Genomic DNA, 109,838 nt, shown 5'->3' with positions numbered 1-109,838 from the left:
GTTGTGAGGAAGCCAGGCCACATGAAGAGGCCACATGTTGGCCTTCTGGCACACAGTCCCAGCCAGGCCTCCAGCCGACACCAGCAGCAATTGTCAGACATGTGAGTGAAAGAGTGATCAGATGATTCCAGCTTCCAGCTTTTGGATCTTCCAGCTGGGAGTGCAGACATCATCGAGCAGAAACATGTTTTCCCTATTGTGCCTAGTCTGAATTCTCAACCCAAAGAAACAGTAGAGATAATACCTGATTATTGTTATTTTAAGCCACTAAGTTTTGGAGTAATTTATTTTGTAGCAATAGATAACTAATACATCTGTCCAGACTCTGAAGCTGTGACTTCCCCTTTGAAATGAGCTCCTCCAGCTTCCCTACCCAGGTTACTGGTAGCTCCAAGTTCTTTCAGGGACTGAGCTATTTTTAACTCGCCCTTCTCTCTCCACTTACATATAATTAGTTGTCAGGTCCTATAGATTTTCCTTTCTACAGTTTCTCTGCCATCTATCCTTTTCCTTGGTACTTGTCTCTCTTCAGATTAAACTAAAGCCCTTCTCTAACCATTTTCATAGCCCCTGCTCTAAAACCATCAACTTTCACAAAAACACAACTTCCGGATGGAATTATATAATCTCATCTGGAATATACATATATTCTAAATATGTATATATTCTAAACATATATACAAAAATAATGCTTTTCTTGTTCATTAACAAATTCAGATTTCTTACAATACAGATGTGTACAAAAAAAGTGAATGTCTCACTCACCAGAGGTAATTACTGTTAACATTTGCTATGTTATGTTCCAGACATTATTCTAGGGGTGCGTGTGTATTCTATGTGTGTGTCTTACACACACACAGAGCTACATATTATATACACATGTACAATAGATGCATTTAAGAAACACTTTTTACAAAGACAGGATCACAGCACACAAACTGTTCTGCAATTTTGTTTTTGACCTAAAATTACTTCCTGGTTATCTTTTCATGACAGCACATGCAGATCTACTTCATTCACTTTAAAAGTTGCACAGTATTTCGCCATAATTTATTTACCCATTTCCCTATTGAAAAACATTGGGTTGTTTCTACATTTTGCTATCAAATAGTGCTGCAGTGGGTATTGCTTTGCAAATGTCTTTATGCGCTTGTGCCATTTCTGTAGGTTAGAGTCCTAGAAAGGCACCTACTGGGTCATAGAGTACGGACAACGTAAATATTGATAGGGAATGCAAAATTGTCGTGATGTGGTTGTCCCAATTTCCATCCTCATAACAATGTCTCAGTGCCCATTTCCCCAAACTCTAGGCCAAGCAGGGTACTATTAATCTTTTTAAAGTTTTGCAAAGCTCATAGGCAAAAATGCTACTGCATTGTTGTTTTAATTTGTGCTTATTGAATTAGTCCAGTTGAACAGCTTTTCATGTTTACAGGCCATCTATATTTCCCTTCCCATGAGTTGGTTCATATCCTTTATCCATTTTCCTATTGAATTTTGAATATTTCTCAATACTTTCTACGTGCTTTTTTATACAGTATGACTATTAATTCTCTTGTATGTTGTAACTGTTTAATCCAATCTGTTAAAACGTATTTTAACTTTGTTAATGGTGTCAGTTAGAAGTTTTAACTTTTCTGCTGTCAGATTTGGTTCACATTCTTTGCGGTTTCTGAGTTTTTGTTGTGGTTTAGGAAGCTCTCCCTAATCCACGCTTATAAAAATGTTCTATATTTTCTCCTAGAACGTTCATGGTTTTATTTTTTAAATGTTTAAATCTTTACTCCAAAGGCAAAAAAGCCACATAAGCAATAAAATGGATTACAACTTAACTCTCTCAAAGGTTACTGATTAAGTAAATTATGGCATCTGCCTACATACCATACAGTCACTAAGATAGATAACGTAGATGTTTAAAGCACTGACATGAAAAGATGTTTGCCAAATTAAGTGAAAAAGACAAAAGGCATGGTACAATTTCATTTTCGGATATATGCATAAAGTGTCTGGAAGTATATATACCACAGCATTAATGAAGTTCTGGGAAGTAGGCAGTCTATGGGGAACTTTAATTCTTTTCTTTATAGTTAAAAAATATTTAATATTGTCAGAAAGGAAAGATATTTCCCATTCTGAAAAACACTGCATAAATGATAGAAATGTTAGAAATGTGCTGCACATGGATAAAAGAAAAAAGGAACAAGATGGAAGAAACAATGGGAAAGCAGTTAGAAATCTACTGCTGACGTCAGTTCACCTCTGTGACCTGCAGGAACTGACTGGAGACGCAATGAAAGTGAGCATCCAATGGGCTTTACAAATACACAGGCTGTTTCCCATTGTTTAACGTGGTTCAAATATAAGAGCACTTAATTGCTCTCTGGAAAATGTGTGGTAAATCAAAATTCTGATTAAATTAACTAATAGGCTACTGAGACAATGAGACGTTTCAGAAAATAACATAATTTTCAATTAAAAGAGAAAACAACCATCAGTGGCTCCCCATCATTAAGACTGTTTCCCATACTTGCTTGAACATCAAAATCACTCCAGGTGTTGTTAAAGGAACAGATCTTTCAGGCACCATCCCAGACATGAATCTAATTATAACCCAGAATCTAAATCCTCACCAAAGGTGTCTGGAACTCTATATCCCCCACCCTTTTTTTTTTGAGGGAGACTGGCCCTGAGCTAACATCCATGCCCATCTTCCTCTATTTTAGATGTGGCAGGAAGGCTTGCCACAGCATGGCCTGGTAAGCGGTAGGTAGGTCTGCGCCTGGGATCTGAACCAGTGAACCCTGGGCTGCCAAAGCAGAGTGTGCAAACTTAACTGGTGTACCACCTGGCCAGCCCCAAGGAACTCTATATTTTTAACAAGCTCTCAGGTGATTCTTCTAATCAGACAAATTTAGAAAACTAAATTTGCGACCTACAGAAATAAATATAAACCCTTTACATGGACATTTAAAAATTTCTGTGATTCCTGTCAGCATTTGCAGCATCGTGTGAGGTATAATACTGCATTGTTCCCGTTGTTGGAACATGTTGGGGTATCACCTGAGGAATTTTAAAAAATTGAGATAGAATTCACATGCCACAAAATTCATCCTTCTAAAGAGTACAATGCAGTGGTGTTTAGCATATTCACAAGATTATGCAACCATCACCACTCTGTAATTTCAAAACATTTCATCATCCCCGCAAGGAAACCCCACGGCCATTAGCAGTCACTCCTCACTTCCTCCCATTTCCACCAGCACTGACGACCACTAATCTAAGGTCTGGCTCTATGTGTTTGACTATTCTAGACATTTCATATAAATGGAATCATATAATGTGTGGCCCCTTGACTTATTTCACTTGACATATTGTTTTCAAGGTTCATCCATGCTGTAGCAGGAATCAGTACTTCTTTCCTTTTCATGGCTGAATATTATTCCATCATATGAATATAACACATTTTACTTATCCATTCATCTGTTGATGGATATTTGGGTTATTTCCACTTTTTAGCTAGTATGAATAATGCTGCTATGAACATTCACGTCTGTGAAGCTTTAAAAACGACCCGATTCCCAGGTCTCGCCTCAGATCAATGGAATAGAAGTACCTGTGAGGTGGGGGGCAGGTGGTGCCTGGACATTCTTTTTTAAAGATTAAGCTCATCAGGTGATTCTAATGAGCAGCCAGAGTTAAGAATTATTGGGCTGGATATCACTAAGGGAGTGGTCTTAATATGTGGTCCCTGAACTTGCCGTATTGACTAGGACTTGTTAGAAATGCAAATTTCCAAGCCCCACCCCACATTTACCCAATCAGAATATCTGAGGGATGTGTCCAGCAAACCGTGATTTAACAAGCCCTCCAGGCAATTCTGATGCACACTCAAGTTTGAGAACCACTGTGCATCATATTACCATCTCAAAATTTCCCAAATTCTGAATTTCAAAGCACATTTGGAGACTTCCATTTCCAGAAAGATGGAGTGTGCTTTCCCCTATTCCTCCCACTAAGTAAAGCTAAAAACTCTAGGCATTATTTACAAAACAAACCCAAGAAGACACTGAAAGGTGGAGATAAAAAGGAAAATGGAGTAGGAACCACCGGATGCAAGGAACTAAACAATGCTGAATTCTCTCAGTTTTCTTTTTGCCTCCTATTTTCCAGGCTGGGTGCTGGAGAAGCTGGCAACCCCAAATGCCAAAAGGCACAGACAGGAAAGCCTGCTCTCTCTAGCCAAAGGACAAGGAGAGGGTCAGCTTAGCAAGATAGAAACCTTTTAGACAATAATCACTCTACTCTAGCCAAACCTCACAGAAAATACTGTGGCCCCAACCCACCCACGCTAGTGAAGTCCTAGTGTGGAACCCAGACTTCCTCCCTCAATAAACTGTGACAAAGCATCCCGATCCCTCTGCTAGGGTGGGGTCAGAGGAGGCCTAGTGAAGAGACAGGACTTTACCACTGCTCAGTGGAAAATAGGTCACCTCATATCATCCACACTTCCTCAACATCAGTAAAGGCCTATGAGGAGCAGTAACAAGGTACTCCAACCACTTCCAGCCAAGCAGACATCCAAGGACACCACATGAGGAGTCAGAACTACCATCCCTGCATAACAGTAATCAGGAGCCACTCCAGGTGTCAATGGAGCCAAAATGGAAAATCTGGACTTCTACCTCCACCTATCAGGAAGGAGGCAGTGTCTCCCTTCCCCCTGCCAGAGCAGTGTCAGAAGAAACCAGGTAAAACAGAAGGTTTAAATGAGTCAAAATCTCACAAGATAATGCAAAAAGGTCCATGTTTCAATAAAAAATCACTTCTTATACAAAGAACCAGGAAGATCTCTAACAATGGAAAAAGACAATCAGTAGATGCCAACATCAAGATGACAGAGATGTTAGAATTAGCCAATGAAGATTTTAAAGGAGTCATCGTAAAAATGCATCAAGGAGCAATTAGGGACATATTTGAAACAAATGAAAAATAGAGAAATCCCAGAAAAGAAATCAAAGATATAAAGAATAGGGGCTGGCCCCATGGCCGAGTGGTTAAGTGCACATGCTCCGCTTCGGCAGCCCAGGGTTTCACTGGTTCATTTCCTGGGCACAGACATGGCACCACTCATCAGGCCACACTGAGGCGGCATCCCACATGCCACAATTAAAAGGACCCACAACTAAAATATACAACTATGTACTGGGGGGATTTTGGGGGGGGGAAAGATTGGCAAGAGTTGTTAGCTCAGGCGCCAATCTTTAAAAAAAAAAGATATAAAGAATAAGCAAATTGAAATTTTAGAATTGAAAAATACAAAAACAAAAATAAAAAATTCAATGGATGGCCTATCAGCAGAATGGACAAGACAGAGGAAAGAAGTGTGGGAGTTGAAAATAGAGCAATAAAATTTTCCTTTTATTAAAACTTGTATAACAGAGATATATGGGGCTATAACAAAAGATCTAACATTCATGTCAATAGAGTCCCAACAGAGGTGAAAGAGGGAGGGACTTAAAAAGTATTCAAAACGATAATGGGTGAAATTCCCAAAATTTTGCAAAAGAAACAAACCTACAACTCCAAGAAGCTGCACAAACCCCAAACAGGATAAATCCAAAGAAATTCAGGCCAAGATAAATCATAGTAAAAATTCTGAAAACTAAATACAACAAGAAAATCTTGAAATTGGAAAGAGAGAAATGAAACCTTACCAACAAGATAAAAACAATTCAAATAACAGCTAATTTCTCACCAGAAACCATGGAGCTCAGAATGAAGTGGCAACATTTTCAAGCACTGAAAGAAAAGAACTGGCAATCCAACATTTTATATCCAACAAAAACGTCTTCCAGGAATGAAAGTATAATCAAGGCATTCTCAGATGAAGATGAACTAAGAATGCAATGCCAGTGGAAAAGAATGGTTACAGGAACTTCTATGAAAAGATAGGAAATAATAAAAGGACTTTCATATTATCAAGAAGGAAGAATAACAGAATGAATGAAACTATGGGTAAATACAATAGACTTTTTGTCTTCTTTTGAGTTTTCTAAATTATGTTTGATGGTTGAAGCAAAAACTGCAATACTACCTTGACCTGGTTGTCAATTATTTAAGAAAATTATATTATAAATGGGGAAGACAAAGGGACATAAAGGGAGATAAATTTCCTACACCCACTTGAACTGATAAAATGAGATACCAGAGGACGGTGATATGTTATGTATGTATAATATCATACCTAGAGCAGCCACTAAAAAGCTAGACAAAGAGATACACTAAAAACCACTATAGATAACTCAAAATAGAATTCTAAAAATGTTCAAATAACCTACAGGAAGGCAGGAGCAATAAAACAGAGAAAAGTATCAGGGACAGAGGATCATTACATAATGACAAAAGAGCCAATCCGCTAAGAATCCTAAATGTGTATGCACCAAACAGCAGAGCTGAGCAATTTGGGAAGCAAAAAGTGATAGAACTGAAAGGAAAAATAGACAGATCCACCATTAGAGTCAAAACTTTAACACTCCTCTCTCAACAATTGACAGAACAACCAGGCACAAAACCAGCAAAGCTGTAGAAGAATTCAATACCATTAGAACCAAAATGATCTAATCAACATTTCTAGAATGCTCTATCCAACAACAGCAGAATTCACATTCTTTTCAAGCACCCATGGAACGTAATACCATGATAGACCCTTTTGTGGACCATAAAGTGAACCACAATAAGTTGAAAAGAATTAAAAGCATACAGAGTTTGTTCTCTGACCACAATGGAATCAAACTAGAAATTAATAAGAGAAAGATAACAGGAAAATTTTTTAAACACTTGGAAACTACAGAACACCCTTCTAAATAATCCATAGATCAAAGAAGTTTCAAGGGAAATTAAAAAATACATTGAACTGAATGAAAATGAAAATACAACATATCATAATGTTTGAGATCCAGCTAAAGCAGTATTAAAGAGAAAATTTATGGCACTAAATGCTTATGTTGGAAATGAAGAAAAGTATCATATCAATAATCTAAGCTCCCACTTTAAGAACCCAGAAAATGAAGAGCAAAATCAACCCAAAACAAGGGGAAGAATGGAAATCATAAAGAGCAGAAATTGATGAAATTGAAAATAGAAAAAACATTAGAGAAAGGCAATGAAACAAGAAGCTGGTTCTTTGAAAAAGTATACAAAATTAACAAACCTCTAGCAAGACTGAAAAATAAAAAAAAGGTGACACAAAGGACTAACATCAGGAATGAAACAGGGGACAGCACTACAGAAGCTATTGCCATTAAACTCTGCACACGTAACTTTGAAAACTTTGATAAAATAGGCCAATTTCTTGAAAAGCACAAACAACCAAAGTCACCCAATATGAAATAGATAATTTGAATAGCACTATAACAATGAAGGAAATTGAATTGGTAACTTTAAACCTCCGTAAAAAGACATCTGCTAGCCCAGATGGTTTCACTAAAGAATTTTACCAAACTTTTGACGAACAATTAAACACTAATAATCCACCATATCTTCCAGAAAATAGGAGAGGGGCACACTTTTTAAACTTGCTTTATGAGGACAGCTTTACTCTGATATCAAAACCCGGCAAAGACATGGCAAAAACAAAAACAAAAACTATAGACCAATATCCCTCATAAACTTAGATGCAAAAATACCCAAGAAAATATTAGCAAATAGAATCCAGCAATATAACAATTCTACACCATAACCAAATGAGTTTTATTTCAGGGACGCAAAGCTGCTTCAGTAGTTTTAAAAAATGAATCAATATAATCCCTTATAATAATTGGCTAAATAAGAAAAATCATATCATCATATCAATTGCTTCAGAAAACAATTTGACAACATCTAACACCTATTTATGACAAAAAACTATCAAAAGATAGGAATAGAGGATAACTTCCTCAACTTAATAAAGAACATCTGCAAAAATCCTTCAGCTAACATCATGCTTCATGGGGAAAGAATGAATGTTTCCCCCTAAGATCGGGAACAAGGCAAGAATTTCCATTCTTACCTCTGCTGTTCAACATGGTACCAGAAGTTCTCTACAGTGCCATAAGGCAAGGCAAGGAAACAAAAGGCATACAGATCAGAAAGGAAGAGGTAAAACTGTCTCTATTTGCAGACGATATGATTGTCTATGTAGAAAACCCCAAGGAATCTACAAAAACCTCCCAGAACTAATAAGTGAGTTCATTAAGGTCATGGTATACAGCATAGACATATAAATTAATTGCACATCTGTATACTAGCAATGAATACGTGGACACCAAAATTAAAAATACAATGCCATTTACATTTGTTCAAAAATGAAATACCTAAGTGTAGATCTAACAAAACATGTACAGGACTAGGACTTTTATGTTGAAAACTACACAAGACTGATCGAGAAATCAAAGACTATCTAAATAAATGGAGAGCGATAGCATGTTAATGGATTGCAAGACTCAACATAGTCAAGATTTCAATTCTCCTAAAATTGAGGTACTGGTTTAACACAATTCAAAATCCTAGCAAGATGTTTTGCAGATATAAACAAGATTATTCTAAAATTCTTATGGAGAGGGAAATGAATCAGAATAGCCAAAACAATTTTGAAAACAATGAAACGGGAACAATCAGCCTACCCAATCTCATGGTGTAGAATTGTTATTTATTGCTGAATTCTATTTGCTAATATTTCAAGTTACAGTAATCAAGACTGTGTGGTGTTGGCTGTGAGATAGATCAATGAAACAGTATAAAGAACTCAGAAATGGCCCCATGTAAGTACAGCCAGCTGATTGTTTTTCCAAGGTGTGAAAGCAATTCAATGGAAGGAGGATAGTCTTTTCAACAAATGCTAATAGTGCAATTAGGTATCCATAGGCAAAAACACTAACCTTGATCTAAACTTCACACTTTGTACAAAAATTAACTCATGACCCCAAAAGTATGATTCATAAAGGAAAAAAATCAATAAGTTGGACTTCATCAAAAGGAAAAACTTTTGCTCTGTGAAAGACCCTGTGAAGAAGATGACAAGACTAGCTACAGACTGAAAGAAGATATTTGCAAGCCACACATCTGACAAATGACTGGTATCTAGAATATGTAAACAACTTTTATAAGTCAACAGGAAAGAAGCAAACAATTCAATTAGAAAATGAGCAAAACACGTGAACAGACGTTTCACTGAAGAGGATATACAGATGGAAGGCAAGCATGAAAAGATGTTCAACATCGTTAGCCATTAGGGAAATATAAATTAAAACAACAATGAAATATCACTACAGTACATCTATCAGAAGGGCTAAAATGAAAAAAAAAAAAAAAACATAGTAACACCACCAAATGCTTGCCAGGATGTGGAGAAACTCAATTGCTTATACATTGCTGATGAGAATGTAAAATGGTATAGCCACTCTGGAAAATAGTTTGGAAATTTCTTAATAAATAAACATCTACTTCTCATATGACCCATGATAAATGCCACTCCTGGGCATTTGTCATGGAGAAGAACACTCCACACTTAAGACCTGGCACTGTTGAGATCCAGTGTACCAGACCAGGAAAAGGGGGTGGGGGGCTATCTGGACCTTCCCCTGTCTAGCTCTATTTCTAACTATTAAAGTTTTGCCCAACCTTAAAATGTCTGAATATCAGTAATTTCCTGTTTTTCTACCTAAATATCTCTGCTATGACATCCCCCTCACTGTACCTTGACTTGGAGCTATCACGTCCAGCTTTCCCCTCCCATCCTGTGTTGTGAGGTCCTTGATTTAGTCTTTCTTTTCCTAAGCCACTACATCACCTAGAGCAGGGCTTTGCAGCCCCAGTTGGGAGGGAGCGGTCAATCTCTTGGACTCAAGGTTCTCAGACTGTAGTGTGCCTAAGAGCCATGGAGGATGCTTATTTCAATGTGGGTTGATGAGCCTCATCTCAAACTCTGGGTGTAGAATCAAGAAGTCTACATTTAACATGCTCTCCAGCAGGTTCAGGCGCTCAGAGGACTGCACACTGAGAACCTCTGGTTAGGGTTGAAGTGTTCAGCCAAGGGGAAGGGCTTGTTAAAAATCACCGATGTCCAAGACTTAGTGTGTCTTGAAAGTATTCTTTCTAATGCAGTATCACAACCTTCCCTACACAGAATCACCTTGGGAACTTTAAAAAATCCGCCTGCCCAGACCACAGGCCAGAACAATAAAAACCGAATGTCTGAGGGAGGGGAGTCCAGGGTATCAGTATTTTTAAAAGCTCCGAAACAATCCCATTGTGCAGCCATGGTTGGGAAACAGCGAAAATAGAAAAGGCCGAGACCTGCTCAGGATTTAGTTTAAAATAGCGAGAAGGCAGAGAGAAGCAACATGATCAGGCCGGGGTGGTACATCGTGGTACTCGCCAGGCTTCTCGTGGTGGGGGTGGAGCTAGAGTAGGCACCACCACTGCTGCAGCTCAAGCTCTGATGTTAGGGTATACGGTCATTTGCTCCACTAGAATGTGGACTCCGTGAGGGCAGGGACCATCTATCTTGTTCCCTCCTGTATCCCCAGCACCTAGTGCTAGTTAAGTACTTGTAGCACCAACTAAAGAATGAGTCCTATTTGGCGACCGTTTGCCTCAGAGTCACCTGGGGTGCTCAGTAAAACAGATGCCCTTCATTATTACACTATTGCTCTTTCTATTCTGTCCAGAGTAGTTCTACGGATGCTCTCCTGTCTTTTTTCACTAGGCCAATCTTCATAGCATCCTGCAAAGGACTCCATTATAGAACCCTTTCTAGTTAGCAGGATGAGCGCATTCATTCATTCCTTCACCAAATATTTATTGGTGAATAGGCGCTAGACTCTGGAGAAAGAGCATTCTAGTAGGGAACACATACAGTAAACAAATGAACACACTAATAAGTATATAACTGTAAATCGTGAGAAGTTCCATGAAAGAAAAGAACGTGATGTGCTATGAAGAGTGAATTATGATAGCACCTAACAGACTGGAGAGTCAAGAAAGGCCTCTCTGAGAAAGTGGCATTCCAGTGGATTTGTAGAATGGGTGAAAGTTAGTCAGGTGAAGGGAGCAGAGAAGAGCTTTCTAGGCAGAGGAAACAGTCTGTGTGAGTGTCCAGAGCCAGGAAGGAACTCGGTGCTTTGGAACTGAAAGGTCAGGGTAGCCAGAACACAGTAATACGTGGCAGAGGGGCTGGTGAGGAGGGCAGGACCAGATCATGTAGGGCTTCGTAGGAGAGAGGAAAGAGCTAGGATTTCTTCCTGAATGTGGTGGGAAGCCACTGGAAGGTTTGAGCGGAGAAATGGCATGATCTGACTGGCGCAGTTGCCGTGTAGACAAAAAAATTGTAGCAGGATGGGAAGCAGGGAGTTCACATGGAGGCTCCTCGTGTACTCCAGGCAGAGTAGTGGAGGTGGAGAAAAGTGATGATTTGGGATGATTTTGCTGGAGAAACAAGTCTTTTTCCCCAGCCTAGCCCTCTGTGTACTCTGAGAGTGAGAAGTCGTATAAAGCTCCATGGTGGGGCACTGGGGCTCATACGTGTAAGGCTAGAAATACTCTAGGGTCGGGGGGTGGGGACTGCCTCAGGTGCACAAGAACAGACCCCAGGTGGTGACAGCCTTGCTCCAACCATTTCAGTTGGAAAGAAACAAGCATCTTAGGTGAAATCAGTGACAAACAGATTCTTTCAAAGTGTGGTTGATCCATTGGTTTAACTCGTTTTTTTTTTTTTATTTACAGTTTAATTCAGTAAAAGGCATGGATCTTGAGTGTACAGTTTTATGATCTTTGAAAAATGTATATACCCGTGTTACTATTATCCAAGTAACTCCAAAGAGTGTCCTTTTGCCTCCTTCCAGTCCATCCCTACCCCCTCATAGGTACCCACTGTTCTGAACTATATCAGCATCAGTTATTTTTGCCTGTTCTTTAGCTTTCTATAAATGGAATCATACTGTATATATTATTTTGTGTCTGGCTTTTTTCACTCATCGTAATGTTTTTGAGATTCATCCAATGTTGTGTGTATCAGCAGTCCGTTCCTTTCTGTTGCTGAATAGCATTCCATTGTATGAATACACCACAATTTGTTTATCCATCCTCCTGTTAATGGACATTTGAATAGTTTCCCACTGGTTGTCGTTCAGTCTGACTCCAGTTTCATTAGTAGACTAAGATACAGCTTCAAATCATTTTTCACTTTTTAGCCTTATCTCATCATTTCCTACTTTAAATTTCCATTCTTATATATTTATCCTTCTGTTTATCAATTCCCTTCCTTATATTTTTTTAACCTTTTTCATGGGAATACTCTTTTTTATGCAAAGCAGTTCCAGTTACATATTTTCCAGGAATCCTCATATTCTCACTCCAGTTGTGTCTATCCCTAGAAAACAGTTAGACTCTTGTTTAGAATATATTTCCTCCCAGAATGATGATTCATAGGTGTGATAGTAATCCAGGTACGTGATGACTTGCAATTTTAAGTTCAAATCAAATACAGGTAGTTCTCAAGACTGATAAAATGAATTTTCAAAAAACCTTGTATTTTCCAAGACAAAAAAAATATTGAGAAAAGTGGCGTTGTTTTGCATTTTTGAAAATCTCTTTAATGTCCGGTGTAATAAAAGACAGCCAGATTCTCATATCTGCTTCTGTGTTCAATCACTTGCCATATGTTGTTTTGGTTACAGTATGTGAAGAGAATCAGGACTCCCATAGGTATGTAGTTGGAGAAAAGAGGTGTATTTTAACAACTTTTTCCGATAATTATAGGTATTCTTCTTTGATACTGCACCATGCATCATATATTCCGATAGCTCTGGGAATTTTGGAAAATAGGAGTCATGAAGTTGAAGGCATCCAATTTGGGAGGTGTTGAAGAAGCTGCGTACTTTCCTCTAGATGCTGGTCTAGGTTTCAGCCAGGGCAGGGCTCTTCATCTTCAGCCCTATTGACAGTTTGTATGGGATCATTCTTTGTTGTGTGTTGGGGTGGGGGGAGGCATAGTGCGCATTGTAGGATGTTCAGCAGCATCACTGGCCTCTACCCGCTAGATGTCAGTAACACCTCCCCCACAATGTGACAATCAAAAATATCTCCAGACATTGCCAAATATTGCCTGGTGGGGCAAAGTTGCCCCTGATTAAGAACCACTGAAGAGGCACTCAGGAAAGACCCTTTTGGCCAGACCGAAAAATTCAGGATGAAAGTTGAGTAAGGAACATGTTTTTGTAGATAACTTTACTTAAATTTCTCTGTTGGAAATACAAATGACAACAACAACACTAACAGCTATCATTTACTAGCTACTCTTAGGCACTTTGCAAACATTAACTAATTTAATCCTCACAGCAACACTATGGGGTAGGTATTAATATTCCCATTTTACAGATGAGAAAATCAAAATGCAGAAAGATTAAGTCACTTGCCCAAGAGAGGGGTAGAGCTGGGGTTAGTATCTGCCTCTAACTGACTCCTAAATTTATGCTCTGAACCACCATATTCTTAGTTTTGTTAGAAATGTAGTTTCCTCCATAAGATGGTAATATCCAGCCAACATCGTATCGTCCCATCTGATGACCTTATTTGGGTAATAGAGTCATGCATGATTTTAGATGGTAAATAGAATAGGGGATGACTTCTTGACCTAGTACCTGGGATAGCTGTGGGATGAACTTAATTGAAGCATTACTGTGATGGATTGCAGAGACTTCTGAGGTAAGATCAAAGAGACATATGTATAAGGCCTTGAGGGACCGAATTACCCATCTCATTGGTTCTAGAAGCCATGGCAATAATTAATCAAGCAGTCTTGTGAAGGTGCTGGCAGGACTTTTCTGATACCTCTGATTATCTCCCCCAAGGGGGAACAATACCACCTCTGACTGACCTTAGGCCTGTCTGTTAAGCCCTTTGCTTTAGTTAAGGAGAAAAATGTTGGGGGAATGTTAACCGTGCACTCTAACCTCTAGGGCAGTGTTCTTCCCACTGCCCATCACAAGCATTTAGGGGTCAGGAAATCAATTTAGTGGATCGTGAGCAACATTTAAAAACAGAGAAGACCAGAGTAGAAAGCATCACAGGGCCTCACGCATCATAAGCAGGACTGGCTACAGAATTTTCAGGGCCCAGGGCAAAATGGAACTGTGGGACTCCATGATCAAAAAGCAGGAAAGGTGTTGTTAAAGGTCTTCAAATATAAAGCTTTTCTCTTTCTTTTGCAGTCTCTCTCTTGACTTGTTATAGTGTTTTTTATTTGCTATTTATCACCCTATTTATCTTCATTTTTTTAAAAAACAAATTTTAAAATTGCTAACGTGAATTTTACCATACATCTTTGTTTTGCAATGCCAGTTTAAAATGCAAGTATAAGACCATTTAACTTATATGCATAATCACCAAAATTGCATAATTCATATTTTATAGCTCATATATGCATATATACTGTGTATTTAGTTCTTACTAGAACAGTAGACATGCTGCACAAAACAAATTCAACTGTTTTTATTTCAGTTTTTAATTTTTCAATTTTAATTTATTTAAAAATTTTTTTAATTTTAATTTATTTTTAAAAAATTTTTGTTGAGGTAGTAAAATTGACACATAATATATTAGTTTCAGGTGTACAACATGATGATTCAATATTCTCATCACAAGACAAAAAAATATTTTATTTCATTTCTTGATGCATGAGCATTCTACCATCAGTCTCTACCTTCAGCTTACCGATGAGTGAAGAAGGATGAAGAGGAAAGGCTTGGCTTCTTTTTCCCTTTCTTTCTATGTCATCATTTTCAGCATAAGTGGTTAGCTAATACAGGAAAGTAACACAATAGGATGTGATAGGGTTCCTTGGTCTTCGTGTTTCTCAGAACTCTATTGCATTCTTTCTGCACTGGAAACAAGTTCTGGTTTGAAAGGAAAGTGTGGCCTCTTTGGTTTGTCACCACCACCACTCCCCCACCCCACCCCCACCTTCCACAGTTGTTGATGCGATGCGACACACTGACCTTGTCCTTGCTTTGAGTCTTGCTGAACTCCCACGCATTGTGGGTCTGCTGGAGTTCGGTGCTCATGGGGCATCACAAATGCTATATGCAAATGGAGCAGCAAGAAATGGCAGCAGACACACATAGTGCCCAAATCTTGTCTGCTCACAGGCATGCTCCACTGTTCCATCTGGCTTCACTTGCAAAACACAAGTTCAAAAATAAAATTAAGAATTTCACAACAGCGACAGCAGAGCATTAAACCAAGCATGGGGCCTGAGTGTGGAGCCCTATGCTACCATATAGGTCACCGCCTAGGAAGCCAGTCGTGATGATGAGGTATTGTTCGTGAATGTTTTATTTCAGGTGTGTGTGCGAGTGTGTGGTAAGTGTGTATTGGGATTGTCATCAAAGCGTGGCAGCCCCTGCTTCTCCCCTTCCTCTCCTCCGCTAGGGGTGAGAACTTTCTTTGGGAGGAGTAAAGTGATTTTATTTTTTTTATATTTATTTTTTTTTAAAGATTTTTTTATTTTTTCCTTTTTCTCCCCCAAGCTCCCCGGTACATAGTTGTATATTCTTTGTTGTGGGTCCTTCTAGTTGTGGCATGTGGGACGCTGCCTCAGCGTGGTTTGATGAGCAGTGCCATGTCCGCGCCCAGGATTGGAACCAACGAAACACTGGGCCGCCTGCAGCGGAGCGCGCGAACTTAACCGCTCGGCCACGGGGCCAGCCCCTGGGAGGAGTAAAGTGATTTTAGTTAGAACAGGACGGGGGCCAGCTCTTCAGCGTGGTGCAAGTTGTCTTCGCATTCCCCCTTAACGCCTGCCTCTCATCTGGCTGTTATGACAAGACAGACCAGGATCACCTCCTGTTATGAGCAGGCACCCTTGGCCTTACCCAAAGAGGAAACCAGAGTGGGCCAAGGAGAAAAAAGCAGGCCTACCATAAGCCTACCTTAGGCCTACCTCTAGCCTAAATCCCTTTCAGCTCAAGGGACAAATGAGTCCTTTCAGCTCACACATAGTGCAGGCCAGTTTGCCAGCAGATGTAACTACTTAGCGATTCAGTACTAAGTGGGCTCTCTCCCGGGGCACCTTTGTGATCATATCCCACTCTGGGAATCTGTGGGGGTTGGACAGCAAGTTGGGCTTCAAGGATCCAGAGAACTTCAACCATACCTGCCTTTTTCACTATTAACCTAATAGGCCTTGACATTAATTTTACTGTTTATATCGTAAAAGTTCTACAAGTTCCATAGAGAATTGAGAAGATACAGAAAATTATGCAGAAGAAATTAAAAATTATTTATCACCTATAATTCCATTATAACCACTGTGAACATATTTTATATATTTTCTGCCATTCATTTTTCTGTGGGTACACACTACAATTAAAGACAATGGATCATGTTGTGTAAAGAGGTTGAAATCTGGTTTGTTTCACTTAATATTGTGAGTTTCAGTTTCTCTCTCCCTTAGTGCTGCACACACGCAAGTAGAATCTCTCTTGCTCGTGCTGTGTTCGATAGATATTATTTCTTTACATGTGCTAATATCAGTGGCTCAGCTAAAGTTAAAGCAGTTGTTCCTTGTAATTAGGAAACGTTTTTCCCACCTTTTAGTTTCCCTCTCAGAGAAGACCCTTATTCCAGATTTCATCATTGTTCTTGTAATTTGCGCCCTCTGTCACTAGACAATGGAGACGGGGGAAGATTTTCTCTTGGAGCTAGAATCAGACTTCTACACCAAGTTTAACTTTTTAATAAAAAAGAACATATCTTCTTTTTTTTTATAACTTTATGAGTACCCAAACTTTAAATGCAATATCCATTAAATCTGTTAACCAAATATAAAACCCTGTTTATGGACATCTTTTTCTAAGTAACTTGGCAGCCCTTTGCCCTTTCTTGCCTTTAAAGCCTGAGCTGCACAGTAGGACTTCCTCTTCTCCTTGTGCCTACCTGCACTTCCCTTGGCCTCCTGTCTGCTCTTCACCTGGGAAAGCAGGGGCAGTGTTTTGATACAGAACTGAAGTTTAAAAAAGATTTAAATGGCTGAATTATAATAGTAATGATAAAAAATAACTACTCCTTTGCTCCAGAAAATAACTTTTTAAGCGTATTTATACAGAAGAAAAAGAGAGGTTTCAAAATAAATACAGCAGAGCTCCTCTCCGCTACTAGGGGCTTTGGCTGATTCCATGGTTCTTGAACTGAGTTTCCTCCCCTCATCTTCTTCCTTCCCCCACTTCTAGGGATCACTACTCAGTTTCCTCCTGAAAGTCAACACTAGTCAGAGACTTGGAATGGTCGGGCCCTGGTGTGTCCCATTATATCCAAACAAGGAAAGAACATTTGGAGAGGATTTTTAAGGAAATGCCTCTGTCCATATTGTTATCATAAGTACATTCTAGAATGGATGAGAAATGATGGTGGCAACTATCCAAGGGTCTCATAGCTCTAGTTATCTTGAGTTTGCAGAGTACGAAAATCATAGAATGTCAGACTGGAAATCATCCAAACTTACTCCTTCATTTTGAAGACGTGGAAAGAGATTCAGAAAGTGAGGGAACTGGCTTGAAAGTCACCCATCTGGTTAGTGGCAGATCTGGGGCTAAAAGGCCAGGTTACCTGAGTCTGAGTTCAGCACTTTCATCTCTGCCAAAGGATCTTGAGCTGGGAATTGTTCTACTTGCAGAATGATTTCAGGCTCTGACGAGCAGCAGTGTGCTGAACTGTAGAAGAGCCAAAGGTGACTGCTGCCACTTGCTGGCAGCATGTGAAAACCGGCGGGCAGTTGTTGAAAGGGAAATCCATTCATTCATTTGTCATTCAATTCTGTAAATATTTACTGTCAGCCTGGCATGTGCAAGCAATGTGCTGCACGCTATGGCGGGGTGGGGGGTCTTACACTCACGGGGCTGACATTTTATTAGGGAGGTCATTAAAAAAATTGCTTTGTAAGAAAGTATAAGTGCCATAAAAGCAGTATAGGCAAAGCCATGCAGGAGTTTAGGGAAAGCCAGTTTAATGCTTTCTGACAGGGATCTGGGAAGGGCCGGGTATGGAGAAAGGACAGGTGAACTTGGCTTTGAACAACAAATAGTTTAGGGTTTGTTGAAATGGAGCTGAGGCAGAAAATTAAATCTTAGATCTGGCTAAAGATCTAAAGCCTGAACTCTTAAACATTATGCCGTATAAGCCCTTTGACTAGGTTGGGATTTAGGGTTGGGAAATGGCATAGAGCCTTGAATGCCATGCTAAATGATTTGGGTTTATTCTGTAGGCAAATGGTAGCCATGGGCGGTTTTAAAGAGTGTGGTCTGAATGAGAACTGTACTTTCGTGCCCAGAGTGCTAAATGCTTAGAACATTACGCCCTGAGAGCAGATCAAAGACGACAGTGCAGAGGCCTGGGTTCCATCAGAAGCCCTGATGGCTGGTAATCATTCTGCAGCTTTAATTGCTCAGAGCCTCTTGCTAAGCTCAACTCTGTTACACTTGGCTGCTCGAGTTAAGCTCTGTCAAATCTACTCTCTGAGCTATAGAGTAAACCAGGATTTTCTCAGAAGTCAGCTTTTAGTCACAGAATTTTCTTGGAAGAAGGTTTTACATTATTTTTTAAATTAGAAAAAATTTCATGTCACTTCCTGATTCCAAAATTTGCTAACGTTACAGAAGTATACAAGCATTATAGAAAGTGAAAGTGTCCCATAGTCCTGGTCCTACAAAGATAACTACTGTTAAGTTGGTATCGAGCCCTCCAAATATTCTTTTTTCTTGTATGATAGCATTTATTAAGACAATTTTTTAAATGAACTATTCATGCTATTTTTTAACTTTCTTTCTTGACTGATCTATGCAGCATGGACACTTTTGCATATTAGTACATGTAGATCTATTTAATTTTTAAAAAATAATGCACTTTTGTATATTTTCTCAGTTCTTCTAGGAATAGATATTTGGGTTGTTTCCATTTTTTTCTATTATTGACAACACTGCAATAAACATCCTCGTACGTAAATCTTTGCACATTTCTGGCAATGTTTCTATAGGATAAACTTCTGGCACTGGAAATCTTGGATCATAAGGTCTAAAAAGTTATCTTTTTTTTTAAATATGTTCCTTCTTTTTTGTGTTATTTATTTATTTCTGAGAAAGATTAGCCCTGAGCTAACATCTGCTGCCAATCCTCCTCTTTTTGCTGAGGAAGACTGGCCCTGAGCTAACATCCATGCCCATCTTCCTCTACTTTATATGTGGGATGCCTGCCACAGCATGGCTTGCCAAGTGGTGCCATGTCTGCCCTCGGGATCTGAACCGGCGAACCCTGGGCTGCCGAAGCAGAACATGCACACTTAACCGCTGCGCCACCAGCCAGCCCCAAAGTTATGTTTTAATAGATATTCAAATTGCTCTTTGAAAATGTTATACCAATTTTCATTTTCGGCAACAGCCTGCTGGCTTGTCCACATCCTCTTCAATACTATCAAACTTTTAAATCTTCCCTACTATGATGGATGAAAAAGGATATCTTATTGTTATCAATAATCAATATACGTTAAGCATCCATATACAGGGTGAATTAGAAAGCAGGTGTTAACCAGCCTTTATTGTTCTTCTATATAACCTGCAAATATCTTCAAAAAGTTCTTAGAGCCATTTCTCAGGGCCTGGCATGTTAGATACCCACTCTGGGAACACACACCAAGACATATGTCTGGTATATGTTACTTTGTAGAGTTTCTATGTGGGAAATATAGATGATAGAAATGGATAATAGGTGTGGCTTAGGTTGCACCCTAGTCTGATCCAAGGAAATAGCCGAATCACCCATCAAAAGACATTAATGAAGAAACTCTTGATCAGGTAACCAAGACCTAGGCAAGGTAGTGGATCTGTCCTGGGTCTGCCACTTGGCTGTTTGTCTTGTTTCATTTTCACCATGTACAAATCACATTTCCCAAATGGTGACAACAACTTCGCTAATACTGTGGCTCAAGCAATGTAATCTCTTTGCCAAATGACTTAGCATTCTTGGCTCAAACTCAAGAATAGATGATGGCATAAATTCCAGTCAGGAAAAGTAACAACTCTAACACAACCATCCAAGCTCAAACATCTGAGTAGCTGGCTCTCTGAACACAATAACCGACAGACCAACTTGGCACACAATAATCATAAAGAATGTCTATTTAAGAGAAGTCTACCACTCACCTCGCTGGTGTTAGCCTAACTGGTTCTCTTCTCCTTCTGAGCACACTGGAGGACTCCTCATCTCCACGCCCCCTTGCTGTTGGAAGGGGCCATGTGACTCATTCCGGCCCATGAAAGATGAAGTGACATATTTCATGACTGTGGCATTTAACTGCCTGTGTGAGACCCTCCACTTTCTCTTCCCACTCTCACAGTGATGGTGGAAGCACACATGGAGAGGCAAGTGCCACAAAATCAGAGCAGCAAGTATCACTGAGTCACCACGTGGAGGAAAGCTGCCCCAGAGTGTCACATGGATTTGCAATGGACTTCGTGAGAGCAAGAAATTCAATTTTCTTGTACTCAGCCACTGAGATTTTGGTGTTTTTTGTTACCACAGCATAACTAATACAACGTCCCTTGGCCGAAATGAATCTGTTAAATAGCCTAGCAGGTGAAGAGGCAGAATGGTCAACTAAGAATCAATTTTAGAGTGCTTCTTATGTGCCCAAGAGAGTGCTAGGTACACACACAACGCAAAGATGTCTGAAACATATTCAAACTCTCACTGTCTCTGTTGTCTTCTTTGATCCCCTCCACACCCTCTCCCCCCACACACAATGGGCAGAATTAAATGCTTCCTCTTGTGTGCTCTCAGGACGCTTTTGCCTCCCCTCCTCACTCTCAACCCTTCAGCCACGCTAAACTACTTGCAGTCCTGTGAACGGGTCAGGATCTCTCTCCAGGCCTTTGTCAATGCTGTTCTTTCTGCTGGGAAAGTCACTTCCCCTCTCTGGGTCCTTGCCCGGCTAGCTCTTACTCATTCTTCATGTCTCAGGATTGCGATGTCTCTTCTTCTTGAATCCTTTCCAGCTCTCCCCAGTCTGGGGTAGATGCCTCTCCTCTGGGCTTCCACAGCTCCCTGGGCCCCCTTCATCACAGCACCTATCAGGCTGCAATAGGATCGCCAGTTCAGCTGTCTGTTGCCTCTACCAAATGGCTAGGGGTTATCTTGGTCACCTGGTGATCTAGCATCTCATCAAGATCAAAGTAGGCCTACAATACTTTTTTGAATGAAACACAGCATCTCATTGTAATATGACAATTTGTGAATGAATGAACTTGCTGGGTTCATGGGACACCGACGGGACAGGCCTGATCAGAGTAGAAGTATGTTAGGAGTTGTGGGAAATAAGGTAGGTGGGGGCCAGGATGAGGCCTGATGGGGAAGGGTCTTGATAGGCTAGCGGATAAGTTTAGACTATCTGCTATTGAAAATCCGGGGAGCCACTGAAAAGTTTAGCACAGGGAAGCGGGTGTCATGTGTGATGTCTAAGGACCATTACTCTGGCATCAGGAGGTGATGTGGGATGGATTGAAGGTGGAGGTCATTGTGGTTATCCAGGCCAGCTGGTGATCATTCAGGCAGGAGAAAAGGAGGGCCTGGGCTAGGTTGGAGGCGGTGGGACTGGGGAATAGGTAGTGATAGAACATTTTCAGTTATCATGAACAGGAGCCTGGGAAAAATCACCTCACAATGCCTTCTCTGATCGTTGCAGTCGATTTTTCAAATCCAGAAACAAATCGAGTTAAAATACACACCAAGATAGCCTAAAGGGGAAAGGAGTCACAGATCAGGATGGTTGAGGGTGGCTGCAGAAGAGCGGCTGCCGGGGAAGCTGGTCTCACCACTTTACAGTCTCACTGTGAGAGCCCCAGTAAGTTTTATTTTTCTATGTCAGTGACTTATTCCCTCCCCCAGCGCTCCCTTTACATGATTTCCAGCAAGGTGGGACTCCCAAAGCCATCTCCCCAATTGGCCTTTAGGTAGGGATAATTCTGCTGACTTGACACAAGTTGTTTGTGTGCGTGTATTTGCATGTGGGCTTGTGTGCATGTGTATGTGCGTAATAGCTCTCTCATAGCAATAGCATCTAGAATTGCAGGGCTGTTCTAGGTAAGGTCCTTCATTTGGTAGATATCCTGAAATGAATTGGTGCTTAACACAGAGAAACACACATGTGCGTGCACACATGCATGCACACACACGTGTGCGCACACATGTACGCACATACACATGTGCACCCCTAAATAGGGAGAGTGGATGGATTGAACGAGTTAGCCCAAATTAGACATGTCTGCCATACAATATAGAAATAAGGGAGTTCTGGTTTCTCTACAAAAATTAATGAGAGTGAGTCTTAAAATAAGCTAAGAAGATGTATTCAGAAGGGACAAATAAACATTAATAGGAATATAAAACAGCATGATCAATTGACATGTAGACATAATTTTCTCATTCAATATTATATGGAACTCATTAGGGTGTGACATTTAAAGAGAACAGACTGTAGTCAGTTAGAGCTGGCTCAAGCCCCAGCCACTACTTACTAGCTGTGTAATTTAACGTCTCTGTGCCTCGGTTTCCTCAGATGTGAAATGGAGTGATAGTAATATTAATTCCATAGGTTTTTGATGAAGATTTAGATAATAGATACAAACAGGCTGATATATGATAGTGCTAAATACATAATAGCTATTGTTCCTTAAATGCAAATGTAAGGTTCTATGTCCCTTATTAGTTGTAATATTTTCTCAAATGGCCAGATGGCAGACCATCACAGTGGAGTCAGAGGATGATGATGGAAATGGTTAAGGCAAGAAGCCAGAGAGGAGAAGAGTCCCCCCTGAGGTATGGATGACCTAGAGCCTTCATCAAGCTCACCTATGTCTGAGGGTTTTTATAATAATTGATTGGTACTGGCTGACCTACTATAATAACCTAGTGTACTTTGAAAAAGCTATCCACATAATGTCGCTACTATGGACCTGAATGTGATATCATGTTCAAAAGGCTTTTCTCTCTCAACTTGATTTCCTCATCTGTAAAATGGCCGTAATGATATAACCTCCCTCATAGGATTGTTGTTAGCATTACATCAGATAAGCCCTATGCTACTTTGTATTACTATCTTTCTTTTTACGTGCACTGTCTCCCCAGTGAGATTGTAGCACCTATCACCGAGGGCAGGAACTGTGTCCTATTCATCTTTAGAGTTGACGTCCAATAGGCATTTGTTGTTGATTATGAGGAAACCTGAAGTAATATTTTTTTCTTATCACATGAATTTTGAAAGACAGATCTCTGCAACTGACATGAGTTGGGTTTTAGTCGACACTGTCTATTTATATTGAAAGTAGGTCAGTGAAATGGGTCACCTGCCACCCTAGCTTTACAAAGCAAAACCAGATACTTCTCATACAATCATGAGTGTCTTAACTACACTTATAACCCAATGTATGGCATGAAACTTTGGCCTTTGTTTCGAAGAAATTTCAAAAGTTGAAAGTGTTTTTTAGCTGAGTAAAGGATTTCTGCTGTGTGTATGGTATTATACAGGACTTTCAGGTTTGCTTCCTAAAGAAAGTGTCTTTTTCTGGAGAGCACGTAATTGGCCACAGATGGATCCATCCTGATTTGTTGCTTAGTGACAGCTGAGGGAAGCCATCCTATGGTGAACCACAAGTCTGTTTGCCATTATAGTTTCACACAAAAAGACCTTGTAGCAATGTTTGGTGTAAGCAGTACAGTGCTCATTTGATCTCAAAATGATTACCTTGGGGAGGTCCTACATTCTAAACCCCTGGTTTGCTGTGGGGTGCCCTAAGACCACCAGCGAGATGTGGGTTGAGATAGGAAAGAGTCCAGTGTCTCCAGAGAAGCCCCCTAGTTACTTGGCATCACCCTCTACAAATCTGGGTTTTTCAGAAACTCCGAGGGAGCTGATTATTCTGTGCACCCTCTCAAGATTTCCTAACTGCTTCAGGGATCTGGACTCAATTAGAGTCTACTCTTTTATCAACTCTTATCTTCGGGCTGTTTGACTCCCTTACTCTCTGTATACCTAGTATTAGTTTCCTAGGGCTACCATAACAAGTACCACAGACTGGGTGCCTTAAAATAACACAAATTTATTGTCTCACTGTTCTGGAGGCTGGAAGTCTGAAATTAAAGTGTTGGCAGGATCATGCTCCCTCTGAAACCTCTAAGGGGTTCCTTTCTTGCCTCTTACTAGCTTCTGGTGGGTTGCCAGCAATCTTTGTCGTGCCTTGGATTGTAGCTGCATCACTCCAATCCTCTGTCTTCACAGGGCCTTCCTCCTGCATCTTCATATTGTCTTCCCTCTACACATGTCTGTCTCCGTGTCCAAACTTTCCCACTTTATAAGGACGTATAAAGTCATATTGGATTAGAGCCCATACTAATGACCTCATTTTAACTGGATTGCCTCTGTAAAGACCCTATTTCCAAATAAGGTCACGTTCTGAGGTACTGGAGATTAGGTCTTCAACGTATCTTTTTTGGAGGGGACACACTTCAACCTATACCATACCCGTTTGTTGTTATTTTGGGTTTTTAATCTCACCAGATTTCAGTCCCCTGACCCTTCTATGTTCTCCTAGTCAATTAACCCATTTCTGTCTTCAGTTCCTTCCCAATCCAGACTGGACCTGTGGTCTATCATTCAATGACTCCTTATCCCCCTTATGTTTCCATTCCACTTCCCCAGAAGAAAACTCCAATCCTGGATCAATCCAACTGCACCGGCCTTCCCTCTACCTTCTTACTCTAGGACTGCTGAGTGCTGCAAGGGGGAATCCTGCAACCACGTGGAGGGGTGCCAGCCGCTACAAATTCATGGTCTCTAACCCTGCCTCAGTCCTTGATGCCATCCACCAGTATTTCTCTGAGCTCAAGCCAGCAGTCTCTCTCTGTATTAGCATTCTCCAGCGAAATGGATCCAATAGGATCTATCTTCATCTTTATCTATCTGTCATCTATCTATCTATCATCCATCTATCATCTGTTTATCTATCTATCTATCTATCTATCTAGAGAGATTTTAAGGAATTGGCCTACATGATTGTGGGAGCTGGCAAGTTGGAATTCTTCAGGGCGTGCTGGAAGACTGAAGACACAAGGAAGAGCTGATGGCGCAGCTTGAGTCTGAAGGCAGTCTGTTGACAGAATCCTTTCTTCCTCAGCCAACCTGAGTCTTTTGTTCTTAAGGCCTTCAACTGATGAGGCCTACTCAGTAATATCATGGAAGGTAATCTTCTTTACTCAAAATCTACTCATTTAAATGTGAATCTCATCTAAAAAATACCTTCACGGCAACCTCTAGACTAGTTTTTGACTAAATATCTGGGTACTATGGCCCAGCCAAATTGAAACATAAAATTAACCATCACATTTTTCCATGTCCTGCAGGAACTATTTGAAACCTTCTCCACTTGTAACCCCCAATTGCAGTAAAAAAGGACTTTGCTTCCTACTCTTCAGGGGAAATGGGCATTTTTAGGCAGGAAGTCCTTCAGCTTTCTACTTTCACGTCACTAAAAACCCACCCACTTCAGCAGTCACACTTGCCTCCTCGTTCCTTGTCACATAGGAAGAGGGGCTGTTCCTTCTGAGCCCAGTCTCGCCATCTGTGCTCTGGGTTTTGATTACCGCTGCATTTTCAGGACCTATACAGTGTGAGGAATACATTAGCCCCTCAAACATTTGTTGACTGACTGAATGAATCTCCTCCTGACCCTTTCTCCATTCTCCCCTTTTCCCCTCTATTTTTACCCCCTTCTTCACTCTTTAATGTTTCTCAACAGCATTTAAACGAACTCAAGTGTTTCCCATTAAAACAACACCAACATAATCAGCACTCTTGACCCTGTCTCTTTCTAGCTATTGCCCTTTCTTCTTCCTTCAACGTCATGCTTCTCAAAAGAATTGTCTATAGTTGCTGCCTCCACATCTTGCTTTCCTGTCCACTCCTCAACTGCAATCTGGCTTCTACTCCCATCGCTCAGTTGATAATGGTCTTGACAAAATTCAGTCTTTTTCTTTCTGGTCATCTCCATAGTATTGGACACTGTTGACACCTGTCCTCCTCTCCCTCTGCCGTCAAAATTATTTTTCTATGATTTGACTTCTTATCCAGCCTGGATTGAAAGATCCAATCCTTCAGTTACTTTCTTGCTAATATCATTGCTTTCTGGGTCCCCTTACCCTTTAGTCTTACCAGCTTGGAAGAACCTCATCACGCTTCTGTTGCTGAAAGACCTCATTGTTCTCCCATGGTGTTCATTCTTAAAAACTTGTTCAACTACAGGTGTGCTCCTGGTGGTCGTTGGCTGAAGGGCACTGACACTTCCAAACTACCCAAATATTGGGGCATAAGAAGCACTGGCAGGCATCAAAAAGACTAGAATTGAAGTATGGAAAATTTTCACCCCTCCACCCTCACCTCACCATCCAGCATTACTCGACACCCAGTCAGTTGAGGTTATCACAAGAACACAGCAATTAGATTTTTCTGTCATAGGCAACTGAAGAGATCCTATGCAGAAATTGGTCCCTAGAAGTGGGGCCTAGCAAGGGACAAGCCAAACAATGTGGAATTGCCTAAGGCAAGGTTGGGTGAGTGGCAGTGAAACGTCTTCCATCTTGAATGGGGAAATGGGCAAACCTGGTTATACGGCTTCAAAGTGGTCATTTTTTGGTAAACTTGTGCCTAGAGAGGCCAGGGCCTCATGGGGATTTGTAGAGAGTTGAGATATAGGTGTCGTTTTGGTTGCTCCTTGTGGCATTCAGAAAGGTTCCTCAAGGAAGAGACAAGTTTTGGGTGGTGAAGCTGATCTATCTGAAAGCAGAGAGGGAAGAAAATACAGCTTTCCTAATAAAAGCCCTGCAGTCTACACTCCAAGATGGCTGAGTCACACAACTGTGCGAGGTGGACAAACTTCCATTATCTGCCCCAAGGTGAAGGTAGGGCCAGTGAAGGCAGAGAGCTGGGAGGAACCAGACCCTGATCCTCCCAGCCTTTCCCCGGCACCTTAGGCTGAACATTCCCTGCCTGGGAAAGATACCAATTATCCCCGTGGAGCCTCTCTATCTCAAGATATTGTTTTGAATTATCCTAAAGCAGCAACCAAGGAGGTCATTAAGCTCAGAGCCAGGAGAATGGGTTTAGCAACAAGGATTAATGCTAAGAGATAAAACCACCCAGTCTGGAATTTCGTGTTTGGTAACTGTCCACTTTAGTCATCAGCCTATAGAATTGACCAGAAGCAAAGAGATCCCCAACCTCCTAAGTTGATAAAGGGATCATCTTGCTGGAGAAACCTCCAGCCTCACCACCAAGGACCTGTGAGTGCTTACCCCATCAGGCACCTAGCCTGCTACCAGGAAGCAGGCTGCTACACCCCCAGAAAGAGACTCCTTCCCCGTGTCCTCCTCAGATGTGGCCACAAAGAAAATGGGCAAAGTCAATCTTCTCAGAGCGCAGAAACCAGGGGCAGCAGAAAGGTTGCCCAAGAAGCTCACTCCTCAGGGAGAGCGAGGAGCCCCTGCTTCTCTACAGCCGAATGTGAGGCATGCAACAACTTGGGGTCACCACCAAAGGTGGTTTCCCCTCTTCCCCTTTCTAGATGGGAACTGTATTACAGGTATTCTGTTATCTTACTCTCATCTTGTATTGGGACTGTTTGGGATGGTTAATGTTATCCTTTAACTGTAGGTCTTTGAATTATAAGATGTTACATCCAGAAATGAACAAGAGGAAGGACCATCACCCAGAGGTACTGCACTTTAAGCTTGATGCAAAGCAAGGATGAGACTTTGGGTGGTCTCCTTTGGGAATGAGGTGAGTGCCTTTGACATAATACATGTGCGATAGTGACATTACGTTAGGGGGCCTTTTTGAAAGTAAGTGAGTGGGAAGAATAGGGTGTGTGTGGATGCTGGTGGGGGCTGGGGAAGTGAGGTGGGGTTGGACTACAGGGAACATCAATTTGGATCATTTCCTTTAGGACAGCCTCCAAAATGGGAACTGCGAGGTCAGAGTGTACATATGGTTTCATGGCTCTTACTAAATATTTGAAAACTGTTTCCCAAAAGGGTTAGAGCAATTGAAATTCCTACCAGGGATTTAGGAGACTATCACTAGATATTTCATGAACTTCTTCTGAAGTTTAATGCTCCATGAGTATATCCTTCAGTTTCGGGGGAGAGGTGAGACTCTATGGTGATCCTCTACATAGATTGACTAAGAATCATCCCTTGAGGGGTTTTCTGATCCAAGGGTTTTAAAGCTGCGTCCCCAAACAGGATCTTCTCCCAGTTTCCCTCTGATCAATTCTGCTGCCTCCGCCAGAGGGATTAATGCCTTTATTTCTCCTCTGAAGACAACGATTTTCTGGCTGAGCTCTGAGCATCATTCCACTTCCAGCCCTTTCCTCCTTGGCATTTCATTCAAATCTGGACACTTTGAGATAGCAATTGAGACATCAAAATCTACTCTAGTACAGTGTGAGGCATCTCAGGGTCCCAGGTAGGTACACTATATAGGTGAGCAACTTAGTCACATCTTACTTGGCTCAAATTAGCTTCTAAGTCAGGCTTTTCCAAGTTTTGGAGATGTAAGCAAAGGCTTTCGACCTGAAGCTCTAAATGATACACGCTTGTGAGTGTCATTAGTCTGCAGAGAAGGAACTGAGATCTGAAAAGGTTAAAGGTCTTGCCCAAATGCACACCGTTATCCAAGGACTGAGATTTCTGGACTTGTGCTGCCCCTTTGTTCTCCCTGTACATGATGCTGCTGCTTTATTCCAGCCATTTCAGTCTAGGCCGGGCAGGTTATCTCCCTCAGCCCTGGCCCTTGGTCCTATCTTGGCTCAGCTCCAGGGACAATTCCCCTGAATCCAACCACAGAAACTGGATCTATGATGATCCCTAACATGGCAGTTACTCCTTGTCTGATCCTCACATCCAGAAACATCCAGCTTTCCTCTCCTCTAGGCTCCACGACCTAGTTAAGACTGGGGTTACTCTCCAAGCTGGGACCGATCCTTCTCCGTGAAGACCGCTTCAGGTCAGGAGCTTGGAAGCACCCCTCTGTCTTGTCATGTTTTCCTGCCTCCACCTCCCCTCAGTGCTTGCATCCTCTGCCTGGATATGGTGTCAAAGAAACTGCTGGTACAGAGCTGTCTCTGTAGTGTCAGAGCTGTCTTTGAAGAATCTCGCGGAGGTGGGGTGAAAGAATGTCTTTTATCAGTCCGTTACTTCCTGGTCTCAATCCAGGAAACCCTTAGATCAGTGGATCTTATATTTCTTTTGGCCATAGGCCACCTTAGTAAACTGACGAAAGCAATGGACATGCTCTCAAATTTGCATTAGTATGAAATTATATCTACAATTTCAGGGCCATCAAAGACATCTGATTCCCGTTCATGATCAACAGATAATTGTGGGAGATTTGATCACAGTGGTTACTTCCTGGTTTTAACCAGAGATACTTTCTAATAATTATGGGGAAAATTTGAATCCTGCAGGTTACTTCCTTGTCTCAAACAAAACATGGATAACTGCTGCGTCTGGAGTGAGAGGTAGGGGATGTTTTTTGTGGCAGGGTTTTTCCTAGGCTCATTCACACAGATGGCCTCCTAAATAATTGTGGGGACATTATCACAATTGGTGGCTGCCTAAAGTCTTCTTGCTAATGTATCTCTTGGGCACAGGGGGCATTATTCTGCACTGTCAAAAATAGTTTTAGGCTCCAGATCAGGCTATACCATTGGGAACAAAAATCTGCTTATGATGGCTTCTAGTTAGCTTTTAAGATTACAGCTGGGTTAACTCAGTTATTTTTGCAAGGAGTAGTAGAGCAAGCTTGCCAGATAAAGCCCTAGACCGTATAAAGCCCTTGCTCCACTTGTTATGGCTGTGTCCCTGAAAACCACCACGGTAAGAGAGTTTACAGCTGACCAACTTAGAACCAAAGGTCAAATGTGAGTCTATAAATGCTCTTAGAAACATTTTTGGCTCTCAAAATGAAATGTTAAAGATGGGACATCAAATAAAAAGAACGTCGATGTTTTATATAGGTCGTATATTAGAAATAGCCATAAATAGTCCTGTACAATTTCCACCCACCATTCCTTAATCATTAAAGCATTTTGAGGAACTCTCTCTTCCTCTGCTTTATCTTTATTAGTGTTCTTTATTTTGTAACAGTTTAACTGCGTAGAAGCGCTACAAAGTAAAAAGCAAAAGTCTCTCCAATCTTACTTCCCACTCAGAGATAATCAGTGTTAATGGAAGAACATTTGGGCTGTTTCTATTTTGGCTTTTTCTTTTTTTTTGGTTCATCTTTCAGGTCGATGGTTTTCGTAGCTACTGTGATTGTGAGGCTGCCGGATTTTAAGGCTCCCGTGAAGCTGGGGAGAAAAGGATGGGAATAGTCCAAGTTAGAAAGCCATAAACCCTGTTGTTCTTACTGAGATTCAGCAGTTGTTCTTGGATCAAAGCGTCTCAGATTGTTGCAAGCCTTTGGTTAATTTCCAGAGTTCTGGACACATTGACAGTTTCTGCTGGTGTTTTTGTTGCTTTTACGGAGGAGCAGGTTTATGGAGATCCTCACCCTCCCTCCACTGTCCAAGGCTTTTACATTGTTCTTTTTGTAAAAAGTATGAGGGCCACTTGGCAAGGAACTATGGGCAGCCTCTAGAGCTGAGAGTGATCCCCGCCTCCCCCCCCCACCCCCCGCCCCAAGTTATAGCCAGCAAGAAATTCCAAAAACCACAGGAAAGGAATTCTGTTAACAACCAGTGAGCTTGGAAGAGGACCCTGAGCCCCAGATGAAATTTGCAGTCTGGTTCAGGCCTAGAGCAGAGGACCCAGCTAACCTGTTCCCAGACTCTCGACCCTTGTCCTTCTTATCCTTGACCTGTCCCTTTCCCTGCCAAGGCCCCAGTTCAGAACAGACATCCTTAATCCAGGACATTTAAGGAGATGTGAAATAATGGAGTTAGTTTTCACAAACATCTTCTAGGATCCATGGAAACCAGAAGTCTTGCATTCTTGGTAGCCGCCGCTGGGAAGTGGCGAGGTGGTGAGGAAAGAATTTTTTTTCCGAGTAGCACTTATTATCCCCTCCAGAATACTAGTAGATGCGCGTAATTTACAGAGGCCTGGAGAAATGCCTCTTGTTAGAGGATTGTTATTCCTCAGCTTCACCCAGGAGCTGTAGAGATTTCAGCAGCCACTTCCACGTTAATCTAATAACCGAACACAGACATCAAGGGATAACTCTAAGCAGTCCACGGCCCCAGTCACGCTCTGCTTTGTGTGCTGAAATCCAGCAGGAGCGCCTGAGATAGCTTGGGATTTATCTCAAATTCTTAAAACCTCACTGGTACATGAAGGCTGCTTCTGCTGATCAGCAGCCATAGGTGCCTAGTAATACCACCCCAGTTCATCTCACAAGCATAAGGACCACTGCCCTCTTCCCCAGCAGAGTTGCGTGGCTTGCCTTCATGGATACCGTATATGAGACAGCCTCATTCTGGCCAGGAAAGGTATAGAAAGAACCCCATGAACGTTCAAATTTTGCCAGCTTCTTTCTTACTTGCACGATTGGACAGGCGCATGGACTTGAGCTTTGGAAATGCTCACAGCAGTTCTTTAACATAATCATTCATCTCCAGCAAATCATGTCCAAAAAAGCGTCATTTCAAAATGTAAGGTGTTCCTCCCCTGATACATATACACGTCCCATTCGTGCTGAGAAAAATACACTTTGGTACTAGATAGAAGGCTCCCCACAAGGCTCTCCTACTTGAGTGAGTTCTGAGAGTCCTGAGGCAGAGGACTCAGATGTTTAGATCTTGTAATATTTGTTTTCTTCCCTCCTCGCCTCCATCTGCTGGTAGGCTGCTGCATTTCAGATGCGTATGTAGAGTTCCATTAAGTATACAGTGGCAGCCTGCTGCTGGCAACAGGGTGCCAGGACTTTACAGAGGGATCCATTCCTGCAGGCCTGGGGCAGGACACGCCACAGCCACCATGAACCCCTACTCTTTGTTTTACCCAAGCCAGTGTTGCCCAATATAAGGGCTGCATCAAGCATTCCTAGCCTCAGTGGGAGTGGTTCTGGGATCAGGAATCAAGAAAATAAGGCTTTTTATTTAAGAATATTCTGGTGTATCCATTATATTTTAAAATGGTCTTTGGAAGGAAGGGGGCTGAAATGTTTGTTGTCAGTGGCAGCTGCCCTGCCTGACAGCTTCGGCAGAAGCAAAAGCAGTTGATAATCACATGTTCCAAGAGTACTCTAACCAAGGAGCAGGAGAAGGCGACAGCAGGCCCCACGGTGCTCATCCCAGTCCTCACTGGAAACTGGAATCCAGCCTGGGGACTTCACACTGCCAAATGCCTACTCTCCCAGACCTTTTCCCATTAGGCTGCCAGACTCACCAAAGATATTTCTAGTAAGGACTGGGATGAGGAATGTGTTGGGAGTGGAGAGTAGTAGGGACAAGGTTTAACCTCAGTTCTGAAGGAACTTGGTGTTAGGTAAGGAAGCAAGTCATGGATTTAGATGAAGGGACATGAGACACTGGCCCTGTGACAGGCACCAGGCATAAGGCTGGGGCTTGGGCCCAGAAGCAAAGCATGAGCCTGGCCTCTGGACCAGAGAGGGATTTGACACAGGGTGCAATTGACAAAATGGTGCAGAAATGCCTGGGCTGAAAGTCAGGCAACCTGTCTGCTAACCTTGGCTCTCCCACCTGCTGGTTGTATGGCTTTATGCGCATCATTGTGAGCCTTCCTTAGTTCATTTGTACAATAAAGAAATTCATTTATGTCAACCTTGGAAGCCTCAAGCTACTGCAGAGCTTCGCTTCTCAAACCACAACGTGCGCTTGAATCACCAGGGATCTTGTTAAAATGCAAATCCTGATTCAGTAGGTCTGGGGTGGGGGCCTCAGAGTCACAAGCTTCCAGGTGATGCTAATGCCCCTGCTCCCTGGACCACACTTTGAGTAGCAAGCAAGCATAGAGGACTACAGAAATAGCTCAAGGGCTCTCTCTGCTGGTGTAGATGGGAGACAAGCAGGCAGGACTCTAGTCAGCATCCCCTCCCCAGCTTCAGCCAGAGCAGCTTGCCTTTGACTTGCTTTACATATTAGAGTTCCACCTAAGATTTTATTTGAAAAATAAAGGGAGTCCTTTTGTTTATTTTTTAGAAGAGGTTGAAAACCATTGGATCACAGCCCTTTTGGGAAGGGGATGTTTTAACCTATTTTTCTTATGGAAATTTTCAAACATACACCAAATTTGAAAGAAAAGTATAACGAACTCGAATGTACCCACTACCCAGCTTCAACAAGTACCACCATTTTGTCCATCTTGTTTCATATCCAAGTGATAGGAGCTTAAAAAACTAGGGCACAGGGCAGCCCTGGTTCTAGTGTGTGGCATTGGGCTCTGTTGAATGATACAACTCCCATGATGGTTGACTCGATACTCATTTGTGCTTTAATGAGACTGAGTTTGGACAAGATGGACTGCAACTTCTGAAGGACAGATTCCCAGAATTAAATAGCCACCATGTCGAGCAAAAAGGCAAAGACTAAGACCACCAAGAAGTGCCCTCAACACGCAACATCCAACATGCTCGCCATGTTGGACCAGCCACAGATTCAGGAATTCAAGGAGGCCTTCGACACGATTGATCAGAACAAAGATGGTTTCATCAACAAAAAAAATTTGCATGATATGCTTTTTTCTCTAGGGAAGCATCCAACTGATGCATGCCTCAATGCCATGATCAATGAAGCCTCAGGACCCATAAATTTCACAGTGCTCCTCACGATGTTTGGTGAGAAGTTAAATGGCGCAGACTCAGAAGATGTCATCAGAAATGCTTTTGCAAGGTGGCCAAAAGGTACAAGCTTTCAGTTATAAGATAAATAATACTAGGGATGTAATGTACAACATGATGACTGTAGCTAATACTGCTGTATGAAATGTAGGAAAGTTGTTAAGAGAGTAGATCTTAAGAGTTTGCAGCACAAGAAGAAATTGTTTTCCTTTGTTCTTTTCTTAAAAAGAAATGCTTTTGCTTGCTTTGATGAAGAAGCAACAGGCACCATTCAGGAAGATTACCTGAGAAAGCGGTTGACAACAACAAGAGATCAATTTATAGATGAGGAAGTAGATGAGCTGTACAGAGACCATTGACAAAAGGGGAAATTACAATTACATTGAGTTCACGCGCATCCTTAAACATGGAGCAAAAGACAAAGATCATTGAAAGAACTTTAGCTAAAACCTTCCAATTAGTGTGTCTTACTGTATTTTACTTCCCAGCCACCTACCGCCACCTTCATAAACCAGTTGAATGTCATTTAGTTTCACAGCTTTACCTTTTCTTCTGATGTATTTATTCTAGACCTTTCTGCTACTTAGCACTTGTATAATGAGACTGGAAATGGGGGTGAGGTTGTAAATCATGTTGAAAAAGAGATTGTGAATAAAAATCAACAAATGTGACAGCCCAGGAAAATGTATCCGTATTTCTGGTCTTGCTGGATTTTTTACATTTTTATACAATGAAAATGATATTTTGAAATGAAGATTATTCTGACTCAAATGGGATATAATGGCAAGTTAGACAAATCAGTGGTAGCTGGGGATAGTCCTTTTTTCAGGTTTTCAACTTCATTAATTCAGATTTCATGGTAAAATTGATTTTTCACATATATGAGACAGTGTCCTTCAAAACTTTTAAGTATGTTTTAACATCATTATGCAGTAAAAGCTAGTTATGCCCTTTTCCAGGCTTCCAATAAGTCAGAGATTTAAACTATTGAGTTATAAACATAGAATGTACCAGAGAAAACACTAAACATCTTATTGATCTAAGCTTCTAAGAAGAGGCAAAATTCTGCAGAAAAGAATAGTTATTGAACATTTACTGTGTGTGAAGCACTGCACGTACATAATTTTTATTGGATCCTCCCAGTAACCTTGTGAGACAGGTTTCCATCAGCCTTGTATTTCAAACGGGGGAACAGAGCTCCACATAGTTGAGTAATTGATCAGAGTCACTATTAATAAGTGCCAGTTGGAATTCCAACCTGGGACACCCAACTCCAGAGCTTATAGTGCTGGAACTGCTGTGCTGTCTCTATGAAAAGCCCCAAATGCCTGAAAGAGTCAAGACATTTCCATTACATTATAACATAACTCTGTAGTCATTTTTGAAGTTTAAAATAATTGAGGTAATTGATTATTTGAATAAAATTTCAGGAAATTCTTTCCTAGGTAAAAAAAAATAGGAGATGTTGCAGCATTATTTACAATAGCTAAGATATAGAAACAAGCTAAGTGTCTGTCAACAGATGAAGAGATAAAGAAGATGTGGTGTAAACAACGGAATATTATTCAGCTGTAAAAAAGGAGAGCATCCTGCCATTTGCGAAAACATAGTTGGACCTTAAGGGCATTATGCTCAATGAAATAAGTCAGACAGGGAAAGTCAAAAACAATGTGATCTCACTTATATGTGGAATCTAAAACAAAAACAAAGAAACTCATAGATACAGAGAACAGATTGGTGGTTGCCAGAGGTAGGGGGTGAGGGGGTGAGTGAAATGGGTGTAGGTGGTCAAAAGGTCCAAATTTCTAGTTATAAGATAAATAAATCCTGGGGCTGTAACGTACAGCATGGTGACTATAGTTAACAATACCGTATTGTGTATTTGAAACTTGCTAAAAGAGTAGATCTTAAAAGTCTTCAACACACACACACAAATTGTAAGTATGTGTGGTGATGGATGTTACCTAGACTTATTGTGGTCATCATTTCACAATATACACGTACATCAAATCTTCATGCTGTACACCTAAAACTAATACAATGTTATCTGTCGATTATATCTCAGTTTAAAAAACAAGTAGGAGTCAATCTGGCTGCATGTGACGAAAACAACAAAATAGCACTGGTAAGAATGGACAACGGAGGACAATTTACAATCTCGAACATAAAGGATACTACCATAGATTGTAGACCTTGCTCCAGAAGAGAGGCAGTATCACTTAACGGTTAGCGCCATAGACCAAAAAAAATAAAGCAAAATAAGATAAAAGTTGAGGTAATTGATGATTTAAATAGAATTTCAGAAATTCTATTCAGAATTCTATCCCAGGTCAAAAAAAAAAATAGGACAGCAAGTTATACGCAATACTATTGCATGTTTGAAGGCAGTTCATGTAGTGTGGACTGTAGGGAGGGAGTGAAAAACAGACAACGGTGCTGTGACTTCATTTAAAATCCTCAAGGCCAAGCAATTTGAGAAATCTGAAAAAAATTTGTGAAAAAGGAAAAAAATCCATTAAAAAAACTTCCAAGTTGTTCAACACCTCTTCCCTCTCCTGAAAGTGTTGTTTTGGTATTTAATCTGCTTAAAATCAATGCATTTAAATATCATTTAATATTTGTGCTTTGTAGCTTGGGGCAGTAGGCAAATCTGTTTACTCACTATCACTTAATTTTTCTGGGCTTCCTCTTCTTCACCTTTAAAATGAGGGAGCATTCCACTCTCGTGGTCTACACATTGCTTTGCAGTTCATAAGGGCTTTTACATTTATTAGCTAATCCTCACAGCCCACAAAGGAAGTAGGGCTTAAGTGGAACTGAAGTTCAGAAACACCAAGGCACTTATCCAAGTTTTCTCAAGGACGCGAGTCCACTCCTGGCTCCCTTTTCCACTTACAAGCTTAAAGCCACCATGAAGCGTCACAAAACCAGGTGGAGAATCACTGTATGTTTAAGAAAAGGGGAAAATATAGTGGGATCACTTTGATGATCATTAAACCAATATTTATCAGTCACCCGCCATGTGGCAGGCATTGTTCTAAGAGTTGGCGATAACTGGGGGACAGGACAGACAAGGATGCTGCCCTCCTGGGGCTCAAATTCTCCAGTGAGAGACAGACAATGAGCGATGTCAACTAAGCGCCGTGTGATGAAGAACTGAGCAAGCATGGCAGAGGGTAGTCAGGAAAGGCCTCTTTGAGATGTCACACTAAGGTGAGGTCTGAATGACAAGAAGGAGGTCCCATGAGATGGTCAAGGCAATCAGGTCAAGGCTTTCCAATCAAAAGGGATGGCCAAAGCACACGTGGCAGGATCACTGGGAGAGCACAGGAGAACGACACAAGAACGGGATTTGGGGCGGGGTCTAAGTGTAAACTCACAGAGCTTTGGGCAGGGAAGAAATGGGATTTATGTTTTTCAAGATTCAACCTTGCTGCTGTGTATAGAATGGAGGGGCAAGAATAGAGACAAGAAGGCTTCGGGTTAGGAGGCTGTCACCTTCATCCAAGCAAGACACGGAGGCAGCTTGGACTCAGGAAATGGTCAAGGAGATGGCTATAAAATGCCTCTCCTTGTCCAACCTACTTTTTCCCCTCCAACTGTGCCTTGTTACCATCTTTCTGGCATAATTTTAACTGCATTTATTCTATTGCTCAGCTCAAATCCAGATTTGAAACACTGGGAGAAAAAAATAGCTTTCAAGATTAAAAACGAGAAATCTTAGTTCTTTTTTTTTAAGTATGCTTTTTGGTGAGGAAGATGGGCCCTGAGCTAACATCTGTTGCCAATCTTCCTTTTGTTTCTCCCCAAAGCCCCAGTACATAGTTATATATCCCAGTTGTACGTCATTCCAGTTCCTCTATGTGGGATGCTGCCACAGCATGGCCTGATGAGCAGTGTGTAGGTCTGCGCCCAGGATCTGAGCCAGCGAACCGAACTGCTTGGCCATGGGCCCGCCCCTAGTTGTTTCTTGAATGCTTTATGTTTACCTGACCTGGAGCCATTCTGGTTCAGCTATAAGGAGCCTTGTGGAATCCAGTACTATATGGTGCCTAGGCCAGGGCCTTGCTCCTCTTCAGTTTCCAATAAATATTATTAGTGATGACGATGAAACCAAACCAAACCAAACAAAAAGCAACGACAACAACAAAAGAAACATAAAGATTCTCTTTGGTCTCTCGAATGCTGGGATTCAAAATTCTTCCCACTACAAACGAGTCTGGCTCCAGAGCCTCACTGGGCTGACCCCCCACATGGCGATGAAGTGGCCCGGGTTTGAGGAGTTCCCCAGAAGCAGGGACAGGAAACTGCACACAGTATGACAAGGCCTGCTCCCAGGCAGGGGAAAAGGCGAAGTTACAGGAACGAACGGAGTAGGGGCAGGAACGTGGCCAAGCTCTTGTCCTTCAATTGTCCTCACAGAGCAGCTGGTGAGGAGAGACAGCAGCAAAAGGCTTGCTCCCGTGGCTGCCGGAGGCCAGGGGTGCAGGCATACTAGGTCTCAGGACGTTTCTAGCAAAACTGGGAGCCAGCAGAGGAAGACTGTGAGCTTCAGGGAGGCTCATTGCGGATTCAAGCAGTAGTACAACCGTCAAAGTGTGGCTTTGTCTTTTCCAAAGCTGGAAAACTGTGCATGGATAGAATTCCCTCTGTTTTATGTTTCCTTTTTTCTCCTATTCGATGTCTGCTACCCCTCTGTGTAGCCGAGAACGAGCCGATGAGAAATAGATGAACGAGGTGCAGACAAGGCGGAGGGAATGAGTTGTTTCTGCGGGCTAGTGCGTTGTGGTGGTGCCATTGCTGTGCAGGTGGCTGCCCCAGCCACCACCTCTGGGCCCTTCCTACGTGCCAGGCACTTGCACTCACACAGCGGCCCCTGATCCCTATGACAGCCTGCGAGGCAGCCACTGCACATACTGCTTTTACAGTCACGAAGCTGGGCTCAGAGAGGCGGAGTGGTATTCCCACAGCCCCTATAAGGTGGTGGAGCTGCTGTATCTAAGGACACAGTTTGCGCCCTTGCTACTGACAGAGCGCGGTCTTTTGCCGTCCCTGAGACTGAACAGCTCATAGGACTCACTACGAATAAGGTTAATGGCTAGTAAAGACTAGCCCTCATTTGCTGACCGCTTCCACCTGCCAGGCACCGTGCTCAGCGTTTATTGACTGATTGCGTTATTGCACTGATTCCTCAGAGAATTACTAGTTATTTTGAATTACTAATCATTTTGCAGCTAGAGAAAGTGAAGCTCAGAGAGTGTAGGGGACCTGGACAGTGTCCCCCCACTCATAACCGGAAAGCCAGGGTTCAAACCCCGCTGGTTTCCCCCTCTGGAGCCTGCTGGAACCGCATTGCGCCTAGTTTAAAGATGAGACTGACCAGCTCCCCGTGTTAATGGTGTTCTGAAAAGACCCTGGTGCCTTCCGGGGCAGCCTTGCTCCTGGTTGTGTGTGAGAATCACTGTTGTGGCCTGCAGAGAAATCGGAAGCACATAATCAGTTCGTAGGTTCTTATTTGCTCAAGATCTTGCACCTTGTATAACTTTTGAAAACCTACGTATCTCATCTTCATGGCTTATTCATTTACGGAAAGTTAATACTGTCAAAGCAGCGTGAAATGCTTCTTGCGCCAGCCCTAGTGTGGCCTGTGCTAGTGGAGCAGCGCCATCTACTGGCTGCTCCCTTGACCTACATCAGAGAGCCCCGGCGCGTGGGAGGGGAGGGGAAGTGGTGGGGTGGGGCGGTGGTCCTAAGGCCTTCCGGGAGAGGGACAGTCACCCTGGCAAGCAGGTTTGGGTAAGGGGAAGGGAAGAAAGATCTTGGGGCACAGGAAGGGAGTGAGGGCAGTGAGCGTCAGTGTGAAACTGCAGAGCCTTGGCTTTAGCCTGTTTGGCTGCGACTCCCAGGGTGATGTGGTCTGACTTTTTATTAAATGTCACATCGGGGCTAAGCGCGCCCAGCAGAGCGTCCTCGAACTGCACTAACTCGAAGGTGGCATGTATTACGGTTTTATCTCTTACATGTATGTCATGATTTTGAGTTAATTTTCATATATGGTGTGAAGTAAGGGTCAAGTTTCGTTTTTAAAGAGATGCTTTCCCAATGTTTCCAGCACTATTTGTTGAAAATATTATCCCTTCTCTGTTGGATTGCCTTGACGCTTCTGTCAAAAGTCAGTTGTCCACATAGTTGTGAGAATGTTCTGGACTCTCTGTTCTGTTCCATTGATCTCTGCTTTATGCGATACCACACTGCCTGCATTATTGTTGTTCTATGGCGAGTCTTAAAACCAGGTGGTGTAAGTCCTGCAACTTTGTTCTTTTTCAAAATTGTTTTGCTGTCCCAAGCCTTTTGCACTTCTATGGAAACGTTGGAATCACCTTTCGGTTTCTTTAAAAAGTCCTGCTGTGACTTTATTGGGAATGCGCTGAATCGACAGATCAGGTTGGGAGAGCTGACCTCTAGCAACATTGTCTTCAAATCTGTGAGCATGGTATATTTCTCCATTGGTTTGTGGATGTATTCTTTAATTTTTTGTAGTTTTCAGTTCTTCCATATCTTTTGTCGAATTTATCCCTAAGTTCATATTTCTACAAAAAAGATACAAATGGCCAACAAGCAAATGAAAAGATGTTTGACATCATTAGTCTTTAGGGAAATGCAAATTAACATTACAATGAGATGCTACTTCACGCTAGGATAGCCATAATTTTAAAAAAGGAAAATAACAAGTGTTGAAGAGGATGTGGAAAAATTAGCACCATCATCCATTACTAGTGGGGGTGTAAAATGGTGCAGCCTCTCTGTAAAACAGTGTGGTGGTTCTTCAGTGAGTTAAACACAGAACTACCATGTGACCCAGTAATTCTAATCCTAGATATGGACCCCCAACATTAAAATCAGGTGTTCAAACAAAACTTGTACATGAACGTTCACAGTAGCACTATTCACGATGGCCCAAAGGTGGAAACAATACAAACGTCCATCACCAGATGAATGGATAAACAAAATGTGGTCTATCCATAAAATGGAATATCATTTAGCCGTAAAAAGGAACAAGGTACTGATACACACAACAATGTGGATGAACCTCCAAAACGTTACGCTAAGTTAAAGAAGCCAGATATAAAAGGTCACATGTCATCTGATCCCATTTTTACGAAATATCCAGCATAGGCATATACACAGAGACAGAAAGCATATTTATGGTTGCCAGGGGCTGGGGTGGGGAAAGAACATGGACTGACTGCTTAATGGGTATGACGTTTCCCTTTGTGGTGATGAAAATGTTCTGGAACTAGATAGTGGTGATGCTGCACAACATTGTGAATGTGCTTCATGCCACTGAATTGCCTGCTTTAAAATGGTTAAAATGGCAAATTTTATGTTATATGTGTTTTGCCACAATAAAAAGCTCAATTGATCACGAATGTAAGGCTATGTTTATAGTCTCTCAGTCTGTTCCCTTGATCGTGCACCTCTCTCTGCACCAATGCCACACTGTGTTCATTACTGTGGCTCTCTAAGAAGTTCTGAAATAGATGCAGTAAGTCCTGCAACTTTGTTCTTCTCTTTCAAAGTGTAGGGCTGTTTAAGTTAATATACATTTCCACATACATTTTAGGATCAGCTCATCGATTTCTACAGGAAAGTCCGCTGAGATTTTGATAGACATTGTGTTCAATCTACAGATAAATTTGGGGAAGACTGCCATCTTGACAATATTGAGTCTACCAATCCATGAAATGTCTCTTCATTTAGAGCTTCTTTAAATGTTCCCAGCAATGTTTTGTGATTTTTAGTATGCAAGTCTTACACATATTTTATCTGACTTCTCCCTAAGTCTTTTATTCTTTTTAAGCCTATTGTGAATCAAATTATTTTCTTAGTTTCATTTTTGGAATTTTTGTTGCTAGTATATAGAAATACAATTGATATTGTAATATTGATCTTGTGTCCTGTGACCTTGCTAAATTTGTTTACGGGTCTTGTAGCTTTTTTTTGTGTGTGCATGTCTTGGGATTTTCTCCATATACGATCATCTGTGAGCAAAAACAGTTTTATTTCTTCCTTTCCAATCAGTAGGGTTTTGTTTTGGTGTTGGTGGGGAGCTTATTCCACTGGCTAGAACCTCCCGTACAATGTTTCATAGAAATGGCAAAAGTGGACATTCTGCATTGTCCTCAATATTAGGGCAAACATTCACTCTTTCACCAGTAAGTACGATGCACGCTGTGAGTTTATGTAGACACTTTATTAAGTTGAGGAAGTTCCCTTCTATTCCAAATTTGTTGAAAGTTTTTTTATCACGAATGGCCGTTGGATTTTGTCAAATCTGTTTTCTGCATCTACTGCAATGGGCATGTTTCCCCCTCCTTGTTCTATTAATATAGAGTATAACATTAGTTGATTTTCAGATGTTAAACCAACTTTGCATTCCTGGGATAAATCCCACTTGCTCATGGTATACATCTCTAGGATGTTTGGACCAGGTCTTCCCTGGTCTCCTTAATTCCCGTTCACAGACGATGTTGTCTATGAGGCAGAAGAGAAAGACTCCCAGTGTAGGGGGATGTGGAGCCACCAGCCTCTTCTAAGACTGCAGCCCTGCTCAAAAAGCCATACCTTCCATGCCAGGCTCCTATGTTCCCAGGGACCCCACAGAGGAGCCCCTCTACCCCTGAGGCACACAGAGGAGCCCAAACCCCAGCCCATTTCCCTATGACCGCCATATTTGTGCCCTCACAGTGAAGAGAGGAGCCAGAATGTCCCCACCCACCACCTCTTACTGGCCGCAAGAGCCCACCCACTCCACGCCTATTGGCTGGATGGCAGTGGGGCTGGGCCCCGCATGACACGTGCTCAAAGGCACCGAGGTAGGGCACGTGCCAACTCCTATGGTGACAGCAGTGTCCCTTGGGGCAGGAGCACAGAGACTGAGGAATGGAAGCAGGAGGCACGAGCTCTTAAAAGGCCACTGTGGCTAGAGGGCATCTGTGAGGCAGCAGCTGCCACAAAGGCAGGCCTTGTGCTTCGTCTCTGTGGTGTGTGCCCAGGCCTTGGGGACATCAGGACCATGGTTAGGCTTCTGCCCAGGGCTGTGACCTTCTTCCAGAGGAGGGTGGACTCTGCGGAGGAGGAGTGCCTGAGGCAGCCTGGGGTCCCACCAGGTACCCTCTCAGTCCCCTTGTCCCCTACACAAGGACCCTCCCCAGGGGGCTCCCCCACCCCTACCCGGGTGGTAGGGCGTGGCTCCATCTTATGTGCATGGGGGGGGCGTGTCCCTGATCCCCGAGAGCTGGGCCTGCACCCACCCGAGCGCCAAAGTCCCCAATTGGTCCAAAGGTGGGATGGTGGTGGCAGAGAAGTGCGTGAGGACACTTCCCCTCCCCTGCATTTCCCACATCTGCTGTGCTGCCTGGGCTGGTTCTTAACAGATGAAGCTGCATTCAAGTACCTGGAACCTAATCAGGGGATGACGCGCTGACCCTGCTGTCCCCGTCGTCATCATTGTGGTGGCTGTATTAACAGAAGGGCTCATGTATTAACTGAAGTCTCTCATCGACATTGTGGTTCCTTCTATTACTATTTGGATTCCTAATAGGCTGTGATTTGTTCGTTTCACTGCTGTCGTTAGACGCGTACAGGTTGGACTGTCCATCTTACTAATAGATGTTTCATGTGTGGTTCTTTGGTTTGTTTTGTCGGGAATTAAAAATGTCATTTCTTCAGCCATTTCTCCAAGGTTCTGTGGCCCTGTTTCGTGGAGATATTCGTGTTTAGAAACCAAGATCTTATTTCTATATCCATTGAAAACCCTGAGATTGCCTCGGTACCTCTGGTATCAGTCCAAGAGCAGAGGGATCACGCAGGTTTCGCTCTCTTTCCACCTTTCCGTGTTTCTAGCTCCCGCAGAGGTGGAGGCCCCTGCCTCCCGGCCTCCTCGCACATTTGCTTCTGTGCACAGTCCTGCTGCGTGCACTCTGACCCTCGGGCAGCCTTCCCACCAGACCCTCACTCTCTCCTCTCACAGGCCCTGGCTGCCATCGGGCTGCCTTCGCACCTTTTGGGGGCAGGCTCGCAGCCACCATTCTACCCTTGGGTGTTTAGACAACAAGGAAGGAAGGAAGGAGGGCCCTGTCCTCCAAGGAAGGAAGGCTTGGGGAGAGCAGGGGGATCTCCTTGCCTCTGGAACCCTGTCACAGAGCTGGCTTACATTCACCACTCTGTTGTAACTGCCACTTCAGATAGCTGGACTTTAGTTCTCCAGGAGCATCCTCCCAAGTGAGCTGACCCCAGGGCTGCTGGGCTGACTGCAAAGTGAGGTCTCGGGGTTGGTAAAGGGTGTTAGTTCTAAACATGCATAGGCAAGGACTCGGATCAGTTATCGGGGAGTGGAACGTTCTCTCGGCTCCTCCCGGGGCAGTTTCCTCTGAGAGCGTTGCCCCAGTTAACTGCCAATTACGTGGAAAGAACATTTCGTTCCTCACCTGCTCGGGATGTTTGAGGAGGTACTGTGTACGCAACTGGTGAGAAGCATAATTTCACTGTTGAAACTACACCAAAGGTACACGTTGTTTCGACGGTGTAAAGAACATGCTTCACAGTTGAAAAGGTAACATCAACTGACATTCCCTGACCAAAGGGGAAAAAATAGATACGCAGGACTAATTGAGGGCTGAACAAAAAGATATAGATGAGAATTCTCCCATCCATTCAATCATAATAAAAAATACACTTAGTGACATATGTCATCTAGAGCAATGTCATTTTAAGTTTACAGAAATGTTTGTCTAAACATTAATCAAATACTTGTTTCCAAATTAGCTTTTATGTTTGAAACAATACCATTTTACTGTGTGGTGCAGCTCATCTTCACCAGGGAGGTTGAGTTACTGAGATTACAGAAAACCCAAGTTATTGGCTGATTTATTTTTAAGTTTTTGTCATAGCCAGAGCCCTGCAGACAGATCATGAAGCCAGGAAAAAGCTGAGTTGGGACTGGATCTCATGTCTTCTGAGCTGTAGGTCTTGTGTTTATAGCCAGCCGTAACGTTGTCATGAGTAAGGACGAATACTATTGAGAAAGAGGCAAGTGCAAAAGTGAAATCTTCTGGTTTGGTCTGACTTGCCTCGAAACTGGATCTTCTCCCTAGGTTGCCTGGACTTGCCCAAGCAAGCCCTTACCCTTCTCTTACTCAGTTTATTCCCCCAGTATTATGAACACCCACTATGTGCCAGGCACTGTTCTGGGTGCTGGGGGCACAGCAGAGAACAACAAAAGGAATCCTTGCCCTCATGGAGCTGACATGGAAGTGCGGAGAGGCGGCCAAGACTTTTGGAAACATATCAATAATGGAGAAGAGGGAGTGACATCAGCAAAATGGTGACATGGGGATTTCTAGTGTGTGTTCCCCCTGCACACGAAAATACCTTCATAAGAGCGAAGGATTCTAGGTGAGAGATTACAGCACGTGGGTGAAGCACAGAAATAAGAAAAGATGCATTGAGGAGAGTAGGAAAGATAGATTTACGTGGCCCCCTCCCCTCTCCCCCAAGCCCTATCAGCCCAGCACAGAGTGAGAAACCTCACCCATGGGAGGAGTGTCAAGTGAGCACCCGACTTCACAGCAGACCACAGAGAAAGCTGGCCTCAGAACCAGGCCCACTCCCCTGACCCTAGGTCCTAGGTTCTAAAAATAGAACTACATATGATCCAGCAATCTCACTTCTGGGTATATATCTGAAGGAAATGGAAACAGGATATTGAAAAGACGTCTGCATTCCTATGTTCCTTGCAGCATTATTCACAATAGCCAAGATATGGAAACAACCTATGTGTCCATCAATGGACAAATGGATAAAGAAGATGCAATATATATATGTGTGTATGTATATATACACAAACACACACACACACATACATATACACACACAATGGAATATTATTCAGTCATGAGAAAGAAGGAAATTCTTCCATTTGTGACAACATGGATGGACCTTGAGGGCATTATGCTAAGTGAGATAAGAAAAACAGAGAAAGACAAATACTGTATGATATGACATATGGAATCTAAAAAAGCCAATTTTGTAAAAACAAAGAGTAGAATGCTGGTTACCAGGGGCTGCTGGGTGGGGGGACCTGGGGAGATGTTGTTTAAGGGTGTAAACTTGCAAGTAGTAGATAAATAAGTTCTGGAGATGTAATGCACAGCATAGTGATTATAGTCAAAAACATTGTATCATAGACTCCAAAGTTGCTAATAGACTAGGTCTTAAATGTTCTCACCACAAAAAAGAAATGGTAATTATGTGATGTGGTGGAGGTGTTAGCTAACACTACAGTGGTAATCATATTGCAATATATAAATGTATCAAACCAACATGTTGTACACCTTAAACTTACACAATTTATATGTCAATTGTATCTCAATAAAAAAATTACTCCCTGTAGTTGAAAAGAGAAGTACAAATGGCCAGTGGGCATATGAAAAAATTTAATCTTGATATGTATTCAAAGGCATGCAAACTACTATCAAAGTAAATTATTTGGCTTATCCAATTGAGATTTAAGAACAAGACTTCGGTCCATGTAAAGGGGAGGAGAAGAAGGAAAGGATCTGGGTCCTTATCCCAAGACACTTGGAGACTGGATTTAACTCTGACTATAAACTGGGGATATTGGGGAAGCAAAAGTTTTAGGGAAATAATGGGTTAAATGAAAGATTACACTGATCTTGAGGAGAGAGAAATACACTCAGCTTGAGGCAATGAAAGGCAGTAACAAATTTTGAAACATCTGTTGTTACCCAGAATTGCCACCCTTGTCTCAAAACACTCTCATTCCTGAGTGGAGTGAGTAACTTGGCACCACGACTCCGGAGGGTGTCAAAAGCGCTAAAGCTTGCATATCCTTTGGCCCTCTTCTAGGAATATATGTTAAGAAATTGATCATATGCCACAGCATTTATCCACAATGGCATCTGTCACTGCATCGTGAACAAAAACAACAAAAAGCAAACCAAATCCTCACAACAACCAAAACCCAACCCCACAAACAACAATAAAGGAAAACAACCGCGAGGCATTGGGAAACACATGATGAAACCTTCATACAAGAGATACTGTGCAGCTTTAGATGCAGAAAAAAAATTAATCACATGCTAAGATACACGTGAATGGGGGAGTAGGTTTCAAAGTCATATGTTCCTAATGTTGCATATATAAAAGACATACACACAAAGTGAAAATTCACCCCAAATTTAGCAGTTTCCCTTAGGGGTAGGGTGGGCTGGGATTCTGTGCACTGTTTCTATTTCTCGTGTTCTACTGTATGGGCTCTAGTGCTCCAGGAATTGCCAACTCGGCTGCTGTTTTGCCCTCTCCTGACTCAGTTGCTTAGATCCCAGTCAATCTCCAGAGGTGGGAGGTAGGGGAGAAGACAGGTGGGCCCATCTCAGCGTGGCCCTAGCTGCTGCCATTGGGGAGCTCCATACTGAGAAGGCCCCCAGTTCTGACCCCCAAGCCCTGGATTTCTTATCTGTCTCCTGGCCCCTACCTAGAAAGGACAGGGTCATCTTCAGCCTGTGCCATTCCCCCACTCCTCCAGCCCAATTCCCTGACCCTCCAGAGGGCACTGGGCCCTCAGGACAAAAGCTTCTGCTTGGCGTTCTAGTTAAGACTGGGGCCCAATCCTCAGTTTCTCTGTAAAATGGGAATAATGGTTGGGTGGTGTTGGTTCACAAACTGGCCCCCGTACACAGAGGGCAAGGAGAACTGAAGATAGAGGCAGACCACTCCAGATTGGTAGGTGGCAGGTATAATGAGCAAGGGAACTTACATATGAAGCTTGTCTTGGGAGGCCGAAAGATGAGTAGATCTCTGCCCCTGCCCCCGTCCCCCAGAATCTTGAAAGTTTATATAGAGGTTAAATGGAGTTTGTCACATGTTCTCAACAGCACCTTACTCTCTCCTGGCTGTGTCCTTGAAACAGCTCCGACTATGGGAACGGTGGGTGGAAGATCCATTTCAAGGACAGGGGAGGGGGTGAGGAGCCTCTGATTGCCCAGGTCCAGCTTGTGGGTCAACCAGCAGTCATGTCCTCTTGATGACCTCTTCCAACAGGCAGCTGTGGTGACTATGATGAGATTGCAGAAGCAAAGCACCCAGCATGTGCCTGGCGCTGGGTGGGCTCTTATCACATGTCGGTTCCCTTTACTTGGTTTCTTCTCCTCATAGTGACAAGGCTGCTCCAGGTGAGACATGAGGACAAACATTGGATAGGGATCATCATACTGAATGCCCACAACCACCCTGAAGGCTCCTTGCTGAAAATGCATGAGTGTGCAAGGCTGGCCTGGGGCCACGCCGTGCTCAGTGGAAGGGCTAGGCTCAGGGCTCCACTCTTACCCAGAGCAGGACGACCCTGCCTGCCTTCTTCCATAGCAGGAAAGGGTGGTCCTCCCTCCTCAGCGGGCCTTGGACCCCGAGCTCTGGTCTGATCCTGTCCTGACTTGGTTGTGCCAGCCTACATGAACCCTGGAGTGGGTGCGGGACCATCAAGGACTGAACAGGATCATCTGGACAAAGGAGAGTGAAGCTCAGGGCACTGGCAGGGACTGGGGTCCATCCCTCCTATGGTGGCAGATATTGGAAGGGTCCCTCTTGTCAGGGTGCCTTGCCCCAGGCTGTGCTCCTCAGTGGCCATAACCCCGTGTCCTCAGGCCACCTCCCTCCTGGGGCCTGTGGGCCTTCCTTCCTCGGTTGCAGATGCTGCGCTCCGCCCCGGCCTCCCTCATCCAGCCCTCTGCCCGCCTGCCCACCCTTACCCTGCAGCAGCCTCAGCGCCCCTGGCCCGGCTTCTCTGGGGAGGCCCTGAGGGGGGCTCTGAAGAGGCAGGTTGGGTCTAGAGTGGGGGAAGGGAAGCAGGTTTCTGGTCCTGGTGGTTTATCCTCTCCAAAACTCCGCATCCTCCTAGCCAGCAGGGAGGCAGGGGACTTGCCATCTGCTGCCGCTGGGGGGCCTCCAGGTGACACAAAACCATCTGCAGTCTATTTCACCTCACCTCCCCCAGCCCACCCTCGGGGTTGAACTGAAGTAAGTGCTTTCTAATACCAGGCTCTACAATGAAGACTTAGGTATTAGGTTATTCAAACGAACGTTCTGTCTGGGACAAACTGTCACCTCTCGGGCCAGGCCTATGCTGCTGACTTCTCCTCATGGGGACAGTGGTCCAGGTCAAGTCGGGCCTCCGAGCATCCTCTGAACAGGCCCGACATCCCCGCCACAGCCCGACCCCCCTACAGCCCTCTGAGGGTGCTCCCCTCCGTAGCTCCTGGCCATCAGCCGGGTGACCTCACCACCCGCCCCTCTCTCCTCCAAAGCTACAAGCTACCGCATCACACCAGAAACAGGAGGCCTCCAGTTTTATTGTATTTTATTGAACTCAAGGACTTATTATTTTTTACTTAGACAACAAGATGTGACAACAGCAGGAACAAGACCATTATCTCTGACCAGATTGTGCTGCCAGTACAGAGTTCACACACAGAAAAGGGAAAGTCGTCTTACTCAGGTCGGTCTTTGATTTTCTAGAAGCTCTGCTACCTGAAAAGCAGGCTGCAAATAAATAAAGTGCACTGAGAGCCCGTCGAGCAGCCAGGGCCCAGGGGAGGAGGGAAGGGGGGAGAGCAGAAGCGTGCTAACTACTCAAGGCCAGAGGGTAAGGAAAGCAGGGGCAGGAACTCAGGCTGAGGACCCACCCCCCGCCAACCCCTCTGAGCCCAGCCAGCCAGAGCCAGAGCCATCTGGACTTGCTGCGCCCCTCTGTGTGGGGTGGGGCTCTCTGAGGAGAGGAGGTCTCTGAGCCAGGGACCCTGAGGCTGTGCCCTGTCTGTGGGGAAGTGGCCTCCTAGGCCCCAGGCAGGTCGAGCTGAGCCGCTTGCCCAGGGAGGGCCAGGCACCCAGTGCGCTCATCCTGCCCCACAGCAGCACCCCACCCCACCACACACGCGCACACACTCACACTCGCACACACGTTCAGTGAAGAGCTTCCCTCTTGCCATTCTCAGGCCTTCCTCCTCCCCACCTGGCTGGCTCAGAAAGATGCTGGAGTCACGCAGAGGGTGACACCTGGGCTTGAAAGGGGCACATCTGTGTGTCAGCCCCAAGGAGGCCCCTCGTCCTCCTCTCCTCTCATGCAGCCCCGTGTTGCTCTCATCTCTCAGAGGCTGCCCCGGAGATCGATGGATGGAGTCAGCAGGCTGGCAGGCTCCCAGAAGTGGTCCTGGGTGGACAGAGTTGGGGTGGAGGGGACCACTAGGATGGGGGCTCCCAGGAGACTTGGCACAAGGAAGGAAGCCATCAGGCCCCGTCTGTGCGAAACTGCGGGGGCCACATGGTGGCTCTGGTCCAGCCTCAGTCCCTGGGATGAGAGGCGGAGATCTTCACCCAGGACTCAGGCTCCTGCTGGGCAGCTGAAGAGGGCACATGGTGTGGGAGTGGGCCACTGTCTCTGGGCTTGAACAGGCTGCTGCGGTTTTCAGTCCCAGGGACTCTGATTACATGGGCCTGGAGCAACCAGTGTCAGAGCAGCTGTGGGAGCGGGGTGGGTGGTGAGGGCCAGGGTCTCTCCTGGCGCCCCTCTGGGCTGCCCCTGGCCATCCTGGTATGCCAGTCAGCAGCACACCCAGGGCCTCTAGGACCAATCCAAGCCCATCCAGAGGAGATTCTCCTGTGTGATCCTGGGCTGAGACTGGGGACAGAGAGATGGGGTCATGTCCCATCCCACCCCAGGGTTAGCCCTTCCCCCTCCTGGTTACATCATGTCCCACCCCACCCCTCCACCCAAACTCAGAGGCTTGTGCCACCCAACTGCTGTGGAGCCCTTGGTCAAGCCTGAGGTAGGGGTGGGGATTGGGGAGGCCAGGCTCTGTGGGTGAGGACCTAGGCTCCCTGTGGGGGGCGGGGGGGGGTGCTGGGATTCATCTCTCTTGCGCCATTCTCAGCTCAGACTGTCCTCCTGGTTTTCCCTCTGACCTCTCATACGGCTCCAACGAAAGCTGGTTCCACACCTTCCCCACCCTGGACCTCTCTCCCCCTAGGTCCCCTGGGAGCCTTGTGCTCCCCTCCCACATCCCACTGTGCCAGGTCTTGGAGAAGCCTGGGGGTCAGCTGGGGGAGTGCAGGCCTAAGGGCAGATTCAGCTCCACCACTTCTTATCTGTGTGACAAGGGACAATCCCTATCTCCCACAGAGCCCCAGTTTCCCCAATCCGTAGGGGAGAACAGAACCCCCTCATGGTATTGCTGGGAGATCTCAGGGCCCAGATGACAGGGTCTGTCCTTCCGCATGCCGGAACCTGACCACTGGGCTACCTCACCTTTCAGGGCCTCTGCCTGGAAGGCCCTTCCTCTCCTCCTCCATCAGGCCCTTCCCTCAGCTGCTCCCCAGGCAGCTCTAGGGCCAGGGGCGCCCCTGGGCAGCAATTTGACTCTCTTGACAAGGCCAGAGAAGGGGCGGGTCACCACCTACACACAGCAGTTCCTGAAAGATAGAAAGAGAGGGAGACTTGAGAGTTGCCCGCCACCCGAGAGGTCCCCATTTCCCCAGCTGTTGATTCCTCTACAAGCCCCTTCTCCCTCTGCTCTCCCCACCCAGCCGGAGAGCTGCCCTCTGCTCAAGGAGATTCCCATTTCCCCAGATCCTCTGGGTACACGGTGGGCTGCTGGAGGCCGTCCAGGGCTGGGGGAGGGCATTCTGTGGCACCGGGAGGGCCCTGGGAGGGCTGGAGGGAGCATGGCTGAGATGGTGGAACAGCAAGACCCTGGGGGAGGGCGAGAGAGGAAGAGTCTTTCCCACTCTTCCCTGTCTGCAAACGCAGGGCTTTGGGGGAGGTCCTCAGAGAGGGCGGAGGGGAGCAACCGGGACAGCAGGAGCAGGCAGAGAGCGGTCCCTGGCCCCAAAGACAGGGCAGGAGGCAGTCTGCAAAGGGCTGTACCAGGAGCTGCAGAGAGCCCCAGGGGCCTGAGGACCCAGAAGCGGACAGACCTGGGGAATGTGTGGCCAAGAATACAACCATCCTTCCAGGTGGTCTACCCCAGGGGGTGGAGGAGAAGGGTGGCAGCATCTTTTCTCCTCTAGGGTCTGCTCCGGGCCCAGGGGGGTGGGGACTGGGCTGTGGACTGGAGGGGACGCCCCGGTCTCTGTCGGTGATGGGCTGACCCTCCGAGATGCAGATGCGAGCTGCCTAGGCTGCCGCCGCCCCTCCCCCCATCTTGCCATCATGACACGGGGATCCAGAGAGCCTGCGTCTGCCCTGCCTTGCCCCTGCTCGGCTCCGCAGCTTTGCGGGTAGGGCTTCCTGGGGTCCCTTCCCCCAAACCCCCAAGGGACTTGGACATCTAGATGTCATGGCAACCGCCTCCCTCCAGCCCGCCAGTCCAACCTCTGGTCACCTACCTTGGTGGTCAGGGCCAGCTGAGTCGAGCTCCTGCTGCAGAATTGCTTCTTTCTGGTCCCCTCCCCCCTCGGCCAATGTGAGGCAACAGGTTGGCTGCACTCAAATAATTTTCTCGAGCCCGACCGAAAGGGCCCGTCTTGGGAGTTTCTGTGCAATCTGTCATCGGCCGCGACGCGTGTGGGCTGGTGACGGCCCAGGCTGGAGCTCGGGTCTGGCGCAGGGGGTCGGTGGCTAGGGGTCGGGGTCTGGCGCAGGGGGTCGGTGGCGGTAGGGGGTCGGGCCGGGCCGCTGTGGCCGCGGGCGCTCACTCGATCCGCACCTGCAGGCGGACGTTGAGCATCACGGAGGCCACGACGTAGAAGTAGGGGAAGTTCATGCGCAGCCGCCAGGCCAGGTCGAAGAAGGTGAGCAGCGTGCGCGTGAGCCCCTTGCAGAAGGCGCCATAGGAGCCTCGGGCCGCCACCGAGCGCGACAGCCGCACCGCCAGGCCCGACAGGGCCGCCGCCGCCGCCGCCGCGGTCAGAGCCACCGACGCCGCCATGGGCCCGGGCTCGGGCAGGCCCCGCCGACCGGCCGGAGCGCGAGCGGGCGGGCAGGTGGACGCGAGGTCTAGAGCGACCCGCCCCGGCCCGCCCTCAGCCTCCAGCTCCCCGGCTGGGCTCGGGCCACAGCCAGCGCCGCAGCCGCCACCCCTCCTCCGCGGCCCAGGGACGGCTCCGCCCCCTCGCCGGCTCCCTAAGCGGAGGCCGCCGGCTGAGCCCCGCCCCCAGCGGAGCCCCGCCCCTTGCCGGGCGCCGCAGAGCCGCCGCCGACACAGCCCCGCCCACGGCCACGCCCACGGCAAGCCCCACCCATGAGGCCGTCCCCTCCTGGGTTCCCGCGAGCGGAGCCCAGGGCCTGAGCGGCTTGGAAGTCGGTGACCCGCAGAGATCGCTCTAGCGGAACGCTCTAGGGCAGAGTGGAGGGCCGGGGGTCTGCACCGCCATGCTGATTCTGTACAGCGCGCTCCGCCGTTCACACCATTCCCCCGCGTCTCCGCAGAAAACCCGGCCAGCCAACCCGTTGTAGCTTTCTCTAATTCGCATTCATTTCTCTGGTAACTCTGTGGAGCGTCAGCAAACCCACACGCGCGTTTTTTCCTTTCTGGTGTGTTTGCTGCTCATGTGTATTTCTTTATTCGTGAATTGCCCCATTGTCCTTCCTTTCACCTGTAGGGGTTGAAACACTTTCCCTCTACTCTCCTAGGTTCAGTACCCCTCTTCGGTCTGTGCAATAAACCCACTACAGGCAGATTAACAGGAGAAAAGGTATACACATTTATTAATTCTTAATATTACGTGCACAGGAGCATCACAGGGAAAAAACAGTGAACACTCAGAAAGGCAGTGAGATTTGCAAGCTTATATACCGTAATCTTAAAAGGGGAGGAGGAAGGAAGATGTAGGCAATTTCGGGGAGTGAATGATTTTCAGAAAAGATGAACGGGTCCTTAGAAGAGCAGATGGAAGGCGCGGTGATTTGTGCCAGTTTGCCTGGGGTGGTGTGCACTAACAGTCCCCTCTCCTCTAGTAAGAGGCTATCTTCCCCGGCTGGTGAAACTTCCAAGGAAGGGACTTAGGCCGGTCAAGTTCCTTCTGGAGGATCTGTCTTTAGGCAGATAAGGGGATTTCGGAGAAAGCCTCTCCCTGCATTTGCTGTTTTTCAAGTGGCTTCAGCTCAAAATAATCAAAATATCTAAGGTGGCATACTTTGGAGTGGCATGTCCTGAACTCCTTGCTCCCCCCTAGTGATTTCTAAACGCTCTTCATCCATTGTTTGCCCTGCGAGCTGCACAGGAGCTTCTCAGGGTCTCATTTGCTCTGGTTCATAGCCTTTTTCTTGCTCCTGGGCATAAAGGCCTTTTCACTGTTGCATCTAAACTTGTTAGTCTAAGCCAAATCTAACCGAAACTCCATCATGTTTTCAAGACTGTTGAAACGCTCACGCTTCCTCATAGTCATGAGTTTTAAAAGCTGTCTGCAAGAAGTAGATTTACCACGAACTCATCCCAGTTTTCACAGGGAAGACTGGGCTGAGTATTAAGACCCTCTCAAAATGCCTGTTCACTGTCACACCTGAACATCTCTGTGGCTTCTGTATAACTATTTAAGGAACCCAGCAGCTTCATATACACGGATTGAGCAATGGTCATTCCTACATGGTCAAGGAAAAAAGCGAGTTTCAGAGACACTGGATTATTGTGTGGCATCATGATTTTATCAACATAACCATGCGTGGGTATGAATGCATGAAAAAATGCCAGCGCAGATATGTCAAACTACTCCACACTTTACTTCTGGTGAAGGCAGTAGGAAGGAAGACATACTTCTTACTCTCTATGTATATGTATATCTATAAGTATTACTTGTATAATACAATGAAAAAATTAATTATTTGAAAAAGAAGGGGCCACAGAAATAGAGACCTAAACCACATAGGAGCCCTTTGTTCCAGGCTGGATCCAGCCTCATTCATTCCCAGAGCCTTTTTCCTCCACTCATTTCTGAAACTTCTCCTTGTCCTCATCTCATTTATTTTTAACATTTTATTTTGAAATAATTATAGACTCACAGGAAGTTGCGAAAATAGTACAAAAAAGACCTTGTGCCTTTCACCCAGCTTCCCCAATGGTGATATTTTCTATAGATGCAGCATAATATCAAAACCAGGAAATTGAAATTGGAACATTACCATTAACTAGACTACAGGCCTAATTCAGCTGCCAGCATTTTTGTAACCTGCATTAATTTGTGTGTGTGCACATGTATAGCTCTAGCAATTTTATTCCATGTCAGGGTTTGTGTAACCACAACTACAATCAAGCACAAAAATATTTCATCACCACAAAAGAACTCCTTTGGGCTACTTCTTTGTACTCAGTCAGTGACCCTGTACATATTTTGTTGGTTATATCTATTTCATTTTTTTTGGAGTGGCTGTAAGTGTGTTTAATTTTGGTTTCTACATGTTCGTTGTTAGTATACAGAACTGCAATTGATTTTTTAAACTTTTTTATTTTGAGATTTACATGCAGTTGTAAGAAAAAATACAGAGCAACCCCATATACCTTTTACTCAGTTTCCCACAGGCGTAGCATCTTTCAAAACTATAGTAGGAGCTGGCCCCGTGGCCGAGTGGTTAAGTTCGCGCGCTCCGCTGCAGGGTGGCATCCCACATGCCGCAACAAGAAGGACCCACAATGAGGAATATACAACTATGTACCGGGGGGCTTTGGGAAGAAAAAGGAAAAAATAAAAAATAATAAAAAAAAAATTTTTTTAATTTAAAAAAACTATAGTACAGTATTAAAATCAGGATATCGATGCAATCCATCTATCTTGTTCAGATTTCCCCAATTTATTTGATCTTGTGTGTGTGTGTATTAGTTCCATGCAATTTTATCATATGTGTAGGTTCATGCATCCTCTACCACAGTCAAGATACAGAATAGTGGGGCTGGCCCGGTGGTGCAGCGGTTAAGTGCGCACATTCCGCTTCCACGGCCCAGGGTTCGCTGGCCTGGATCCCGGGTGTGGACATGGCACCGCTCGGCACACTATGCTGTGGCAGGCGTCCCACATATAAAGTAGAGAAAGATGGGCACAGATGTTAGCTCAGGGCCAGTCTTCCTCAGCGAAAAGTGGAGGATTGGTAGCAGTTAGCTCAGGGCTAATCTTCCTCAAAAAATAAAATTTTTAAAAAAGATACAGAATAGTTCCATCACCAAAAAGATCCCTCATGTTGCCCCTTTTTGACCACACTCACTTTCATCTGGTTCTCCCTCCTTAATGCCTGGCAACCACTAATCTGTTGTCTGTTTCTATAATTTTGTCTTTTCAAGAATGTTATACAAATGAAATTATATAGTATGGAACCTTTTGGGATTGACATTTTTCACTCAGCATCATTCTCTGGAGAGTCATCCAAGTTGTTGGGAATGTCGAGTGTCAATAGTTTCTTTCTTTTTATTGCTGAGTAGTATGGTATGGTTGGACCACAGTTTTGTAACCATTCACCCGAGAAAGACTTCAGGGTTGTTTCCAGGTTTTGGCTATTAGGCTGTGAATATTTGTTTACAGGTTACTGTGTGAACAAAAATTTCCATTTCTTGGGGGTAAATGCCCAAGAGTGTGATTGCTGTGTCAAAAGGTAAGTGCATGTTTAGTTTTGAAAGACTCTTCCAAATTGTTTTGCAGAGTGGCTGTAACATTTTATGTTCCCATCAGCAATTTATGAATATATCCAATTTTTCTGCATCTTTGTCAGCATTTGGTGTTATTACTATTTTTTATTTTAGCCATTCTGATAGTTGTATCGTGATAGCTCATTGTAATTTTATTTTGTGTTTCCCTAATAGCTAACGATGATGAAAATCTTTTTTTTTTTTCGAGGAAGATTAGCCCTGAGCTAACTGCTGCCAATCCTCCTCTTTTCGCCGAGGAAGATTAGCCCTGAGCTCACATCTGTGCCAGTCTTCCTCTATTTTGTATGTGGACACTGCCACAGCATGGCTGATGAGTGGAGTAGGTCTGTGCCCAAGATCCGAACTGGCGAACTGGGCTGCTGAAGCATGTGGAACTTTCACCACTCAGCCATTGGGCTGGCCCCCATCAGGTTCAGTTTTTGACTATATGTCCAATTGCTAGATCACAATTTGTTGAAAAGGTTATCCTTCCTCCACTGAATTTCTTTTTCATCTTTGTCAAAGATCAGTTGAGCATATTTCTATGGGTCTATTTTGCTGTCCTCTGTTCTGTTGCATTGGTCTATGTGTTTATCTTTTCTCCGATACTACAGTGTCTTGATTACTGTAGCTACATCTATAGTATGTGTTCATTTCAGGTAGAGTGAGTCATCCCACTTTATTTTTCGTTTTCAGCATTTCTTTAGCTATTCTAGGACTTGTGTTTGCTCATATAAATTTTAGAATAAGCTTGTCTATGGGTACATTAAGTCTTGCTAGAAATAGTTAAGCTCACAGACCAATTTGAGGGAGAATTGACACCATTTCTATACTTAGTCTTCAAATTCATGAACTCAGTATGTCTATTTATTTATTTATTTAGATCTTTGATTTTTTTTTTTTTTTGAGGAAGATTAGCCCTGAGCTAACTACTGCCAATCCTCCTCTTTTTTTGTTGAGGAAGACTGGCCCTGAGCTAAAATCAATTCCCATCTTCCTCTACTTTATATGTGGGATGCCTACCACAGCATGGCTTTTTGCCAAGCGGTGCCATGTCCGCACCCGGGATCCGAACCGGCAAACCCCGGGCCGCCGAGAAGCAAAATGTGTGAACTTAACAGCTATGCCACCGGGCCAGCCCCGAGATCTTTGATTTCTTTCATCAAAATTTGTATAATTTTCTGTCTTATTCCTGTACATGTTTAATAAATGTATTCTTAAGTATTCATTTTCTTTGAAGCAATTATAAATGATATTGTGTTTTTCATTTCAGTTTGTACATGCTCATTGTTACTACATAGAAATTATGTAGAATTAATTAGGAGTGTATTGTTTATTTTCCACCTTTGGAGATTTTCTTGTTATTTTTCTATTAATTTCTAGTTTGATCCCACTGTAGTCGGAAACCAAACTCTGTATGCTTTCGATTTTTTTTTTTTAAAGATTTTATTTTTTCCTTTTTCTCCCCAAAGCCCCCCGGGTACATAGTTGTGTATTCTTCGTTGTGGGTTCTTCTAGTTGTGGCATGTGGGATGCTGCCTCAGCGTGGTCTGATGAGCAGTGCCATGTCGGCGCCCAGGATTCGAACCAACGAAACACTGGGTCGCCTGCAGCGGAGCGCGCGAACTTAACCACTCGGCCACGGGGCCAGCCCCAGTATGCTTTCGATTTTTAAAAAAATTTTTTTAAAGATTGGCACCTGAGCTAACATCTGTTGCCAATCTTCTTCTTCTTCTTTTTTTTATTCTTCTCCCCAAAGCCCCCAGTACATAGTTGTATATTCTAGTTGTAGGTCCTTCTGTTTGTGCTATGTGGGACATCGCCTCAGCATGGCTTGAAGAGCAGTGCCATGTCCGCACCCAGGATCCGAACTGGCAAAACCTTGGGCTGCCAAAGTGGAGTGTGTGAACTTAACCATTCAGACACGGGGCTGGCCCCCCTTTTAAATATTTTTTAGTTCTGTTTTATTACTTTAAGGAGAGCATTCCTCTGGAGTATTTCCAGAGGAAGACAATGTGGGTGATGAAGGAACTGGTTCCATGTCTTGTGACGAATGATTGAAAAAATGGTTGTAGTTTAGAGAACCAAAACTTATAAAGGAAACATCAGAGCTTCTTCAAATATTTGAAAGTCTACCAGGCTCAAGAGCGATTAAACTTCTACTGTACTATTCCACGGTTTAGAATTTAGGCCAGTTGGCTGAAACTGTCCTTAGCCAACATAAGGAGTAGGCAGCCTTGAGAACCAATGAGGTCCCTGTCATTTCAAGTGTCCTAGTGATGAGAATCAAGGCTGCCCCAGGGAGAGAAGCCCAAGGTGACGTGCCCTACATACCAATCTGGGAAGTATAGGATGCTCTGACTTAATCCGATCTGATTCTTATCTGAAGTTATAGGACCGCCCAATAATCAGACCCTAACTACACTGCTACCATTTTAACAATTTTTTTTAATCTTTCCTTTGTCTTGTAAAGAAATAACTCACCTATCTATGCCTTATAAATTTAGCTCTAACCCTCAACACATTGCAGCTCTTACTGCCCATGGGTCCTGTCCCCATGCTATTCTCTAAATAAGGGAGCACTACTGCCAGACTTTGAGAGTCCAAGAAATCTTTCTTTCAACTCCTTGACTCACCAAGTCCGCATCACTAGCACCACCTGGAAATTAATTATTGGTCAGGAATATTGCTAAATTAAGTTTTCCATGATGGGGCCATTAAACTAGATGGCCTGAAAGATTCTTTACAGTTCCAGGCTCTTGCTTCCATGTTCACTAATATTTGTGTTCATTATAAAACTAAGTAATTTTATTTTGTACTTTATTTTGAAAATATGTTTTTTGTATAAGAAGCATAAAGTTATGCTTTAAAATGAACAAATCTTTAAAATCACATAAAACTCTGAAGTGAGGTTCTTGCAGGCAGTGTAGAGATGGGTGATGTGTTTTAAGCATCTACCCTGACAATTTCTGTCTTTTAATTGTTCTTCTTATGCCATTTATATTTAAAGTGGTTATTGACATGTTACAGCTTCAATCTGCCATTATTTGTTTTCTGGTTGTTCATTTTGTTCTCATTCCTATTTCCCTTTTCTTGCCTTCCTGTAGGATATTTGAACATTTTTTAGAAATTCTATTTTGATTTCTCTATAGTGTTTTTGAATATAGCTCTTGGTATAGCTTTTTATCTTACGTATTTTATTTTATAGTTTTATTATTTACTTTATAGTTTTTTAATGCAATATACATGCATACATACCACTGTTTACTGGTATGAGCACTTAAACCAAGTGAAGTGGAGAAAATTTACTCCCATTTAGGTCCCTTTGTCATGGGCTAATTGCTCCGAGGAACTCAAGGCTGGGTTTGGAGCATTGAGCTATTCTTCCAAATTTTTTTTCCCCTTTTGTTATGCTAAGGAATGCAATCACCAACCACCCTCAACCGACCAGGCCTCACCACAAGAGCTATGCCTGTGGCCTTTGCCTTATTTTCAATGCTAAGATCTCTCCAGGAGGAGCTTAGGCCTTCTTACCATAATGTGACCCGCAGTGTGTGGGGAAGCATGTTTTCCAACTGAGCCTGTGCAAGCGAGTACCCACCTCTGTCTTTTGAATATTTATTCCCCATCTGAAATAAAAGTCCCTGCTTCCCTTTGTTCAGGGACGCCATGACTCTGGAAATGATTCCACATGGTCTCTTATTTGCTGCAAATATACTTTACTTTGTGAGACAGCTACTTCCTTCTGGTGGAGAGTCTGACTGAATTCGCCAGGAGGCAAATCCCCTTTGTTTCGTTAACACCTTTACCTTTCTCCCTTTTAAATATAAATAGCCTAAGTATTTCCTCTCTGTACATTGAACCCACAGCAGATGACGTTATAGCTTGTTTTCACTATAAAACCTGATCTTAAAAAATTAATCAGGAGATGGTTATTCTATTATATTTACCCTGACTTTTACTCATCTCATTGGTCTGTCTTCCTTCCTGAAGTCCCATCCTCCTTGTGTTATAACTTCCTTTCTGGTTAGAGAATTTCCTTTAGCCATTCTTTAAGGGTAGGTCTGCTGGCAACTGATTCTCTTAGGTTTCCTTCATCTGAGAAGTCTTTATCTTGCCTTCATTCCTGAAGGATGTATTTGCTGGATATAGAATTGGCGGTTGTCAGTGGACGGAAAAGCAGAGGGCTGACCAGTCCTGCCCAACTGTTTCCACGAGGGGGTTGGAGAAGGAATTGAAGATCAGGTCCCCACTTAGCCCTGTTGAAACTGTGGAGAGGAGTGGGGTGCTTTGACTGGAGGAAGGCGAGGACAGTTAACAAGGTGTCCTGTCCTGTTAGGCCACCTTTTCCCCAGTTCTTTGACTCAGGAGAGCAGGCTTTTCTTTGTTGGAGGTTCTAGGTTGCAGGCTTCTCCAGTGCCCTGGCAGGGATCTGTGGGAGGCCAAAAGAAAGCCCCGGGAACTCACTGCCTTGTCTTTCCTCAAGTCCCAAGGTCCCTAGGCAGTCCTTACTCCCACCTTCCGGAGTTTTCCTGTGTTTGAGGTATAATTAACATACAAGGAAATGCAACCATGTTGAGGATACATATTGATGAGTTCTGTTACATTTATATATCTGTGTAGCTATGACCACAATCAAGATATAGAATATTTCCATCACAACAAAAAGTTCCCTTGTGCCCCTCTCAACCAACTGCTTCCCTCCATATCCTGGAGCAGGCCACTCCTGGTGTGTTTTCTGTCACTGTAGATTTTTCTTTTGTCACTATGGATTTGTTTTTCTAGCTGGTTCACATAAACGGAATCACACAATATGAAATCATTTATGTCTACTCTTTTTTGCTAAGCATTACATTTTTGAGATTTGTCCATGTTTCATGTGAGTATTTAGTTTCTTTTTATTGCTAATGACAAATAAAAATGGCAAGTAATAGGATATATTGGAGTATATGAGGAAGCCATTTTGTGTAAACCTAATTCGGCCTGACCTTTTCTTTCCAAAAGGGCCTGACCGAGGCCGTTGAGCATGCATTGTATATCTGCTTTAGAGATTCCCTATGGCAAGCGCAAAGGCCCTTGAGATAGAGGTGCAACTTCTCTCCCCCTCCCAACGTTGGCATCTCCTTAAAGATTAAGCATCTTTCTTTAGGCTGGAAACGGATTGCAGCGTTCATCTGTGACCGCCCAGCCCGAGGCAACACACCTGCCACCCCGCAGCGTTCACTGAGACAGCAGACCTATCTGCCGTTTCCATCAATCGCTGTGCTGACAGAGCAGCCTCGTGACTATTGTAAAAGGGACATTTCAATCACATGTGAAACATACTCTGTGAGGGTATATAACCACCCTGTATACCCCCACTTCTTTGGAGTGCTCTGTTCCTTTGTGGAAGGACTCTCCCGGGTTATAATCCTCAGATTTAAGCTCAGAATAAACTCACCCAAATTTTCGTTTATAGATTGGTTATGGATTATTTTTGTTGACACTAAGTAGTTTTCAATCGTATGGCTATGTTACAAATTGTTGACTCAGTCACTTGTGGTAGGCAGCTTTTAAGACTGCTCCCAGTGATCCCCCACCACCTGGTATTCACTTCCTTGGGCAGTCCACAGCCTTGAATGTGGGCTGGATTTAGCGACTTCGTTTAATAGCAACACTTGGTAGTGGGAGTCTTTTTCATTGTAGCCATCCTAATGGGTGTGTACGGATATTTCATTGTGGCTTTCTTTTGCGTTTCACTTCTGACTAATGATGCTGAGTATCTTTTCATATGCTTGTTTGCCATGCAATATCTATTTTCTTGTAGTGTTCATTCAAATCTTTCACTACCTTTAAAAAATTTGGTTGTCTATTTATAATTGAATTGTAAGAGGCATTTATATATTTTAAATACCAAGCCTTTGTTGGATACATGTTTTGCAAATATTTTTTCCCAGTCTATGGCTTGCCTTTTAATTTTTGCAGTGTATTTCAAAGACCAGAAGTTTTCAATTTTGATGAAGTTTAATTTATCAATGTTTTCTTTATGGTTCATAGTTTTTGGTCCTGTGTAGGAAATCTGTGCCTATCCCAAAGTTACCAAGGTCTTCTCCTATGCTTTATTTTGGAAATTATCATGGACTAACCACCCTGAGTAACTCAAAGGAGGTTTGGGAAGCATTTGACTGTTTCTCTTTTAGTTATGTCAAGAGATGCAATTACCAATCACCCTGAGCCAGTTCAAACCCGACCACAAAAGCAACACCTGCTCTGATGGGCTGAGAAGTACCTGAGTCACCTTTGCTGCATTTTAATGTTAAGATCTCTGTCCTAGGAGGAGCTTAGGCCTTATTACCATAACATGTAATGTATGTGGAAGCATATTTTCAAACTGCACTGGCGTGAGCAAATACCCACCTCTACATGTGATGAGGAAACCTCCCTTTTGAATATTCATTCCTCATCTGAAATAAAAGGCACCTGTTTTCCTTTGCTCAGGGGCCATGGCTTTGGAAACGATTCCATGGTCTTGTTAGTTGCTGAAGATAAATCTTACTTCGTGTGACAACTATTTCTGGTGAAGGCTTTGATTTTAACTCACCAAGAAGTGGACCCACTTTGGTTCAGTAACAATGTCTTAGAGTTTTACTTTTGCATTTTGATCTGGTACCCATTTCAAAATAATTTTTGGTTTTCCTCTGCCCGGCTGGAGTGGCAGCTGGGTGCTTCTGGCTCACCATGCCAGAAAGTAGGAGAGTGGAGCTACAGGAAGTGTCTGTGCACAGCAAGAGAACATTCCTGCTCCAGCCGAAAAAAAAAATAATTTTTTGTGTATCGCATGAAATAAAAGACAATGTTCATTTCATTTTTTAGACACCTTTATTGAGGTATAACTGACATACAATATATGGAGCATATTTAAAGTGTATAATTTAATAAGCTTTGACATGTATATACCCCCCCTTGAAACCATCAGTGCAATCAAATGAATGCATCCATCACCCTCAAGTCTCCTCATGCCCCTTTGTAATGTCTTCCTCCCATCCTTTCCTGCCTCCCACACCTGAGCAACCACTGATCTACCTTCTGTTATTGTAGATTCATAGAGGAAGGGTCAGTCACCAGGAGCTACAATTGTGGAGGGACATAGCCTCTGCCAGAGACACAATGACAAGTTAGGGTTGTGGTAGGGAGTAAACATCTTGGCCTCTCTCTTCCCATCCTTGGATCACATGAAGTTGCTTACTGTTGGCCAAACCCAACTACCAGCCAGAGGGCAAGGAAGCCCAGGTAAGGCAGTCTGTGAGGGTCAGCCTTCTAGGGCAGACAGCATGTAGAGACAGTCATATGTACAGAGCATGTACAATGGTCATCTTTTGCAGGACCTCTGATGGAAAAATTCCAAGAGTGGTCAGCCTATGGGTTTGCGACTTGAAGAGAGTGGAACCAGAACTAATTGTTAAGACCAGCCAGGCAAGTAAGTGCATCTCTATGTAGTTGGGCAGAGGGCAGCCCCTTTTTCCTGTCCGTTGTGCCACTGTTAAAGATGGTGTTGGGCTGCCCCGGTGGTGCAGTGGTTAAGTGCACATGTTGCGCTTCTCAGCGGCCCAGGGTTTACCGGTTCAGATCCCGGGTATGGACATGGCACTGCTTGGCAAGCCATGCTGTGGTAGGCGTCCCACATATAAAGTGGAGGAAGATGGGCATGGATATTATCTCAGGGCCAGTCTTCCTCAGCAAAAAGAGGAGGATTGGCAGCAGATGTTAGCTCAGGGCTAATCTTCCTCAAAAAAAAAAAAAAAGATGGTGTTGGTGTTGATGTTGAAACCCCTTTTCTGGGTCTCTAGAGACAGGAACTCCAGCAGTGGCAGGGTCACTCCTGGGCACTGCTGACTAGGTCCATGATAGAGACCCTTTTTCTACAACCTGTTCCTGTCATTACACAGTGACATCTCCAGTCCTTATTTGTGTTCCTCTGTCCACTATGGGTACCGCTGTTACAGACAAATTGACTTTAAGAGATGGTTCTCATTTAAAATAAACCTGACTTTGACCTTTTAAGCACTAAAGTTTTGTTTTTCATTGGCTATTTATTTATTTTCATGAGCAGAGTGGCCCTGAGCTAACATCTGTTGCCAATCTTCCTCTTTTTATTTTTCTCCCCAAAGCCCCAGTACATAGTTGTATATCCTAGTTGTAGATCATTCTAGTTCCTCTATGTGGGATGCTGCCACACCATGGCTTGATGAGCGGTGTGTAGGTCCACACGCAGGATCCGAACCAGCGAACCCCGGGCCACTGAAGAAGAGCACACGAAGTTAACTGCTCGGCCACGGGGCCGGCCCCTAAGCACCAAAGTTTTGATCTTTATTTTTATCCTTATTTTAGAAAGCCATGCCATAGCAGGAAGCAGCAGGAGGATGACTGCATGGGATTGTTGAAAAGCGACTGCAAGAACCCAGTGAGTGCAGGTGTGCTGCTCAGGGGCCTTTGTTTTAGAGGTGAGAACATGGGTTGAAATGTTATTTAAAGCCAACTCTATCTATGAAAAAGGGGAAAGATGGGACACGTGGACCAAGTGGGGAGCAGGGAGTGGTGGTCTGCCAGTCTCTCCTGCAGTGGTGGAGTAGGCATGTGGAGGCATAGGCCAGCAATCTAAGTAATAGATACAATACTCTTCCACATCGTTACCTTTGATAAATTGTCCATTTTCTTGCTTTGTAGACGTTGCTGGGACCACAAACCATGTCTCATTCACAATAAATCTCCAGTATCTGAGTCTGAAAGATCTTTGGCTCATTCTCACTAAATCTCATCTTCAAGCCTGAGTTTCCTCAGCCATCAAATGGGAATCAGACTTTGCTATCAGGGATGTTATGAGGATCAAGTGTGTATATCTTTGTAAAGTGCCCAGCACACAGAGGTACTCAAGGCATTAGTATCCCATATCCTTAATCCATATTTTGGAGCAGAACATTTTGGTGCTTAGATTAGCATTTCCTCCTACCTGACTGTCTTCCCATCCCTTGTCCCCATCCCAACCCCCTAAGCTCTTCAGACTTTATCATCATTTCCTTTAATTGTTTGTTTCCTTTCCTAAGGCCAGCAAGTTTCCTCAGAGATTACATGAGCTTCTCGTTGGAAGCCAGCCTTCTGTAATCTTGCTGTGAAGCATGAGGTGGCTCAGGACCCCGGGCTTTTCCTTGCTTTGAGATGGGTTCTGCTCCGGTCAGTTAGACACCTTATGTGTGTGGAGGTCTATATGGCTCAGCAACCAGGGCCTATCTGGACTTTCTAGGATGAGTACACTGTGCAGAACAGAGAGTGCCTATTAACTGGTAGTGCCAGAAAAGTTTCTGCTCTTTCCTTGCCTATATAAAGTCAGTTCTTTTCCAGGCAGTGATTAACTCATTGAGGATCAGGTGAAGACTTGACAATTTGAGCAGAGGGATTGTTAAATATAAATATGAACTATTAGAAAATGTTCTCAAAGAGACTTTTCACCCTTATTCTTAGTAGACATCTCTGGTTAGTGTATTCTTCTATATGCATAGGTTTTATTCACAAGGTGGTGTCGTGCACCTGATACCAGGTAAAGCTCCATAATTTGTAGGGCCCCAGTGTGAAATGAAAATGAGGGATCTCTTCCTCAAAAACTAAGAATTTCAAGATACCAATAGCAAAGAATTAAACCAAGCATGGGGCTCTGAATTCACAGGAAAGAATTAAACCAAGCATGGGGCTCTGAATTCACAGGTTGTATACCCATGAGGCCAGCTGTTCCCCACACCGAAGGTCCAACACCCTAAATTTCTATTTGATTAGAAACTGAACAGCCTGCCTCACTTTTGTAGAGCATGTTGACATTTCAAAGACTTTTGATTTATTACTATAATTTGTTAAATTATGTAAAAGCCTAGGAAGGTGGAGATCATTGTTATTTTCCAGGTGTGAAAAGCTGAGGCCTCATATATTTTGAAAAAGCTTAACCCCAGACCACTTATGAGCCATGGCAGCCAAGCTCTTCCACCATGAGAACTTCCAATGAGGGCTTTGATAGTGACCAAGGGCCAGCCACTCACTACCTAGATTTATATTTGGCTCTTGACCAAAGTGTTGCTTATTTGCTAGACCAAGAAAGTTGTGAAGTAAAATACATCTGTGAAACCTCTTTTACCTTAGAAACCCAGTCATCTTGGGTGTCTTTATTGTAGTAGGTTGGGGGAAGTCCTCAATGAATTGTTTGGTTTAATCAGCAGTCCCACTGAGAATTGGTATTGAAAAAGAGGTCACAAGGCAGAGGACTCCAAGAAGGGTGACTCTAATTGGTGGCAATCTCCAGAATTGGAAAACCACCCCTTCCCCCCGGGAAAGGGAAGGTGACTCCTCTTGGAATTGACAGTAGCGTATGGCTCCTTGGATCATTTGCAAGGAGTTGACTCCTAGGCCAGCCTTTGTCCTTTTACTCATGTGCCTTCTGTTCAGTGAACGGTTCCTCATTGGTGAGAATGTTAATTTGCTATAAATTATTGAGGCGATGTATTCCACATCAAACAAATTATTGGATTAAGTGTGTTTTTCTTTTCCTTGTTATTATCCTTATCAGAAAGAGAATGATTTATCATTGAAACTTTAAGGGAAGGCCATAGACTCAAACTCTATGGATTATCTATGTAGGAGACAATTTTGCTAATACTTGATGAAAAGGCACAACATACAAAAAAGCTAGATGTGCTCAATTTTTATTCTTTTGGAAATGATGTTTCAAATTATAGATGTAATAAATTCTTTGTAGAAGGTCTAGAGACGTCTACACCCAAAATCCAAAATCCATCCACCTGGAATTACACCCACAGTTAGAATTTTAGTGTATTTCTAGTTGGACTTTCCTCATTCCCTAGCTAGACTGGGCAGAAGGTCTAGGTGTCTCTGCTGTACTGTTGCATAAAGTGGCTCAGAATAGCCTAGTAACTGAGAGATTTCCAAAGAGTAGACCTGTGAGCCTCTGCTACAGCGCTCCTCCCAGAGTCAGACCTTGCTTGGATCCTTCTCCCTTTGATGACACAATGATTGATGTTTGGGCGAGGATTCCACTAGACGAGACAGGTAAGAGATGCCAGCTGGAAGCATGGTGGGAAAGGAGCAGAAAGAGAAGCAGGACTATTCACCGTACACAAAGGAACCTGTGTAGCCTCCCACTCAGGGTAACTTCATTCCTTCTCTAAATATGGTATCTACCCAACAGATCAAATTTACTGTTTTCACTGTTTGCCCCTTGGCTAAGTGTCTGCCTCTCTCAGGCTCCTTGTGAAGTGAGGATATGTGCAAGTAACAGAAGAGAAGTCCTATTTTTTCCCAGATTTATAGGTGGAGGCAAGGCACTCTCCACTCCCCACTTCGGGAACTTCAGGCCTGTACTTCCCACCTTGAGTGCCACTTTCAATCCTCCTAGTGACTAAGTTGTTTTTCTGGAGCCTAGGTCCCAACCACAGATGGGAAACATTAGCCACTGAAAACAGTGTAGCTGTGTGTATATACATTCCTGAAAGAAGAAGGGTTCCTGTTAAACCTCGCCAACGGAGGAAGCCACGCAGCAACAGTCATTTTGAAAGAGGCACTAACTTGCTGGAAATGGCCACTGTGATGGTGATAATGGCGCTCCTGCTGGTGGTGGAGGTGATGATACATAAGAAAACAGCCATTGCTACCAATGATTTAAAGCTTACTAGGACCAAGAATTGTGCTCAGCTCTTTTCATCCATCTCACTTCATCTTCTAAAAAACCCTATGAGATAAGTACTACTTTTATCTCCATTTTGCAGATGGGATTGATTATTCCAGTGTTCATCCTTGTACTTGCTGTCACACACTGAACTATAACCTTATTACAGTCATCATCTTCATGCTTGTTGGCACACACCGAACCTTACACTTTGCTAGCAGCCATCTTCTTGCTCGGAATCTCCACTGAAACTTTAAAATTATTCCAGCAGCCATCTCATGCTTGCTGCATTATCTGAACGTTCATCTTATTCCACCCTTCATCGTCATGTTTGTTATTGTGCTCTGAATTTTAACATTATTTCAATAGTCATCATCATGCTTTTTGTCTCCTACTGATCATTCTCCTCATTTGAGCATTCATCCTCATGCTTGTTGTCCTACAATGAAACTGCAACTTATTCCAGTGGTCATCCTCACCGTTGTTATCTGACACTGAACATTAACCTTATTCCAGCAGTCAGCATCATGCTTCTTGTCTCACCTGAATGTTGCCCTTATTCCAACAGGCATCTTCTTGGTAGTTGTGTCACACTGAATCTTAACCTAATCCATCGGTAATATTATGTTGACATACTCTAAACCTTAACCATATGCCAGTGGCCATGTTAATGGTTGTGGTGTCACACTGAACTTTTAACTTTATTCCACCAGTAATCTTGTTTGTGTTCCCTCAGTGACCCTTAACTCCAGCAGTCATTTTCATGCTTCTCATTGTAAACTGTATATTCACTTTTATTCTAGCTTTCAATCGAATGCTTGATATCACACATGAAGCAAAACTTTATTCCACTGGTCATCTTCCCACATGTTGTCTCATACTGAATCTTAACCTCGTTCCAACAGTTATCACCATGCTTGCTGTCTCACAAAGAACTGTAATCTTATTCTTGTGGTTGTCATCATGCTTGTTGTCTCACACTCAACCTTAACCTTATTCAAGCAATCATGTTCCTGACAATGTTTGACACTTAACCTTATGACACTCTTGTAACTTTATACCAGCGGTCATCTTCAGGTTTGTTAATTCACACTGAACAGTAGCCTAATACCAAAGGTCAGCTTCCTGCTTGATGTCTCACAACAAATTTATCCATTTTCCAGTGGTCCTCTTCGTAATTGTAGTCTCACACTGAACTTAACCTTCTTCCAGAGGTCATCTTCATGCGTGTTCCCTCACTCAGAAGCTTTGTAAGTCATCTACTCGCTTATTGTTGCACATTGAACCTTAACCTTATTTCAGCAGACATCCTCATACAAATTGTCACACTTTTAACCTTTACCATATTTCCACAGTCATTTTCAGGTTTGCTGTCTCATCCTGAACTTTCTTTCTTTTTTTTTCTAGATTGGCACCTGAGCTAAGAACTGTTGCCAATCTTTTGTTTTTTCTGCTTTATCTCCCCAAATCCCCCCCATACATAGTTGTATATCCTAGTTGCAGGTCCTTCTAGTTGTGGCATGTGGGACGCCGCCTCAGCGTGGCCTGACGAGTGGTGCCATGCCCGCGCCCAGGATCTGAACCGGCGAAACCCTGGGCTGCTGCAGTAGAGCGCACAAACTTAACCACTCGGCCACGGGGCCGGCCCCTGAACTTTCATTATAGCAGTCATCAACATATTTGTTGTGTCACGCTGAACTGTACCTTTATTCCAGCAGTAATCAACATGCCTGTTTTCTCACATTGGCTATACCTTTATCCCAGCACTCAGCTTCTTGCTTTTTGTCACACACTGAAGAATGACCTTAATCCAATGGCCACCTTTATGATTGCTGTATCACACAGAACATTAACCTTATGCTGGCAGTCATCTTCATGCTATTATCTCACTCTGATCCTTAACCATAACCTATCAGTCATTGGTTATTGTGTCACACTGAACCTTATCCCATTCCTGCAGTGAACTTCTAGCTTGTTGTCACACTCATGGTTGTTGGGTCACACTGAACTTGAAACTTATTCCCAGTGATCCTCTTTCTTGTTGCCGCACACCAAATCTAACCTCATTCAGCAGTCAGCTGGATGCTCTCCGTCTCACACTGATGAGTAAACTGATTCTGGCATTCATCACTATGCTGATTGTGTTAAATGGAAACATAATCTAACTTGGGCAGCCATCTAATTGCTGTGCTGCCTAGTGAACCTTTCCCTCAGTCCAGCAGTCATCTTCAGGATTGCTTCTCACACTGAGAACTGCCTTATTCCAGCAGTCATCTTCATGCTCGCTGCCTCACACTGAATCATACCTTTACCCAGTGAAAATGTCCTGCTTTTGTCTCACGCTGAACAAGTGACCATCTTGGTGCTTGTGGTTTCAACCTCAATCTTAACTTTACTCCAGTGGTCATCTTTGTGTATATTGTTTCACGCTGAACCTTAAAATCATTCCATCCGTTAGATCCATATGCTTGTTATCAAACACTGAACCATAAGTCTATTCCAGGTGTCATCTATGCTTGTTGTCTCACTCTGAACGTTAATATAATTCATGTAAGTCATTTTAAAAAGTAAACGTGACCGTATCTGTTTGGTGCTTAAAATTTAAAACAAAATGATCTGTCCAATTGCTATAGTTTAAGAAAATAAGTCATTTTTCCATTCTCTTTTAGGAAAAAACTGCAGCACAAATTAACTCAGTAGAGAGTAGTGAAAACAGAATTACATTGAAGTCATAATTTAGAAAACAAATGTTCTCATTTTAGGTTAGTAAGTATGACATATAATTGTTGGTAACAAAAGCCAACAAGAAAGAAACCCAGACATTTGTATCCTAACATGTTTGCATGCATCATAAAGACAACAAAAACCGTGTTTTAAACTTTTCCAAGAGATGAGTATAGATAAAAAGAAGAAAAACTGTCCCTTGTTTATTTTTCCCCCAAATGCTCTTCTACATTCAGCAATAGAAAATTTTACTTTTCAAAAGCATATGACAGCTATCAGTACAAATTTCTCATTTTAACATTCACTTTTCATTTCATTATACACAAGTTAGGTATTAATGATGCTAGTCTGATAGATGCCGGTTCGTGCCGCCATGATAGCGATGCTAGGTGGCATTCTTCATTCCTCTGATTTTTCTTCTTCAATCTTGGGAACACCAGGCACATCAGAGAAAAGTTCATTCAGTATTTTTCTATAAAGGGTCCCTGTGAAAGGATTTCTCTACATTTAGGAGACTTGCTTACACCTTCTGATTCTTCAGACTTGTCTGTCTCTGCAACTGCTGCTACCTGAACCGTTTGTATTTGTGGTGACTGAATAACCGATGGCTGTGATGTCTCAAATACTCTTGGGGCTTGTACCGTTCTGCCTGAAGGGAATTGCACTAGAGGTACAGCTGGGGAGCCTCTTCTGATGCCTGATCCAGCTACAGAAACCTGAGCTAAAGCACGGATTGAATTTTGACTGGAGTCTGCATATGAGCAGATTCACTCTGCCACAGAATCTGCTGCACCTGTTACAGAATCTGTTACACAGAATCTGCTTCATCCTGCTGGGATTCAATTATTTCCAAGGTCATTTGTCTTAATATATTTTTTTCCTGCCACATTTGCTCATTAAGACATTTTCAATCAAAGCTTTGCTCCTTCTCTGTTTTCTTCTTCATCTATCTGTCTGCGATGTGATTTCTGCAGTGGACCTGGTCACTGATCACAGATGGGAGGAGGTGGAGAGAACGAGTCCACCGCCCCTTGGGAGCAGAGCTGCTGCCCAGCAACCAGGCGCAGGTGGCCCCTTGTTGTTTCCATGTCAGCTCTGACGCACGGCAGCGATTCCCAGCCCAGCCGGGACCCGAAACAGTCATTTTTATGCTGTTGTCACACAGTGGACATTAACATTATTTGCGTCTTTATCTTAATGTTTCTTGTCTCCTGATCAGTAACAGCTGCAGGTATTATCATCATTCTTGTTGTCCCACATTCAACCTTAAACTTACTCCACTGAACATCCTCATACTTATCTCGCTTTTAACTTAAACTTATCCCAAGATCAGCTTCCTGTTGTGCCTCACAGTAAACCTTACCCTTTTCCAGGCTGCGAGCTTCGAATCCTAATGGGCATCTGTCGATGAAACTGGATGCCCCGCACTCTCCTAGATCAGGTCTCCAGAATGGCTGTTTAACCCCTGCTATTCCTGAATGCCTAAGAGGGTATACACCTGGCGGCCGCCTCAAAGGCAGGAAAAGGCTAGGTTACAGAAATGGCACATGCTTGATGTCGGTTACTAAATCCCTACATCACATGGAGCTCCAATTAAATAGAATGAGCCCAGGAACCATTAGGCGGTGACCCAGAAGCAGACCACCTCTGTACAAGTTTATGTGATGTGGTTTCAAATCAAAAGACACTCAAATCCTACAAGTCCACTTTAAAGCATGTACTGTTTAGTCCTTGAGGGAACAAGGTCATCACAATATAAGGCGCAGAGAAGAAAGGGAAACCTTGACTAAGTTTGGTAAAGTGGAATACAGAGGATTGTTCAAGCCTTCATAGATAAAGTTCAGGTAAGCAATGCTCCTTTGAGGCAATGCAAGTGCCCCTCCAAGAAGACCAAAATAACAAATGGGTTCAGACTACCAACAGCCAATGGCTTTTAGCAGAGGAAAAAAAGTAGAGTGAACCATTTTCTTTCTTTTTTTTTTGAGGAAGATTAGCCCTGAGCTTACATCCATGCCCATCTCCCTCTCTTTTGTATGTGGGACACCCGCCACAGCATGGCTTGCCAAGCGGTGCCATGTCTGCACCCGGGACCCGGCGAACCCTGGGCCGCCAAAGCAGAACATGCGCACTTAACCGCTGCGTCACTGGGCTGGGCTGTGAGCCATTTTCTTAAGGGCACATCAACTTCATACTAAAGATGTTAGGCAGGTAAATCCTATAGCAACATACACCTTTACTACAAGCAAATGACTTGTACTAAGAGGCTTTCTGGCATCACATGGAAGAATTGAATTTTCAGTCCCACCTTTACCAACAGGAGTGACTCCTCCCTTTGTGTATGGGGTGTGATCTTGGTACAGCTGTATTAATCCAAGAGCTTGTTGATGCTTTTAATCTCAGGGGCCTTTAAAAAGGTGAATGGGAATGTAGTGGCGCGGGGAAGTTAAGATAATGGCCTCCAGGGGGAAAACCAGACTCCAAAACTTGGAGATTCTATTGTTCGGAATGCAGTGCATAGAGAAGGTCAGAATGGAACCTGAAGATGGCTGAAGCAGATAGAGGGAACATCCTGGTTTGAATTCATCACTCTCACGGAAGGTGTTGCAGACACAACAGAGAGACATTTAGTCAACTTCTATAGTTTTTTAGCAGCTGGAGTGGTTGAAGGATAAGTCTGAATCCACATGGACTACTCATATTGTTTATTTCGAATAAAAATCTAGAGGAATTCTTCAGTGACTCAGTAGTTATATACCTTTTGAATGTAAACCGGTTCTCTAATATATGAATCAGGTTTCCAGGTAATCTTTGGAGACAAAATTTTGTTTTTGAAAATCGATGTATCATGTCTGTTGGGGATTGTAATGGGTTTCAGTTATTGAGTGGAAAGGTATGTAATATTTTAATAACTTTGGATCCCTAAAAAATGTGAACTTAGGTCTTGCTAGATCTCTGAGAAGTCCTGTCTGACAATGCAATCTGAAAAACGCTGGACAGAGACTAACTTATATACCACTCTGGTGAGAAAAGAATCTACCACTACCCCCTAATTCCAGTAATTAAAATTTCAGAATTAGGGGGCTGAGTAAACATTATTCAGGCTAAGGAGAGACTAAGAGATGAGCTGTCTTCCTGTCCATTGCATATTTGTTACAGAGGAAAAGAAGCAGAGGCTGCCCAAGGCTAAAGGGTGAGCTTTGGTTATTTATGAGATTACTCAGCTCATATCACAACGTTAGAAACGAGAGAGAGGGTTTCAGGAAGAAAGATCATGCAATTTCACCTCGCAGTTTCCTGGAGCTGACCAAGACTGTTTCTCTTCGGAATGTCATGGTGACTGCAGGTGCAAGCGGGCAAAATGTAATATCTCTCCTCCCCTACCTGATGGCAAGCCACTTGGGGGCTGATTCACCCGTATGGTACCTTGATTTTGGCCTAGACAACCTCCTCAGCATGCTGTGAAACAAGCCCTGATGATTCAAGAGGGCCTGTTACAGAAACCTTCAAGTGCGCATTGCAACTTCTCTCTGTTTTCAGGACAGACCACTACGGAATCTCGAGGGAGAGCTGTCTCAGCTGGGTGTGGGGAGGCTAGGTCTCGCCTAAGTCCTTCAGCTTCCTGCTTTCACTGCCAGCCTTGATAGCGGGGCAGCTATGAACAATTGCTGTATAACATACATAGAACATATCCCCCAACAACCTCTTAGCAAGGAAACGGGGAGTACAAAAACGTAGGGAAGCAGAATGGGGAGCAACCCGATCTCTTCTATGCTACTGCCCTTTCACAAACACCAAGGACACTCCAAAAGACATTAAAGTAATTGAGAGGTCCTAGGCTGTATTCTAAAGTTGTGCCTTACAAATAGAATCCTTATTTTCTAGGGTCTTTAGGACACTTACCAAATTTTATCAAACATAAGTCTTAAGAAAAACCTAAATGAACTTTAAAAGCAGAAAAAGAATGAACCTCGTTTTCTAATCACAATGCAGCAAAACCAAAAATTAAGAAAATGGCAACATTGTACAGCTCTTGGGTCAAAGGGGAATTATGAAAACTGCAAAAACAATTTCGAAATCATCAATAACATTGTGATGGTTCATTTTATGTGCCAAGTTCACTGAGCTAAGGGATGCTCACCTAGCTGGTAAGACATTATTTCTGGGCATGTCTGTGAGGATGTTTCTGGAAGAGATTAGCATTTGATTTAGTGACTGAGTAAAGAGACCTGCCCTCACCAATGTGGGTGGGTATCATCCAATCAGTTAATGACCTGCATAGAACAAAAAGGTATAGGAAAGGCGAATTCTCTCACTCTCCTTTTCAGCTGGGATGTCCATCTTTGCCTGCCCTGGAACATCAGAGCTCCTTGTTCTCTAGCTTTTGGAGTCTGGGACTTACATCTGCAGCCCCCTAGTTCTCAGGCCTTTCGCCTTAGACTGGGAGTTACACCATCTGCTCCCCTGCTTCTTACGTCTTTGGACTCAGATTGAATTATACCACCAGCTCTCCTGGTTCTCCAGCTTGCAGACGGCAGATTATGGGACTTCTCTATCTTCATAACTGTCTGAGCCAATTCCTATAATAAATCTCCTCATATATATCCTATTGGTTCTGTTTCTCTGGAGAATCCTAACACAAACATTATATATAAAAGCTATGGAATTTAACAAAAGCAATACTTAGAGGAAAATTCATAGCATTTAATACTTTATCATTAAGCAACAAAGAACTAAAATACAATTTGCTAGATATTTATTGAAAACTTATACTATGTAGGGCCTGGACAAAATATATTTTATTTAATCTTCACAGTGCTTATGAGGTAGGTACCGCATTTTGCCCTTATCTTTTTGAAATGTTAGAAGTATAATTAGGCACATCCACACCATGTTCTATGATACCTGTTTCCAAGAATTATTTCACATTATTTCTTGATTCAATGCCACAAATGTTTATTAGTGCTTATTACATATAGGATGCTGTAACAAAGAAATGAATAATAGATGTTCTCTACCCTGTAAAATCCAGTCATGTGAATTTATGATGTAGATGAGGGGGAGGATGCAGTTCATATTATGATTGTAACTAACCCTACTAGCTAAAATTGACTGTATTAGATGCTAAAAATGATGCATAAATCCAGCACCATGGTTTCAGAGAATAAAGTGATTCCAACTTAGGGTGGGGGCAGGATTCCACTGCGGTGCTTGTTGCCGCTGCTCAAGGAAGCAGCTCAAAGTTGTTCAAACAATTAGTTAATGTGATGGAAGCAGCAAGAGCATATACGTTTTCACTTTATTAAAATATTGCATAGATACAGAGCAGTTGGGCACATCCATTCTAAGGCACTGTTCTGGTTTTAATGCAGTTCCACAAGAGAGAAAAGAGAAGCCATTACATTCCGTATTTTTCATCTCTACATTCAGACTCCTCCCGCGTTACATGTTTATTGCTACAGGGATCTCAGTTTTAACCCCACACTTATAGCAGCATCATACAGTGACCTGTATGACAAGAATTAAAGACACATCCTGGCCCTAGCACTTGATATCATTTGGCACTTAATCACAAACTCTCTTGCATTGTTCTCCATTTGTTTCCCAACTCTTGTTTAACTAAAGATATTATAAACTCTTTATGAACCTGACCCACGGATTAATTTCTTTAGTAGTTTCCATTAGGCCTAGAACAGGACTAGTTAGGCACATGGTAGATACCCCCAAAACACTTATATTAAATATCAATTCCAAGAATTTCAATGGAATAGAAAACATATACTTTCCCTAGTTCTAGTTTAAGGAAAGGATGACTGGTATCTTCATAAAGAGAAAATACTTGAATATCCTATTGTATTTTATAACAAGGAACTAGGCTGAATGAATATTTTCATGTATTAACAGCTTTAACTGACAAAGAGAGTTCTTCCCTTGCTATAGGAATTTGAGTCATTACCATGATTATATGAAAACATTTATATAAGTAGCAATGTGTGTGTGTGTGATTATAAGTAAAATTCAAAGAGGCTGAGAATCACTGAGCTACTTATAAATTATCTGAATTAGTGACCCTCACCTCCTTAAAATAATATGTGTGTATGTATATGTGAATGTGTGTGTATATATTACATAAAAAACATATATGTATAAAAAGTTTTTCATAACACCCTTGAAACAACTGAAGATAACTAGGCTTGGGAGCAACAAGACTATACTGATAGCTATAGAAATATTTGTTAAAGGCAAGGTATGCCAAGCAGTATTTGCAGAATACTTAGTTCTGTCGGTTATTACTAGGCGTGCATGAAAAAAGTTCTGGAGTCAAATAGGCTTGCAACATTGAGCCAAAAGAGGTGCTTTTCCCACCTTTCCTGGAGGACCTCTCAGACAGTCTCATGTGCTGATGTGCACTGCGAGTCTAGAAAGGAGAAACAGCAGGAAGGGATTCCCAAACTTATTTGCAGAATATCTTGCAGAACTAAGTGCTCTATGACACACATTTAGGGAGACACTGAATTAAAGAATGGGTGAAGTTTAAAAAGCACTCAGAGACACGTGGTTGAATAGCAAAGGAGAGTCAAAAGCAATGGACACTGGTTCCCCAGCCAATCTAAGTTAAATGAGATTCTGCTTGTATGACTTCAACTGTCAAATGAATTCTTCCACATCCAGCTTACTTATTCTGTGAACAAACTAAATCATCAACTAAACAGCATCACCTCAGACTGCCAACTACGCAGACTGGCAAACTTTGCAAAAGTCAAAAGTAAAAGTTAAAATCTTCATTTCCTTAAACATAAAAAAATCTCAGCGGAAATAACCCAGTTCTTACCAGGCAAATGAAATCCTCTTCATCCATGTGTTCCTGACACATTTTTATTATTTGACAAAATATACTGCCTCCTTTCTTGCCACTTGGGACACATATAAAGCTTTGAACAAATATAATCACCTTGAATAATGACAGTAGAGTAATTATGGTGCTGTTATAAAAGATATGTCAGATAGGCATAATTATCCATTATACTGACCCTACCCTGAAAAGGATTGTCATCATTTGTACGCTTTATGCTTGCATCTATGATACAATTGGCTTGGGACCAAAAATTCTCATTGTAATAAAAAAATAAGAGTTGTAGAGACAGAACAAATCAAATCTAGGAAAACTGCAAGAGTAGGTGGATACTCTAGAATTCATATGCCTTGGAAGATGGGTTTTTAAAATGGTAAAAAAAAAAAAAAAAAGCTGTTCTTATAAGCTCAAACAAAAAGATTCTTCCAAGATAAACAGGCTGCTGCAGGTTAAGATTTTTTTTTTTGAGTTAGTGTCAATTTCTGTAGGATCTGTTTTCTTTAACAATTCTTAAAGAAGTCCTCTAAAGTGAGTGACTTGGTGCATAATAAGGCCTGCTCTCTGTCTGAAGCTTTTAGAACAATGACTACACTTGTACGGCTTCTCCCCCGTATGAATTCTTAAATGTATAACAAGGCTTGGTCTCTGTCTAAAGCTTTTCCCACAATAATTACATTTAAAAGGTCTTTCTTCAGTGTGAGTTCTCTGGTGCAAAGTAAGAGCAGTCAGTCTACTGAAACTTTTCCCACAATTATGACATCTATGAGGTTTTTCCCCTGAATGAGTTTTAAGATGTCTTTTAAGACTTGATCCATGACAAAAGCTTTTCCCACACTCAAGGCATTTATATGTTTCTTCTTCAGAATGGGTTCTCTGGTGCCCTATAAGGTGTGACCGCCGGGTGAATCGCTTTTTACACACAGTGCATTCATAGGGTCTTTCCCCTGTATGAAGTCGTTGGTGTCTATAAAGGTCCGAACTACGAAGGAATCTTTTTCCGCATTCAGGGCATTTGTGAGGTTCTTCTCCTGAATGAATTCTCTGGTGTCCTGTAAGTTGTGACTTTCGAGCAAAACATTTTCCACACTGAGAACATCGGTGAGGTTTGTCTCCTGGATTCTTTTTCTTATGGGGTCTAGGGTTGAGAGGTTCTTCCAAGTTGGAGCTCTCAGGTTTCTCTCCTGCAGAGGGGTTCTGATGATCTACAAGTTTTGTTAACTCTGTCTGTAAATCCTCTGGGGGGGTTTCCCACTGATTTTCTAACTGTACATAGTCTTTTTGCAAAATGGGACCATGGAGAGCATTCCCCTCTAAAGTAACAATAAATGGATACATATTCTCCATTTTTTTCTGTTTTGAAGGATCTTCTTCATTTTCTATCCCAATCTCAAAACCTGAGAGAAGAAACAGAAACTGCAGATGTCACTGTGTCCCACAGAGAAAAGAACATGAAGGAAAATGAAGAGTTATATCAAACCACTGTGGGAATACAGAAATTCCTAAGTAGAATCCAGAACTCTTTACCCTGAATACGGTTGAATTTTTCTTTTCTTTCTTCTCCAGTGTCAACGAACAGTTACTTACCTATCTTGGAGTCAAGTAATTGTTTAATTTCTTTGGAATCTTGTAGTTCCTTCACCCATGCCTCTTCTCTATGCTCCAATGGAAAGCTCACGTCAAGTTTTGGTAGTGGATATCCTGGCCATAAGAAACATGAAAAGCATTAAGAGTTGAGTCACTTGGTTTTTGGTTTCGTTTTTTCCAGAGTTCAGGCTGATATCTTGGATAGATGGCTGCTTAATATCTACCTTCTCTTCAACTACTATTACTTCACCTGGAATCTTTTAAAATAGCCTTTTTTTTTAAAAGACAAGAACAAAACAAAAATGAGAGAACATCCTTTTGGGCTCAATTCAAAGCTATTCTCCTCTAATCAATGGAAGGGGAATGAATCAATTCTGTGCTGAAATCAATGCACTAAATTACTTCTGTATCTATTTTGATAATAGATTTATTTAGGTTAGAGCCAAAATATGAAGCAAATCTTCATAATATTTTGGTGTATTAAAACTGAGAAATGCTGCTATTGAGTACCAAACAAAGAGAGAGAGAGAGAGAGAGGTAAAAGTAGGAGTTATGAAACTGTTTACTGGAATAATTTCAGTTGGGATTTTCAAATTGAAATGGAAACCGATTGGGTTGGCAACCAGCAAAAGCAGCCTTTATGTTTGTTTCAGCTGAAGTCTAGAAGTGGATTCTCTTGAAATTAACCCCAATAAATATCAAACAGTGTTTCTCTCGGTCAACCTAAGGACAACCAGGAGAAGTTGCTACACTCCCTGTCCCACTGTGTTCTACCACCCCTCTCCTCAGGAAAAGCCGCTGTGCCTTGCAGCCTCTTTCCACACTCCTTCTTCACCTTCCTCAGCTCTGGCAAAGTATCCTGATCTGCAATAAAGTGTGGGTTGGAAATTGCTGACCTGAGATCAAAATGCAGAATGACGTTTAAACATTAGCATTATAAATAACATTAAGTTAATTTGACAGAAATTTAAATTTCAAAACATTATTTCAAACATAGGAAGTGTACTGAAATACCTTAGTTTGTATTTTCCAAAAAAAGAGAACTTCTTAAGATTAAGAAACAAAAATGCATCTCAAATAAAATTCTGCTTAAATTCACTATATTGTTTCTGTTGGGACATCAAAGCTGAGAGTGGGATGAAAGGGTACGGCACAGGTCAAATAACACTGGTGGTCAAAGATCAAAGGAAAGCTGCCATTCACTAAAGTTAGGAACAAACTGAAATTTGCAATAAGCAGAGAGTAGAAAAGGCCTAGGTGTAAAATACTGATTCAGACTCTAAATCTGGGGAGGGAGACAGACTTCCAGCGTGATACCATGAAGAGCTCTGCAGACCTAATTCCCAAAGAAATTGGTGAAAATTATTATAAATAAAAAAAAAAACATTTAAAGTCTCTCAAAGTGGTCCTAAGGGCATACAATAAATTAGGAAACATCTATTTTTTGAAATCTGCTAAAGTTCAAAGAGAACAGCTAGGGGCTGGCCCGGTGGCGCAGTGGTTAAGTTCACACGTTCTGCTTCTTGGCGGCCCAGGGTTCGCCGGTTCAGATCCCGGGTGCGGACACGGCACCGCTTGGCACGCCATGCTGTGGTAGGCGTCCCACGTATAAAGTAGAGGAAGATGGGCATGGATGTTAGCTCAGGGCCAGGCTTCCTCAGCAAAAAGAGGAGGACTGGCAGTAGTTAGCTCAGGGCTGATCTTCCTCAAACAAAAACAAAAACAAAAACAAAGAGAACAGCGAGAATCTTAAGTATTTAAACTGAAACTGTTCTCTTTAGTCTCTGTCCCAGCTCCACTCTAGATTGGTGTAGTCAAAGGCCTGGGGCATCCTCTCCCGCCAGCTCCCTTTCAGAGGGCTATCTTCCTGGGAGGGGAAGGACCTCAGCATTTCTTGTCCTACCCCCAACTACCTATGTTGAGTCTAAATTCCAGGCAACTGTGGCTGAGGGGTGGGGGCTCCTTTTATCCACCCAGTTTCCACTGGTGGCTGGAAGATCTACCTTGGGTATAGCATTGCTGAGAATACTAGGGCCCTGATTGCTCTTGTAAGGCAACTGTGGTTTTGTAAGGCAAGTGTGATTGTAAGTCAGTGGTTCCATGACTGGAGAGGCAAGCCAAGAAGACCTGAGGCTCAGACCTAGTGCTCAGCTCCTAAAGTGGCAATGTTACTCATAGATAAGCACATCATTGTCCCCAGCTCCAGCTCCAGAGCAATGCACTAGAGATTTGGACTGGGAAAAGAAGCAGGCCTAAAAACAGATAGCTCCTAATGTCTTCTCAAAGAAACCGACTTCATTTGCAACAGAGAGTGGAGAAGTTCAAGCCTAAGGGTACTCTCAAAAAGAGTGGAGGTTGTAATGAAAGGCAACTGGAAAGAGTTTCATCGATTTACTGAACATACAGGATATACTATAGGCTAACTAGTTTGCAGAAGACAACTGGAGGAAGAGACAGCTGGGAGGAGCCTTCCTGGGATCAGAACAAATCTCAAAAACTGACCTCAGGAACTAGCCCTTCAAAAATTTCTGAATTTGGGGCTGGCCCCCTGGTTGAGTGGTTAAAGTCCTGTATGCTCCGCTTCAGTGGCCCAGGTTTGCAGGTTCAGATCCCGGGTGCAGCCCTACTCCACTCATCAGCCATGCTGTGAGGCATCCCACATACAAAGTAGAGGGAGGCTGGTGCAGATGTTAGCTCAGGGTTAAGCTTCCTCAAGCAAAAAAAAAAAAAAAAAAAAGAGGAAGATTGGCAATGAATGCTAGCTCACGGTGAATCTCCCTCACACACACACACACAAATTCTGAATTTGATTGGATTAGTCTGCAGAGCAATTTATACTCCAGGCCAGGGTTGAAAACAATAGAGCAATTGGCTGGCAATTAATAGCTGGGTCTGGTCAGGGAAAGAGACAGCCAAAGAAAGTCTTGCAAAAACTACTATCATTCCAGGGTGACTATGTGCACACCCAAGGCTATGAGGGGCAACATCAAATGCTTAACATTGCACAGTGGGCTAGACTTCACTAAAATAATCCAGCTATTCACCAAACAAATAAACAAGCAAATAACAATAACAGGCCCTGGGGAGGGGGGAGAAGGACACAGAGTTGCTATAATATATTATCTAAAATGTCCAGTTTCTAACAAAAAATAATGAGACATGCATGTGGACAGGAAAGTATGAAAGTATACACTGGAATACAAAGAGCAGGCGACAGAATATGCCTATGACAGTGACTAGATATTGAATTTAACAAAGACTTCAAAGTAGCCATTATGAATATGTTCCAAGAACTAAAGGAAACCATGATTAAGGAAGTAAATTATGATGACAATATCACATCACATCAGATAGAGAATATTAATAAATAGAAATTATAAAAAAGAATCAAATAGAAATTCTGGAGTTGAAAAGTATAACAACTGGAATGAAAAATTCACTTGAATGAGTCAAGAGCAGATCTGAACTGGCAGAAGAATTACTGAACTTCAAGACAGATCAATAGAGATTATGCTATCAGAAGAACAGAAAAAAGAATGAAGGGAAATTAATGGAGCCTCAGAGAAGAGTGGGGCACCATTAAGTGCATCAACAGATATATAATGAAAGCATCAGAAGAAGAGCAGTGAGAGAAAGGAGCAGAAAAAATATCTGAAGAAATAATGGCCCCAAACTCCCCAAATGTATTGAAAAACATTAATCTACACACCTATGAAGCCCAATGAATTCCAAGTAGGATAAGCACAAAGAGATCTACAAACAGACATATCATAGTAAAAATCCTAACAGCTAAATAAAAAGAAAAACTTTGAAAGACAGCAAGAGAAAAATGACTTTTCACTAATAAGGGAGCTCTGATAAGATTAAAAGCTGAGTTCTCATCAGAAACAATGAAGGCTAGAAGACAGTGGGATAACAGATTCAAAGTACTCAAACAAAAATGAAAACTGTAAACCAAGAATCTTATATCCAGAAAAGCTATGTTTCAAAAATGAATACAAAGTAACTTTTGTGATAAAAAAAACTGAGGGCATTCATTGATAGTAGACTTGCCTAACCAGAAATACTAAAGGAAGTTCCTCAGTCTGAAAGCAAGTAATTACAAATGTAATTCGAATCCACATGATAAAAACAAAGGCACAAGTAAGGATAATTATGTAAATATGAAAGACAGTATAAATACAAATTTCTGTTTCTTTATTCTCTTAAAAGATTTTAAAGCAATTACATACAACAATATGTATATAGTGCATTGTTGGGCATATAACATATAGAAATGTAATATATTTGCCAATAACAGCACAAATGAGGTGGGAGGGAGCAAAATTGTATTGGGCTAAAGAAATGACTGCAGTTAGTAACTTGAATCAACAGGAAAAATGAAGAAAACCGGAAGTGATAAATAATGTTAATATAACAAAAGTGATAATATATACTTGTTTTCCTTTCTTCTTTCAACTCCTTTAAAAGTCTTAAATTAGGGGGCTGGCCCCGTGGCCGAGTGGTTAAGTTCGCACGCTCTGCTTCGGCGGCCCAGGGTTTTGCCAGTTCGAATCCTGGGTGCAGACATAGCACTGCTTGTCAAGCCATGCTGAGACGGCATCCCACATGCCACAACTAGAAGGACCTACAACTAAAAATACACAACTATGTACCTGGGGGCTTTGGGAGAAAAAGGAAAAATAAAATCTTTAAAAAAATGTCTTAAATTATATAAAGTAATAGCTATGACAATGTATTGTTGAGTTTGTAACATTTTTGATGAAATATGTATGAGAGTAATACCAAAAACAGGGGAGAAAGGGAATAGAGTTATATAGGGGAAATATGTCCAGATCTCACTGGCATTAAGTTATTATAAATCTGAAGCTGATTATGATAAGTTAAGATGTACATGCTAAACCCTAAGAGCAACCACTATGGAAATAATTAAAAAAATAGTGAAAAGTCATTAAAGTAAGTAAAATGTTACATTTCAAATATTTACTTAGTGCTAAAGAAAGTAATAAATGAGGGCTAGAGGAACAAAAAAGATATGAGACATATAGCAAACAGAAAGTAAAATGGCAGATGTAAATCCAAACCATATAAAAAATGGATTAAATGTGTATGGATTAAACAACCCAATCAAAAGGCAGAGATTGTTGGACTGGATAAAAAAATACAACTATATGCTGACTAGAGGAGACACACTTTAAATTCAAAGATACAAATAGATTGAAAGTAAAGGGATGGAAAAAGATGTATCATGCAAACAGCAACCACAAGACAGCCACAGTGACTATACTAATATCAGATAAAATAGATATTAAAACTAAAAAAGTACTAGAGATAAAGAGGATCACTTTATAATGATAAAAGGATCACTCCATCAGGAAGACCTAACAATTATAACCATACAGGCACTTAATAACAGAGTGCCAAAATACATGATGTAAAAACTGACAGAAATAGTAAAAGAAATAGAGAATTGAACAATGGTAGTTGAAGACTTCAATACCTCTTTGCACTATTGGATAGAAAATCTAGGCAGATGATCAACAATATCTTAAAAATAGAGACTTAAAAAATACCATATACCAACAAAACATTGCAGACATTTATAGAACACTCCACTCAACAACAGCAGAATATAGATTCTTCTCAAGTGCACATGGAAAATTCTCCAGGACAGTAGAGATGCTATACCATAAAAAAATGTTCAAAAATTTAAAAAGACCACAATTAAAAACTGTATTCTTCCACTAAAATGGAATGAAATTAGAAATAACAGACAGAAATTTGGGAAATTCACAAATATATGGAAATTAAACAACATACTCCTAAATAACCAATTAGTCAAAGAAGAAATCAAATGGGAAATTAGAAATATTTTGAGAAAAATGAAAATGAACACACAACATACCAAAACTTAGAGATGTACCTATACCAGTGCTTAGAGGGAAATTTAAAGCTATGAATCCCTATATTAAAAAAGAAGAAAAATCTCAAATTAATAACCTAACTTTGCACCTTAAAATGCTAGAAAGAGAAGATCAAACTAAACTTAAGACAACTGGAATGAAGGAAATAATAAAGATGAGAGTGGAATTTAATGAAATAGAGACTAGTGACACAATACAGAAAATCAATGAAATCAAGGTTGATTCTTTGAAAAAAATTAATAAAACTGACAAATCTTTAGCTAGATTGACCAAGAAAAGAAGAAATAAAATTCAAATTACTACAATCACTAATGAAAGGGGAGACACTACTACTAACCTTATAGAAATAAAACGGATTATAAAGGAATACTATGAACAATTGTATGGAAATAAATTAGATTATTCCTATACATATAAATTCCTAGAAACACACAAACTACCAAAAATTGAGTCAAGAAGAAATAGAAAATCTGAATTGACTTATAACAAGTAAAGAGACTGAATTAGTAATCAAAACTCTTCTCACAAAGAAAAGCCCAGGTCCAGATGGTTTCATTGGTGAATTCTACTGAACATTTAAGAAGAATTAACACAAGTTCTACATAATCTCTTCCTGAAAATAGAAGAGAATAGAATACTTTCCAACCCACTTTACTGGCATAAGGAAAGGAAGATATATCAATGGAATAGAATGGAGAGTCCAGAAGTACACTTTTACGTTTCTGGTCAATTGATTTTTGATAAAGGTGCCAAGACAATTCAATGGGGAAAGAATAGTCTCCTTAACAAATGGTGCTGGGACAACTGGATATGCACATGCAAAAGAATGATGTTGGTCCCATTCCTCACATCATATGAAAAAATTAATTAAAAATGGATCAATAGCCTAAATATAAGAGCTAAATCCATAAGACTCTTAGAAGGAAGCAGAGGTATAAATCTACATGACCCTGGATTAAGCAACAGTTTCTTAAATAAGACATCCAAAGTACAAGCAACAAAAGAAAAAATAGCAATTCTTCACAACCACTTCAAAAAATAGAAGAGGAAGAGAGACTTCTCCACTCATTCTATGAGGCAATTATTACCCTGATAACAAAACCAGATAGACACAGAACGAGAAAACTACAGACCAATATCTGTGATGAAAATGCATGCAAAAATCTTGAAAAAAATACTAGCAAACCAAATCCAGCAACATATAACATGAATTATACACCTGGACCAAGTGGTATTTATCTCAGGAATACCAGGTAGGTTTAATATTCAAAAGTTAAGGTAATACCATCACAATAGAATGAAAAGTAAAACCATATGATCATCCCAATAGACACACAAAAAGCATTTGACAAAATTCAACACAGTTTCCTGATAAAAACACTAATAATCTAGGGATAGAAGGGAACTCCTCATCCTGATAAAAGGAATCTATGGAAGACCCACAACTAACATTGTAAATACAGGCAAAAGGCTAAATACATTTCCCATGAGATCAGGAACAAGACAAGGATGTCCAGTCTTGCCACTTGTATTCAGCATCGTACTGGAGGTTCTAGCCAGGGCAATTAGGCAAGAAAAAGAAATAAAAGTTATCTAGATTGGAACATGAGAAGGAAAACTATCTCTTTTCTCAGATGACATGATCTTGTATAGAGAAAATCCTAAGGAATCCACTAAGAAACAATTCAAACTAACAAACGAGGTCAGTAAGGTTACAGGATACAAGATCAATTGTAATTCTACATATTTTCAATGAACAACTTGAAAATAAAATTAAGAGTGAGCCAGCCCTGATGGCCTAGTGGTTAAAGTTCTGTGCTCTCTGCTTCAGTGGCCCAGGTTTGCTTCCCAGTCCACACCACCTGTCTGTGAGTTGCCATGTTTTGGTGGTGGCTCACATGGAGGAACTGGAATGACTTACAACTAGGATATACAACCATATACCATATACCTGTGGTCAACTGATTTATGACAAGGGTTTCAAGACCATTTGATGTGGAAAGAATAAACTTTCTAACAAATCACGCTAAGACAACTTGATATATGTATATATAAAATTTGGACCCCTACCTTACACCTTATATGAAAATTAATTGAAAATGTATGAAAGCCTTAAATGTAAGATCTAAAGCTATAAAACTCTTGGAAGAAAACTTAGGGGTAAATTTTCATGACCTTATGTTAGGCCCTGGTTTCTTCAACAAGACATCAAAAGCACAAGGAACAACAAAAAAAATAGTTAAATTGGACTTTGTCAAAATTAAAAAAAAAAAGCTTTTCTGTTACAAAGGATACTATTAAGAAAGCAAAAAGATGAACCACAGAATGGTAGAAAATATTTGCAAATCATATACCTAATAAGGGACTTTTATCTCGAATAAACAAAGAACATACACAACTTAATAATAAAAAGACAAATAATCCAATTAAAAAATGGGCAAAGGATCTGAATAGACATTCCTCAAATGAAGATATACAAATAACCAATAAGCACGTGAAAAGATGTGCAACACCATTAGTCTTCATAGAAATGCAAATCAAAACGTCAAAGAGATACCACCTCACACCACTAGGATGGCTAGGATAAAAATGTCATATAATAATAACGTGTTGCCAAAAGATGTGGAGAAATCAGCCTCCTCTACACGGCTGATGGGAATGGAAAAGGGTGCAGCCACCTTGGAAAACAGTCTGGCCATTCCTCAGAAGTCACCATACAACCCAGAAATTCCACTCTTAGGTATGTACCCAAGAGAAATGAAAACATACGTCCATATAAAATCTTGTACCCAAATTTTCACAGCAGCATCATTCGTAATAGCCAAAAGGTGGAGACAATCTGAATGTTCATCAAGTGATGAATGGATAAACAAAAATGTGGTATATCCTTAGAATCGAATATTATTCACGCTATACTGAATGAATGAATGAATGAATGAGTATTATTCATGCTGATGCATGCTACAATATAGTTGAACCTTGAAAACATTATGCTAAGTGAAAGAAGTCAGTCACAAAATTCCACATATTGCATGATTCCATTTATATGAAATGCCTAGAATAGGCAAATCTATAGACAGAAAGTAGATCAATGGTTGCTCAGGCCTGGGAGAGATGGGAGGGAAGGAGGTTGTAGCCAAAGGGTACACAGTTTCTTACTGAGGTGATGAAAATGTTCTAAAATTGACTGGAGTGATAGTTGTACATATCTAGGAATATACCAAAAAACAATGAATTATATACTTTAAATGACTGCTATGTATGGTATGTGAATTATATCTCAATAATGCTGTTTTAAAAGATCTAAATGTAAGAAAACGTTTACGTGGTAACATCATTAAATAATATTAGCAAGTTAGTTTGACTAATATTAATCTGAAGGAAAATTTAAATTTCAGTACGTTATATCAAACCCTAAGAAGCGGCATAAAACATTTTATATTTTCATAGGGAAAAAGCAATAGATTTCAGATCAAGAAAAATAAAATGCATTTCCAATGAAATGATTTTTAAATTCACTATTTTGTTCATGCTTAGTTGTCAAAACTAAGAGTAGGATGACTGAATGATGTGGTACAGGTAAAACCAAACTGGAGGTCATGGATCCAAGAAGCTGCCATCAGGTAAAGGTGGGAAGAAACTGAGACTGAGGAGAGAGCAACAAGCAGCAAAGGCTTAGGGCGGGAGAAGCCTGGAAGCCCAGGGTGTCTTAACATAAAAGCCAGGAAAAACAGTTTGGGGAATGACAGGAACTGTTCCTACAGCCATGTCACCCTGCAAGCATGAACTTGAAACCCTTCAGGCTGTAGATTTCATCAAACATAAGTTTGAAAATCTGGCCCAGACAATGGCCCCTTGGGTGAAAGTGAAGCTATTAGACCTTGCCAAGGACTACAACCAGTCCTGGAAGCAAAATCTAGTACCCACGAGAACTAAGACCCCTGGTAAGACTCCTAGCACTGCTACCATGCAGCTGCGTCTCATGGGTTTCCCATAAGGTTTGGCCCTCAAGTCTAACTGCTACTTTCTGCACAGCACCAAATAAAGAGGCCTGAGAACTTTCACTTTGGTTCTTCATCCCTAACATCATACTCCTGGTGCCAGCTTTCAAAATGTTTGGCCCAAAATCCGGTGCATCAGGATACTCCCCCACACCCTGAATGCAGAAAACATGTGCTCAAACTTGAGCTTCCTCCTGGATGTTAATGTCACGCACTTCCTGACTATCTACCACTCCCACCCACCCTGTCGTCCTGTGTAACACTGAGATCCTTGTGCCTCAGTGCACTTGGCCTCTGTTCCTGGACACTCAAAGCCCTGCTCCTGACACTATGACCAGTTGGCATTCCCCAACCTATGCTCACAGCCCATGTCAGCTAAGGCCTCTAACCATTCCCCTTTGCCCCATCTCCCACCTCCTGACCTCACTTCCCATCTCTACTCTTATACATTCTAGAAAACAGCATCATGAATGCTGAATGAACTTGATGCTTATGAAAAAGGTCTTCACAGGTCTCAGCCCTTTTTCTGTCTGTCAATATGGGGAGAACAGTTATGACTCTTTACAGCAAAGATCAAAGAGTTTGATGACACAGTCTAAGTGAAGGTGAGGAGACTTTGGCACTCTCATATGCTGTGATGGGAGGATAAATTGGTACAATAATTTTGGAGGACAATTTGATAATATCTATTAAAGTTTTAAATGCCCATTAACCAACTGATCCCACTTCTAGCAATTTATCCTATTGACACCTGTATTTATATAAGAATACTCTGTACATTTTATAGCTTGGCTCCAGGGCTTTTGGGTCAACGCTGAATGGCAGTCAGAAAGCAGGCCCTAATGCCTACTTCAGTTAGGGGGCTCTTCTCTTTACCCTCAATGGAAACTAGTCTGTGGAGCTACTATTACCATTGGATGAGTGGTTTTACAGCAATAGAACAAATATCAATTGCTGTCAGTCAGTATAAAAAGGAGGGTCCTACAGATAGAAAGCCAGCCCTGGTGGTCTAGCGGTTAAGATTCGCTGCTCTCATTGCCGCAGCCCGGGTTGATTCCTGGTCAGGGAACCACACCACCCATCTGTCAGTTGTCAGACTGTAGTGGTTGTGCGTTGCAGTGATACTGAAAGCTATGCCACCAGTATTTCAAATACCAGCAGGGTCATCCATGGTTTGAGCGGAGCTTCGACTAAGACAGACTAGGAAGAAGGACCTGTCTACCCATTTCTGAAAAAATCTGCCATGAAAACTCTATGAATGGCAGTAGAACACTGTCTAATAGAGCACCGGAAGGTGAAGGGATGGAGCAAAAAGACTGGGCAGGGTTCTGCTCTGGTGTCCACCGGGTCGCTGGGAGTCGGAATCACCTTGATGGCACTAACGACAAAACAGATAGAAGCCAAAGCCTGTTACCTTTAAGTTCAATCATGTCTTCTGCCTCTTTGATTACAGTCTAGAACATTAGTTTCCCAGTGATGTTAACGTATCGTCCAGGATACGTTATGGTTAAAAGACTCATCATGGATATATTCCATTTGAACTAGTTAACTGAAGAAATTTACTCAAGAAAAAGAAAAAAATTAGTTTCTGACCTAAAAAACTGAAGTAAAAAGTAAAAGGCTAGTAGGGACAGGGAAGCATGGGTGCACAGTTGTTTTAAAATACGCCCCCAAACTCTTTGATATTCTTCCCTTCAAGAGGTGGAGTTCCATTTTCTTCTCCTTGAGTATGGGTTGGACTTAGTGACTCTCTTCTAATGAATAGAATATGGTAGCAGTGATGGTGTGTGGCTAATCAAAAACATTGTGGCATCCCCCTTGCTTTCTCTTGATTCATTTGCTCTGGGGAAAACCCGCTGCCTTGTTGGGTGGACACTCAGGTAGCCTATGGAGAAGATCGCTTAGCAAGGATGTGAGGCCTCCTGCCCGCCCCTGCTGACATCTTGACAACAACTGTATGAGAGACTCTGAGCCAGAAACACCCAGTAAACCACTCTCAAATTCCTGACTCTCAGAAACTGTGAAAGGATAAGTGCTTTTTCCTTTAAGCTGCTAAGTTTTGGGGGTAATTTATTATGCAGCAATAGCTATCCAATACAAAGAGGGAAAAAGCAATTTAAGGGAACAAAGAAGGTGCTTCATTGATGAATGTTCCCCCATCCCATGCTCAGGGAATGACTTCATCAAGCCCCATTATCAAAGACTGTGTCATAAAGGTTCCACTGCCCCAAGAAATATCATGACTATGGTTGGGGTTGGATATTAGCTAATGATATATTATTTGGTATAATAGGATAATCTGAAGAGATTTAAATAACAAGAATCTTCTGATGCTTTGCAGACACCATTTGTTTGCCCCATATTTTACTTTAAATTTTCATTTCTCATATTCCTTATCACCAAAAGGATGTGATCTTTGATATTTTGCATACAATTTCCTAGTGAAACCTCATCAATTTAAATAAAAAACCCAAAAGCTTTGACAAATGAAAATGTGTTCCAAATTTGGTGTACTAATATTGAAGTCCACATTTTCAAGGATAAGAATTATATATTTTATATTTTTAGGACAAGCACATCTATTCTTTCTGATTGCAGACATTCTAATACCTTTGGCTACCTCTAACGTCTGGTGTGTCTGGCTTAAATTCAAAGGAGGGATTTTTTTTAAGTTTATGTGTTTCTTAGATCACTTTGCATTTTCCACTTAAGTTCTTTTTTATTTTACTCTGTGTGTGTTTATTCACTTATATCAAATGAAGATCATTAGATGAATATGTGTGTGTACAAATATATATATATATATATTTAATTTCAAATGTACTCAACAACTTAACTTTTCACCGACAGGGAATGTATTTCAAACTTTAATATAAAATCAATTGACTTCTTCCATTACTTTTAAATTTCTTCTGCTCTGCTAGCATCCTGTGCTTTCCACTCAGCCTTCAATAAGATGTGCTTCATGCAATACTTTAAAGATGTTTTCATTTTTTTAAAAAAAAGCAGTAAAAGTGTAAGTAACCTTAAATTATGGAACAATAAGTCTTGGATCATTTTATTTCTTGAGGACGATAGGCCCTGAGCTAACATCTGTGCCCATCTTCCACTATTTTATATGTGGGATGCCTGCCACGGCATGGCTTGATGAGTGGTGTGTAGGTCTGTGCCCGGGATCCGAACCAGCGCATCCTGGGTCACTGAAGCAGAGGATGTGAACTTAACTGCTATGCCACTGGGCTGCTCCCCGTCTTGTACCATTTCGGAAAGCACATTATATGACTTTAAACAGTGATGAGAAAGGGGCAAATTCCTCTCCTCCAAATTGGTATATCTTACTTGTTTAACTCATTCTATCTCACCACTGTTGAATACACTGGACCTTGCTCTACTGTACTATAAGCAACAGCAATAGTGCTGCTCAGCATCATATGTGATCTTTGTACCCGGCACTGTTGCCAAGAGGAGCAAATGAACATGGAGTGTGGGAATGCATATGCAGAAACACTTATAATTAAATGTTACTATCCAAATCCTACCACTTGTTGCAGGCATACACACAAAAATACAGATGTTTTAGAACTTTTTAACAGACTATAAACTATAGGTAATGTAAAGACTGGAACATAAATGACATTATACCATTCTGCTTTGATCATAATATGCATGCATATGTACTTGTGGGTTCTTCCTCTTTGTCATCTTTATTTAAAAACATTCTGGAGACCTATAACACCTCAAAGTCCACATGATCAAATCTAAACTCACTTTGACCCACCAAATCTGAGTCTCTTCTTATGTTGTCTATGTCAGTAAATAATATTACCATCTCCCCAGAACAGAAACCTGGACGCCGTCTTTAACCCCTTCTTCTTCTTCACCCAACACCCAATCATTCACCAAGTTCCATAATTTCTACTTCCTACATATCTTTTGAATCAGTCCTTTTCTCTCCATCATCAGTGATACAATCCTAGTCCAGAATATTCTCCTCTGTAAGGTGGATGACTAAGGATGCCTGCTTCCAGTCTTCCCATTGTTACAGTAGCCTGAGTGACCTACACAATGCAACTCGGTGTCCATCCCTCCCCTACTCAGGGACCTCCCGTGGACCCTGATAAGAAAGCATAAGTGCTCAGCAAGGCTGACAACGTTCTTCAGGACCTGGCCCCTGCTTCTCTCTCCAGGCTCTTTGACACCACTCTGGCTCCTCCGCTCCTCCTCTGCGCCCCTCCCACTGCAGCAGGAGCTCTTCATATTTGCAGAGCTCTCTAGCCCACTCAGCCTTGCGCAGGCTGTCCATTCCGCCCAGAGCCCTCTCCCCTGCCCACTCCCAGCACTCAGCAGGCTTACTCCAATTCATCCTAGCGGTTCCAGTGCAGATCCCCCTTCCCCTCTCAGGACGTCCTCCCTCTCTGCCAAAAGCTGGTTAGGTGGCCCTCCTAGGGGCTCCCATAGCATCCTACTCCCTCCAACACGTTGTTTTACAGTCCTACTTACATCTCGTCTGGAGGACCTACAGTCCCATTTACAGATTGAACGGTCCACAGGAGTTGAAGGTCCAGGAAGCCTGGGACTCATCTGCTGCCTTGCGTCCTGCCCAATCCCCAGGGTCTGGCGCAGTGCCTGGCTCTTAATAGGTGCTCATGTTTATTGGTTGAATGAATGAATGCTAAGATGTGGAGAGGGACTTGGTTCCTAAGCCCTGGCACTGAGCTAGTTACAGATCAACCAGGCATCTACAGTTTGTAACGGGGACTGTTCTCAATATGTTCATTTTTTATGTCTCTTTCATTTTCTCAGTATTTCACAGTGTCTTGAATGTGTGGACATGTTGAAGCTATGCCTGAGAGAGTTAGGAGAGAGGTTTCTGGCCACCCTCGGGCCAAAGCTTTAATGGGCGGGGATGGGAGGCAGTGGTGGGAGGGTGTTGGGTAGAGGCAGGGATCACTGCTGGCAACATAAGAACATCCCCAAAGGAAGCGAAACAGAGGAACACAACAACTACGCAGTCCAGCTGCCTTTCTCCACCTGGACTTTCTCCTTCTAGTAGTAACCCCTGTAGTGTCTGGAGCAGCGGTTCTCAAAGTTTAGTATGTACAGCACTTACCTGGAGAGCTTGTTAACAATGCAACCCAGGTGATCCTGACTTGCGCAGTCTGCTGACTACACCTGGAGAAACACTGTTCCAAGTTTGGATGAAATGAGATAGGTATCTCCCTTATACTGTGGGAATTAAATCCTCTGAAAGGAACTGAAGTGAGGATACTAATAAACTATCAAGTTTGAATGTAGCTCTTATGCTATAAAAACAACTGAGGCCCTTGGGACCCACCGGATCACAGACCCCATTGATTAAAATTTGCAGGGGAAATGAATCCACATCCAGAGCATCCAAACTCCCACAGTTTCCCTGTATAACATTCTGGATCAAAGGCCTCTTGAGGTAGAGAGGATTCCGGAAAGATGGCAGAGCAGGAAGTACCTCTCTTCCCACCTAGACAATAATTACATTGGCAGAATCTGTCTGATGTAATTGTTTTGGAAATCTAGAGTCTATTGAGGCCTTGAAACTTCCAGTGGAAGGCTTGGATGGTAAATTGTGCTTATTTTTGGTCAATTTCAGCTCTAAGCACAGCAGCACCTACCTATCCCACAACCCCAGCCCTGTGGCAGGCAGCTCTGCACGTGTTCCTGGAGCCACTTGCGCACAGCTTGTGGGAGCCAGTGTGGGCAAAAAGGACCCAATACGCTAAGTATCAGGGATCTGGGCTCTGATCACTGATTGCTGCTTTTTATCATAGAGCTGCAGACAAAGAGGTGGTGCCTATTGTTGTTATACCTCCCCCCATTGCTGCAAGCCCTTTCCCCTCCTACTGAAGTGACTTCCAGGAGATTTAAAGTGTCAGCAACCTTTTCTCCTCTTTAATTTTTCTCTTTTTCTGCTTTTTGGACCAGACATTGAAGACTAGGACATTCAAAAGCAGCTCAATATATGGGCAAACAGAAAATGACCATGCATGCCTAGGGAAAGGTGCAGGCTCAGAAAAGACCAGAGAAGACCTTAATTTTATACCTTGGTCTCATCTTTGGCACAGACATAGCCTACAACAATCAAAAAACTAAATAATAAATACAAACGATAACAAAAAAGCAGCAAACCTTGGGGGAGGGAGAGAATCTGATTCCCAGAGTTACCACATTATTATAGTCAAATGTCCAATTTTCATCAAAAACCCCACAAGTCACACAAAGAAACAAGAAAGTATAGCCCATTCAAAGGAAAAAAAAATCAACAGAAACTCTCTGAAAAAGAACTGATGGAAAATCTATTAGGTAAAGACTTAAAAGAAACTATTTTAAAGATGCTCAAAGAACTAAAGGAAGATATGGGAAAGTAAAGAAAATGATGTATGAATAAATGAAAATATCAGTAAAGATATGGAAAACCTAAAAAGAAACCAATAATAAATTCTGGAGCTGAAAAGTACAATAATCGAGATGTAAAATTCAGTATAGGGATTCAAAGCTGATTTGAGCAGGCAGGAGAAATAATCAGCAAATCTGAAGATAGGACAATGTAAATGATTGAGTCTGAGGAAGAGAAATAAGAAAAGATCGAAGAAAAGTGAACAGAGCCGAAGGGACCTATGGGACAGCATCAAAACGACCAACATATACATTGTAAGAATCCCAGATGCAGAAGAGAGAGAAAGGGGCAGAGAGAATATATGAAGAAATAATGGCTGACAACTTCCCAAATTTGATGAAAGAGATGAATACAATCATCCACAAAGTTTGACAAACTCCAAGTAAGATGAACTCAAAGAGATCACACCAGGACACATTATAATCAAACCTGAAAAAGCCAAAGACAGAGAGAGGATCTTGAAAACAGTAGAGAGAAGAAACACATCATGTACTAGGGAATTTTAATAAGAAAGTCAGCAGATTTCTCATCAGAAACCATAGAGGCCAGAAGGCAGTGAGCTGATATATTCAAAGTGCTAAAAGAAATAAACTGTCAACCAAGAATCCTATATCCAGCAAAATTGTCCTTCAAAGTGAAGGAGAAATTAAGACATTCCCAGATAAACAAAAGCTTGAGGGTGTTCATTACCATTACACCTGCCCTGCAAGAAATACTCAAGGGAATCCTGCAGGATGAAATAAAAACAACACTAGACAGTAACTTGAAGCCCTATGAAGAAATAAAGATCTCAATGAAGGTAAATAGGTGGGCAATTATAAAAGCTACTGTTACTGTAACAATGGTTTCTAATTCCTCTTTTTGTCTTCTATATGATTTAAGTGACTAATACATTTTTAAAAACATAATTATTAGTCTAAAAGCTAGTATTATTGTAACTTGTTTGTAACTCCACATTTTCTTTTCCACATAATTTAAGAGACTAATGCATTTAAAATAATTATTAGTTTATGTTTGGGGGCACATAATGTATAAAGATGTAATTCCGTGATATCAACAACAGAAGAAGTGGGGATGGAGCTGTAAAGGAGAGGAGCTTTAGGATGTTATTGTAGTTAAGATGTTATAAAATTCAAATTAGCGTTATAAATTCAGGCTGTCAAATGTAATCCCCATGGTAACCACAAAGAAAATACATTCAAAGGGAAATGAGAAGGGACTTAAGCATTTCACTATAAAAAATCAACTGGACACAAAAGAAGACAGTAATGCACAAAATGAGGGACAAAAAAAGCTATAAGGCACGTAGAAAACAGCAAAAATGACAGAAGTAAGTTTCTCCCTATCAGTAATTACTTTAAATGTAAATAGGTTAAACTCCAATCAGAAGACAGAGCTTGACAGAATGGATAAAAACATATGATCCAACTACATGCTGTTTACAAGAGACTCACTTTATATCCAAAGACACAAACAGATTGAAAATGAAAGGGTGGAAAAAGATATTCCATGCAAAGAGTAACCAAAAGAGAACAGAGGTGGCTATACTAATATCAGACAAAACAGACTTTAAATCAAAAAAAAGTTACAAGAGACAAAGAAGGACATTATATATTAATAAAAGGTCCAGCCCCACAGCCGAGTGGTTAAGTTTGCATGCTCCACTGCAGGTGGCCCGGTGTTTCGCTGGTTCGAATCCTGGGCGTGTATATGGCACCACTCATTGAGCCATGCTCGGGGGCGTCCCACATGCCACAACTAGAAGGACCCACAACTAAAATATACAACTGTGTACTAGGGGACCTTGGGGAGAAAAAGGGAAAAAAAATCTTAAAAAAAAGGTCCAATACAACAAGAGATGTAACAGTTATAAACATTTTCACTCCTAATAACAGACCATCAAAATATATGAAGGAAAAACTGACAGGAATGATGGGAGAAATAGGTAGTTCTACAATAATACTCGGAGACTTCAATACTCCATTTTCAATAACTGGCAGAACAACTAGTTAGAAGATAAGTAAGGAAATAGAGGACCTAAACAACTCAATAAGCCAACTAGATCTAATGGACATTTACAGAAGACTCAACCCAACAACAACAGCATTCTTCTCAAGTGCACATGGGACATTTTCCAGGCTATAGACAATATGTTAGGCCACAAATTAGTCTCAATAGACTTAAAAAGATAGATATCATACAAAGTATCTACTCTGACCATAATGGGCTGAAGTTAGAAATCAGTAACAGAAGGAAAACTGGAAAATTGACAAATTTGTGAAAATTAAATATTACATTTATAAACAACCAATGGATCAAAGAAATCACAAGAAAAATTAGAAATACTTAGAGATGAATGAAAATGAAAACAAAACACACCAAAACTTATGGGACACAGTGAATGTAGTGCTAAGAAGGAAATTTATAGCTATAAATACTCACATTAATAAACAAGAAAGATCCCAAAACAACAACATAACTTTACAACTTAAGGAACAAGTAGGAAAAGAAGAAAACTAAACCCAAAGTTAGCAAAAGGAAGGAAACAATAAAGATTAGGAAGAGATAAACAAAACAGAGACTAGAAAAACAGAAAATCAATGAAACCAAAAGCTGGTTCTTTGAAAAGATCAACAATGTTGATGAATCTTTAGCTAGGTGGACTAAGAAAAAAAGAGAAGGCTCAGATTACTAAAATCAAAATTAAAATGGAGATATTACCAATGACTCTACATATAAAATGCATTATAAGAGAGTACTATGAACAATTGAACACCAACAAATTGGACAACCTAAATGAAATGGATAAATTACAGAAATACAAAACCTATGAAGATTAAATCATGAAGAAATACAAAAATCTGAATAGACCTATAACTAGTAGGAGATCAAATCAGTAATAAAAAATCTCCTGACAAAGAAAAGCCCTGGACCTATTAGCTTCATTGGTGGATTCTACTAAACATTTAGAGAAGAACTAATATCAATCCTTCTCAAACCTTTACAAAAAATCAAAGAGGAAGAAACACTGCCTAATTCATTCTCTGAGACCAGCATTACCCTGATACTAAAACCAGAAAAAGACTATAAGAAAAGAACATGCAAAAATCCTCAACAAAATACTAGCAAACCGAATTCAGCAGCACATTAAAAGGATTATACACCATCATCAAGTAGTATGTGTTCCTGGAATGCAAGGATGTTTCAACATATGAAAATCAAGCAATGTAATATACCACATTAACAGAATGAAAGAAAAAACCTGACATGATCACCTCAATTGATGCAGAAAAAGCATTTGACAAAATTCAACATCCTTTCATGATAAAAACACTCAACAAAATAGGAATAGAAGGAAATTACCTCCACAAAATGAAAACCACATATGAAAAACCCACAGGAACATCATACTCAATGGTGAAAGACTGAAAGCTTTTCCTATAAGATCAGGAAGGCAAGGATGCCTGCTTTGGCCGTTTGTACTCAACACAGTCCTGGAAGTTCTAGCCAGAGCAATTAGGCAAGAAAAAGAAGTAAAAGGTATTCAATGGAAAGGAAGAAGTAAAATGACCTCTATTGGCAGATTATCCAACTTAATATGTAGAAAACCCTAAAGATTCCCTTAAAAAACCATTAGAATTAATAAATGAATTCAGCAAAGTACCAGGATACAGAATAAACAGAAACCAGTTCCATTTCTATACACTAACAATGGACAATGAATAATTCTGGAAATTGTGAAAACAATTCCATTTACAGTAGCACCAAAAAGAATAAAATACTTAGGAATTAAACAAGTAGGTGAAAGACTTGTACAATAAAATTTACAAAACATTGGTAAAAGAAATTAAAGAAGACATAAATGGAAACACATCCCATGTTCATGGATTGGAAGACTTAATATTATTAGGATGTTAATACTACCCAAAGTGATCTACAGATTCAATGCAAAGTCTATCAAAATTCCAATGACATTTTTCACAGAAATAGAAAAACCCATCCTAAAATTCACATAGAATCTCCAGGAACCCTGAATAGACAAAACAGTCTTGAAAAGGAAGAACATAGCTAGAGGACTCACACTTTCTGATTTCAAAACTTACTACAAAGTTACAGTAATCAAAACTGCTTGGTACTAGCATAAAGACCAGCATACAGACCAACGGAATAGAACAGACAGCCCAGAAATAAACCTTCACATATATGGTGAAATGATTTTTAACAAAGGTACCACAATCATTCAGTGGATAAAAGACAGTCTTTTCAACAAACGGTGCTGGAAAAACTGAATATGCATGTGCAAAAGAAGGAAGTTGGACCCTTACCTGATACCATATACAAAAATTAACTCAAAATGGATCAAAGACCTAAAAGTAAGACCTAAAATTATAAACCTCTTAGAAGAAAATACAGGACAAAACTTCATGATATTGGATTTCGCAGTGATTTCTTGGATATTCACCAAAAGCACAGGCAACAAAAGAAAAGGTAGATGCAGAGTACTTCATGAAAATTTTAAAAATCTGTTCATCAAAAGACAATATTGGGGCCAGTCCCATGACATATTTAAGTTCAGCACACTCTGCTTTGGAAGCCTGGGTTTGAGGGTTTGGATCCCCGGTGTGGACCAACATCACTCATCAGCCATGCTGTGGTGGCGACCCACATATAAAGTGGAGGAAGACTGACACAGATGTTAGCTCAGGGCTAATCTTCCTCAGGAAAAAAAAAGAATATCAACAGAGTAAAAATTCAACCTATTGAATGCGAAAAATACTTGCAAATCATATATCTGATAAAGGGTTAATATCCAGAATATATAGAGAACTTTCAAATTCAACAACCACAAAAAACAACCTGATTCAAAAATGTGCAAAGGACTTGAACAGACATTCTTCAAACAAGATACACAAATGGTCAATAAGCAGATGAAAAGATGTTCAACATCACTAATCATTTGGGAAATGCAAATCAAAAGTACAATGAGATACCACTTCACAGACATTAGGATGACTACTATCAAAAAAACAGAAAGTTACAAGTGTTGACAAGGATATGGAGAAATTGGAAAGCTTGTACACTGCTGGTGGGAATGTAAAATGGCACAGCTGCTGTGGAAAATAGTCTGGCAGTTCCTCAAAAAATTAAAAACAATTACTATATGATCCAGCAATTCCACTTCTGGTTGTATACCCAAAAGAAGTAAAAGCAGGGTCTCAAAAAGACATCTGTACACCCATGTTCATAAGAAACATTATTCACAATAGTTAAAACGTAAAAGCAACCCAAGTATACATTTACAGAAAATGGATGAGCAAAAGGTGGTATATACACACAATGGAAGAAGACTATCCAGCCTTTAAAAGGACGGAAATTCTGACATGCTACAACATGTTGAAGACATTACACTAAGTGAAATAAGTCAGTCTCAAAGACAAAGACCGTATGATTCCATTTACATGAGGTACATAGAGCAGTCGTGTTCATTGAGACAAAGTTTAATGGTGGTGGCCAGGTGCTGGGCAGAGGAGGTGGGAATGGGCAGTTATTGTTAAAATTAGTATAGAGTTTCAGTTTTACAAGATAAAAATAGCTATGGAGCTGGATGGTGGTGTTTTCACAACATTATGAATGTATTAAATACCACTGAACTGTACATGTAAAAACGGTTAAGATGGCAAATCTTAGGTTATGCGTATTTTACCACAATAAAAAAATTGAAAAGAGAAAAATAGGCTTCTTGAACAGGGTGATTAGAGTAGGCGGGGTTTTTAATCCCGTTCTTTCTAACATGCCCTGTTCCAGCCATTCCTAGAGAGACAGTCCCTCCTCTTACTCTCTGTCAGACTGATCCGTTTCCAAGGGGGAATCAGTGTTTCTAACCCAACCCCAACTTTGGAGAACTCTTGAGCTCTCAAAACAGAGAGCAGAGAGAGGAAAGAAAGCCCTTGCCTTACCAGGGTCCAGAAAGGGCTGGCACGCCCCAGCAGCACCGAAGCCCAGCTCCTGTGGCCCTGCCTGTGGCATCCACGTCTCTGCCACTGGGGCCTCGGGGCCAGGTCCCATGACTTGTAGGGGAGGTGACTCCAGGTGGATGTCTGGTGGCATGTGTGCCATCCCCACTGGTGCCAGTTCTTCCAACAGCATTTCCTGCCTGTCGATCTGGGGAAATGCCAGAACCGATCACTCTGGAGTCTAGACAGCACTGCCCAGCAGCAATATAATGTGAGCTACCCATGTCATTGTAAATTTTCCAGTGGTCATATAGAAAAAAAAGCAACAAGTGAAGTCAATCTTCATAATATGCATTGTTTAACCCAACATATCTAATATATCATAATTTCAGAATGTAATCGATTTAAACAATCATTAATGACATATTTCACACACTTTACTTTTCATATGAAGCCTGCTGAACATGGCGTGCGTTTTATACTTACAGCATATCCAATTTGGATGGGCCACATTTCATCGCTCATGAGCCACACTTGGCTGGTGGCTACTGTGCTGGGCAGTGCAAGACTAGACCATACGGAGAGGAAATCTTATATCATAAGCCAAACAAGAAGACAGAGAAAGGAAGGGAAACCACAAATTCTTTCCATCCGAGGGGGCAGGGACCTTTGGAAGAGTCCTGTTCAGACAGGCTAACGGCAGAGCCCCACCAGCACACGAGACGGCAGAGCGCCTAATGCCCAACCTCCCTTCTCCCAAAGATCTGCCCTGGGCCCAGCCCCAAACAGGATTCACTCGGTGCTTCTGAACAGAGGACAGAGCCACTGTCCCCGTGGGGTGCTGTGGCTACAATGGCAGCCGGTGGCTATCAGAGTCTAGCGGGCAGACATGGGAGTCTACGTATTTCACAGCGCAGAGTTGTTCCAGGTCCCTACCAATTTTGGAATGTCCCCCTCAAACAGTCACGTGGGTAAAAGAACCTGTCAAGAACTTCACCCTGGCCGTCATATAAAAACAAAATAATTTTGCATAATTTAGCATGACTTGAATTTTCTAGGAAAGCACTACTTTGGAAATCAAAGAGACACTATCCTACCTACTGTCCAGATTTACCGAGACTTGTTTGCCACTTGGGAAAATCCCATGACCAGCAGCCACACTGCTCAGAGTTTGGAGCTGCGACCGTGTGAACTTCGGGCCGTGGGCCTCACAGCGCGCGTGCGCATAGAGGGAGCATCTGACAGCTCGTGAGGTTCGCTGCTGCGGTCCAGCCCAAACACGTGCACGCTGAAATGCTTACTAGTTTATAATAAACCACCTGCCTTCTCCTTATATTCCTTCTAGACTCTACTTGACTCAGGGTTGGCAAACTTTTTTTCTAAAGAGCCAGATAGTAAATATTCTAGGCTTTGTGGGTCATGTTGGTCTGTTGCCTATTCTTTTTTTTTTTTTTTAACAACACTTTACAAAGGAAGTAACCATTATTAGCTCATAGGCTATATAAAAACAGGTCTTGGGCTGCATTTGGCCCAAAGAGCACTTATTCTATTGATGTTTTTGATTTTATGTATGTAGGTAGATTACATTACCTATAAATTTCATTTTAGGATAGTCAAGGGGACATAACCACATATTTGTTATAGAAGAGGAGTTGGGTTTAATAGTTGAGAATCACTGAAACATATGCTGACTCCATCAGAAGGAAAAAATGGAAATCACTGTGGGGAAATCTTGCGGCACAAGGACAACATGGCTCATCTAGTACAAGATGTCCCTGCTCATTCTTTTGGTTTAATTACCAAGATCCAAAACTCGTTTCTCACCTGCTGCTCTGGTATCTCAAGTTCTCTCTGTAAGTCTTCTATGAGGGACACAACTCTTTCTCTATTCTCTGGGCAGTGCTCCCTCACCCAGGTCTCTATCTCCGTGGGCAGAATGGTTAGGAATTGCTCCAACACTAGCAGCTCCAGGATTTGCTCCTTCGAACGCATCTTTGGCTTCAGCCACTGACAGCAGAGCTCCCAGAGTTTGTTGAAAGCTTCGTGGGGCCCGGCTGCTTCTTTGTACTGGAACTGCCGGAAGCGCTGGCGGAAGACTTCACAGTCAGTATCATACTCTTGAAACACCGAGCCCTGATTCAAGGAGGCCTGGATGGCACACCCCAGGGCCACCGCCATCGCCCCTTCCAGCAGTGTACACCTTATCCCGAGCCTGAAGTCTCAGATTGCAACTGGTTTCTTTGTGTAATTGTGGGGCAGGGAGCCACCTACAGCTGAGGACAGGGCAAAAGGAGAGAGGAGAGGCAGCAGTGGTTACCAGAGGGCATACTTAGCTCTCTTAATTGCTCAATTTTCACCAAAGCCCTAAAGCTGCAGATTGTCAAGTTGGTGGTGGGTTTGAGCATATGACAAAAGCCATGGACGCCCTTCCTGGAAAAACCAAAAGATTCAGAAAATGTCCAAGCCCATCCAGGGACCCTCTAGCACTGCGCTGTCCAATATGGTAGCCACTAGACCCACGTGGACCTGGCTAAAATAAAAATTCCGCTCCTACGCATGTTTCCAGCGCTCGACAGCCCGCAGGGCAGAGGGTTCTGTGGGCAGCTCTGCTCTAGAACTTACCCCCCCCCCCACCCAGCAGGGCTGAGAAGCCTCGCCCCTAAGGAGGACCCAGCATGCTGGGCAGGCCCGCAGCCCCACGCCCAGTCTAAGCCTGGATGGCCTGTGTTTCTGAATACAGGCAGGCGCAGAAGAAGCCGAGGAGCAACACTCATAACCCCGGTGAATAAGCCTGGACGTCCATCCAGCCTCGGGGAACCCTGAGTCTCCTTCACCCACGGCCCCTCAGCCAGAGCCACGCCTGGCAAAGGCGCAAATCCTCAACCCCTCCTTGTTCTCCCCTCGAGGTGTGCGCAGTTCAGCCGACATCACCGTGCCCCTCATCCTGCTGTAGCCTCCCAAGGGGCTTTCTCAGGAGAAAAATCCGCGGCAGCAGGGCGGGCCACCAGGAATGTGGTCTGCGTCAGTAACGAAGGACACTTCTCAGGTTCATCAGGCCGGGAGCAGGCGCTGCTCTAAGCCTCCTCGTCTACTAGATCATGGAGCCCTTGCCCCGTGGTAGGAGGTGGGCACTAGCATCATGCCCGGAATACAGAGGAGGGCGCAGAGGGGTGAGGCTTAGGAGGACTGGCTCACTTGTCCCAGGTCACAGAGCAAATGCCAGAGGGACGTGGTGACAAGGCCAGACTCCATAGATTCCTGCCATGCCCATGTCTACAAACATCCAAGCATTCTTAGCACAATCTCTGAGGTCACAGAGGCGGTCACAGACATGTCTCCACAAGTCTCCAGACGAGGCCCTGCCTACGTGCTATGGGGCCTCTCTCCCTGTACTTGTCCACCCGGCTCATGTTCCTGTCCTCTTTCCTGGGGGGGATCAAGAAAAAAATACTCAGGACGCTTCCCATTGAGTCATCCCAAATGGACACTGTCCCCCTACCACCCTTTCTCTTGATGGTAGCCGGGACTTTAGGGGCAGACGGATGGAGGGGTGATAACCTGCAAGGCGCGTGACCGTGACACCCATGGCTTCTGTCCGTCACATGAGAATAATCATAGCATCTATTTCACAAAATTTCCTGTGGCGCAGCCCATCGTCTGGAGAGCGGACAGCAGTGTGCCTGGGACAGAGCAAGTGCTCAAGAAATGCTCCTGGGGACTCATTCCTAGGCAGCTTCTCTTTCCCTTGCCAGGCACCTGACCGTCGCTGGAGGGCAGCCAGGAACCGTGTGGCTTTTGCCTGTCACCCTCCGTTACCCACTCCTGCCTCACAGCTGGGCAGCCCTCCGCCGACTGACCCCAACCTTCCACCACGTCTCCCGGGGAGTCGACCTGATCCTCCGGGTTTCCCTCCGTGGGCCCTTCCAGATGAAAACTCCACTCCACCCCGGGCTGGTGGCTTCTCCCCAATCCCTCCTGAATGAAGCCGCGCTCCCAGGGCCCATGGATAAGGAGCTGTGTGAAAAGAGGGCACTCGGGGAGAGAAACGGGGACGAAAACCTGAAAGCTCTCAAAGACGGTGTGAAATCGGATGCCAGGGGTGCGGGCGCGGCCCCATCGCGCCCCTGGGTGAAGATGTCAGTCCGCCCGAGGGGGTGCTCCCAGGTCCCGACGACCCCCGGGAAGGCCTGGCTGGATCGCAGGGAGCAGCGGCGGGGACCTGGGCCGGACAGGGGCCTGCCGCCCTTCGTACCTTCCCGCGCCCGCCGCCAGCTCAGGGCTGGATGCGGCCAGTTCGTGGAGCAGGAGTGGGACCAGAGCCCCGCTACCCGCGCCCGCGCCCGCGCCCGCGCCCCAGGGACGGCCACGCCCTCTGGCCGCTCCGGGACTCACCGCCTCGGCGCCCACGGCTCTCCCAGGCTCACCGAGTGCAGCTGCCCAGGGCGCAGGCGCGCAGCTGCGCTGCAAACTACATCTCCCAGCAGCTCCCTTGCCACCCGGCCAGACGTCTGGGCCCAGAAGGATGCTGACGTGGGAAGGGCTGGGCATTTCCTTAGCTTCCACCAGGCCTCAAGCTATTTTGGAAGCGATCCTATTTCCGGTCCTAGGCGCTTCTAGATCCCAGGGGATTGGGTGGGGTGTGCCCTGATCTTGATCCTAGCGAGGACTTCTCTCCCATCAGCTCTAGAGTAACCGGAGCTGGTGGGGACGTCCTTTAAATCTTTTATTATTGGGTCAGTGATTCTCAAACCTCTCTGTGTAGGAAGAATTTCTTGGGAGAGCTTGTTAAAAATTCAGATTTCTGGGCCCCACCCCGACACTCTGACGCACTGGATTTCTGATGAGCTAGGGAATTCGCATTTTAATAAGCTTTCCTAGGGATTATGATTCTGATCTTCTCCTCTCGGGTTACAGTGGCCTTGAGGTACCTTTGTATTTTCTTCTTTTAAACAACCGAGCTTCCACCTTTCTACCCCACCTAGCTACATCCATGTCCGCCAGTAGCCGCCACCAGAAGGTTCTTGGGTTTTGGGGCTCGCCCGATGGCCCCGCCTCTTGTCTTCCAATTGGTCCGTCGTTGGTCCCGCCCCTGGAGTCAAATTTTCCCTTGTGGGTAGTCAGCGGTGAGCCGTGCTAGGCGAGGTGCAATGCTGTCATTCAGGAAAGGTAGTCCTCACATTGGTCCCGAGCTAGTACTGTTGTTCTTTGGACGCCAAACTTTAGTGCTGGTACTTCCTGAATGGGACGAAGACCTAGTCTTACGTGGATCTGGGACAGAAAGGAGAGAGTTGCCTGCAACTGTGCCTCCCAGAGGCCCTCATGGAGTTGAGACGAGGGGGCAGGCGGCTCTCTGTCCTGAACCCATAGAGGCCAAGGCACTGGAGACAGCTCTGCTTGGACTGGAGTTAGGCTCATGGGCTGAGACTTGGAGCCCCAGGCACGCCGACTCCTGCGGATGCTGTTTATTGTTGCACCCGGCGCTGGAATCCTTCGCCGGCTGTTGTGGCGGGTTTCAGGGCCAAGGTGGTCGTGGAGCCTGACGGTGGCTTCTGGCCCAGGCTCCCAGAAGCAAAAAGGGCTCGGCTCCTGATTGTGAAACCAGAGGAGTTCCTGCGCCTGGAGCCAGGCTGCCCAACTGACGGTCCAGTGTGAAGGCCTCCCACCTGCGCTTCTGTGGGTTCTGTCGCTTGTTCCCAGGAAACACTCAGGTGATTCCTGGAGCTTTACCATGGGTGGGTCTCTTAGGCCTGACATTCGCACCATGAAGCAGATCTTAGAGCTACTGGTGTAGGAGCGGTTCCTGACCATCTTGTCCCTGGAGAGCCACAGCAGGGTGCAGAAGCTGCGTCCGCAGAGCTGCGAAGAAGCTGTGACTCATTTAGAGTCTAAGCAGAGAGAGCTTGCGAGACTGAGACAATAAGTGAGTGAGAGAGAGAGAGGGAGAGAGAGGGGTTGTTATCTATGGTTTGGTTGGTTCCAAAGACGGACATCATGGAGTCTTAGTTCCCCATTCGGATTTTCTTGATTGCCCCGAGCAGACCTCACATGGGCGAGTGACTTTGTGGAGTTTAGTCTGGAACGTCCATCCTCCAGATTCTCCCCCAGCGCACAGTGATCCGTGAAGAGTGCCCGTTTCCACCGGAGGCAGCGTTGCTGCTGCAATAGTTACTGTCCACGCTGGAGCGCGAACTAAGGGCTTCAAATCCCGGCTCTTGTTCGCTGCCCACCAGCTATGGGACTTTGGGCAAGTTATTCTTCCTCCTCGGGCCTCAATTTCCTTGTTGGTAAAATGGCTTCTGGGATGGTTTTGAGGATTAAAGGGAGAGCAGCGTGTACGTTTTGATCACACTGCCGCCATGATCACACTGCTGGCACACAGTGATTAAAGCCGTGAGCTGTTGTTGTATTGAGGTCAGCAGTCTGGTCTCCTCTGCAGCGCTGGGTCTCAGGTAATGGTGAACTTAGAAAACCCATTTGGTACTGAGGTTCGAGGTCACTGGCCCCAGGGCCCCCCAGGTTAGCTTATCTAGCAGTGAGGAACGGAGCATCTGGGAAAGAGGAGAGAGGGAAAGGGGGAGTGAAGTACTTCAGAAGATCTAGGGGGGAAAGCCGTGCCCTGGGGGGGACCCTCTCCCCACACTCTCCACAAACCATCACACACACACGTTTTCACTCATGGACATGACCTCTCCCCACACCCTCCACACACCATCACACACACACATTTTCACTCATGAACGTGATCCTCTCCCCACACACAATCACACACACACGTTTTCACTCACAGACATGCCCTCTCCCCACACCCTCCACACACAATCACACATTTTCACTCAAGGACATGGCATAAAAAAACCCTTCTAGTTTAAACCATCCTTTTCTTTTGTTGGGTCCAAAGGGACAGGCCATGGTCTTCCATTGAAGGTTTGCCATCAGATTCCTGTGATAATACCCTTTCTGTTGGGCCCTGTTGTGGCCATAAGTGACGGCAGATTGGCTCCTGGGTTACAAACAATGGGCTGGGCACACAAGTGCTTTTGGAGGAGGCTTTGCCTCAGGAAACATGAAAGTCACTGAGCTTCAAGCTGGAGCCGAGGGACACTCAGGGAAGCCCTGACGTCTAGAGTAGTTGCTACTTGTTGCTCACTAGGTCCAATCAGCATATCATCATCAATGTGATAGACCTTTGTGACGTCTTGTGGAAGGGAAAGTTGATCAAGACATCCATGAACTGAATTATGACATGGGGCTGGAAAGTTGATACGTCCCGGAGATAGGACAGTGAAGGGGTATTGCTTGCCTTGCCAGCTGAAAGCAAACTGCTTCTGGGGGTCTCTCCTAACAGTTATTGAAAAAAATGCTTTTGCCAGATCAATAGCTGCATACCACGTACCAGGGGATATGTTAATTTGCTCAAGCAATGAACTCACACCTGGAACAGCAGCTGCAAGTGGAGGCACCACCTGGTTAAGTTTACAATGAACCACTGTCATCCTCGAAACTCTATCTGTTTTCTCCACGGGCTGAACAGGCGAGTTGAATGAGGATGTAGTGGGAATCCCCAACCCTGCGGGTTTCAGGTTTCTGATGGTGGCGCGAATCTCTGAAATCCCCCCAGGAATGTGGTATTGCTTTTGGTTTACTATTTTCCTAGGTAAAGGAAGTTCTAGTGGCTTCTACTTGGCCTTTCTCGCCATAATAGTTCTCACTCCACAGGTCAGGGAACCTGTGTGGGGGTTCTTCCAGTTGCTGACAGAAAGATTAACAGTATATATATCTTGGCAGTGTAGTGGGGTCCTTCCTCAGGGGACCTGGCCTCCCCTTCATTCAAGGGATTCTGGGTCTGTAAACTGGCTCAAGTCTGGGAATTGATTGAGGGGCCATGACTCTGTTTTGGTGATTCAAATTAGACTTGGGTGCACTCATCCTAGAACTCTTCTGCTTATACAGCTCAAGTAAGAATTTAGTACACTGCCTATCTATTTCATTTCGAGGGACAGCATGGTCAACTAGCCAACACCATAGGTCTCTATGAGTCAGACTATTCTCATTACTGCTTT

At 42.9% G+C, this 109,838-nt stretch overlaps 2 protein-coding genes, 1 long non-coding RNA gene and 1 pseudogene across 9 annotated transcripts; 2 read left to right on the top strand and 2 right to left on the bottom strand.

Annotated features, from left to right (window-relative positions):
• Nucleotides 1-33,614: 33,614 nt before the first annotated feature.
• On the top strand, nucleotides 33,615-34,360 carry LOC103543113 (myosin regulatory light chain 12B pseudogene; annotated as a pseudogene).
• Nucleotides 34,361-49,347: 14,987 nt separating this feature from the next.
• On the bottom strand, nucleotides 49,348-54,509 carry LOC103542715 (small integral membrane protein 10-like protein 2A). Of its 2 annotated transcripts, none has more exons than XM_070606182.1 (3): nucleotides 52,388-54,509; nucleotides 51,309-51,472; nucleotides 49,348-50,681 (listed from the first exon to the last, which is right to left on the bottom strand). In XM_070606182.1, exon 1 carries the CDS (start codon nucleotides 52,927-52,929, stop codon nucleotides 52,693-52,695), a length of 237 nt encoding a protein of 78 aa, XP_070462283.1. In that variant the 5' UTR covers nucleotides 52,930-54,509; the 3' UTR covers nucleotides 49,348-50,681; nucleotides 51,309-51,472; nucleotides 52,388-52,692. The 2 variants fall into 2 exon arrangements, with proteins under 2 accessions (XP_070462283.1, XP_070462282.1); XM_070606181.1 differs by having other exon boundaries at nucleotides 49,348-50,521; nucleotides 52,388-53,125.
• LOC139081164 (uncharacterized) lies at nucleotides 50,750-78,306 on the top strand. 2 transcript variants are annotated; one of them, XR_011536249.1, is made up of 4 exons: nucleotides 50,750-50,829; nucleotides 63,972-64,066; nucleotides 64,978-65,090; nucleotides 65,314-78,306. It is a non-coding gene; the product is annotated as an uncharacterized lncRNA (long non-coding RNA). The 2 variants fall into 2 exon arrangements; XR_011536248.1 differs by lacking the exon at nucleotides 50,750-50,829 and adding an exon at nucleotides 51,468-52,015.
• ZNF449 (zinc finger protein 449) lies at nucleotides 76,320-106,277 on the bottom strand. Of its 5 annotated transcripts, none has more exons than XM_070606175.1 (5): nucleotides 106,171-106,277; nucleotides 103,603-104,051; nucleotides 101,782-101,986; nucleotides 79,470-79,583; nucleotides 76,320-79,279 (listed from the first exon to the last, which is right to left on the bottom strand). In XM_070606175.1, exons 2-5 carry the CDS (start codon nucleotides 103,954-103,956, stop codon nucleotides 78,396-78,398), a joined length of 1,557 nt encoding a protein of 518 aa, XP_070462276.1. In that variant the 5' UTR covers nucleotides 103,957-104,051; nucleotides 106,171-106,277; the 3' UTR covers nucleotides 76,320-78,395. The 5 variants fall into 5 exon arrangements, with proteins under 5 accessions (XP_070462276.1, XP_070462279.1, XP_070462281.1 ...); XM_070606178.1 differs by having other exon boundaries at nucleotides 106,031-106,230; XM_070606180.1 differs by lacking the exon at nucleotides 106,171-106,277 and adding an exon at nucleotides 105,838-106,151.
• Nucleotides 106,278-109,838: the final 3,561 nt, after the last annotated feature.

Source organism: Equus przewalskii, chromosome X (assembly GCF_037783145.1).
Source record: "Equus przewalskii isolate Varuska chromosome X, EquPr2, whole genome shotgun sequence".
Taxonomy (NCBI): domain Eukaryota; kingdom Metazoa; phylum Chordata; class Mammalia; order Perissodactyla; family Equidae; genus Equus; species Equus przewalskii.
This window is presented reverse-complemented; position numbering and strand designations above follow the sequence as displayed.

Coding starts and splice junctions, on each gene's coding strand:
- ZNF449 (XM_070606175.1), bottom strand. CDS start 103,956: ATGGCGGTGGCCCTGGGGTGTGCCATCCAGGCCTCCTTGAATCAGGGC. Junction 79,584..101,781: donor CCAGCCCTTTCTGGACCCTG/GTAAGGCAAGGG, acceptor TCTTATGGCCAG/GATATCCACTACCAAAACTT. Junction 79,280..79,469: donor ATTACTTGACTCCAAGATAG/GTAAGTAACTGT, acceptor TTCTTCTCTCAG/GTTTTGAGATTGGGATAGAA.
- LOC103542715 (XM_070606182.1), bottom strand. CDS start 52,929: ATGGCGGCGTCGGTGGCTCTGACCGCGGCGGCGGCGGCGGCGGCCCTG.